Source organism: Mytilus galloprovincialis, chromosome 2 (assembly GCF_965363235.1).
Source record: "Mytilus galloprovincialis chromosome 2, xbMytGall1.hap1.1, whole genome shotgun sequence".
Taxonomy (NCBI): Eukaryota; Metazoa; Mollusca; class Bivalvia; order Mytilida; family Mytilidae; genus Mytilus; species Mytilus galloprovincialis.
In genome coordinates this window covers 18,664,746-18,786,641 of record NC_134839.1, presented here as the reverse complement: position 1 = coordinate 18,786,641, position 121,896 = coordinate 18,664,746, and the positions used below count along the sequence as shown (strand labels likewise).

Genomic DNA, 121,896 nt, shown 5'->3' with positions numbered 1-121,896 from the left:
ATTAATGTGGTCAAAGATCTAACAAATCTATTGCAAAATACTGTGCAATTGAAGATTTCTTCTTGAAACTTTTCAAAATTCGAAATTTGAAAAATTTTGAAAAAAAAGGAAGCCCTTCAAAACAACCCCCCCCCCCACACACACACACTTTTTGAAACCCCCTTGGAGCAATAACCCTTAAACTCAATCCCATGTTTTCCATTGCAGTATTGAACCGTGTAGTACAATTTCAGAGAGATCCATACACTTAAACACAAGTTATTGTCATGATTGTTTGGAAACTAGAAACATGCTTCTTTTTGGCCCTTTTTTGGCCCCTAATTCCTACATATTTTGGGCAATTAACCCAAAACTTAATCCCAGCCTCCCCTTTGTTATATGGTACATTGTGGTACAATTTCAGAGAGATCCATACAATTACACATAAGTTATTGTCTTGAAACTAGAAAAATGCTTGTTTTGACCCCTTTTTGGCCCTTAGTTCCTTAACTTCGGCCTCATAACCCTAAAATGAATCCAAACCTTCTACTTGTGGTTTTAAACATTGGGGTATGATTTCAGAGCAATTGAAATACTTCTACACAAGTAATATCCTGTAACTAGAAAAATGCTTGTTTTGGGTCCCTTTTGGGCCCCTAATTCCTAATCAGTTGGGACCATCATCCCCAAAATCAATCCCAACCTTCCTTTTGTGGTATTGAACCTTCTGAAAAAATTTCATGAAGATCTATTCACTTAAACTAAAGTTATTATCCAGAAACCAATGTGTCTTCGGACGACGACGACACGGACGACGACATCATCATACCATTATACGATCCCAAAATTTTTTGGGGTCGTATAATAAAGTTAAGTACTAGCATATAGTTATTTTTAAAATGTAGAAAGTCTCTTACATTGAGGTTCTGAAAAAAGAAATCACCAATTCACCAACATTCCAACTGACGCCATTTTCAGAAAACAACATCTGTAACAAACATAATCTTTTAACTACCTCTTTACAAGCAGAACCAAAAACAATGAAAGTCCTATGTACTGGCTTCCGAAGCAAAACAGAACAACTTATAAATATAGATTTATTTCATCTTCAAGCCATTGTTCCAGTCAGGGGCGGATGCAGGAATTTTCGAAAGGGGGGGTGCTAACCCAGGGCAAAAGGGGGGTTGCAAAACATATGTCCCGATACAAATGCATTGATCGGCAAAAATAAAGGGGGGGTGCGCACCCCCGGAACCCCCCCCTGGATCCGCCACTGGTTCCAGTACTAAATTGTCTATTCTTCTTATAGTACACTTGGTACAATCAAAAACCTGATAATAAATTGTACAAATAAGGCCTTTGAAAATAGTGGAATTAATTACTTTTAGAGTGTCAAAAACTTGTTGTAAGTACTTGATAAGTTGCATGCTTTAATTGGTGATTTTGAATCTGTTCAAAGTTTTGATTTTTCTACCCTATTTACCACTTTTCCTCATATTTTCATTAAGAAAAAGTTCACACACCTAATTAAATGGGTATTTAAAAAGTCAGAATGGGAATACATATTTTCAAACTCTTATTTACCGGTAGGTCATTTTTTAGTAGCAATAAACAAAAGAACTATGTCAATTAGACATGCTTTGATACTATATCTGCCCTTGAATTATTACAAGATAACATTTTTGTTCGCTTTGGAGATTCTGTATAACGTCAGGTTATTGGAATTCCAATGGGAACTAACTGTGCACCACTTATTGCAGACTTGTTTTTGTATTGCTATGAGTTACAATTTATGACGAAAATCAGCAAAGACCCATCAAAACAACATTTATACAAAAATTTAATAATACTTTTAGATATTTGGATGATATATTGGCTCTCAATAATGATGGCTTCAGTATGTATATTAAAGAAATTTATCCTGTTGAAATTACTTTAAATAAAGCTAATATTAAAAATGACCACTGCCCTTTCCTTGATCTTGATATCTAGATCATTAACGGAAAGTTTAATACAAAAATTTGTGATAAAAGAGATAATTTTTCATTTCCTATCGTTAATTATCCATTTTTAGATGGTGACGTTCCCTTGTCACCATCTTATGGTGTTTTTATATCTCAACTTATAAATATATCAACCTAAAAAATATGACATCAGGGTTTTAGATATCACAAACTAGTCAAAACATTTACTAAATTTTATCATGGGTACAAGGACATCATTCAAAAATATAACTCAACATGCAGACATCTTATACGTTCAGATATTTCACAATCAATCTTTTATGGTAATATTCTTAAAATGTCAGTATTCACCTCAGAAGCTAACAAACCCTTTAAACAGACTTATTAAGAATGTACTTAGGTGAGGTTTTGGAATTTGTGTCAAATGTTCGGACTCCTTGGTGTTTTTCTATACAATACATTGTAAAATATTTTGCCCCATAACACCCATTTCTTTTTTTATATAAGACTTAATAGCTCATAAAAGGTCATTTACCAAAATTTTAGAAGATTCGTGATTTTCTTTCTTTTGTTTTGAGATCCAAATAATACCAATGATAATATAAGGTAAAAGTCCGAGTCAGCCTTTTCCCGCCATATTTTAAATCTCAAATATCTGGAAAAGGAGGTCCATGACCTATCAATATTTCTAGCTTATCTTTATCCTTAGTTGATGCTCTACCAGCTTATAGTATCAATTCTAATTTCTTAATTTCTTAATTTTTACCTAACCTCACCTAAGTACATCATTAAGAACGGTTATAGTTACGATACTGTTGTCAGGTCATTAAAGATTGCATATTTTGGCTTTAATATTGATTCACTTATAGGGTCCTTGCATCGGAATTACACATTTATTTAAAAACCAGTTATTGGCATGACACGGGTTATGTTCTTCTCATATATTTTATGATGGTATAACACTCAACCCCTAACGGGAGGGATTGTGCCGGATATTCATATGATGAAGACATAATCTTTCAATCAGTTAAATTGAGGTCTGGAGTGGCATTTCAGTAACTGCTGGTAGTCAGTTGTTATTTATGTATTATTGTCATTTTGTTTATTTTCTTTTGTCACCTCTTCTGACATTGGCTCAGACTTCTCTTGAACTGTATTTGACTGTGTATATTGTTATGCGTTTACTTTTCTACAGTGTATAGGGGGAGGGTTGAGATCTCAAAAAACATGTTTAACCCTGCCACATTTTTGCACCTGTCCAAAGTCAGGAACCTCTGGCCTTTGTTAGTCTTGTACAAATATTAATTTCAGTTTCTTGTGTGTAATTCGGAGTTTAGTATGACGTCTATTATCACTGAACTAGTAAAGATATTTGTTTAGGGGCCATGCTGAGAGACGCCTTCGGGTACGGGAGTTTCTCGCTGATTTGAAGACCGATTGGTGACCTTCTCCTGTTGTCTGTTCTATGTGCAGGTTGCTGTCTCTTTGACACATTCCCCATTTCCATTCTCAATTTTAGTATAACAACACTTTAGGACTGCTGCAAAGATTTATTAATCAACATGTTTTGTGCCTAGGGCACCGTCATCAGGATAAAAACAATACATAAAATCATGCTGAAGTACAAAATCATGTTGAAAAATTTAAACATCCCAATGTTACTATGGTAAGTACGGTAATGTTATAAATAGCAACTGAAAGTGAGAGTGAAAGTTCATTGTAAGTATGTAAGTAAACTATAAAAAGAAATTAAAATAAAATGTTTTTGTTGTGAAAATGTTTGTAAAAATTATTCTGCCAAGATGTGTTTCTCCTCTTGCACAGTGGAACAAATTATACAATAAGTTGTCAGGCTGTGTATAGGTTGTGTGTTCATTTAACTTTCTTCCAAAAAATAGACGACATTTTACCAGCAATTCCGTACCATTTTGACTGGCTTCCAATGCCTTCCATTGGCCAGAGGTACTGCTTCCAATCACATCAGGAATGCTGTAAAATTACTTATCATTTTTATTTTCAATCATACAAATTTTTCAAAATATCTTTCAACTTTTTATTAACCATTGATCGGGTGTGTTTATTTTTAATAAAATGAACACAATCTGCTATATTTTGAATGAGAACTCTTTTCTCTTCCGAGTCAAAGTACATATGGTCCATGCTGCAGACAATATCTAGTAATAAAACATTGCAAGGATCTGAATCAGAATCATCCATCCACGATATTCCTCTGACAACATGAGAGAAAACCTCCGACAACAAAAACCCTTTTTCTTCTTCTTCCCCTTCATCCTCTATAACAATGTCTTCCTAAAAGAAAATAGAAAAAACACCTTGAAGTTGATTTTTTTAAAACAGCTTTTGTTATAAAAACTTTGTATTCCTGAACTAATAACTGAATTTAAAACATGAATTTACATACAGCCTTCTCTTTAACAAAAGTACAATAAATGTGGCACTCAATTCTTATCAAAACAAATTTCTTAAAAAGGCAATATGACTTCTATAAACAAGTGTGAGCTTCTGCACACTGATGATACCCAGGCCCAAAATTTGGTAAACAGGGAGTTGTTTAGTCATGAATCTGTAAACACATCACACAGTGTAGCTGATGTAAACACATCACACAGTGTAGCTGATGTAAACACATCACACAGTGAAGCTGATTTGTATAAACCCTGAAATCAATCTTCAGAAATACTTGTATTGTAGTTCCTGAGAAAGATGCGACGTATATTTTCAACTTGGCTATCTTGTGTAAAATGATACAAGTGTTCAGTTAACAGGAACATCTTGAGCGATGATTCTGAAAACCCATCATTCAGTAAAGCTGACTTATAATTAGGCCATTAGTTTTCTCGTTTGAATAGTTTTACATTGTCATTTCGGGGCCTTTTATAGCTGACTATGTGGTATCAGCTTTGTTGGGTGACCTATAAATGTTAATTTCTGTGTCATTTTTTGGTCTCTTGTGGAGAGATGACTCATTGTCAATCATACCACATCTTTTTTATATCATATTAACCCTGAAACCAATTTTTAGAAATCCTTGTAAGAAGTTCCTGAGAAAGAGTGGTGAAAAATATTCATGGGATGGACTGACAGATGGACTGACAGATGGACAGACAGAAGTAAAACAGTTTTTTTAAAGCGGGGGTATACTAAATATCTCACTTAAAAGTGTTTAAAACAGGCTATTTTTTTGGAATTATTTTTAATAATGGAATTTGCATAATTTCTTTTGCTTGAAATTTTTGAATAAATTCCATGTTTATTCTGTATCATTATGATTTTAGCGATGCATAAACAACCCATTAAATTCGGTCTACCTGAATATCGTCTCATCTTGAAATCTGTAAACTAAAAAACCTATCAGGGAAGCACAGTATTTTTCAGTAATCAAACCTGTCTATTCCAAACAAGAGGCTGTCACAACGACAGCAAACCGGATTTATTAACATTTATTTGTGTCCTGGCAAAATCACAAGAACCATTACTGATGAATGGTGAAAGTGAAAATCGTCAATATCAAATTTGACCTCCATTTTGTCATCAGTATCAACATATTAAAATTTGAAAAGCTTAGATTGAATGGTTCATGAGTAAATGCAACAACCTGAATGGAAACGCCATTTTACGATCTTTCAAGAACCATAACTCCTGAACGGTAAAAGTCAAAATCGTCATTATTGAACTTGACCTCTATTTTGTCATCAGTAACAACATATTAAAATTTCAAAAGCTTTGGTTGAATGGTTCATGAGAAAATGCATGGACACGACGGGAAAAACCATTTTTCAATCTTTCAAGAACCATAACTCCTGAACGGTAAAAGTCAAAATCGTCATTATTGAACTTGACCTCCATTTTGTCATCAGTAACAGCATATTAAAATTTCGGAAGCTTTGGTAGAACAGTTCATGCATAAATGCACGGACACGACTGGAAACTCCATTTTTCAATCTTTCAAGAACCATAACTCCTGAACGGTAAAAGTCAAATTCGTCATTATTGAACTTGACCTCCATTCTTTCATTAGTAACAACATATTAAAATTTGGGAAGCTTTGGTAGAACAGTTCATGCGTAAATGCACGGACAACTCCATTTTTCAATCTTTCAAGAACCATAACTCCTGAACGGTAAAAGTCAAAATCGCCATAATTGAACTTGACCTTCATTTAGTTGTCAGTAACAACATATTAAAATTTTAAAAGCTTTGGTTGAACGGTTCATGAGTTAATGCACGGACAACATTTGATTGCCGCCCGCCCGCCCGGCCGCCCGCCGTACATCCCCAAATCAATAACCGACATTTTTGTCACAAAAATCCGGTTAATAAAATCTTAATTAGTGTATGACAGGAAATCTGTAACACCTAGATATCTCCAGCACTTAACTTTAACCAATGATCCAAAAACATGAGGTCAAAGTCATGATTCCTAACATACACACATGTCTACCTTTATACAATCATTCCATACACCATATAAAGCTGATCTATTGCCTTAAGTACTTGAAAAACATTTACCAATAGTGACCAATGAACATGTAAATGAGGTCAAGGTCAGATGAAATCTGACAGACAGACATGTACCTATTACAATCATTCCATACACCACATGTAGTTGATTAACCGTTTATAGTATTTGAAAATGGATATAATCACTTAACTTTAACCTTGATCACAGATCCATGCAATGAAGTTGAGGTCAAGGGAATCCTGTCTGACAGACATACAGAAGTTGCATATGACATATATATACCAAATATAGTTATCATATTACTCATGAGAAATTCACTTGACAAAAAAATCTCAAATATTTTTTCAAGAAGTAGCTGAACTAAGAAAATGAAGTCAAGGACAATAGACCTATGACAGACTGAAACTTGGTAACATAAGGTATTTGCATACAAGATATGAAGTATCCAAATCTCCTACCTTCTGAAATATAAAGCTTTTTACAAAAAGTTTATATAGCCATGCAGCTGGGTGGTTATATCTATGGCTCACATACTGCTACTTTTGATGCAGGTGAGACAAAAAATAATGATACATTGCATCTATATGTAAAGTATAGAAGATAATTCTAGAAAACAATTATTTGTCGCAGTAAGGCAAGACAGAAAAAGACAGGCTGGCAAATGCTACTTCAGTGTTATTAATAAGTTCCATTTAAATTTGTTCTGCTCCCACGGCAAGCAGGATGATGCCCACATATCCCTTATTATTGCACAAAGTTTGCAACTCAATTTATTATTCATACAAACCTTAAGAAATTTCACATAGGACTTCAAATAATTATTCAGGACTAATTTATTCTGTGGTACATCTGTATACTGTAGCAATGTTGTTACTTCATAAAGCAACTGGGACTCTGCCATTTGACTGAATAGTACTGCAACAAATGGAAAGTCAAGTAAGCAGAAAAATTAATTTAATATACAGATCCATGACATCAAGTCAAAGATTTATAAAGGAATACAAATCTTTGGTCATATTTTCATCCAAGTAGATAACTTGCAAACCAAAGTCAAATTTATGACTGTTAAAGTTTATAGAAATATTGTTGATAGTAAGCAGATTAGAAATTCCTTAACTATTAAATACATTCAAGAACTCTATTGGGATTTAAAACTAGAGGCTCCTAAGAGCCTGTGTCGCTCACCTTGTTCTATGTGCATACATGTATCAAACACAGGACACAGATGGATTAATGACAAAATCGTGTTTTGATGATGGTGATGTGTATGAGATCTTACTTTACTTAACATTCTTGCTACTTACAATTTTCTCTATCTATAATAAACTTGGCCCTTTAGTTACAGAGGAAAATATTATGTAAAATTTACAAAAATTTACAAAATTAATGAAAATTGTTAAAAATTGACTATAAAGGGCAATAACTCATTAAGGGGTCAACTGACCATTTGTAGATCTTACTTTGCTGAACATTATTGCTGTTTACAGTTTATCTCTATCTATAATAGTATTCAAGTTAATTACCAACAAGAATGTGTCCATAGTACACAGATGCTCCACTCGCACTATTATTTTCTATGTTCAGTGGACCGTGAAATTGGGGTCAAAATTTTAATTGGGCATTAAAATTAGAAAGATCATATCATGGGGAACATGTGTAATAAGTTTCAAGTTGATTGGACTTCAACTTCATCAAAAACTACCTTGACCAAAAACTTTAACCTGGAGCGGTACGAACGGATGCACAGACGAACAAATGGATGAATGGAGGCACGGACCAGAAAACATAATGCCCATCTACTATCGTAGGTGGGGCATAAAAACGGCAAAATTTCGTTAAAAATTACCAATTTGGAGCAGCAACCCAACAACCCGTTGTCCAATTCATCTGAAAATTTCAAGGCAGATAAAAATTGACTTGATAAACAATTTAACCCCTTGTCAGATTTGCTCTAAATACTTTGGTTTCAGAGTAATAAGTCAAAATCTACATTTTACCCCTACGTTTCATTTTTAGCAATTGTGGCCATCTTGGTTGGTTGGCTGGGTCACCGGACACATTTTTTAAACAAGATACCCTAATAATGATTGTGACTAAGTTTGGTTAAATTTGGCCCAGTAGTTTCAGAGGAGATTTTTGTAAAAGATTACAAAAATTTCCAAAAAATTGGTAAAAAATGACTATAAAGGGCAATAACTCCTTAAGGGATCAACTGATCATTTTGGTCATGTTGACTTATTTGTAGATCATACTTTGCTCAACATAATTGCTGTTAACAGTTTATCTCTATCTATAATAATATTCATGATAACCAAAAACGGCAAAATTTCCTCAAAATTACCAATTCAGGGGCAGCAACCCAACAACCGGTTGTACGATTCATCTAAAATTCAGGGCAGATAGGTCTTGACCTGATAAACAATTTAACCCAATTTGTCATATTTGCTCTAAACGCTTTGGTTTCAGAGTTATAAGCCAAAATCTACATTTCACCCCTATGTTCTATTTTTAGCCATGGTGGCCATCTTGGTTGGTTGGCTGGGTCACCGGACACATTTTTAAAACTAGATACCCTAGTGATGATTGTGGCTAAGTTTGGTTAAATTTGGCCCATTAGTTTCAGAGGAGATTCAGAAGATTTTTGTAAAAGTTTACAGACGCCTGACGCCAAGTGATGGGAAAAGCTCACTTGTCCCTTTGGGCCAGGTGAGCTAAAAACACTAAATATAAATACTGCTTAATTCTGATTTTCCGTGTTGTTAAAAACACGCATATAAGTCAAGGGAAATATCAAACATGAAGATTATGAGAAGAACATTATAGGAAAGTTGTTTAAGTTCAATCCTTTTGTTTGTTTTTACCTTTAAAAGCAAGAAAATCATAACAATCTGAGATGTTCCTTAATGTTTAGAATAAAACGGTTGACGTGAGGGCATGGTCCTGATTCAATTGTATAAGTCTACAGATTGCTTGAAAGCAATCGTACCCCAAAAATCGCCAAGCGTTTTCAATACACCAGTTTCACATTTAACTGCCCACCATGTCTAACCTATTTGGCCAAACTATGAAATCACGCAATAATTACAGAGTGTTCATCAACTGAGGGCTAACAGCTGTTAAGCAGTGACCATGCAGACTTGCAAACAAGAATGTGTCCCAAGTACATGGATGAGCCATCCACACTATTATTTTCTATATTCTGTGGACCATGAAAATTGGGTAAAACTCTAATTTGGCATTAAAAGTGGAAAGATCATACATATCATTGGGAACATGTTTACAAAGTTTCAAGTTGATTGGACTTCAACTTCATAAAAAATTGCCTAGACCAAAAACTTTAACCTGAAGCAGGACAGACAGACGCACAGACCAGAAAACATAATGCCCCTCTACTATCTTAGGTTGGGCATAAAAAAATAATCATCTGATGAAGTGTTTGCGTTTACATGTCCAATCAACAGGAGCATCAGTTGAATCAAAATATAAAAATTTATATTGACCAGACAACTTTATTAACAATGACACATTAAAAGGTTTTAATACTTGTGCTGTTGGATGCAGTAAAATACAATCTGATATGCCGCCTGGCTTTAATTGTACCTTTTATTGTCACAAATTTACGCTGTGGTACTTCACTTAACAGGAAGAACTAGATATCATTGAGATGGGAGCCATCTCTGTGGGCCCCGCTGTGAATAATGTGCATTAAAAAATTGTATCTTTACCATAGGACATGGGTTTGTCAACTAAAATCAAAGTTTTTGACCTTGACCTTTGACCTAGGAAGTTGTAAATAAATTATGACACACCCTTTGGTGTTGGTTTATAAACATGTCAAGTATAAACTTTGAAATGATAACGGTTCTCAAGATATAGAGCGGACACGATATTTCCCATAGGACATGGGGTTGTCAACTGAAACCAAAGTTTTTGACCTTGACCTTTGACCTAAGAAGTTGTACATAAAATATGACACACCCTTTGGTGTTGGTTTATATACATGTCAAGTATAAACTTTGAAATGACAACGGTTCTCAAGATATAGAGCGGACACGATCTTTACCATAGGACATGGGGTTGTCAACTGAAACCAAAGTTTTTGACCTTGACCTTTGACCTAGGAAGTTGTACATAAATTATGACATACTCTCTGATATTGGTTTATATACATTTCAGGTATAAACTTCAAAATGATAACAGTTCTCAAGATATAGAGCGGACACAATCTTTACCATAGGACATGGGGTTGTCAACTGAAACCAAAGTTTTTGACCTTGAACTTTGCCCTAGGCAGTCGTTCATAAATTATGACACCCCCTCTGGTGTTGGTTCATATACATGTCAAGTATAAACTTTGAAATCATAACGGTTCTCAAGATATAGAGCGGACACGATCTTCACCACAGGACACAGGGTTGTCAACTGAAACCAAAGTTTTTTTTACCTTGACCTTTGACCTAGGAAGTTGCACATACATCATGACACGCCCTCTGGTGGTGGTTAATAACCATGTAAAGTATAAAGTATGAAATCATAATGGTTCTCTAGAAATGGAGCGGACACAAAAGTGTTACGGACGGACGGACGGACGGACAGACTGATCACTATAGGGACCCTAATTAATTAGATAAATAAGCGGGGCTCACTTCATATACATAGTATTAGGTCATAAATTAAGAAGTCAATTAGCACCTTAGTCGTGTGGAATCCTCATTAACCTTGTACAATCTCACCATTGATTAAAACGTACCCTTTCACATTGATAACGTTTATTATCATGGGATTTAAACTAAAACATGCATAAGATTTCAAGATCAGCATTGATAAGTTGTTTATGTGAAAATGGTCTATTAAGGAAATCCAGACAATCAGAAATGAGGTCATAATAATTGGTTATTTAAGATTACATATGTTTTGAAGAAAAACATGTAGCTTCTCAAAGTATGATTCTAGGTACTAATGTATTAAGTAACACAAACCTGATGGATATCCTGTATAAACCTCTTGACCTTGAACTTTATACCTGACCTCCAAATTCTCCAAATATATCATGCTGCCAACAAAAGACAAACAGTTTCTCCATAATCCATCAACCAAAGAAGGAAGTACCTAAAACATTAATCCATAAGCATGATTATTTACATTTTTGTCGAGCCTGCAAATTTTGTTGCAAAAGTGAGACATGGCCATCCTTTATTTTGTCCGCGGAGTCCTGGATTTCTACCAAACTTGGAAAAAAGCTTGTTTATGATTAAAAGCTAGTATCTAGTACTCTTGAAGAAAATGTTGTAAGAATTTATTTCCTGTTTTTCCCTATTATTTCTAACATATCTAATAAAAATGGACTTAGTTTTTCTTCCAGTTAACATAACATACAGTCTGCTGTTAAAGTTTTTAAAACATTTATTAGATTCATAAACCATCCTGGATTTCTATCAAACTTGGACAGAAGCTTCTTATAATCAAAAGATAGTAGTATCTAGAGGAAATGTTTTAATATTTTTTTCCCCATTTTCGTTGAGCCATGCGACTATTTAACAGCAAATGTAGGCAAAACACTAGGTTCTTTGGAACCCTTACAAATTTTTATTCATATTAAATGGTTTGTAATGTCAAAACAAAGATAAAGTTACAAGTTACACAGCAATGTGGATAGAAAGAACTAAGATATTAATGATTTATTTATTAGCAGTTGAACATTTTGCATTTAATTTTGGTGACTGATTGATATTCTTTAACTTTAATATATCTAAAACACTAAAACAATATATCTGACATTGACAATAGTAACATGACATACAGACAATAGTAACATGACATACAGACAATAGTAACATGACATAGACAATAGTAACATGACATAAAGACAATAGTAACATGACATACAGACAATAGTAACATGACATACAGACAATAGTAACATGACATACAGACAATAGTACAATGTTTGATAGAAATCACCTGACTGGTGGTGATACTCATATATATTACTATTTGTGATTTATTGAGAATTAAAAACTAGAGGCTCTAAAGAGCCTGTGTCGCTCACCTTGGTCTATGTGAATATTAAACAAAGGAAGCAGATGGATTCGTGACAAAATTGTGTTTTGGTGATGGTGATGTGTTTGTACATCTTACTTTACTAAACAGTCTTGCTGCTTACAATTATCTCTATCTATAATGAACTTGGCCCAGTAGTTTCAGTGGAAAATGTTAATAATCAAAGAGCTGAAAGCTCTGAAGAAAAATGACGCCACTGTCTTTAATATTGGGATAGTTTTTATGCAAGTCTTGATTTTCACATACCGTAATTAGTTTAACAATGCAACATGTCTCGTAAGCATATAATTGATATTAGTATATATGTGTGTGTGTGAAGTGAAGGTGACAACTGGCTGTTTTTTTAAGACAAATGAATAGGTCTAGACTACCTGAATTGTACAAATAAATACCGTAGAAAGGCTTGTATATTTCTCACTGGTACATAGTCTTAATCCGGGTCCGTTCGCGCCCACTCATGTTCGCCCCTTTCACTTTCACACCCTAAATGTTCGCACCCAATCTTAATTGGTTTTGTGTTTAATAACTCTGTAAGCAAGTGTTTTCTTATAAGTATAATTGTTGTCATTGTCTCAAAATAAAGTGAGACAGCATTTTTATTTGTGTTGAATAAATCTTAATCATGTTTTGGATAGCGTATTGTTAAAAATAATAATAATCCTTTCTAATTAAAGTGGTATTTTGTCAACGTTTTATTTTGTGTTGAATAACTCTTAATCATGTTTTGGTTAGTGTATTGCTATAACTTTGTTTCATTGACTTCTTTCAAAATGAATGGAGATTCTGACTATGTTTTCTTCTGTGTGTTGAATAGATTTTATCATGTTTTGGTTATAATAGTGGATTGCTATATTTTGGTTCCTATATTTTATTGTTTCGTTGTTTCAGATCAAAAGGACCAAGCTGTTAAAAACAATTATCTTTTGTGTTTTTCCTTTAAAATCTTCAATGTTTTACTCATACCAAGCTATAAATACATTCAGTATTTACACCAAAGCAATTTAAAACAACAATCATGATTTTCCAATATTCAACTTGAATTTGAATTAAAATTGAGCGTGAATGAGTAGAGTGCGAACGGACCTTGGGTGCGAATGTGCGAGGTGCAAACCTGCAAGGTGCGAAAGTGTATTAAGTGCGAACAGACCTGATACCACAAAATATTAAGTAAATAATCTTTTTGTTACTGTTATCAAAGGTCTAATGAAACTCAGGTAATTTCAAACATTTGTCAAAGAATTCTAGTCAAACCGGTGTCATATGGTATTTTGAACCCCCTAAAAAGTGAACCCGGGGTCAAAATACCATGCGGTAAAATGACCCCGGGGTCATTATACCGCATGGTATTTTGACCCCGGGGTCATTTTTCACATATGGTATTTTGAACCCCCCTGCGGTATATTGAACCCCCCTGTTTTTGATAAATAGTATTGCAGATAATCTAATTAACAATTTATTGGCTATCATTTTTTTTAATTTGTGGTTTTAAGTAGGGGGTTCAATATACCGCAGGGGGGTCAAAATACCATGGCTAAGCAAAATTTTCAAAATATCTTTTCCAGCATGTTTAACACATACAAACCACTAATTGGAGTATTATAACTATGTTAAGGAGTTAGAATAGCTTGAATTTTTTAAATAAAAGGTCTATAGTAGGGGGTTCAATATACCGCAGGGGGGTCAAAATACCATGGCTAAGTAAAATTTTCAAAATATCTTTTCCAGTATATTAAATACATATAAACTACTTATTGGAGAAATATAACTATGTTAAGGATTTAGAATAGCTTGAATTTTTGAAATTCAAGGTCTATAGTAGGGGGTTCAATATACCGCAGGGGGGTCAAAATACCATGGCTAAGTAAAATTTTCAAAATATCTTTTCCAGCATGTTTAACACATACAAACCACTTATTGGAGTATTATAACTATGTTAAGGAGTTAGAATAGCTTGAATCTTTGAAATAAAAGGTCTATAGTAGGGGGTTCAATATACCGCAGGGGGGTCAAAATATCATGGCTAAGTAATATTTTCAAAATATCTTTTCCAGTATATTAAATACATATAAACTACTTATTGGAGTAATATAACTATGTTAAGGATTTAGAATAGCTTGAATTTTTGAAATTCAAGGTCTATAGTAGGGGGTTCAATATTCCGCAGGGGGGTCAAAATACCATGGCTAAGTAAAATTTTCAAAATATCTTTTCCAGTATATTAAATACATACCAACTACTTATTGGAGTATTATAACTATGTTAAGGAGTTAGAATAGCTTGAATTTTTGAAATTCAAGGTCTATAGTAGGGGGTTCAATATACCGCAGGTGGTTAAAATACCATGGCTAAGTAAAATTTTCAAAATATCTTTTTCAGTATATTAAATACATACAAACTACTTACTGGAGTATTGTAACAATGTTAAGGAGTTAGAATAGCTTGAATCTTTGAAATAAAAGGTCTATAGTAGGGGGTTCAATATACCGCAGGGGGGTCAACATACCATGGCTAAGTAAAATTTTCAAAATATCTTTTCCAGTATATCAAATACATACAAACTACTTATTGGAGTATTATAACTATGTTTTAGGAGTTAGAATAGCTTGAATTTTTGAAATTCAAGGTCTATAGTAGGGTTTCAATATACCGCAGGGGGTTCAAAATACCATGGCTAAGTAAAATTTTCAAAATATCTTTTCCAGTATATCAAATACATACAAACTACTTACTGGAGTAATATAACTATGTTAAGGATTTAGAATAGCTTGAATTTTTGAAATTCAAGGTCTATAGTAGGGGGTTCAATATACCGCAGGGGGTTCAAAATACCATGGCTAAGTAAAATTTTCAAAATATCTTTTCCAGTATATCAAATACATACAAACTACTTACTGGAGTATTGTAACTATGTTAAGGAGTTAGAATAGCTTGAATTTTTGAAATTCAAGGTCTATAGTAGGGGGTTCAATATACCGCAGGGGGTCAAAATACCATGGCTAAGTAAAATTTTCAAAATATCTTTTTCAGTATATTAAATACATACAAACTACTTACTGGAGTATTGTAACTATGTTAAGGAGTTAGAATAGCTTGAATTTTTGAAATTCAAGGTCTATAGTAGGGGGTTCAATATACCGCAGGGGGGTCAAAATACCATGGCTAAGTAAAATTTTCAAAATATCTTTTTCAGTATATTAAATACATACAAACTACTTACTGGAGTATTGTAACTATGTTAAGGAGTTAGAATAGCTTTAATTTTTGAATTTCAAGGTCTATAGAGGGGGTTCAATATACCGCAGGGGGGTCAAAATACCATGGCTAAGTAAAATTTTCAAAACATCTTTTCCAGTATATCAAATATATACAAACTACTTATTGGAGTATTATAACAATGTTATGGAGTTAGAATAGCTTGAATTTTTGAAATTCAAGGTCTATAGTAGGGGGTTCAATATACCGCAGGGGGGTCAAAATACCATGGCTAAGTAAAATTTTCAAAATATCTTTTCCAGTATATTAAATACATACAAACTACTTACTGGAGTAATATAACTATGTTAAGGATTTAGAATAGCTTTAATTTTTGAAATTCAAGGTCTATAGTAGGGGGTTCAATATACCGCAGGGGGTTCAAAATACCATGGCTAAGTAAAATTTTCAAAATATCTTTTCCAGTATATCAAGTACATACAAACTACTTACTGGAGTATTATAACTATGTTAAGGAGTTAGAATAGCTTGAATTTTTGAAATTCAAGGTCTATAGTAGGGGTTTCAATATACCGCAGGGGGGTCAAAATACCATGGCTAAGTAAAATTTTCAAAATATCTTTTTCAGTATATTAAATACATACAAACTACTTACTGGAGTATTGTAACTATGTTAAGGATTTAGAATAGCTTTAATTTTTGAAATTCAAGGTCTATAGTAGGGGGTTCAATATACCGCAGGGGGGTCAAAATACCATTGCTAATTAAAATTTTCAAAATATCTTTTCCAGTATATTAAATACATACAAACTACTTACTGGAGTAATATAACTATGTTAAGGATTTAGAATAGCTTGAATTTTTGAAATTCAAGGTCTATAGTAGGGGCTTCAATATACCGCAGGGGGTTCAAAATACCATGGCTAAGTAAAATTTTCAAAATATCTTTTCCAGTATATCAAATACATACAAACTACTTACTGGAGTATTGTAACTATGTTAAGGAGTTAGAATAGCTTGAATTTTTGAAATTCAAGGTCTATAGTAGGGGGTTCAATATACCGCAGGGGGTCAAAATACCATGGCTAAGTAAAATTTTCAAAATATCTTTTTCAGTATATTAAATACATACAAACTACTTACTGGAGTATTGTAACTATGTTAAGGAGTTAGAATAGCTTGAATTTTTGAAATTCAAGGTCTATAGTAGGGGGTTCAATATACCGCAGGGGGGTCAAAATACCATGGCTAAGTAAAATTTTCAAAATATCTTTTTCAGTATATTAAATACATACAAACTACTTACTGGAGTATTGTAACTATGTTAAGGAGTTAGAATAGCTTTAATTTTTGAATTTCAAGGTCTATAGAGGGGGTTCAATATACCGCAGGGGGGTCAAAATACCATGGCTAAGTAAAATTTTCAAAACATCTTTTCCAGTATATCAAATATATACAAACTACTTACTGGAGTATTATAACTATGTTAAGGAGTTAGAATAGCTTGAATTTTTGAAATTCAAGGTCTATAGTAGGGGTTTCAATATACCGCAGGGGGGTCAAAATACCATGGCTAAGTAAAATTTTCAAAATATCTTTTTCAGTATATTAAATACATACAAACTACTTACTGGAGTATTGTAACTATGTTAAGGATTTAGAATAGCTTTAATTTTTGAAATTCAAGGTCTATAGTAGGGGGTTCAATATACCGCAGGGGGGTCAAAATACCATTGCTAATTAAAATTTTCAAAATATCTTTTCCAGTATATTAAATACATACAAACTACTTACTGGAGTAATATAACTATGTTAAGGATTTAGAATAGCTTGAATTTTTGAAATTCAAGGTCTATAGTAGGGGCTTCAATATACCGCAGGGGGTTCAAAATACCATGGCTAAGTAAAATTTTCAAAATATCTTTTCCAGTATATCAAATACATACAAACTACTTATTGGATTATTATAACTATGTTAAGGAGTTAGAAGAGCTTGAATTTTTGAAATTCAAGGTCTATAGTAGGGTTTCAATATACCGCAGGGGGTTCAAAATACCATGGCTAAGTAAAATTTTCAAAATATCTTTTCCAGTATATTGAATACATACAAACTACTTACTGGAGTAATATAACTATGTTAAGGATTTAGAATAGCTTGAATTTTTGAAATTCAAGGTCTATAGTAGGGGGTTCAATATACCGCAGGGGGGTCAAAATACCATCATGGCTAAGTAAAATTTTCAAAATATCTTTTTCAGTATATTAAATACATACAAACTACTTACTGGAGTATTGTAACTATGTTAAGGAGTTAGAATAGCTTTAATTTTTGAATTTCAAGGTCTATAGTAGGGGTTTCAAAATACCGCAGGGGGGTCAAAATACCATGGCTAAGTAAAATTTTCAAAATATCTTTTTCAGTATATTAAATACATACAAACTACTAACTGGAGTATTGTAACTATGTTAAGGAGTTAGAATAGCTTGAATTTTTGAAATAAAAGGTCTATAGTAGGGGGTTCAATATACCGCAGGGGGGTCAAAATACCATGGCTAAGTGAAATTTTCAAAATATCTTTTCCAGTATATTAAATACATACAAACTACTTATTGGAGTATTATAACTATGTTAAGGAGTTAGAATAGCTTGAATTTTTGAAATTCAAGGTCTATAGTAGGGGGTTCAACATACTGCAGGGGGGTCAAAATACCATGGCTAAGTAAAATTTTCAAAACATCTTTTCCAGTATATCAAATATATACAAACTACGTATTGGAGTATTATAACTATGTTAAGGATTTAGAATAGCTTGAATTTTTGAAATTCAAGGTCTATAGTAGGGGGTTCAATATACCGCAAGGGGGGGGGGGGGTCAAAATACCATGGCTAAGTAAAATTTTCAAAATATCTTTTCCTGTATATCAAATATATACAAACTACTTATTGGAGTATTATAACTATGTAAAGGAGTTAGAATAGCTTGAATTTTTGAAATTCAAGGTCTATAGTAGGGTTTCAATATACCGCAGGGGGTTCAAAATACCATGGCTAAGTAAAATTTTCAAAATATCTTTTCCAGTATATTGAATACATACAAACTACTTACTGGAGTAATATAACTATGTTAAGGATTTAGAATAGCTTGAATTTTTGAAATTCAAGGTCTATAGTAGGGGGTTCAATATACCGCAGGGGGGTCAAAATACCATCATGGCTAAGTAAAATTTTCAAAATATCTTTTTCAGTATATTAAATACATACAAACTACTTACTGGAGTATTGTAACTATGTTAAGGAGTTAGAATAGCTTTAATTTTTGAATTTCAAGGTCTATAGTAGGGGTTTCAAAATACCGCAGGGGGGTCAAAATACCATGGCTAAGTAAAATTTTCAAAATATCTTTTTCAGTATATTAAATACATACAAACTACTAACTGGAGTATTGTAACTATGTTAAGGAGTTAGAATAGCTTGAATTTTTGAAATAAAAGGTCTATAGTAGGGGGTTCAATATACCGCAGGGGGGTCAAAATACCATGGCTAAGTGAAATTTTCAAAACATCTTTTCCAGTATATTAAATACATACAAACTACTTATTGGAGTATTATAACTATGTTAAGGAGTTAGAATAGCTTGAATTTTTGAAATTCAAGGTCTATAGTAGGGGGTTCAACATACTGCAGGGGGGTCAAAATACCATGGCTAAGTAAAATTTTCAAAACATCTTTTCCAGTATATCAAATATATACAAACTACGTATTGGAGTATTATAACTATGTTAAGGATTTAGAATAGCTTGAATTTTTGAAATTCAAGGTCTATAGTAGGGGGTTCAATATACCGCAAGGGGGGGGGGGGGGTCAAAATACCATGGCTAAGTAAAATTTTCAAAATATCTTTTCCAGTATATCAAATACATACAAACTACTTATTGGAGTATTATAACTATGTTTTAGGAGTTAGAATAGCTTGAATTTTTGAAATTCAAGGTCTATAGTAGGGTTTCAATATACCGCAGGGGGTTCAAAATACCATGGCTAAGTAAAATTTTCAAAATATCTTTTCCAGTATATTGAATACATACAAACTACTTACTGGAGTAATATAACTATGTTAAGGATTTAGAATAGCTTGAATTTTTGAAATTCAAGGTCTATAGTAGGGGGTTCAATATACCGCAGGGGGTTCAAAATACCATGGCTAAGTAAAATTTTCAAAATATCTTTTCCAGTATATCAAATACATACAAACTACTTATTGGAGTATTATAACTATGTTAAGGAGTTAGAATAGCTTGAATTTTTGAAATTCAAGGTCTATAGTAGGGGGTTCAATATACCGCAGGGGGTCAAAATACCATGGCTAAGTAAAATTTTCAAAATATCTTTTTCAGTATATTAAATACATACAAACTACTTACTGGAGTATTGTTACTATGTTAAGGAGTTAGAATAGCTTGAATTTTTGAAATTCAAGGTCTATAGTAGGGGGTTCAATATACCGCAGGGGGGTCAAAATACCATGGCTAAGTAAAATTTTCAAAATATCTTTTCCAGTATATTAAATACATACAAACTACTTATTGGAGTATTATAACTAAGTTAAGGATTTAGAATAGCTTGAATTTTTGAAATTCAAGGTCTATAGTAGGGGGTTCAATATATACCACAGCGGGGTCAAAATACCATGGCTGAGTAAAATTTTCAAAATATCTTTTCCAGTATATTAAATACATACAAACTACTTATTGGAGTATTATAACTACAATGTATGTTAAGGAGTTAGAATAGCTTGAATTTTTGAAATTCAAGGTCTATAGTAGGGTGTTCAATATACTGCAGGGGGGTCAAAATACCATGGCTGAGTAAAATTTTCAAAATATCTTTTCCAGTATATTAAATACATACAAACTACTTATTGGAGTATTATTACAATGTTAAAAGTTAGAATTGCTAGAATTTAAAAAAATTTAAGGCCTATAGTAGGGGTTTCAATATACCATGGTAGGCGGGTCAAAATACCATGGCAAAGTAAAATGTTCAAAACATCTTTCCCATCATGTTTAATACATACAAACTACTTATTGGAGTATTATAACTATGTTAAGGAGTTAAAATAGCTTGAATTTTTGAAATTCAAGGTCTATAGTAGGGGGTTCAATATACCACAGGGGGGTCAAAAATTTTACTTAGCCATGGTATTTTGACCCCCTGCGGTATATTGAACCCGCTACTCTAGACCTTTAATTCAAAAAATTCTGGCAATTCAAACTTTTTATGTAGTTAGAATACACCAATAAGCAGTTTGTATGTATTAAACTTGCTGGAAAAGTTATTTTGAAAATTTTACTTTGCCATGGTATTTGGACCCCCCTGCGGTATATTGAACCCCCTACTCTAGGCCTTTAATTTCAGAAATTCTGGCAATTTGAACTTTTTTATGTAGTTAGAATACACCAATAAGTAGTTTGTATTTATTAAACTTGCTGGAAAAGATATTTTGAAAATTTTTCTTTGCCATGGTATTTTGACCCCCCTGCGGTATATTGAACCCCCTACTCTAGGCCTTTAATTTCAGAAATTCTGGCAATTTGAACTTTTTTATGTAGTTAGAATACACCAATAAGTAGTTTGTATGTATTAAACTTGCTGGAAAAGATATTTTGAAAACTTTACTTTGCCATGGTATTTTGACCCCCTGCGATATATTGAACCCCTTACTCTAGACAATTCAAAAAATTCTTGCAATTTTAACTCTTATATGTAGTTAATATACACCAACAAGTAGTTTGTATGTATTAAACTTGCTGGAAAAGTTATTTTGAAAATTTCACTTTGCCTTGGTATTTTGACCCCCCTGCAGTATATTGAACCCCCTACTCTAGGCCTTGAATTTCAGAAATTCTGGCAATTCTAACTCTTTTATGTAGTTAGAATACACAAATAAGTAGTTTGTATGTATTTAACTTGCTGGAAAAGATATTTTGAAAATTTTACTTTGCCATGGTATTTTGACCCCCCTGCGGTATACTGAACCCCCTACTCTAGGCCTTTAATTTCCAAAAATCTGGCAATTCTAACTCTTTTATGTAGTTAGAATTCACCAATAAGTAGTTTGTATGTATTTAACTTGCTGGAAAAGATATTTTTAAAATTTTACTTTGGCATGGTATTTTGACCCCCTCCCCCTTTTTTTACCATGGAAAATCAAAACTACCCTTATATATATATATATATATATATACATATGTTATAATTACAAATAATTAAAGCATTCAAGCTACATATGGTCTAGTTATAATGTGTCAATAAGTATTTTGAATGACATTTTGTTGGTAAAGACTTCAGAGCACCTATACCAAGCAAAGATATTTCTTTTAATTAAGCATGGAAAATGTACCTCCCCTTCTTGTATGAATGATTTTTTAATCTATGATAAGCTTTAGAATAATGTAAAATGTTCTAATATTCATCTAGGATGAAAAAAACAGGGGGGTTCAATTTACCATGGGGGTTCAATTTTCCATACAGGGGGGGTTCAATTTACCATAGCGGTATTTTGACCCCGGTGTCATATGGTATTTTGAACCCCCTAAAAAGTGAACCCGGGGTCAAAATACCATGCGGTAAAATGACCCCGGGGTCATTATACCGCATGGTATTTTGACCCCGGGGTCATTTTTCACATATGGTATTTTGAACCCCCCTGCGGTATATTGAACCCCCCTGTTTTTGATAAATAGTATTGCAGATAATCTAATTTACAATTTATTGGCTATCATTTTTTTTTAATTTGTGCTTTTAAGTAGGGGGTTCAATATACCGCAGGGGGGTCAAAATACCATGGCTAAGTAAAATTTTCAAAATATCTTTTCCAGTATATTAAATACATACAAACTACTCATTGGAGTATTATAACTATGTTAAGGAGTTAGAATAGCTTGAACTTTTGAAATTCAAGGTCTATAGTAGGGGGTTCAATATACCGCAGGGGGGTCAAAATACCATGGCTAAGTAAAATTTTCAAAATATATTTCCAGTATATTAAATACATACAAACTACTTATTGGAGTATTATAACTATGTTAAGGAGTTAGAATAGCTTGAATTTTTGAAATTTAAGGTCTATAGTAGGGGGTTCAATATACTGCAGGGGGGTCAAAATACCATGGCCAAGTAAAATTTTCAAAATATCTTTTCCAGTATATTAAATACATACAAACTACTCATTTGAGTATTATAACCATGTTGAGGAGTAAGAATAGCTTGAATTTTTGAAATTCAAGGTCTATAGTAGGGGGTTCAATATACCGCAGGGGGGTCAAAATACCATGGCTAAGTAAAATTTTCAAAATATCTTTTCCAGTATATTAAATACATACAAACTACTTATTGGAGTATTATAACTATGTTAAGGAGTTGAAATAGCTTGAACTTTTGAAATTTAAGGTCTATAGTAGGGGGTTCAATATACCGCAGGGGGGTCAAAATACCATGGCTAAGTAAAATTTTCAAAATATCTTTTCCAGTATATTAAATACATACAAACTACTCATTGGGGTATTATAACTATGTTGAGGAGTAAGAATAGCTTGAATTTTTGAAATTCAAGGTCTATAGTAGGGGTTTCAATATACCGCAGGGGGGTCAAAATACCATGGCTAAGTAAAATTTTCAAAATATCTTTTCCAGTATATTAAATACATACAAACTACTTATTGGAGTATTATAACTGTGTTAAGGAGTTAGAATAGCTTGAAATTTTGAAATTCAAGGTCTATAGTAGGGGGTTCAATATACCGCAGGGGGGTCAAAATACCATGGCTAAGTAAAATTTTCAAAATATCTTTTTCAGTATATTAAATACATACAAACTACTTATTGGAGTATTATAACTATGTTAAGGAGTTGAAATAGCTTCAATTTTTGAAATTCAAGGTCTATAGTAGGGGGTTCAATATACCGCAGGGGGGGTCAAAATACCATGGCTAAGTAAAATTTTCAAAATATCTTTCCCAGTATATTAAATACATACAAACTACTCATTGGAGTATTATAACTATGTTAAGGAGTTAGAATAACTTGAACTTTTGAAATTTAAGGTCTCTAGTAGGGGGTTCATGCAATATACTGCAGGGGGGTCAAAATACCATGGCTAAGTAAAATTTTCAAAATATCTTTTCCAGTATATACAATACATACAAACTACTCATTGGAGTATTATAACTATGTTGAGGAGTAAGAATAGCTTGAATTTTTGAAATTTAAGGTCTATAGTAGGGGGTTCATTATACCGCAGGGGGGTCAAAATACCATGGCTAAGTAAAATTTTCAAAATATCTTTTCCAGTATATTAAATACATACAAACTACTCATTGGAGTATTATAACTATGTTGAGGAGTTAGAATAGCTTGAATTTTTGAAATTCAAGGTCTATAGTCATGATAGTAGGGGGTTCAATATACCGCAGAGGGGTCAAAATACCATGGCTAAGTAAAATTTTCAAAATATCTTTTCCAGTATATTAAATACATACAAACTACTCATTGGAGTATTATAACTATGTTGAGGAGTTAGAATAGCTTGAATTTTTGAAATTCAAGGTCTATAGTCATGATAGTAGGGGGTTCAATATACCGCAGAGGGGTCAAAATACCATGGCTAAGTAAAATTTTCAAAATATCTTTTCCAGTATATTAAATACATACAAACTACTCATTGGAGTATTATAACTATGTTGAGGAGTTAGAATAGCTTGAATTTTTGAAATTCAAGGTCTATAGTAGTGGGTTCAATATACCGCAGGGGGGTCAAAATACCATGGCTAAGTAAAATTTTCAAAATATCTTTTCCAGTATATTAAATACATACAAACTACTCATTGGAGTATTATAACTATGTTAAGGAGTTAGAATAGCTTGAACTTTTGAAATTCAAGGTCTATAGTAGGGGGTTCAATATACCGCAGGGGGGTCAAAATACCATGGCTAAGTAAAATTTTCAAAATATCTTTTCCAGTATATTAAATACAAACAAACTACTCATTGGAGTATTATAACTATGTTGAGGAGTAAGAATAGCTTGAATTTTTGAAATTCAAGGTCTATAGTAGGGGGTTCAATATACCGCAGGGGGGTCAAAATACCATGGCTAAGTAAAATTTTCAAAATATCTTTTTCAGTATATTAAATACATACAAACTACTTATTGGAGTATTATAACTATGTTGAGGAGTTAGAATAGCTTGAATTTTTGAAATTCAAGGTCTATAGTCATGATAGTAGGGGGTTCAATATACCGCAGAGGGGTCAAAATACCATGGCTAAGTAAAATTTTCAAAATATCTTTTCCAGTATATTAAATACATACAAACTACTTATTGGAGTATTATAACTGTGTTAAGGAGTTAGAATAGCTTGAATTTTTGAAATTCAAGGTCTATAGTAGCGGGTTCAATATACCGCAGGGGGGGGGGGGTCAAAATACCATGGCTAAGTAAAATTTTCAAAATATCTTTTCCAGTATATTAAATACATACAAACTACTCATTGGAGTATTATAACTATGTTGAGGAGTTAGAATAGCTTGAATTTTTGAAATTCAAGGTCTATAGTCATGATAGTAGGGGGTTCAATATACCGCAGAGGGGTCAAAATACCATGGCTAAGTAAAATTTTCAAAATATCTTTTCCAGTATATTAAATACAAACAAACTACTCATTGGAGTATTATAACTATGTTGAGGAGTAAGAATAGCTTGAATTTTTGAAATTCAATGTCTGTAGTAGGGGGTTCAATATACCGCAGGGGGGTCAAAATACCATGGCTAAGTAAAATTTTCAAAATTTCTTTTCCAGTATATTAAATACATACAAACTACTTATTGGAGTATTATAACTATGTTAAGGAGTTAGAATAGCTTGAATTTTTGAAATTCAAGGTCTATAGTAGGGGGTTCAATATACCGCAGGGGGGTCAAAATACCATGGCTAAGTAAAATTTTCAAAATATCTTTTCCAGTATATTAAATACAAACAAACTACTCATTGGAGTATTATAACTATGTTGAGGAGTTAGAATAGCTTGAATTTTTGAAATTCAAGGTCTATAGTAGGGGGTTCAATATACCGCAGGGGGGTCAAAATACCATGGCTAAGTAAAATTTTCAAAATATCTTTTCCAGTGTATTAAATACATACAAACTACTTATTGGAGTCTTATAACTATGTTGAGGAGTTAGAATAGCTTGAATTTTTGAAATTCAAGGTCTATAGTAGGGGGTTCATTATACCGCAGGGGGGTCAAAATACCATGGCTAAGTAAAATTTTCAAAATTTCTTTTCCAGTATATTAAATACATACAAACTACTTATTGGAGTATTATAACTATGTTAAGGAGTTAGATTAGCTTCAATTTTTGAAATTCAAGGTCTATAGTAGGGGGTTCAATATACCGCAGGGGGGTCAAAATACCATGGCTAAGTAAAATTTTCAAAATATCTTTTCCAGTATATACAATACATACAAACTACTCATTGGAGTATTATAACTATGTTGAGGAGTTAGAATAGCTTGAACTTTTGAAATTCAAGGTCTATAGTAAGGCGTTCAATATACCCCTTCTATACCTTGAATTGCAAAAATTCAAGCCTTCTTACTCCTTAATATAGTAATAAACTCCAATAAGTAGTTTGTATGTACTAAACATGCTGGAAAAGATATTTTGAAAAATTTACTTTGCCATGGTATTTTGACTCTCCTGCGGTATATGGAACCCTTACTATAGACCTTTAATTCAAAAAATTCTGGCAATTCTAACTCTTTTATGTTGTATGAATACACCAATAAGAAGTTTGCATGTATCAAACTTGCTTGAAAAGTTGTTTTGAAAATTTTACTTTGCCATGGTATTTTGACCCCCCCTGTGGTATATTGAACCCCCTTCTCTAGGCCTTTAATTTCAGAAATTCTGGCAATTGAACTCTTTTATGTAGTTAGAATACAAATATAAGTAGTTTGTATTTATTAAACTTGCTGGAAAAAATATTTTGAAAATTTTACTTTGCCATGGTATTTTGACCCCCCTGTGGTATATTGAACCCCCTTCTCTAGGCCTTTAATTTCAGAAATTCTGGCAATTCTAACTCTTTTATGTAGTTAGAATACACCAATAAGTAGTTTGTATGTATTAAACTTGCTGGAAATTTTTTTTTGAAAAATTTACTTTGCCATGGTATTATGACTCTCCTGCGGTATATTGAGCCCCCCTACTCTAGGCCTTTAAAATTTCAAAATTCTGGCAATTCTAAACTCTTTTATGTAGTTAAAATACACCAATCAGTAGTTTGTATGTATTAAACTTGCTGGAAAAGATATTTTGAAAATTTTACTTTTCCATGATATTTTGACCCCCCTGCTGTATTACTCTAGACCTTTAATTTTAGAAATTCTGGCAATTTGAACTCTTTTATGTAGTTAGAATACACAAATAAGTAGTTTGTATGTATTTAACTTGCTGGAAAAGATATTTTGAAAATTTTACTTTGCCATGGTATTTTGACCCCCCTGCGGTATATTGAACCCCCTACTCTAGACCTTTGATTTTAAAAAATCTGGAAATTCTAACTCTTTTATGTAGTTAGAATACACCAATAAGTAGTTTGTATGTATCAATCTTGCTGGAAAAGTTATTTTGAAAATTTTTCTTTGCCATGGTATTTTGACCCCCCTGTGGTATATTGAACCCCTACTCTAGGCCTTTAATTTTAGAAATTCTGGCAATTCAAACTGTTTTATGTAGTTAGAATACACCAAGAAGTAGTTTGTATGTATTTAACTTGCTGTAAAAGATATTTTGAAAATTTTACTTTGCCATGGTATTTTGACCCCCCTGCGGTATATTGAACCCCCTTCTCTAGACCTTTAATTCAAAAAATTTGGCAATTTTAACTATTTGGTGTAGTTAGAATACACCAATAAGTAGTTTGTATGTATTAAACTTGCTGGAAATTTTTTTTTGAAAAATTTACTTTGCCATGGTATTATGACTCTCCTGCGGTATATTGAGCCCCCTACTCTAGGCCTTTAAAATTTCAAAATTCTGGCAATTCTAAACTCTTTTATGTAGTTAAAATACACCAATCAGTAGTTTGTATGTATTAAACTTGCTGGAAAAGATATTTTGAAAATTTTACTTTGCCATGGTATTTTGACCCCCCTGTGGTATATTGAACCCCCTTCTCTAGGCCTTTAATTTCAGAAATTCTGGCAATTTTAACTCTTTAATGAAGTTAGAATACAACAATAAGTAGTTTGTATTTATTAAACTTGCTGGAAAAGATATTTTGAAAATTTTACTTTGCCATGGTATTTTGACCCCCCTGCGGTATATTGAACCCCTACTCTAGGCCTTTAATTTTAGAAATTCTGGCAATTTGAACTCTTTTATGTAGTAAGAATACACCAATAAAAAGTTTGTATGTATTTAACTTGCTTGAAAAAATATTTTGAAAATTTTACTTTGCCATGGTATTTTGACCCCCCTGCGGTATATTGAACCCCCTACTCTAGACATTTGAATAAAAAAAATCTGGAAATTCTAACTCTTTTATGTAGTTAGAATACACCAATAAGTAGTTTGTATGTATCAAACTTGCTGGAAAAGTTATTTTGAAAATTTTTCTTTGCCAAGGTATTTTGACCCCCCTGCGGTATATTGAACCCCTACTCTAGGCCTTTAATTTTAGAAATTCTGGCAATTCGAACTGTTTTATGTAGTTAGAATACACCAATAAGTAGTTTGTATGTATTTAACTTGCTGGAAAAGATATTTTGAAAATTTTACTTTGCCATGGTATTTTGACCCCCCTGCGGTATATTGAACCCCCTTCTCTAGACCTTTAATTCAAAAAATTTGGCAATTTTAACTCTTTGGTGTAGTTAGAATACACTAATAAGTAGTTTGTATGTATTAAACTTGCTGGAAAAAATATTTTGAAAAATTTACTTTGCCATGGTTTTATGACTCTCCTGCGGTATATTGAGCCCCTTACTCTAGGCCTTTAAAATTTCAAAATTCTGGCAATTCTAAACTCTTTTATGTAGTTAAAATACACCAATCAGTAGTTTGTATGTATTAAACTTGTTGGAAAAGATATTTTGAAAATTTTACTTTGCCATGGTATTTTGACCCCCCTGCGGTATATTGAACCCCCTTCTCTAGGCCTTTAATTTCAGAAATTCTGGCAATTTTAACTCTTTTATGAAGTTAGAATACAACAATAAGTAGTTTGTATTTATTAAACTTGCTGGAAAAGAAATTTTGAAAATTTTACTTTTCCATGATATTTTGACCCCCCTGTGGTATATTGAACCCCTACTCTAGACCTTTAATTTCCAAAAATCTGGCAATTCTAACTCTTTTATGTAGTTACAATTCACCAATAAGTAGTTTGTATGTATTTAAATTGCTGGAAAAGACATTTTGAAAATTTTACTTTGCCATGGTATTTTGACCCCCTCCCCCTTTTTTACCATGGAAAATCAAAACTACCCTTATATTTATATATACATATGTTATAATTACAAATAATTAAAGCATTCAAGCTACATATGGTCTAGTTATAATGTGTCAATAAGTATTTTGAATGACATTTTGTTGGTAAAGACTTCAGAGCACTTATACCAAGGAAAGATATTTCTTTTAATTAAGCATGGAAAATGTACCTTCCCTTCTTGTATGAATGATTTTTTAATCTATGATAAGCTTTAGAATAATGTAAAATGTTCTAATAATCATCTAGGATGAAAAAAACAGGGGGGTTCAATTTACCATGGGGGTTCAATTTTCCATACAGGGGGGGTTCAATTTACCATGGGGGGGTTCAATTTACCATAGCGGTATTTTGACCCCGGGGTCAATTTACCATGGGGTTCAAAATACCATATGACACCGGGGTCAATTTACCATGGGGTTCAAAATACCATATGACACCGGCACCTGGTTAAATTGGCACCTGGACAAATCAGCACCTGGTTAAATCGACACCTGATATAGTCAATTCGTCACCCATGTTAAATATATATTTAACCAGTATTTTAAGCAAAAAGAGTAAAAATAAGTAAGGGGTTGCCAGAATTTTTTTCAGTATTTAAGCAAAAAGAGTTAAATACTAACTTTCACATTTTTGGGTGTTCATTGTACATTTTGTATATATTTATTTTTCTCAACTAAATGACATTTTTGGTGTATTTTTAATGATATATATATATGAGTAGTCAAAATAATTATTACGTCTGGCAAGGCTTTTTTAATTTTATTCTGGGACACCTTTCTATGACCGCAAGGTTATGTTAATTTTTTTCTGGGACGCCTTCCTAAGAAAGCCTTCCTACGAACTTCGTAGGAAGACATCACAGAAAAAAAATAAAATAGCCTTGCCAGACGTCATAATTATTTGGACTAATACATGAGATATTGGATATTTTTATGCATTATTTAAACCAGTTGAGCATTTTACAGGATTGTTTGTTACATGCTTTTTAAACTTTACTGAAAAAAAACACCTTAAATTTGCTTATTATTTGGCATGAAAGTTTGATTTATTGAAAGGGACTCGTAGTTTTCCATTTTTTTTTAATAACTGTCTAATTGTTAAAACAACAGCTTGGGTAAGGGCTTCGTTGTTTACCTTTATACACAACAACATAATTTTACTTTGGTTTCGTTGTTTACCTAAATACACAACAACATATTCACTATGTACTTGGTAACAGTTATTAATTAATTGAATAGAAAATATTATAACAAATATTATTGGATGCCGAATTGACGTCAAATAGGTGCCGATTTGACTAGATGCCAATTTAACCAGGTGCCGACTTGACTTGTACGTTTCAATTCCTCTGCGATCATTTGCGGTATTTTCTTGAGAAAAACCTATTTTCCATCATCAAAGAGAAGAAGAAACTGCTTGAAAATGATTCTGGAACGCTTCATGATTGTTAAAATAAGTTTAATTCACTCAAAAAACAATTTCAAAACTTGCGATGTTTAAACAGGAAGTTTCAAAAGCATGTGTAAACAAAGAAATTAACCGGCGAGAGTGTAAATCCGTACATAACAGATATCACTATAGTACGACTTTGAAAGCAAAACAGTTCCATCCTTTTGTAAAACAGTCTTTAATATACCTATCACATTAATGTTTGAAGGGTCTTAAGCTTATTCAAACCATAAAAGTCGGTATGAAACACCAAAACGGAATGAACAATAACCGATTACGTTTTGTAGTTTACAAATTCTAAACTGGTTCCCGTCAAACTACAACACTTTGTCCGAGTGTAGTGAAATACAAGCAGAAACCAGTTAGTTTGTAAACTGGTTCCTGGCTGATTACTACACAATGACCTCTCATGCATAATTAATGATAACACAAGCAGATTCCAGTTTGTATAGAAAATAGTAAATACGAAACCAAGCGCGGTAGGCAGAGAAATGTAATGAAGTTCAGGTCGCCAGTAATGGAACAATGACTGCGTCATTTTCCAAAAATTACAAATTTAATGAACATTGTTAAAAATTGACTATAAAGGACAATAACTCCTTAGGCCAGGATTTTTTAATTTGTTGGTTTACGGATCCGCCGACCCGATTTTGCTGATTTCCAGAATAAAAATAAAATTGACTTTTCATTGCTTTTTTATTCCCGCCGACCCTAACAAATGCATTATCCCTGAAAAATAATTAAAATGTCCTTTTTTTATGAAAGGAAATGCATAAATCACTTAATACAGAAGTGATGACACTTTCTGTTGTGAAAAAATGAAACTTTCAGTTTACGTTTCTAAAAATAGACAAATCAATTATTAATGACCTTGAAATATTGTTTGCGCAAATAATTTTGCGGAACGAAATCTGTGTTTAAAACTAGTTACACAATAAGTTCGTTTCCTTTATTTGTCACCAGTCCGTAAGATGCCTGTTCTCATAGAAATAGACTTGTCCAAATGTGGACAGGTGGAAGTTCAAGACACCGAGTAAAAGTTCTGAATTTTAACAAATCATTTGAAATTTTCTTGTTTTCATAGATAATAAAAAAATATGTTCCATTTGGATAAAAAAACAGGAATGCATGACAACTATTATTTAACCCGATATTTTCGTTTTTCCAGTGGATGAGTCTATTACGTTTTTGACACGCGTGTTGAAACTTATTTTCGTACGACGTTTTTACATTTTTATCTTTATCAGTTTTCGTGCTAATTACTATTCACCAAGTTTTAATTAAGAGCTACCGACATGAATCTCTTTTTCTTGTTTGTGAAATGAAGATTTAATTTCGTCTATGTCCATGCACCCCTTTTTTACGGGAAATTATTAGACAATGTCATGCGATGTTTATTACAGCTGAGAAATACTATTTCATCGAACTAAAATTTAAGAATGATGACAAAATAGACTAAGTATGACAAACATATATTTAGAAAGGTGAAATATATATATATTTATTTTGCATATCAGTTTTATGTCTTGAAAGATCTTTTTTTTTCTTTTTTTTTTCGACCGACCGACCCGACTTTTTCATAGAGAAAATCCGTAAACCAACAAATTAAAAAACCGTGGCCTTAGGGGGTCAATTGACCATTTCGGTCACGTTGACTTATTTGTAAATCTTACTTTGCTGAACATTATTACTGTTTACAGTTTATCTCTATCTGTAATAATATTCAAGATAATAACCCAAAACAGCAAAACTTCCTTAAAATTACCGATTCAGGGGCAGCAACCCAACAACAGGTTGTCCGATTCATCTGAAAATTTCAGGGCAGATAGATCTTCACCTGATAAACAATTTTTCCAACATGTCAGATTTGCTCTTAATTGTTTGGTTTTTGAGTTATAAGCCAAAAACTGCATTTTACCCCTATGTTCTATTTTTAGCCATGGTGGCCATCTTGGTTGGTTGGCCGGGTCACCGGACACATTTTTTAAACTAGATACCCCAATGATGATTGTGGCCAAGTTTGGTTAAATTTGGCATAGTTGTTTCAGAGGAGAAGATTTTTGTAAAAGTTAACGATGACGGATGCAAAGTGATGGGAAAAGCTCACTTGGCCCTTTGGGCAGGTGAGCTAAAAATGAAATTTCAAAACAACTGAAAGAGACTTTCTCTTTTTCATTGAGAATTTATACCTTTCTGCACTCATTGTAAAAAAAAAATAATCAACATGTTTGCTGGTGATCTCAGAAGTTGATTGGATGAGTTGTAGGGTCATAACTTAAATCAGATAACTGGGTTGCGTTCAATATCTTAGTGGCTACTTAGGGCTACATAGATTTATTACTTTTGAATGTGTAGCAAGCCTAGCTGCTACATAGATATTGATATTAAGTTCTCACCGGGGCTCGGATTTTAAAATAGATAATTTAACTATCTTGATTGGATAAATGTTTCGTGGATGCTCTTCTTTAAGCTTTTATCCCTTTCTGTTTCAAGCTGACCTCAAAACATGCCAGTTTTCATGCTTTTAATGTCATAACTACAATCCCCAAATAAGACTATTTACTGGGTTTGTAATTACATGAGCAACACCATGGGTGCCACATGTCGAGCAGGATCTGCTTACCCTGCTTTGCACCTGAGATCACCCTCAGTTTTTGGTGGGGTTCGTGTCGCTTAATCTTTAGTTTTCTATGTTGTGTTTTTTTAGCTATTGTTTGTCTGTTTGTCTTTTTCTTTTAGCCATGTCATTGTCGGTTTATTTTTGATTTATGGGTTTGAATATCCCTCTGGTATCTTTTGGCCCCTCTTCAGAGGTATCTTTTCATGTTATTATTTCAAGGTATTGCTGGTATTAATCTGATGTATAAATTTTACAAAAATCTGGCAAAAATTGTACCTGTGAGAGTGCTAAAAAGACTGGACAGACGTACAGACACTATTTCCATGTCCCATGAAACACAAAAAGAAATGATAGAGTTTTAATATTGCAAGTAAACAAAAATTACTTGCAATTGGGAAAATTTAAGTTTCACTTCTGATAAATTTACCTGTACTAAGGCCAAAACAGTGCTGTGAGGGTCCAACTGAAGGTCAACTTCATCAAACAAACGATGAATCACTGTTTGTGTTGTCTCATTGATGGAATTCATTCTTAATATGTCCACAATATTAGTATCTGTTAACATAACACATGTACACTTAACTCTCTGGGAAAAGGCTGGTAATCACATACTGTGGATTCATTTATTTTCATGGGTACCAATTTTTTTTCGAGGATTAAGAAAAACTTGCATGTTAGTAGATATTTAATTTCGTGGTTTTGATATAACCTGCATACAAGTCTACAGAAAATTTGTCATTTTTTTAACATTTAATTTTGTGGTTCACCTATACATATGGAATCCATGAAAATTGGTATCCAACGAATAATTATGAATCCACATTATTCATAAAACATTTTTGAGAAGTAATCACATTATCAGAAATAATGACAATAATAGTTATCAAATGTAAAGAAACATTAGTGAGCAAGTTGATATACCTAAAACTTTTTAATTACAGGGGGACCTTATAAATATCTTACAGGGACCTGCTGGCATAGCTATGTTGTGTTAACTACGGTCCGATTCTATTCTGTTATACTTAGACAGTACTATTGTTCCATAAAATCTATTTTCTTTTGCAACAATGAACCTGACCTTAGATCTAGTGACTTCAAAATCAATTTGGTCCTCCCTTCAACCACATATCAATCTTATAGAAAGGTATTTTAATTAAACATCCTGAAACCAATTCCTGCAGATTTTTTTTGGTAACAATGGCAATTAAATCAAAATGTGGTGACCTCAAAATCAAATGGAATCTTCATCAAATTATATGTGACTATATATATCAGAGTAAAGTTTCAATCCCAAAAATAGTATACTTGCTTTATCACTAAAAAACCATTTCCCTGCACAAATTTCTGCTTGAACTTGACTCTGTTGTTATTCAAAATCATTTCTAAGAACAGTCCCAGTTATTGGTATTATTTTATAGAAGGTAAACCTACCTGAAGACTGTGTCAGGTCATTGCAGATATTATCACATGTCTGAAAATATATCAATACTATCTATCATAATCAAACATATACCACATACTGTGGATTCATTATTATTCATTGAATTCAAATTTTCGTGGGTTTGGTGCGTACAGGTGAACCATGAATTTAAATGTTCAATGAATTATTACTTTTTCAAAAGGCTTCATACAAAGAAATTTGCAAACCAAGAAATCAAACACCATGGAAATGCAAGTTATCCTCAATCTATGAAAATTGATACCCACAAAAATAAATGAATCCACAGTATTAGAATGATGACTCTGAAGTACAAACAATTTGCGATTGTATTAGGTAACTAGAAACAAATTTAATGTAGATAATTTTCTCATGTCAATCACACCACATCTTCTTTAATAAAAAAATTAATGCAAGTTTAATTCAATCATTATTTGACACTTTTTGCATAAATAACAAGAATGTGTAGTACATGGATTCATGACTCGCACTTTCATTTTCTATGTTCAGTGGACCATGAAATTGGGGGTAAAAATTCCAATTTGTCATTGAATTAGAAAGATAATATCATAGGGAAAATGTGTACTAAGTTTTAAGTTCATTGGACTTCAACTTCTGCAAAAACTACCTTGACCAAAAACTTTAATCTGAAGCTGGACAGACGCACAGACGGAAAAACATCATGCCTCAAAAATATTTGAAATAGACAAGCCAGGATGATTAAAGATCCTTACTCTATAATAGTTGTCGTTTGTTGATGTGGTTCATAAGTGTTTCTTGTTTTCTATATAGATTAGACCGTTGGTTTTCTCATTCAAATGGTTTTACAATAGTAATTTTTTGGGGCCCTTTATAGATTGCTGTTCTGTGTGAACCAATGTTGAAGACCGTATCTTGACCGATAATGCTTTACTTTTATAAATTGTGACTTGAATGGGGAGTTGTCCCATTGGCACTCATACCAGATCTTCCTGTAGCTATAAAAATTTAAGTACATTATTTTTCGTTGGATACCAATTTTCGTGGATTTCCTGGGTACAGGTCAACCACGAAATTAAACATTCCCTGAATGACAAATTTTCTACAGACTTGTATGAAGACCTCGGGAAAACCACGAAATTAAATATCCATAAACATACAAGTTTTCCTTTATCCACGAAAATTGTTACTCACTAATATAAATGAATCCACAATATCCTTCAAAATACAGATGTTCCTTTCACATAAAAGTCAAAAGTTTTTACCTCAGCCAGTTTGAATATCAAATCAGCATCATGAACACTTTTAATTTTATTAATCCCAACACTCTTAGTAAACAAAATCCCCCTTTTTTTTTAATTGATACTATACCTTTTTCAATTTTTCTGGTGCTATGTATCCAAGTATCAGCAACTGAACAGTAAAATCTAAACTGGTCATTTCTTTTTCCAACCATTCCCCTGCAATTAGAAAACCAGATGCTCCGCAGGGCACAGCTTTATAAGACCGCAGAGGTTGAACCCTGAACGGTTGGGGCAAGTATGGACACAACATTCAAGCTGGATTCAACTCTAAATTTGGATTGTGATTAAATAGTTGACACAGCATAGGTTTCTGACACAGAATGAATGTGGTCTAATGAACTTAAAAAAAATGTTTGCCTTTGAGCAATTCACTATGCTGTTGAATATTAATCCTCTCAAAAAAATGTTTGAAGAAATTTTCTTTTTATTTATGAAATCTGAAATGAAAAAAATTGACCCTCCAATTTTTTTTTCACATCCCCCTTTCCCTTATTTCAAAACTGATCTCAATTCAAATTTCTAATGAAGTTTGCAACAATAACTACTCATTTAAATACATCATAAAATATTAAAATGTAAAAAAAGTGCTTGTTATCACTGAATGGTAAAGATTGTTTTAATCTATCAGTTGGTAGTAAAAGTGAATATACATTGTATATTGTATAAAACAATGACTGAAGTTGATTCAACTACTATTCTGGACAAAGAAAGATAACTCCAATTGAAATCCAATTGGAATTTCTTGCTATTGCACAATACTGTGCAATTGAAAATATTTGCTATTGCACAATACTGTGCAATTGAAGATTTCTTGCTATTGCACAATACTTAATATAATAATTTTGGATCCTGATTTGGACCAACTTGAAAACTGGGCCCATAATCAAAAATCTAAGTACATGTTTAGATTCAGCATATCAAAGAGGCCCAAGAATTCAATTTTTGTTAAAATCAAACTTAGTTTAATTTTGGACCCTTTGGACGTTAATGTAAACCAATTCTAAAACGGGACCAAAAATTAAGAATCTACATACACAGTTAGATTTGGCATATCAAAGAACCCCAATTATTCAATTTTTGATGAAATCAAACAAAGTTTAATTTTGGACCCCGATTTGGACCAACTTGAAAACTGGGCCAATAATATAAAATCTAAGTACATTTTTAGATTCAGCATATCAAAGAACCCCAAGGATTCAATTTTTGTTAAAATCAAACTAAGTTTAATTTTGGACCCTTTGGACCTTAATGTAGACCAATTTGAAAACGGGACCAAAAATTAAGAATCTACATACACAGTTAGATTCGGCATATCAAAGAACCCCAATTATTCAATTTTTGATAAAATCAAACAAAGTTTAAATCTGGACCCTTTGGGCCCTTTATATTCCTAAACTGTTGGGACCAAAACTCCCAAAATCAATACCAACCTTCCTTTTATGGTCATAAACCTTGTGTTTAAATTTCATAGATTTCTATTTACTTATACTAAAGTTATGGTGCGAAAACCAAGAAAAATGCTTATTTGGGTCCCTTTTTGGCCCCTAATTCCTAAACTGTTGGGACCTAAACTCCCAACATCAATACCAACCTTCCTTTTGTGGTCATAAACATTGTGTTTAAATTTCATTGATTTCTATTTACTTAAACTAAAGTTATTGTGCGAAAACCAAGAATAATGCTTATTTGGGCCCTTTTTTGGCCCCTAATTCCTAAACTGTTGGAACCAAAACTCCCAAAATCAATCCCGACCTTTCTTTTGTGGTCATAAACCTTATGTCAAAATTTCATAGATTTCTATTTTCTTAAACTAAAGTTATAGTGCGAAAACCAAGAAAATGCTTATTTGGGCCCTTTTTGGCCCCTAATTCCTAAAATGTTGGGACTAACACTCCCAAAATCAATCTTAACCTTCCTTTTGTGGTCATAAACCTTGTGTTAAAATTTCATAGATTTCTATTCACTTTTACTAAAGTTAGAGTGCGAAAACTTAAAGTATTCGGACGACGACGACGCCGACGACGACGCAGACGACGACGCCAACGTGATAGCAATATACGACGAAAATTTTTTCAAATTTTGCGGTCGTATAATGATAAATATTACCAAAATTCTGAATAACAATGCATTATTTTGCTTAATATTACTCTTAATACAATCTAAGATCAATATATATATATATATGATATCAAATTATGCATAAAACAAGAAAAGGTGTCTATAGAACACCATGCCAGCTAACACTATAAGCTTACATTCATATTCAATGAACTGTAAAGCCTGAGAAAATACCCGCATTTGGAATATATTTAATCAAAGTGATGGAAATCACTCATGGAAAGATTAGAAGAGTAGTTGGAATAATTTTATAATATAGAATGGTGGGGGAAATGAACATTAATAAAGCACTATTGCTGAAAATTGCATTAACAGCAGGTCTTTTGAAGGAAACATGCTTTTCTAGTATGAGGATAAAATGAGCTCAAATTAAAAAATATGGGTCTCCCTTAATTTGCACATTTTTATTTAAACTGCAGTTAATATCTTATCCAAATAATGTTGCCTGTTCTGAACATGTTTCAAAAAAACAAAAAATTGCATATCATAAACTGTTATCACAGAGATATGTCTCGCCTTTTTGTAATTTTGATAATGCAAATGTTGAAATTAAAATAGCAATACTTTAACATGTAAGTTATGCAAATATTCAAAGTCGATGAACAATGACTGAAGGTACATGGCTAAACAATCTCCATGGAATGAGATGTGCCAATGCTAATACAACTGCATACCAATTACCATTGGCTCATTATAAGTCGTTCCCTTTAAACAAACCTAAACACAAACATTAACTTGTAAACTATGTAAAAGTTTCAAAGTCAATGAACCATGATCAGGGGTGGGGCTATATAATCTCCATGGAAACGATACTTTCAAATGCCAATACATTTGCATACCAAATATCATTGACTTAACATAAGAAGTTCACCATAAACTAATCTAATCACAAACTAATACATGTAAACTAAGCAAAAGTTTCAAAGTCAATAGACCATGACTGAGGGGGCGGGGCCAAATATTCTCCATGGAAATGATATGTGCTAATGCTTATACAACTGAACACCAATTAACATTGGCCTACCACTAATGGTTCCCCTTGAACTGACCTAATCACAAACTAATACATGTTAACTTAGCAAAATTTTCAAAGTCTATAGACCATGACTGATTGGGCGGAGTCAAATATTCTCCATGGAAATGAGATGTGCTAATGATTATACAACTGAACACCAATTAACATTGGCCTACCACTAATGGTTCCCCTTGAACTGACCTAATCACAAACTAATACATGTTAACTTAGCAAAGTTTCAAAGTCAATAGACCTTGACTAAGGGGTAGGGACAAATAATCTCCATGGTAATGAGATGTGCCAATGCTAATACAACTGCATACCAAATATCATTGACCTACCACTAGTGGTTCACCATGAACTAGACCTAATCACAAACTAATACATTGTTGACGCCGTTGCCGCCACAGACGCCGGAAACAGCATACCTATGTCTCGTTTTTTGACTCCGTCAAGACGAGACAAATAATTTTTCTAGTAAATGTTACCAACTATCCTTGTAAGACATAAAATCTAAACAACAGCTAAGAACTTTAAAGTGTCAACAAAAATAATCAAAAAATGTTGTTTTGGGGCATTTTGTAAGTTGAAAAAGAGGTTATATGACATTGAAGATTAAAAGTTGTAGAGTGCCTTTTGATCAATTATTTAGAGATTTTCAACACAGGGCAAATTTAAAACTGTTTCAAGCCAACTCCTGATAAACAAAGAGAACTAATCGAAATTGTTGATTATGTACAGAGAGTTATTGGAAATTTATCAAGTAAATTATAGGCCTAACTTAAATACATTTTATATATTCATATTTATATTCATATTTCGTTTTTTTTTTTTAAGATCTTGTTAATCCATTAATCATTTATCTTTCAGATATAATTTACAGAATCTCTTTATGTAATGTAGATCAAAAGTAATAGGCAATAAATAAATCTATCATCCTTATATATATATCAAACATCTAATATGTACATTTGTGTATTCAATTGTGAGGTCAAATATTTGTATATTAAGATCTATTGTATATTGCAGGGTCTGTATAATTATGTAAGACTGAGAATGATAAGTAATGTGTTCAATTTGATTGACAGTTTAGGAGGTGGGGCATTGTAATAAAAGGTCTACCTTGTCTCTGATTGTTTAGAGATAATGACAGTTGTCAATCATACTAGTATTGTATAAATACCCAATTACCTATAAATCAAAATGTTTTTTAAAAAAAGTCTGCACATCAACACACATTGATGACATACATTCTTGAATGAACTACTCCAATAATATACCATTTTTTCAGTTTAGATGTGTATTATGTGCACATACATGAGAACAATAGGGAACTATATTTCAGTGTGAATACATTTACTAACAGAGCTAACCTGACGTGTTGTTAGGGAGGCTGGTGCCTTGAGTAAAGATTTAGAACAAGTTCTAATCTTTCCCCAAAAAAAAAAAACTCTGTGTTATTGTTAGATGAATTTCAATTTGTATTTATCTGATGAGTTATATAGATTCCACAACTGCAACAAGTGTATAATGATATTTCTCCACACGTAGTTAAACTCTAATATTTAAAGCGTGAGGCTTTCCGAGCTTTTTAAAATGATTAAAATTTAACTGTTGAGAGTGAAGAAATATCGTAATACACGAGTTACAGTGGTGGAATCTGTTTCTCTCGTGATTTTTATCCTCCCTTTTCAAAGATTTGAGGAAAGTTGTGTTCTATATATGTGGACGTCATCATGCACGGTCGCCTTTTTTCAAGAAGTCACAATAAGAAAATTCAGAAGAAAACAAGAAAATTTAACGTCACAATTAAATTTCAACTACTCATTTGCCGAGAACAGATTTTTCACTAGCGAGGAGAAATATTTTTCTCACACCAGTGAGGAAATGTGAAAATAGCACAAAAATTAGAGAAAAAACCTTTTTCAACTGATTTTTATAGTTCTTTCTTATGTTGTACTGTTACACCACTAACCCAGGTTAGGGGGGGTTGGGATCCAGCTAACATGTTTAACCCCGCCACATAAAAGGCCATTTTCCAAAATTTAAGCAGAATCTTGATTTTTATTCTGTCGATTTGAGACCAAAATAATACCAATGCAAATATAAGGTAGAAGTCCGAGTCAGCCTTTTCCCACCATTTTTTAAAACTCAAATATCTCCAAAAGGAGCTCCATGACTGAATTGTTTTCAGTTTCAAAATGACCAATTTTAACACCTGTATTTCCAGACGGGATTTTAATTACACAGAGGATGCAGAAAGGGATTAAGGCAGAGATAATTAATTACCTTGAATGCTTAAAAATTCTTCTGCAAAGTAGTTTCTGTTGTCCAGATGAAACCATAAAGTATGTAGATTTTCCTTTATTTTTAGTTTCTGACTAGCCATAAATTCATTCATATCACTCAAGTCTATACATTCATGTGCTAGCTGACAAAGACAAAGAAATACAGCTGGAAAATTAACTTTCTTGAAGATTTTCCTAATGTAACTCTTTTCTTGTTCTTCTTTCAATCCATTTATTTTGGGAATGGCTTCAACCACCTTAATGAACATCTCTAAGGCAAAACATGCTGTCACTGGTGATGAATTGGCGTACAAATTATCCACATTTATGTATGGCAAGACACTGGTTTCCAGGAACTGCACTGGATCAAGCAGGGAACCAGAATCATTAAGGTACTCCTCTGGCTGAAATTAATTATATCAAAGTTTGTATGATAATTTATCCAGTCACCTCAAAAATAATAATTTACATGCAACTAACACACTTTGTTTTTAAAAAAAAAATTTTTTCATTACAATATTTAACCTTTATCATATTTTGTCTTAGATTTTTACAAAATAAAAAGCAAAATGCTGAGTTTTTATATCTTAAATCTTTATGGTAGAATTAAGTGTTGTTTTTCTTTTTGGACTATTTAATGAGGTGCTTTTCTTTAAATCTTTTAGTCTTCCAATGATAAACTAAATAGAAAGAGGGTTAAATAGGTTAAATACTAACAAAATAATCTTTACCCCACAGCATTAAAAGGTTTGTCCCAAGTTTAGAACAACTTCCAACAGTGCTGGTGCTTGTTTCTTTCATATTAATATGTTTTGCTAATTTAAATAGTTAGTGCTGAAATCATCTTATTATAAATCTTTGCTGATCCTTCCTCTTTAAGTCATCAAGGATCTTGGTCATGATAAGGGAAGTTTTTTAACAACCCGGACTGGCTATACAGCCCTGGCACAGTCAGGTCTTGGTCTTAAAACTTGACTCAGAACTAGGAGTACAAAACTTTGTGTCGAAAACAACAAATACAGTACAGTAAAACCTGTATAAACCGGCCGGCTACGGGACTATGAAAAAGGGCCGGTTTGGACAGTGAGCCGGTTTATTCAGGTTTCCGTTTTGACCGGAAGTTAATGACTTGTGACGTCCGACATTTTGCATGTAAAAGTTCTCTCTGATTGTAAATTATATCTGATATATTAAAATAATTTGACTTCGTTTTTCATTGATTGCATTTGCATCATAATGCTCGCGTTGTTTGGATTGTAAGACGAGAGTTTCGATTTACTCCCTTGATCAATAATTTGAAATGGTGGAATGGCCGATTAAAAAGCCAGAATATTATCAAACGTAATTTCATCACTTTCGAAACGTTGTCGTACAGTGTACAATATCCATTGATTGTTGTCATCCGAGTGTTTTTATCAAGGTCATTTGTTTAGGGGTTCACAACAGAGAACCCAGGATTTCGAAATCACGATGTGAATTTCTTACTCCGTGATTTTAATTTGTTTATCCAAGTTAAAACGTAAGTTCAATCCGAGATATATTCGGTGTGTCTTTTCGTTTAATTGACACGTTTATAATGTTTTAATAAATAATACAGCTCACTACTGTACGATTGTAGGTTCACAGTTTGACACCTGAATAATTGATTATCACGAAAAGCCATATTGTATAAACAAATATGTTTTGATTGCATATCGATCATTGAAATTAATTAGACAAACCGGTTTTGACAGGTAATAATTAATGTAATTAAGAGTATTGGGACTTCATAATTAGACCGGAATTCGGAATACACAGGCTCCGGTTTGCAAAGGGTATTTTAACAAAGACTTTGAATAGAAAAATATGGGACTTTCTTTTTCGGCCAGAATGGACAGGAAACCGGTTTATTCAGGGTCCGGTTTAATCAGGTTTGACTGTATTTTGAATTGAGTTTAATTTTGAGTCTGAGTACAATATTTGTATTCAAATTTTTTAGGACCACAAGGTCAAGGAAATGATTTAGAGCTTTGAAAATGGTTAGTAAACATTTCCATAATTAAAATTTGAAATCTCCTTCTAGGTTGTCTTGAGGTATTTTTTTCTTTTTCTTTAGAGTATATTAAATTACTTTATAAGTATTACCTATAACTGTCCTCAACACATCTTACCATGCAAGTTTCCACTATAAATTTCAAAGCATTCTTCTGATCTTTTAGAGTCAGAGTCTTTGTCTGTAGATAACCACCAAGTGTGTTGACAAGTAAGTTCATGTGACTGTTGCTATGGTGACATGTTTTACAAATACTTGGCACTGATTTCAAAATCTGTAAGAGTAAACAAAATTGAGAATAGAAATGGGGAATGTTTCAAAGAGACAATAACTTGACCAAAGAGCAGAAAATGTATAAATGTTAATTTGGAACAAAGGAGTAAGACCTAGTTTTGGCCCAAGAAAATAAAATGTTTGATAACCATTTCAAATTGGCACATAATGTTTAGAAATGCATAGGGTAAAAAAATATAAATGAAAAACATAAAGATTTTTATCTGATGACGTCACAATTGTGTCATAATATGTACTGTTTTCACAAAAACAATAAAAAATACAAAATTTATGCAGTTTTCTGTCTTTATTTCCTTTGTGGAAACATCCTGTGCAGCCGAGAAACAACAAAATAATTTAACAGAAGCTTTATTACAACTATTGGCATAATCTCACCAAATATAAAGTTGTTTCTTAGGTGGGCACATACTTTTTCAATCTAAAATATTCCTAAAATTTGATGAAAAAACAAGGAAAATCACGAAATTTAACAAAATGCGCAAATTAGGTCATGATTTGTTGCCATGGTAACTTGTTCAATGTCAAAACTAGGAGTACAAAACTGTTTTCAGTAATTTAAGAATATGTATGATAAATTTTAAATTTGCAGTAATTTTGGGGCCAAATAAGGGCCTTATTGCCCCTACTCCTTTTTCCCTATGAACATGTAAAAATTTAAACTTGTTTCAATAATTAAATATTATATTCCTTATTTTCAATGTGTGAAAAGCAGTGGAATCATTTTAATTTGTTGTATGACAAATCTTTAGGTGAACATCAATCTTGAGTAAAAATGTTCTCCTCATGTATTTATAAAAAGCACCACAGGATTTCCTTCTTTATACTAAAACTCAGAATAAAACAGAGTCACATTCTTCATGAAAGAAGTGAGTTCTAACTTCACCCACTCTGCGCACATTTTATCATAGACAGTTGAAGACATGAGAGCGATTTCTAATATATTTAATATTTTTAAGGGGCATAACTCATTAAAAATGTTTGATTAGCAATAATTTCCAAAATAGTCCATGACATTGCTGTTATTCAACTTTTGAAATGAATATGATAAATATCTAGCAACAGGGTGGTACATAATCTATATGTATTTGCTAACCTCAGTATGGATAGAAACTTGATCTTTTGAGGTAATGGCTTGCTCTACAATGTACTGTAGGACAAGTTCTGGGTTCTGTAACATCTGTTTGTACACATCATTCACTTTCTGTAAGTAAATATATAAATGAATACAGATATATGTTAAAATGAAAATGTTTCTATTTGGTTGATAAAACTTAAAAGTTAACTTAAAAAAAAAACTAGATGTGTCATAGCGACATGAATGGCCCCGTCTCATCTGCAACTTTAATAACACATGTGGACACAAACATGATGGTTATCTCACATAACAAAAATCATCTCAAAATCTGGAGGCGTACAGAAAAAAAGTCTGTATAACTGTGACTTTCAACAATTTATCAAAGTCCAAAGTCTGTAATTTCAGCAAAAATTAGGGGAGAGGAACGAAACTTAACCTTAATCTGTAACTCATCATGGTTAGTTCACATACCAAAATCAGCCAAATATCTGAAAACATTTAGAAACAAGAATCGAGGATGTGTCCGAAGTACACGGATGCCCCACTCGCACTATCATTTTCCATGTTCAATGGACCGTGAAATTGTGTAAAAACTTTAATTTGGCGAAAGATCATACCATAGGGAACATGTGTATTAAGTTTCAAGTTGATTGGACTTCAACTTCATCAAAAACTACCTCGACCAAAAACTTTAACCTGAAACTCGCACTTTCATTTTCTATGTTCAGTGGACTTTGCAATTGGGGTTAAAAGTCTAATTTGGCTTTAAAATTAGAAAGATCATATCATAAGGAACATGTGTACTAAGTTTCAAGTTGATTGGACTTCAGCTTCATCAAAAACTACCTTGACCAAAAACTTTAACCTGAAGCGGGACAGACGGACGAACGAACGAACAGACAAACGAACAAACAAACAAACGAACAGACGTACAGACGAAGAATGAACAGACCAGAAAACATAATGCCCCTCTACTATAGTAGGTGGGGCATAAAAAGGTCTGTATTACTGATTTTCAAAAAATGTATCATAGACCAAAGCCCGAAATTACAGCAAAAATTAGCAGAGCAAAACGAAACTTAAACTCGATCTGTAACTCATCATGAATAACTCACATACCAAAATTCAGCCCAATATCTGAAAGAGTTAAGAAAAAAAGTCTGTATAACTGTGATTTTCAACATTTATCAAAGTCAATAGCCCGTAATTTCAGCAAAAATTAGCCAAGCAGAACAAAACTCACATGCCAAAAATCATCCCAATATCTGAAAGCGTTTAGAAAAAAATACTGTATAACTGTGATTTTCAACAATTTATTGAAGTCCAAAGCCTGTAATTTTGGCAAAAAATTAGCGTAGCGGAACAAAACTTAAACTTGATCTGTAACTCATCATGGTTTCAATCACATACCAAAAATCAGCCCAATATCTCAAGGCGTTTTGATACAAACTCTGTATAATGGTTTGTTGCTGAATGACAGAATGACGGAATTTTGGATGACGTTCAAATTCTGAATTTACATTATATGGAAAAGTTATGTCATCTTAGCATTCATAATGCTATACATTTAAATTGGACCTTTTTAAACACATAGTGAACTATTTAAGTAATTTATTTAATTGAAACTATTCATTATGCATTTAAGATCATTTTATATGTATAGTATTACAAATGATAAAATGACAAAACTTTCCCTTGTAGGTGTGTAAGTTCAAACAGATGTTTCTATTAGTAACAAAAGCCAAAGGTTAAATTATTATATCATATTTTAATCATTTCTTTACCTCTGATTGCAAAATATCTTTTGCAATCTTTCGAGTTGCAAGTTTACATTATTTTTTAGGGGCCAGCTGAAGCCTTCCTACCTCCAGATGTGAGATTTTCCCTTGGTGTGTTGTAAAGATCCATTAGTGGCCTTAGGCCTTGCTCTTTGGTTGGGTTGTTTATCTTTGACACATTATCTGTTTCCATTCTTAACTGTAAGCATACATTAACAGTTGACTGTTTTGTTCCCTTTCAATTTTATTAAATCGGGGAAAAACTGAGGTTTATATTGTTCTGTTACAACTGCATTAAAAGTTATATATATATCTTACTGAACTGGGTCCACAACTGGTTAGTTTGTTGAAAGCTGCAGTAATCTCCCCTGATGAAACTGAATCTTGTTTCGGCCAGTATCGGTACTTCTGATATACATCATGGATATGCCTGTCTCTGATCTCTGTTGGTAGTCTGACAAAAGCTGATGTAACCAGCTAATAAAACATATGGTATGAGATAAATTTAGACCAATTGACAATTATGTATAAAATCAATTGTGTGTTTTTTGAAATAGCCAACAGGAACATGCATAACATTTCTAATATCTGTGTTAAAACATTACAAAAGAAAAGTAATGCTTTGCTGTTCACTTAATATACAACATAAAATCTTGCTTGGTGTTTGAAAGCATATATGCTGGAATGTTTAACATGTATAACTGAAATCATTCAAAGTATGGAGTCCAAGCCTTTGATTCTATTTATTAATCATTTTAACAAGCCATTGTCTTATTTGATTATCTTGACCTACTGATTTTCCATTTTAATTGATCATTGGACTATCACTTCCTTTTTCAAGGCTGATAAAGGTAACTAGAGCCTCTAAAGAGCCTGTGTCGCTCACCTTGGTGATGGTGATGTGTTTGTAGATCTTACTTTTACTGAAAATTCTTGCTACTTACAATTTTCCTCTATCTATATAGACTTGGCCATTTAGATACAGAGGAAAATATTTTGTAAAATTTACAAAAATTTACCAAATTAATGAAAAATTGTTAAAAATTGACTATAAAGGGCAATAATTCCTTAAGGGGTCAACTGACCATTTTGGTCATGCTGACTTATTATTAGATCTTTTTTTTATATTTATTTTATTTTATCAAAACACAATACATGATCATGATAATATACAAAAGTATATAAATTATTCTTTACAATGCAGGTAATACAATTACAGATAATTATAATTAAGTTAATTTTAATAATTCTTACAATTACTAATTCTAAAGAACAGTTTGAGTTTTCTGCTGCAAACTAATTTGTCTATGTTTTGATTTATTTTCTATAGTAAAATTTTGAAGAAGAAAAAAAATGGATAGAGAAAAATAAAAGAAAAAAAATCAAAAGTTTGTCAAAAAAGTAACAAAAAAATATCTAACAAAAGAACAAATACAAGTTTGAAATTTTTAGAAAAAAAAAAGAAAAAAAAAAAAAAAAGGAGAATAGGTCATCTGTGGTTTGCTCTATATATTACTGCCCTTATATGGTTTCTGATTCAAGAAAGGTGGAAAGTAAAGAGCCAGATTTATAGGTTTTCATTAGCAAATTTAAAAATAAAAGTCTCATGTATTTGTGTGATTGTTCTCAGTATAAACACAGAAAGTGCCAGCTATTCCATTCTTTCTCAAACTGTTCTTGGTTTTGTTTGTAAATAGCTACATTTTTTTCAGTACAATACAGATCATTTAACTTATGCTTGAGTGCCTGAAGTGATAGAACTTTTTTCAAACATCGACTTGAATAAATATAATACTTAATACAGAGCAATATCTTATTTTGTACAATACAGTTTCTAACATCAAAAATACCAAATACAAAAGTCTTACAATTATAGTTAAGTGTTACGTGTGCTGTAGATGAAGTCCATGTATCAAAATTTTCTAACAAAATTTGTACTTCTTCACATTCCCACAATAAGTGTATAATGGTTTCTGGTTGTATATTACAAAAAGTACAAAGAGGGCTTTGTACAAGTTTTATTTTTTCCAGAAAATAATTAGTAGTCAAAACTAAGTGGTTTATCCTGTATTGAAACCACTGTGCTCTACTATTTGTAGTAGTTTTAAATGGAAGTGTATAAATGAGTTTCATTTCATCATTAGTGACACCAAACTTTTCCATAATTTTCATTTTATTTGTTGGTTCCGTAAGATTTTTTCTCAATATGAGGTACATATCTTTGGAACCTTTTTTATGTTTAAAAAAAATCTTGATATTATTAGGAATGCTTGGGTAACAATTCTTAATTGGCGATGTAGCATTTTTAACAAACTGTTGTGAATACTGTTTAACACAATTTATTAAGCCATAATATTTCAGAAAATCTGTACGTATTTGATACACCTTCTGGAATTCAGTCAGAGAAAAAAATTCTCCGGCTTCATCTAATAAATCATTTACAATGTGTACACCTTTGTCATACCAGTCTTTGTAGAAAACAACATCATTTTCTATTTCAATTTTCTCATTAAACCATAAAGGCATATTCAAAAAATATTCCCATGTATATTCAATATTTAATGAAACAATTTCTTTCCAGGCACTCAAAACATCTTTCCAAAATGGATTTGTGCATACATTCATACTTTTTTCTATGTTTTTGACACCTGTATTTTCTAATAAGTCAGAATCAATCCCATAGAAAGCAAGAGTGTCCTGTAATTTTTTATTATTGATCAATCTTCTAACCCATGTACATTTTTGTGATTTTATGAAAGGTTTCAAACAAATCATTTTTAGACCCCCTTCAAAATAATCTTTAACTAATGTTTCTCTCTTAACTTTACCAACTGGTTTTTGCCAAACAAAACTATAAAACAAGTTATCAAGTTTTTTAATAAATCTAGAGTCTGGATTTGGCAATGATGAAAACAGATGGATTAGCTTTGGTAATGCCAATGTTTTAACCACTGTAATACGCCCAATTGGAGTTAAGTTTCTCTTGCTCCATTGCTTTAAAAGAGATTCAATCTCCAATATTTTTTTATCATAATTTAATCGTATCATCTTTGATAAATCTACATCAAAGTCTATTCCAAGGTACGAAAAATTATGTTTACCCCATGATAAGTTTAAGCTAGTACAAAGTTCATTCTGACTGTATTTCATACTGCCAATCCATACAACCTGGGTTTTACTGTAGTTAATTTTTAAACCTGAGATTTCCCAAAAATAATTAAGGTCTTTCATGCTTTCCATTAGAGATTCTTCAGATCCATCCAAAATAATAGCAGTATCATCAGCAAATTGAGACAATTTATTTTCAATACTAACAGATTTTAACCCTTTTATTTTCTTATTATTGCGAAGCTTAATAGCTAGTATTTCAGCACACAATATAAACAAATAAGGAGAAAGCGGATCGCCTTGTCTACAACCCCGTTCAATGTTAAAAAAATCTGATAAATTACCCCCTTGGTTTACAGCTGAATTAATATTAGAGTAGAAAATTCTCACCCAATTACAAATAGATTGTCCAAAATTGAAAAATTTTAATACTTCTTGTAGAAAATCCCATGATAATGAGTCGAACGCTTTTTCGAAGTCGACAAATAGGAGAAGTCCTGGTAGGTTTTTTTCTTCTGCAATTTGCATCAAGTCATATAACAATCTTGTGTTTTCTCCTATAAATCGACCTAGTACAAAGCCAGTTTGATCAGGATCAATCAAACTTCCCAATACTTTTTTAAATCTATTAGCAATAACCCCTGATGCAATTTTGTAAGAAGTATTTAGGAGCGTAATTGGTCTCCAGTTTTTAAGAAACTGTCGTGGTTTGTCTCCTTTAGGTATACATGTAATTATACCTTGTCTCTGTGTAACAGAGAGTTGACCTTTTTCAAAACCATAATTTATGGATCTTACTACAAATGGACCAATTTTTCCCCAAAAAACTTTGAAAAATTCAGCTGTAAAACCGGATGATCCTGGACTTTTATCATTTTTCATTGCTTTTAAAACATTTGATGCCTCATGTAGACAGATTGGACCCTCTAGATCACCTGACTCCTCATTTGTTAATTTGTTAACATTGTATTTATCAAAAACAGTATCAAAATTCTTAATCTTATCTGTAACAATATTTTTTTTTTAGTACAACTCTTGATAAAAAAATTTAACCTCTTTGAGAATATCTTTTTGATTATTAATCATTTCTCCATCATCTTTTTGCACTTTAGGGATAATTTTATTCGTAAAATTTCTAGATTCCAAATTACAAAAATATTTACTAGGTTTTTCACCTTCTGAGATCCATATTGCCTTGGATCTTAGTACACTCCCTCTTAATTTTTTCCCTCTAATGTCTTTAAGCTCTTGTTTTTTTTCCTCAAGACTCTGAAAGTCAGTATTGCTGTTAATATTTTCTTCTGCCCTTTGAATCTCTTTTGTAAGATTTTCTTCTTTGTCCCTCTCTTTTCTTTTCTTGTAGCTACTAAATGCTATAGTTTTACCTCTTATTTCCATTAATAAGGTTTCCAAAAATAATTGATCATCAATATTTAATAAAAAATCTGAATTCATAATGTTCTGCTTTTCTGAAAGTGGTATTGCAGAATACTGATTTTTTATATCTTCAATTTTTACATTTATTGTGTCTAAATATTCTTGGTCAGATAGCAATGAGTTATTAAACTTCCAGAGTCCTTTTCCCCTTTTGAAATCATTAAATACTAAATGCAAAACTATGATGGAGTGATCTGATCGATAGCTTGATTCTATATATGAATCTTTTAAAGAAGGTAATAACACATCAGATATGAGAAAAAAGTCTAGCCTTGACTGTTTCAGTGGTGACTTTTTTCTCCAAGTATAACGTCTTTTATCTGGATATAGTTCTCTGTATGGGTCAACCATACTTTGATTATCTATAATTTCCAATAATTTTAACCTGGCTTTTGGATTGTTTACATGTAAGTAATTGTAATAATCTATTTCAGGATTAAGCACAAGATTAAAATCACCACAGATTACAAAATACTGATTCTCAAAATCTTCAATGATATCTGATATTTTTTCATAAAAACCTGGATCGTCCATATTTGGACCATAAATAGCAATTAAGGTTATCTTATGATTTTCAATTGTTACGTCTAATGCAAGATAATTTCCATATAAATCTCTTCTTTCTCTATGAACTTGAAACTCAAAATTATTTTTGAAAAAAATTGCTACTCCTCTGGAGTTTGATGAAAATGAGCTAAAATAGCATTTGTATCCCCATAGGTTTTCAATATCATTTTCTTGTGATGGAGTAAAATGAGTATCTTCTAAACAATATATATTACAATTTTTATCTCGCAAGTAATCAAAAATATCTCTTCTTTTACCAATATCGCCTAAACCCTGGCAATTTACTGACAAAATTTTAATACCTTCCATAATTCTTATACATTGTCAAATATATAATATAGAGCAAACATAGAGACCAAATATATATTAATATAAAAATTAAGACTAAAGGCTGAAAAGTAAGACAAGATACACAGTATCTTGTATAACCAGAATTAAAATCAAAAAAATTGTCCGACATGGTCACCACTGTATTGTTACACATTTGGTGTTTTGAACCTTTTTCACTAATTATATACAAAGATTTTAAGGCTGTGTAACAAGTCTTTGTTTTAAATTGTGTAGTACACAGTTTTGTTATAAAATAATTGGCATGATTTTTTTTTACCATATCTTAAACAGTCTTTCCCTTTGGTTACCTAAGGGAGATAACCACAATATTGTTATATACACATATTGCATATTTTATAGTCTATTTTAAATCAATCTAGCGTTTTAGATAAAATATTGGTTTCAAATTAAACACAAAATATCTTTGTAAGTATATAGACATGATGTAATAGAAGAAAAAAAAACCAAAAGACCCATATGATAATGATATGACATATTTAAGACAAAAGTGTAATATTGAAATGTTTATATCAATAGTTTCACGGTTAAAGTTGAAGATATCTAACTTTCACCATTTGCATTGTTCACATCTTTGGTTCTTTCATATTCAATTCTGTAGCTTATATCATCAAAAATGTCAAAAATAATTTGGAGACCATCTTTTGTCTTCCCAAATACAGATCCATTGTAATAGTATGCTACATCAATGTCTTTATGGTGTCGTAGTCCCTTCAGTAGATCTCTATTTTCTATGGTAATGTCATCATACAATTTCACATGGTTCTTCATTTGTTTCTTTTTTCTCATAATTGCTGTTTTCACCTCACTATTCACCACTTTAACAATCACTGGTGATACTCCAGATTTGTAAGACCTCAGCCTGTGTATTGCCACTATATCTCTCTTTTCCAGCTTTAAATCTAGGTCATCTTTCACTGTTTTTAAAAAAGACTCTCTAAGATTTTCATCATTTTCTGTCTGGAAGTTTACCATCTTGATGTTAAATTTTCGAGAATATTGCTCATTGTAATTAGCCATTGACAATGCTGAATATGATTTGTTCATAGTATCCTCCATTTCTATTGTTAAACTATTTAATCTAGTATTTTGTTCCTCTAACTGATTACTTAAAGTACTATTTTGGGATTTCAATAGCTGAATTTCTGTGTTTTGTTTGTTAGTTATTTCTGTTACTTTGTCATTGACTTCTTTTTTAATCTCATTCTTTAGAGTTCCTAAAAGTGTTTCTACAATATTTGTAACAATCTGTTCAATGTCTGATTGTTTAACAAGATTTTCCAAGGCTTTTGTTAAATCATCTTTCTTTATGTTATCCTTCAAAGCACTTTTTATTTCCCCAAGGTCTTTACTAATACCACTAAAATCTGAGCTGAGATTCATACTATTGTCACTTTCTTCACTCTTCTCAACATCAGACAATGTTCTTTTAGCTTGTTTTGAGGCCTTCTCACCAGATTTTACCTTTCCTTCTTTGTGGTCTTTATTCTCTTTATTCTCTTTGTTGGTTAAATCCTTCCTTGGGGCAATAAGTGTTTGTACTGTCTTATTCAAGTTTTTACCTAAATTGTCTCTAGGCATATTGACTCTATGAACAGTTTTTACAATCCTTTAGTTTCACACAGAAAAACACTAAAAATGCAAATATAAATCCAAATGCAGAATTCTAAAGAATAAAACAGCTAAATCCTGAATCCTTATATGTAGAGGATCCTAAATATGTAATTTTCCAATAGCAACAATGTATAGAATCACTTCAAAAACACCAAAATTGAGGAGCTGAAATTAATGTGTCACACTCTTGGCAGCCATGTTTTTTTTATTTTTTTTATTATTAGATCTTAATTTGCTGAACATTATTGCGGTGTACAGTTTGTCTCTATCTATAATAATATTCAAGATAATAACCAAAAACCGAAAATTTCTTTAAAAATTACCAATTGGGGGTAGCAAACCAACAACCAGTAGTCCAATTCATCTGAAAATTTCAGGGCAGATAGATATTGACTTGATAAACAAATGAACCCTGTCAGATTTGCTCTAAATGCTTTGGTTTCAGAGTTGTAAGCCAAAATCTACATTTTACCCCTATGTTCTATTTTTAGCCATGGTGGCCATCTTGATTGGTTGGCTGGGTCACCACACACATTTTTAAACTAGATAGCCTAATAATGATTAAGGATATATTTGGTTAAATTTGACCCAGTAGTTTCAGAGAAGATTTTTGTAAAATATACAAAAATTTACGAAAAATTGGAAGAAATGACTATAAAGGGCAATAACTCCTTAAGGGGTCAACTGACCATTTTGGTCATGTTGACTTATTTGTAGATCTTACTTTGCTGAACATTATTGCTGTTTACAGTTTATCTCTATCTATAATAATATTCAAGATAATAACCAAAAACAGAAAAATTACCAATTCTGGGGTAGCAACCCAACAACGGGTTGTCTGATTCATCTGAAAATTTCAGGGCAGATAGATGTTGACCTGATAAACAATTTTTTTTGTAAGATTGGCTCTAAATGCTTTGGTTTCAGAGTTATAAGCCAAAATCTACATGTTACCCCTATGTTCTATTTTTAGCCATGGTGGCCATCTTGGGTGGGCCAGGTGAGCTAAAAATACAATAGGTAATAGCGGGTTCGGCTGCCAGCAAACATGTTTAACCCTGTCAAATTCTATATGTGCCTGTCCCAAATCCAATAGCATGCATTTAAGCGTGTTTTTCTTTGTTGAAATTCTCAAAATTTATTATTTGTTTATAATTTTATGTCCTTCATTCTTGTGTAGGACTGTTGCACTACTGTCCTAAATCAAGGGGAGGGTGGGTGCCTGGTAACATGTTTAACCCTGCCACATTCTGTTTATGTCTGTCCCAATTCAGGAGCCTGTGATTCAGTGGTTATCATTTGTTGCTGTATACCATATTTGTTGATTGTTTTGTACATGTACTTCAATCATTTTGAGTTGATAAGTTTTCTCTTTTAGAATTGTTTTACATTTGCATTTGAGGGGGGGGCTTTCATAACTAGCTTTGATATATGGGTTTCATTCATTGCCAAAAGCCATACAGTGACCTATATTTGCTAACTTAACATCATTTTGATCTCTGAGGAAGAGTTGTCTCATTCCCAATTATACCTCATCTTCTTATTTTCATACTGATGAGGTAAGAACCAACCTTACTTACAGCTAGCACATCTTCCTGTGAGACTGCAGATTCAAGTTCAACTACAAGGTCATACATCTTGTACAAAGTCCCATCCACTGATAATAAATCAAGGTTTCTATGTAACGTTTTCATGAGCCTGTAATGAAAATGTTCATATGCAAATGATATGTGTGCATAGAAAACAAGTCTTGACTAAGTCATATTTGTAGCTTAATTTGCAGTCATGTCCAAATTTAGACATAAATGATCAAGATAATTAATTACATACAACTCAGACATACAAAATTACCAAGAAATGTCTTATAATAAACAAGTTACCAGCACTGTATATATAGAACCAGCTAATTTAGTCATTAAAGATGCTCAAATTCAAGCTTAAATATGAAAAATCTATAAAATATGCAATAATATATTGTGACGTTTTTGACAGATAGCAGTGCCTTGATTTTTATTGATATTGTCTACATAGTTTTCTCTATATTTCTGCCAACCGTACTTTGTATTATTTTATTAAAGCAGTAAATGTGTGTATTCTATTTCATTATTACCTATATATTGTTTAATCGTTTTAATATTGTATGTTCCAGAACGATAGAAAACGTCTGTTTTCTTACCGGCATCTTTTGATTAATTGTACGTTACTTTCACTTTCATTGTTACCGGAAGTCACGAGTATTATTATAAATATAGTGACCCTAGAAATCGTATAATATGTAGACTGTCCTGAACATGTTGTAGTTATAGTTTTGTATGTTTTTCAAATTAGGAACACATGTTAGAGTATTTTATGTAAAGTTTATTTAGAAGAGAGCTTTATTTCGATTATTGTAATAAGTTCTTATGAACTATTTTTGCACCGACGTTGCGCACCTTTTCGTAGTTATTGGGCTGTATCGACGTCATTTGATCAGACGTTTAGTGCAAAGATATGTACCTTATAAGGAAGTCTCCTTATTAGGTCATTGATTTCACCCCATATTTGGAATATTTCTCACGCGAAATAACAACACTAGCGTAAGATTTATAGTATTTTACGTCAGTTCCAGCTTGTCCCTGCCGCCGGCTAGCAGCTTTATTTACTTTCTCATAAATTTCAAGGTACAGTTGTCTTTCTAAAGCAGAAGTTTTAATATCTTTTAAGTTCCAGAATATTGCAATATTTATGCAATATAATTATTTATGCAGTTCATTTAATTGTTCCAGTTTCCAGTTTTTAACGGAGGCAGAAATTTAATAGTTTTAAAGAGAATAAAGTTTAATAATGAATTTTAACTTTAAATAGAAAAGGTGCGTTAACTCGGCAAAAGTGGCCGTTTGTTTCGAATAGTAGGGTGGCTGTTTATATATTTTTTTATAATATAAAAAGAGAGTTACGAAATAGAGACTTATTTATTAGAGTTGCTGATATAATCTGTGTTTCCTGAATGTTGATTTTTGGTGTAGCTATTTTAGAGTATTATCTAATTATGTCCGTCTAATCTATACGGACTATTGTTAATTGTTGATTGTTGTTTTAAGAGATTTATTGCTGTTATTTCACGTTCCAGTTGTTTTTAATATTATGTCTGGTGAATAAAAGTTATTATACACTTGAAACGATTTTGGGTTTGCATTCAGAGCATCAACGTAAAGACGAATCTGATACCTTGTTACATTACATATAAAAATACAATCCGCCTCACACAAACACACATAAAAAGGAGACTACGCTGACCTAGAAACTATATTTGACATGTGTGATATGCAGTAGCAGTAGCAGTATCAGTATCAGTAATTATTTCATGTATTCTGAGCCTTCATATTTCCTGTTAAATTCTTTTGGTTCGTTGTTGGTGTCTGTCTGGTTTGGTGGTTGGTTTGGTTGATTAGAAAGGTTCTCACCGGTTTGCGAACACGTTACATTTGGCGTCGTCGACAGGATTCTACAGTTTCAAAGTAGAATAAAAAGATCCGGTATAAACATACATTTGTTTATTTTTTATTTTTGGTGATTCAAATTGGTGAGAGGGCAGTGGTGTATCAGTAGAGAGATGACAGACAGAACACTTCAGCGGCTTTAAAAAATCATACCGGTGCTGGTGGTAGGGACGACTGGAACTCAACCCCTCTCATGAGACTAGAGGGGAGGCAGATAAGGGAGATGGCGGTGAGAAATTAAGGGAAATATGCAGAATTACTTGAGCAGTTTGTGAAATTGAGCGAGGAGTTTAGGGTAGAGCTAGATGGTTCGGACTCTGTGGATATTCTATATCCGCCTTCACAGCCTAGGCAGGTGCAGGGGCGGAGTAATCGCGCACTGGCGGCATCGGGCAACAAGGGGCTACACCAGATTAGTAGTACTGATCTTTGGACCCTACTTAGATCAGGGTTGCGCTAATGCTGCTGAGGGGTCCACAGAGGGGTTCCAGTAACCCGGGAGAGTACTTGAGCCTGTGCATCAAAGGGGTGAGACTTCGACCGTGCTTCTGCAGGGGCCGGCGGGGCTACGGGGCAGGTACCAGATTTTGTCAGCTGGTGGCAGTGACATTTACATCATTGCCGAATTGTGCACCTCCTCCTCATTTTAAAGAAATGTAATTTTTATAATATTTTATATTTTTATATGCTCGGGCGGCAAGTATTCCTTTTACTTGTGTGATCGATACAGGTTCTACTATTATTGTTTTAAACTCTTGGAAATTTGATCAGATTCCTGAGACAGATAGACCTGAATTTACAAATCGGTTAAAATGGCCAGTGGTAACTATTGTACGCCTCCTGGGAAAGGCTGAATTTATTTTTGATATTGGTTTTAAATTATAAAACATGAGATGACTGGCTGATATTGAGTCACTAGTAATATAAAGATTTGATTTTTATATAATTTTGTCCGGTCCAAGCATAAATGTAGTTTAAACTTGAAAGTGAAATTCTACGTGTTGGAACGGCAAGGCAATTAAATATAATAGCGAAAGCGCAGAGCAGTAGGTTTGCAGAATCGAGTTGCTGAAAATGTTTTTGTTCCAGCGGATTCTGAAATCGCAATTATAGAGGGTGATTTATTTATTGATTGTCTTGTTCTCATAGAACCTGTAAGTCCTAGTATGATAGAACAGGGTCTACTGGTAGCTCGTACTATAGCTAAATCGGAATATGGTTTTGTTCCTCTGAGACTTATTGATATATAAGTAAGCAAGTTTTACAGAAAACAATATGATTGCAGCTGTGTACGAGTATGTAGGTTCTATTTGCTCTCATGAAGTTGAAACAAATAAAATTGTGGGTTTGTTGATGTTCCGTCTGTATCCTGTTCAGGTACTGGCATGTCTCGTGTCGACTGTATCCTGTTATGCTCCTGTCATGTATGTATCCTGTTTAGTTCCTGTCATGTATGTATCCTGTCCCGTTATCGTCATGTCTCTCGTGTCAACTGTATCCTGTTTTGTTCCTGTCATGTATGTATCCTGTCCAGTTATCGTCATGTCTCTCATGTTGACTGTATCCTGTTTAGTTCCTGATATGTCTCCTGTCTAGTCAGTATCTTGCTCACCAGTAATTGCAAGATTGGTGTTGGTTGTAGGCCAAGCTTACAATTATCTAGTAACTTTTGGTAAGATAAGTAAACGATAGGTGGTACGTTTTTATAAATTGTATTTCAAAAATAGAAGTTTAGAATTTAAAATTAATATGTTTAAGTGTAGTTCATATTATAGAAATGTAATGGTTTTAGTAATAACTTTATCAAAATATGAAAGTATGTAATAAAAGTATGGGTACATATTATATTTGATTTGTATATTTATATATATGTGTACCATGTGTACGTTAGTCACAAGAACTTTAATTTCAAGATCTCGTCTACATAGATCTATAATCCTGATGACAACGAAGAAGATATTTAGTGGACTCTCTAGTAGTGATATGTTATCATGAAACCACTATGGACTGAATGTATAATTATTATATTTATTGTTCGAAATTGTAAAACAGAATTTAAAACGGGGGAGGGAATAATAAAGAAAATTGTAGTTTACATGTATATGGGTTGTTAAAATGATTACGGGTAAATGTGTGGGTACAATTTATATTGGACACCATTACAACTTTAAAGCTCAAATAGTGTTGTTTTATTATCTACAATGGATATTGTCATAATGTTAGCTCATAATAATGTATGTATAACTTGGAACTAAATGTGAAATCAGGTAGCGACAGTTACCGTATTTGGTTGTGTATAACCCGCGGTCGGGGCGACCTCTGTTTGTAAGGAGGGGGTAATGTGACGTTTTTGACAGATAGCAGTGCCTTGATTTTTATTGATATTGTCTACATAGTTTTCTCTATATTTCTGCCAACCGTACTTTGTATTATTTTATTAAAGCAGTAAATGTGTGTATTCTATTTCATTATTACCTATATATTGTTTAATCGTTTTAATATTGTATGTTCCAGAACGATAGAAAACGTCTGTTTTCTTACCGGCATCTTTTGATTAATTGTACGTTACTTTCACTTTCATTGTTACCGGAAGTCACGAGTATTATTATAAATATAGTGACCCTAGAAATCGTATAATATGTAGACTGTCCTGAACATGTTGTAGTTATAGTTTTGTATGTTTTTCAAATTAGGAACACATGTTAGAGTATTTTATGTAAAGTTTATTTAGAAGAGAGCTTTATTTCGATTATTGTAATAAGTTCTTATGAACTATTTTTGCACCGACGTTGCGCACCTTTTCGTAGTTATTGGGCTGTATCGACGTCATTTGATCAGACGTTTAGTGCAAAGATATGTACCTTATAAGGAAGTCTCCTTATTAGGTCATTGATTTCACCCCATATTTGGAATATTTCTCACGCGAAATAACAACACTAGCGTAAGATTTATAGTATTTTACGTCAGTTCCAGCTTGTCCCTGCCGCCGGCTAGCAGCTTTATTTACTTTCTCATAAATTTCAAGGTACAGTTGTCTTTCTAAAGCAGAAGTTTTAATATCTTTTAAGTTCCAGAATATTGCAATATTTATGCAATATAATTATTTATGCAGTTCATTTAATTGTTCCAGTTTCCAGTTTTTAACGGAGGCAGAAATTTAATAGTTTTAAAGAGAATAAAGTTTAATAATGAATTTTAACTTTAAATAGAAAAGGTGCGTTAACTCGGCAAAAGTGGCCGTTTGTTTCGAATAGTAGGGTGGCTGTTTATATATTTTTTTATAATATAAAAAGAGAGTTACGAAATAGAGACTTATTTATTAGAGTTGCTGATATAATCTGTGTTTCCTGAATGTTGATTTTTGGTGTAGCTATTTTAGAGTATTATCTAATTATGTCCGTCTAATCTATACGGACTATTGTTAATTGTTGATTGTTGTTTTAAGAGATTTATTGCTGTTATTTCACGTTCCAGTTGTTTTTAATATTATGTCTGGTGAATAAAAGTTATTATACACTTGAAACGATTTTGGGTTTGCATTCAGAGCATCAACGTAAAGACGAATCTGATACCTTGTTACATTACATATAAAAATACAATCCGCCTCACACAAACACACATAAAAAGGAGACTACGCTGACCTAGAAACTATATTTGACATGTGTGATATGCAGTAGCAGTAGCAGTATCAGTATCAGTAATTATTTCATGTATTCTGAGCCTTCATATTTCCTGTTAAATTCTTTTGGTTCGTTGTTGGTGTCTGTCTGGTTTGGTGGTTGGTTTGGTTGATTAGAAAGGTTCTCACCGGTTTGCGAACACGTTACAATATATATATATCACTTTTCAGATGGTTTAATTTGTCAAAAATGAAAGTGGCCGCATCCCTGTTTAGTTTCAACCTTAATATATGTTACGTATTATCATCAAATACAACCTACATTAAAATATTAAGAATGAACAAAAATGCGGTCACTTCCATTTAAGACGGAAACGACATGACTAAATGATTCTAGTACAAAATACATGTGCATTGTATGGTCAAAAACAGCCCATATTTATGTAACATAAGTATTCTACTTTCTGATCAAAAGCTAAAAATTACATTTTAACAATTTTGTAAAACTTCTATATTTTGAAGCCAAAAAGGTGTCTAACTGGACCTACATTTGTACTCCTTCATAAAGGGAGACACCACCTATGCTTTTATGACATATTAACCTTGAAATGATAAAGACTTCTACATTACAATCCACATAAAGAACATATTGCAATTGATGGCTTAAAAGATGATGTTTTGTCAAGTCAAACTTAGATGGATGCCATTCCTAATATGAAAAGCAGAGTGAATTTTTGACTTATTGCAACTTTGAATGTCAGATGATATAGTCGTGTTAATCAAGTTAATCATACTCGCTATCTGTCCAGTATTCTGTGTATTTATTTTTTAACAGCTCCTCTATGCAATCTGAAATATAATTAAGGTATCATGTACAAGTATAAGGTTATGACCCTTTTCAACAGATGTTTATTACAAAATTTTAACTGCAATATAAAAAAATGCAGCAAAATAAGTGAATAAAAAAATTTAAATAAACATGGCATTTTGTACATGTAAACAATAACATAACATGTATGTTCTATTTCAATCCGCAATTTTAATTGTCCGACCACAATTCCAAGACACTCCTATATCATACTTTTTCACGTTTAAAATTCAATATATATGACTGCACCTGCTATCTGTGACAATGTTAAAACAGTGCATAGAAAAATTGAACAAATAGATCATTTTCATGGTGATAGCGTAAAAATGTAATTGTAAGAATAAATGCTTTTTATAAAGGATTGTAAAATTGTTGTTCATGCACCCAATTTTAGTATTATAAGCGCTTCTGCTAAGTAGATGTTGTGAAATTTCCCTTGAATAGAAATTATCATTGACGTAAAAATGTAATTGTAAGAATAAATGCTTTTTATATAGGATTGTAAAATTGTTGTCCATGCACCCAATTTTAGTATTAAGCGCTTCTACTAAGTAGATGTTGTGTAATTTCCTTGAATAGAAATTATCATGGAAGTATCTAATAACTTATAAAGTTATTACCTTTAAATCCTGGTTGTCTTTTTTCCAATCTCCATATCATAGTCTCTATATCAAAGTCAATAATATCTGATTCACTTCTCCTCAAAATAGCTAAATCTTCAGGGGTGAGAAATTTGTGTTTAGAAAATACATGAAAATTAATGGCAACAAGGTTCAATAAAGAACATTCCAAGTTAATTTTCTTTGATTTAATTTTGGATTTATCAGAGGTGTTGTCAGGCATGCTTATTTGGAGCGGACATTTTGATAATTGAATTGTGGTTAATACAGAGTCTGACTGTGTAATATCCAATACACTTTTACATATTTCTAAACGAAGAAGTCTAGTGACAACTAAGGTCCACATCTCCAGGGGAAAAGTCTTCTGTAAAACTTGAATGGACTCCAAATCAAGTTCCAATACAACCATTTTCTTTGATGTTTTGCTGTATTTTCCAAGATTACTGTTTTTGTAAAACTTCAGAGATGGCTGTGTATATTTATTGTCCTTGAAATTGATTTCTTTCCCTCTGATATTCAAATAAAACCATCTTTTCAAGTTGTTTAAATTGAGATTCTCTGAGGGGATGGATATAACACCTAACAAAAACAACTGTAACAAAAAGTTCTGAAGAAGTGTTTTCTTACATAAAATGTGAAATATCACATTTTCATTCGATACATTGTCATAAAATTTTCCTAGATCATAATCTTGAAAATGTTTTAATGTAGTGACAATGGCAGACACATTTAAACTTCTTTCTGTTGACTCTTCAGAGAATGGAGATAAGAATGTCTCATCACATGACTTTGTAAACAACCTTGACAGAACAAAATCCAGTAGTTCTAACATCAAAGTTATATCACTGTCATTCATATCAGTCGATGAAACACGGAGAACGTCCTTAAAGATGTCTCTTGCTATTTCTATAGGTAAGCTTTCTAATCTCTGCAAAATATTAAGAAACTTATATTTAATTTAAAAAAACATTTCAAATGTGTATACCTACTTTAGAGACATCAGAATTTCCCTACAAAGCACTATAGGTAACTACAGCACAGCCTTCAACGATGAGTCAAACAAAATGACATTGACGTATATTGACAAGTTTAAAATAAATGTCAAACACTGCTTCTTTCTAGCCCAAATAATACTTTTCCATAAAAACAATAACTAGAGGCTCTAAAGAGCCTGTGTCGCTCACCTTGGTCTATGTGAATATTAAACAATGGACACAGATGGATTCATGACAAAATTGTGTTTTGGTGATGGTGATGTGTTTGTAGATCTTACTTTACTAAACATTCTTGCTGCTTACAATTATCTCTATCTATAATAGTACTTTCTGTGGAAAATGTTATTGAAAATCTTCAAATTTTAAGAAAATTGTTAAAAATTGACTATGAAGGGCAATAACTCCTTAGGGGGTCAATTGACTATTTTGGTCATACTGACTTATTTTTAGTTCTTACTTTGCTGTACATTATTGCTGTTTACAGTTTATCTCTATCTATAATAATATTCAAGATAATAACAAAAAAACAGCAAAATTTCCTCAAAATTACCAATTCAGGGGCAGCAACCTTACAACCGATTATCCGATTCATCTGAAAATTCCAGGGCAGATAGATCGTGACCTGTTCAACAATTTTACTTCCTGTCAGATTTGCTCTTAATGCTTTGGTTTTTGAGTTATAAGCCAAAAACTGCATTTTACACCCATGTTCTATTTTTAGCCATGGCGGCCATCTTGGTTGGTTGGCCGGGTCACCGGACACATTTTTAAACTAGATACCCCAATGATGATTATGGCTAAGTTTGGTTAAATTTGGCCCAGTAGTTTCAGAGGAGAAGATTTTTCTAAAAGATTACTAAGATTTACGAAAAATAATTAAAAATTGACTATAAAGGGCAATAACTCCTAAAGTGGTCAACTGACCATTTTGATCATATTGACCTATTTGTAGATCTTACTTTGCTGAACATTATTGCTGTTTACAGTTTATCTCTATCTATAATAATATTCAAGATAATAACCAAAAACAGCAAAATTTCCTTAAAATTACCATTTCAGGGGCAGCAACCCAACAACAGAATGTCCGATTCATTTGAAAATTTCAGGGCAGATAGATCTTGACCTGTTCAACAATTTTACCCATGTCAGATTTGCTCTAAATGCTTTGGTTTTTGAGTTATAAGCCAAAAACTGTATTTTACCCCTACGTTCTATTTTTAGCCATGGCAGCCATCTTGGTTGGTTGACCGGGTCACCGGACACATTTTTTAAACTAGATACCCCAATGATGATTATGGCCAAGTTTGGTTAAATTTGGCCCAGTAGTTTCAGAGGAGAAGATTTTTCTAAAAGATTACTAAGATTTACTAAAAATGGTTAAAAATTGACTATAAAGGGCAATAACTCCTTAAGTGGTCAACTGACCATTTTGGTCATGTTGACTTATTTGTAGATCTTACTTTGCTGAACATTATTGCTGTTTACAGTTTATCTCTATCTATAATAATATTCAAGATAATAACCAAAAACAGCAAAATTTCCTTAAAATTACCATTTCAGGGGCAGCAGCCCAACAACGAAATGTCCGATTCATCTGAAAATTTCAGGGCAGATAGATCTTGACCTGATGAACAATATTACCCCATGTCAGATTTGCTCTAAATGCTTTGGTTTTTGAGTTATAAGCCAAAAACTGCATTTTACCCCTATGTTCTATTTTTAGCCATAGCGGCCATCTTGGTTGGTTGGCCGGGTCACCTGACACATTTTTTAAACTAGATACCCCAATGATGATTGTGGCCAAGTTTGGTTAAATTTGGCCCAGTAGTTTCAGAGGAGAAGATTTTTGTAAAAGTTAATGCAGGACGACGACGACGGACGACGACGGACGCCAAGTGATGAGAAAAGCTCACTTGGCCTTTCGGCCAGGTGAGCTAAAAATATTTGCCTAATGACATAAACTTTAAATATGCCATTACTACATACTTATATCAGTTTTTATATTTAACAAAATATCGTTAACAAATTTTACATTAACTGAGATATTTTTTATAGTATTTACCCTATTACTGTAAAGCGGGTTATTTTCGCATTGGTGTACATTTTCGATTCTTTTCACGGATAAAACCAAATTGCCAAAATAAAATCCGCCAATTTTATAGTGCACATGGGAATGTATTGATAAAAAATTTGAATCGGCCAAAATATTTTGTATACCTTATTCAATGAAAATCTTGAAAATTTACACCCGTGAAATAACCGCTTTATGGTATATATTATCTTTCAAATTGATCAAAATTTAATAACAGACAACATTTTATACTACACTTACAGATAAAAACATAATAGTCCATCCACATCTCTTTATAATTTCAGTATAAAATGCTATTCCGAAAGATGGAAAAATCTGTGTTACCATATCAGTTTTGTCTAAAACTGAATTCTCATCAATGATTGGCTGATTTGTGTCATATGACTGACAAACTTTGTACAGCAGCATATCGTGTAACTTCTCCTGCCATTCTATCTGAAATTCATACTCAATTGATTGATTGATTGATTGATTGACTGAAGTCAGGCAGAAAATTATTGTGGATTTATTTATTTTCTCAGTTATCAATTTTTTGAGAATTGATGAAGAAAACCAGCATTTTCAAGGATATTTAATTCTGTGGCTTTGCCCTTCTCTGCATACAAAGCCTATGTTAAATTAGTTGAATATTTGAATTTGTGGTTCACATGTACCCACTCATCTTCGCTAGCCAAAGGTTAGCGAAGAGCGGGAGTGGATCGTCGAAACCCTTGGCTAGAGAAGATGGTACTCACTAAGTAACACCACGAAAATTGGAACAAATAATATTGAATCCACAGTAGTACTTACATATTTAGAACAGTTACAAAATGTACATATTGAATGAGTTAAGAATATAAATGTACCTTTGTCAGGAGAGGTCAGACAAGCTGGGTTAGATTTTATAAACAAAGTACCCAGGGATTTAATTTACCAACCATCATTTTGGTTTTGAATTTGGGCCCCAATCCCAAACATGAATATGCTCTTTTTTCCTAATTTCACTTCTAAAATTTCAAATTGTATAAAGACATTGTCACAAGATTTTGTTGGTTTCACAGCATGTTTTTTTTCAATTTTGTTTACAAATCTTTTAAATCGTGTTTGCAATTCCTGCAGTTTAATATTCCTTCTCAGAATGCAGGATTTTGCAAGTTTCTGTACAAACCAACTTATATATTTTATTTCTAAACTTGTGATACTAATACATATAATTAATCTATAACTGTAGCATACCTGCCAACTTTCACGATTTAGGTATGGTGATTTTCAAAAGTTGGCAAGTATATATATGCTGTAGAAAAAAAATAACCTGTTCTTCTGTTGTATTTTCTTCTTCTAAGCCATGGACTATTTCTTCTAATGCCTTACACACTATTTTAACAGGACTCTCACAATTTTCCTTAGAGATTGTTTGAAATTTCTCTTTCCCAATCTGAAAACAATAAAATAAACAGGATTTAAGTTAGTTGAAACTGTATGTGTATTACCTTAAAAAAATAAATGCAAAAGAGAAATAATATCTTTCATTACATCAGACAAATAGTGCAATTTTCTTTTTTCTTCTCCTTTCAAATACTGCCCAGATTCAACTAAATGAATATTCTGGCAAGTTTTAATGTTTTTCCTTAATTATATTTACATTGCATTTTGTTTTGCCTCCTTTAGCTTCTATTTCATTCCTCATACATGTATTAATAAGTCATTATAGGAACCCATCACAATATATGTACAGCGGCCAATTTAAATTTAGTGCCATCTCAAATGAATTTGTAGATAAACAACTTAAAAAATTAAACATAAAAAAGATAACAGGAATAGATGGCATATCAGTTAAAGTTCTAAAACTAGCACAACCAGTTATCACAAAACCAATAACTGAATTGATAAACAAGACTATAAAATCAGCCACTTTTCCAGACAAATTAAAAGAGGCACAAGTTGTACCACTGCATAAAAAGAACAATGTACTTGATGTGGGCAACTATAGACCAGTAAGTATACTTCCAGCAATTTCAAAATTTTTTGAACGAGCAACTTACAACCAGCTAGTTGAATACTTCAATACACACTTTTATCCATACTTATCTGCTTTTCGACCAAAATATGGATGTCAAACTACTCTACTCAGAATCATCGAAGACTGGAAAACGGCACTTGATCAAAATAAGTTTATTGGCTCAATTCTAATGGATCTATCTAAGGCTTTCGATTGTCTCCCTCACGATCTTCTACTGCTTAAGCTTGAGGCATATGGTCTTTCAACTTCCTCATTAAAACTCATTAAAAATTACTTATCTAACAGGAAACAATGTGTTCGAGTTGGCTCTAGTCTGAGCAATTGGCAAAACATATATTAAGGAGTACCACAAGGTTCTATTCTAGGTCCTATACTGTTTAACATCTTCATTAATGACATATTTCACTTCACCACAAACAGTTCACTTTACAATTATGCTGATGACAACACATTATCTTATGCAAATAGAGATATAGACACCGTTATCTCCACACTTGAAAAAGACAGTTTGGCTCTGATAGAATGGTTTTCTTCCAATCAAATGAAGGCAAACCCTGAAAAATTTCAAGCTTTGGCAATTGGCAAAAAAACAATGGGCAAAAACATTACATTTGATCTAGCAGGTAACAAAATAAAATGTGAAAAAGAGGTCAAACTATTAGGCATCACCATTGACTTTGAACTAAATTTCAACACGCATATATCAAACATCTGCAAAAAAGCATCCAGATCTAGACAACTAAATGTTTTAAAAAGACTTAGCAAATACTTGAACAAACTTGGAAAACTAACAATATATCACTCCTTTATTATGTCAAACTTTAATTTCTGCTCATTGTCCTGGCATTTCTGCAGCGAGGCCAACACTACAAAAATTGAAAAAGTACAAGAAAGAGCACTTCGCTTCATTTACCAGGATCACAATAGCACATATGAAGACTTACTTTTAAAATCAAAAATGCCATCACTTAAAGTAAGACGCCTAAGAACCATGGCAATAGAGGTCTTTAGAACAGTCAATCATGAAAATCCAGTGTACCTCCATGATCATATAAATATCAAAAAAACAAAATATTCTTTCAGATACCAAAATTTAGCTGAAATACCTGACGTAAGAACAACAAGGTATGGCTTGAAATCTTTCAGATATTCTGCTGCCAAACCACTTTAGAACTGAAACATCTTTTACCCAATTCAAGAGTCTAATAAACTCATGGAATGGCAACTCATGCCATTACAATGCATGTGCTTAGTTTTATTTATTTTATGTTACAGCTTGAAATATAATAGTGCTGCTTTTTGTGAATGTTTGCTTAGCTTTTTATAATTTGTGAATGCTGTGCTTTAGTTTTTATGTTTGCTTTTAGTGCTTATTCTTATGCATGTATAGAATATAGTATTTAAATAGTGCAGCCTAAATGTGCATGAAATGTATGTTCTATGTCTTTTATGTTTTAATATTTGTATTGTGTATGTTGGTTACCGTAATTGGGCATGTATAGTCCGCACTTTTTTCCCTTAAATATGTAGTTTGTACAAGGGGTGCGGACTATACACAACTATGGACGGTTTTCGAAATTTATAAAAAAAAAAAAAATTTTTTTTTTTTTAAATTTCGTTTTTTCTGCATTAATAATGTATATTGAAAAAGTTTATTATATTCACTACATTTAATTTTTATTCCTTTATAACTTTTCTCTTCAAAATTGAGTATTCAAAGTAAAGGTGTGACATCCTGCATAGGTAATCAAGAGGGGTAATTAAGGATTAAGTATGGGTGTGTAGCAATTAAATAATGATGTCAAATTTTGACAGGTGTTAAATATAATAACCCCAGTCAATAAAACAACATGATCAATGAAAACATTATATAAGATTAAATAGTTTTAAAATTTTGATTAATTTAGATGTTTGATCTCTTTTTTTCTTTTGTACCATAATATTCAAATTATTTCTGTAATATTATATATCAGCATGATCAGCTTGGACATACTTAGACAAATGTTGATTTTAAAAGGGATCTTATGATTAATAAATACTTTTATAAAATTATTAATAACCTGATAAAAAGATCTACCACTTCATTTTTTTTCATGAAATAAATAATAAAACATAATCATTTTTTTTTTTATAAAATACATGTATTTGTACAGTGAACTAGACTTTTACAGTAAAAAAAAATAAAAATTCATTTTTTTAACAAAACTTTTTTTCTCGATTTTGAGGGGATGAAAAGGGGGTGCGGACTATCCATAAATGCGTACTATACACTGCCGAATACGGTATGTAAATGTATGCATTTGTCGGTTATAAAAGCTCAGAGAGCTTATGTTTATTTGTTATGTAACATGCCGACTATAAATAAAGCTTTTGAATTGAATTGAAAAGGAGAGGGGGGCTCCACTTTTCTGGGAAAAAATTTGGTTGATTATCATGATTACATGTATATAGGGAATCACTGAAGCATGACTGAATTGGCCCCTCTTAGGCAGTCAGTGGGCCCCTAATTATGAAAATTTCAGGATCTGCCACCGACGTATATATACCTGTCGTATATTATTACCATTATAACAATCACAATTTTTTACAGGGGGTCTTATTAATTAGAGACAAGAAGCATCAAGAAGAAATAAATTAGCAACAAAAAGAAAATTTTAGGGAAAAAAGTATAATTAAGTGACAAAAAAACGAACTATTAATCATTCTGAATAAAAAATATTGAAACATGTGCATTAAATTGGTTTTTTTTTTTATTTAGGAGAAGCATGAGAATAAAAGCTATGGTTTATGATCAAGATAATTGGTAGAAAAAAAATGCAAAAAAAAAATGGAATTATACCCTTGAGATCCCTTAAAATTTGGATCTTAAATTGATTTTCTGCTTGTAATGAAATGACTTTTTTGTGCCAATACATTTTGATTTACTGATGAAATTTCACAAATAGATAATGTGTTAAACTAAAATTAACATATTTCAAAATAAAATTAATATATTCTATCAAGGTGAAATATCACCATTGATTTTCCCCTATTAGTCTGTTAAATTTGCACTTTTCCAAAAAATCTGCAGAATTTATCTTTGTTTCAAATAAAGAAATACTTGGCATGAGTAAAGTTTTATCCTGTCCAGTACTATAGAAAACCAGATGCTTTGCAGCTTTATACACCCGCAGAGTTGGACCCTGAACATTGGGGCAAGTATGGACACAACATTCAAGCTTGATACAGCTCTGAATTTGGATTGTGATTAGATAGTTGACACAACACAGGTTTCTGACACATAATCATGATAATGAATGTGGTCTAAGAACTTAAACTTAAAAACTTTAAATTTTAAATTGGACATTGCCTATAATGGTCCAATATCCAAAATCTAAATACTGGGTACATGTTTAGATTCAGCATATCAAAGAATCCCAAGAATTCAATTTTTGTTAAAATCAAACTTAGTTTAATTTTGGACCCTTTGAACCATAATGTAGATCTAGACCAATTTGAAAACGGGACCAAAAATTAAGAATCTACCAGAGATGCAACTAATAATCGGACCCGTCGGACCTAAGGGGCAGAATTTATGCAGGTCCGGCAAAACTCGTAGCTGTGCAGGACCTGATGGCCGGCAATATTTAAGTCCGCTTGGGTCCGCCAAAACTGAAATCCCCGTCGGCCCCGGCAGAGTATTTTGTTTATAAAATTGCGATCATCTTTAATAAAAGTAAATGTCCTGTTCCCCCGCATTTTCTAACTCCGGGAACCAGTATTTCCGCCCAGTAATAGTCTTTCGTACCTTGTCCATCTCGCCCCGAACAATTCTCCGTATTTCCGTCAAGTTTTTTGTTTTAGAAATTCGCTCTCTAGGAAGGAGGTCTATTAAGCATAGTTGATAAGTTCAGGAAATATGTCATGGCCGATAAAATTTGTAAGTGGGTCGAAACCCGGTAAAAGACCAAACCAGTCACCTATTCAAGTTGATCAAGCTGTAAAGCGGTCTTTGTACGACTATGAGTCAGATTTTGAATTTGAACAGAATGAAACTACCAATGACTATCTTGTTTCCAAGTACTCTTGTGAAGAATAACTTTTAATCAGATCAATATTATGTAATGTATTATTCAATAAAATACAATTGTTATGAATCACAGGTTATTTTAAAATAATAATAATATCAACAAAATCAAAATTAACGTTTGTTCAATACCATAATTTCATTTGATTTTTGAGTGAAAATATGGGTCTGGCAGAAATTTGATGGGTCTGGCAAAACTTGGTACCCTGTAGGCCCCATTGTCTGACAGGAAAAAAAAAATGTTTGCATCTCTGATCTACATACACAGTTAGATTCGGTATATCAAAAAACCCCAATTATTCAATTTTTGATGAAATCAAACAAAGTTTAATTTTGGACCCTTTGGGCCCCTTATTCCTAAACTGTTGAGACCAAAACTCCCAAAATCAATCCCAACCTTCCTTTTATGGTAATAAACCTTATTTGGACCCTTTTTGGCCCCTAATTCCTAAACTATTGGGACCAAAACTTCCAAAATCAATCCCAACCTTCCTTTTGTGGTCATAAACCTTGTGTTTAAATTTCATAGATTTCTATTGACAAACTAAAGTTATAGTGCGAAAATCATAAGTATTCGGACGACAAGACGCTGACGCCAACTTGATACCAATATACGACCAAAAAATTTTCAATTTTTGCGGTCGTATAAAAAATTGGTAAAAAATGAATATAAAGGGCAATTATTCCTTAAGGGGTCAACTGGTCATTTCGGTCATGTTGACTTATTTGTAAATCTTACTTTGCTGATCATTATTGATGTTTACAGTTTATCTCTATCTATAATAATATTCAAGATATTAATCAAAAACTGCAAAATTTCCTTAAAATTACCAATTCAGGGACAGCAACCCACCAACCTGTTGTCCAATTTGTCTGAAAATTTCAGGGCAGCTAGACCTTGACTTAATAAACAATTTAACCCTGTCAGATTTGCTCTGAATGCTTCGGTTTCAGAGTTATAAGCCAAAATCTACATTTTACCCCTATGTTCTATTTTTAGCCATGGCAGCCATCTTGGTTGGTTGGCCGGGTCACGCCACACATTTTTTAAACTAGATACCCTATGATGATTGTGGCCAAGTTTGGTTAAATTTGGCCCAGTAGTTTCAGAGGAGAAGATTTTTGTATAAGTTAAGACGACAGATGATGCCGGATGCCAAGTGATGAGAAAAGCTCACTTGGCCTTTTAGGTGCGCTTAAAATGGTGTTTTGAAATACCCAAGACATTTGTTAATGTCACAGAAATGTTTTTACTGCAATAAAATGTAGGATTAATTACCTACAACTGTCAAACTCAAGGGAATATTTTTTTAGACCTACTTTCGTATACAAGTGGATGTGACAAAGTACCATGATTTGGTGGTATTACACCTCAAATGATTTGTATATCTTTCAATTTATGAAAACATATTACATGTAGTATAAAATTAAGGATAAGTTCATTAGACTTGTGGGAAAGTGAATTTTGTTAACCAACTTTTCCATGAATTCAAAATAAAATTCCTAGAACCCTGATAATATCCATCTTCTCTATTCTTAATGAATCCTTAGTATAATCAGATGATTTATTTTCTATAAATTTATTGTTTTAAAAGTAAATAAATTTTCTAGATGCTAATTTTTCTTCTTGTCATTAAGATTATTCTTGTCACTAATTAATGAGACCATTTTCAGGAGCTGTAAAAATATATGAAAGACTGTCACCTCAAACCATTCGGTCAAAGGAGTAAAAATAAAACTTTGTTACCAAAATGCCAATTGAGGGTTGTAATGAGGGTAACTTCATTGCCAATAACAGTAAATCAAAGCGGTGTAAGCACTGTAGGCAGTCAGGGGTGTGGAAATATTTGTTGTGAGCACTTGTCCCTGGGCAAGTAAAACTAAAAATTTTACTTGTCTGGAAAAAAAATGCCCTAGCTGATGAACCCAATAAATATTGAAGTATTTCTTGTTAGATAAATTATAAGATAATATACGATTCTTACTTAGCACAGTTGTGCATCACTAACAATTGAAATCGGGAACACCAATCCTGAATGGGACAGAAACCTAACAGCAAACCAACCAATGAAATGACATGTAAAGGACAATTTTGCAGCAGTTTTTGAATAAAAATTGTAGCCAGTAGGTACAAATGTACATATACTAAATTTGAGGACAGTGATTGAAGAAATGTAAACTAAATAATAGATAAACTATAGATTTTGTGGTGTTTCTCTCCACTGACAAACTTGTTCTTTTCTTGATTATTTATTATTGTCTTGATGGACTTTAAAGCGTCCCTTCTATTCACCACGTTGACAACAAATAATGTTGACCTTTCGTCTATAAATAAGACAAAAACTTAATTTATTTTCCGAATTTCCATAGATAGACAGGGGCAATCTGATATCCACCATGTCTGAAATTCTCGCTCCCGTTTTTTTTTTTTAAATACTTGGTGTCCTCCATTTGCATTTAAGGTTTTCTAAACGACTCATGACTGTTTTTGTCTTGCCTGCCCAGCTTTTTATTTAGTATTTATCAATCTGAATCTCGATACAAAATTTAAAGAAATGACACTTCCGGTAAATGATGGATAAAACCTAATCGACGATCCCGGGTCAATGGAAAAAGCCAATGCAATGTTAGGCGACTCGGGTTCGCATACTGATTTTTATTTATTTTGGTAATCGATCTATTTTCAGTATCGTTAAGTAATATTGGTCCTGTAATATTTATCGTCATGAACATTGATGTTTTTACTTGCTGAACATTGGTTTCTTTTACATAAATTAAACATCTTTATACGTTTTGAAATTAATTTTATGTTTTTGTTGGATTTGAACTTTGTCTTGTATATTTTTTTACTTGTCCACGGGCAACCAAGACAAAAATAATTACTTGTCCGGTTGTTCAAATATACGAGTCGGGCGAGTCGGGCATAGCATTTCCACACCCCTGGCAGTTAACCAAAAACCAAGGCAAACATGATTATGAAAACTGTGGCAATGTTGCTTCATTTTTTTTAAGATTTAAAAGAACAAACATTAAACATTCATATATAATTGGACATTTATGTTCATTTAATGAATTGATCATTAAGGCAAATAATTCATATTTTATCAAGGTTTTCAAAAGCAACGCATATATCAAGTATATATTTTTTTTGTGGTCATGAGTCTGCAGTGGTACAAATTCACAATGATTGCAGTTTTTCTAGTTAATAGTTAATGTTCGTATTAGTTGAATGTTAGTTGTTCAAGTTGACTTAAGTACGAGCTTGTAAAAGTATGAATGGACTTGCTTCTTTGGAAAGAAAACTGAGTTTGTGTTCTACAGTACAAAAGTTATGAGACACAAATCAGACAAAACAAATGTTTACTACTACAGGGATCAATGGTGATGTCTGACTGACCTGTCCATAGTAAATGACTCCCACCTTCACCCCAGTCCATGATGTGTAAGTTTGGAATAAAATGACAGGTGTTAGGTCTAGCAAAGTGATATATGCATATGTGACGCCTATGCGATTGACCTTGTATGTCATTCAATCTTTTTGAAATGACAAACAGGAATGAATATGGTTTAGGAGTTGGTATCTCAATCTTTTACAAGTTATCAAAACACACACAAGAGGGTGTGGGGTGACCCTACGGACTACCCCTATTTATCATTTGATTTTTTATATTGTCCCATACATGAATATATATGGTTTAGGGGTGGGGATCTCGACCTTTATCAAGTTTTAAAACAGGAGGGGGTGGGGGACCCTAGTGACTTCCCCTATATTTCATTTGATTTGTTATATTGTCCAATACATGAATACATGTATATATGGTTGAGGGGTGGGGATCTAATCTGTTTCCAAGTTATAAACAGGCATGATTGGGTAGGGTGACCCTTAGGACTCTCCCTATATTTCATTTGATTTGTTCTTTTGTCCCATACATGAAAATATATTATACAATGTATGGTTTAATTTAAAAGTGGGGATCTCGACTGTTTCCAAGTTCTCAAACAGGAGGGGTGGAGTGACCACAGGGACTCCCCCTATATTTCATTTGATTTGTTATTTAGTCCCATACATGAGTATATCTGGTTAAGGGGTGAGGATCTTGACTGTTTCCAAGTTCTCAAACAAATGGCCTTTTATATTTTTTTTACCGTACACCTTTCACATTATAATAAAAATCATAAACATTTATGAATTACAATTAATATATATCTTTATTTTTATTCCTTATAAATATATTTTTATTGGGGTCGGATCGACTTTACATACATGACATATGGGCCGGATCAATGTGGGGCCAGATCGACGTGGGGCCTGATCGACCCAAAGCGATTCCAATCTTCTCACTATACAAATCCTTGTATTAACAGTTAAATTTCCAGACAAATTGACAGCAGTATGAAAAAAATTCCAGTACATTTAAGCTATATAACGTGTTTAAAATCTGGAAATCCAGAAAATTTTGGTATAAATGGTGAAAAATATTTCCATGGATTTTTTTTTAGGGGTCTGGAATAGCCCATTGCATATTGGTGACTTTTAAACATTGATTATTAAATAATATTATATTGTAAGTGTATTTTACAACTTAATATGCTTAGCTGAGCACAGTCTGATACAACCAACCACAGAGGTAAAACAGTTGGTGAAAGTTATAGTTTGGACACAATATTCAATTTTGATACTGACTGAATAAGTGAATTTGAATTGTGATCAAATTTTGACATAATATTGGTTTTTGAAATAGATGTGGAAAAGATCTAAAAATTTGAAATGGGTCAAATAATTTGTGTTAAATTTCAATTGAAGATTTCTTGCTATTGTGCAATACTGTCCACAGGCTGTTTCAAGTGCCTGTGAACTGTCACTGAGATTTTATGACATTCCTATCCTCATAATTCCCCTTATCAATAACGAAAAGTACCTGTTTTTCTACTAGCGCAAACGCAGAATGCAAGACAGCAACTTCAGAACAGTACAAACTCATCCTTCTGTTTTTTGCAGGTCATACAACATCAACGCATGTTCTTTCGCACGGTTTGCGAAACTCGAGTTTTGCGGGAAAAATGAAATTAACATTCAACCCTTCGTACTGAAGAGCAGATATGTCGGATAACGTTCCAGTTCTTTGAGACAGCACAGACAGCTACGTACCGTTAATTAACAAGATTTAATGTTGTTTATAAACAATAAAAAAAATAGATTTTAGAACAAGGAAGAAAAGTCAAAGATGTCTAAAAGTACTGTGAATATTTGTATAGCACCCTTTTTAGCAGTCACCTGGCCTTATAAACTGGACCCTGTTGTGTTCACTTATCGCTACACTGACAACAGATACTGTATGGCCTAAATCAGTGGCGGATCCAGGGGGGGGGGGGGTTCCGGGGGTGCGCACCCCCCCTTTATTTTTGCCGATCAATGCATTTGTATCGGGACATATGTTTTGCACCCCCCTTTGCCCTTGGTGCCCTGGGTTAGCACCCCCCCTTTCGAAAATTCCTGCATCCGCCCCTGTAAATCCCGTGTTCAGAATTCTGACCACGGGATTTAATAATTCGACGAGACTAGTATGTTTAATTATATATTATACTGATAGCAAATCAAAGAAAAATTATCACATTTATTACCCTACAGTACAGTACTGAGTTCTTAAGGGAACAAAAAATACCGGTTCAGTTTGTCAAGAACATGTTCACAACAAATGGTATCAGGTCCGTTTGCGCCCAAAACACTTTCGCATCCTACACGTTCGCACCTCGCACGTTCGCACCCAAGGTCCGTTCGCACTCTACACATTCGCGCCCAATTTTAAGGGGGCGAACATGAGTGGGTGCGAACGTGAATGGGCGCGAACGGACTTCACAACAAATGGAAGTTTTTAACGACCTTGACTGGCTATACAGCCCTTGCACGGTCGGGAGAACATGTTAACGCGCTCGTTGGTCATTTATCTGCGCTACTACCATGGGGTTAATGAACAGATACTTGTTTATTTTGCGGCATCGCATTTGAGGTCAATTTCCTATCACTTTAGTTGGACAATTTTATTAGCGAATCGTTGAATTAGTAAGACTCGTCCAGTTAATGCCAATGTGACAATAGCTCCAACCCGTTCCTTCGGTGCGAAGCTATAGATAGAACGGCGGACCATTTAACTGGCCTAAAAGGGACTAGCAGGGGCGGATCCAGGATTTTGCGAAATTTTTTTTGGACCTTTTTTAAGGCTAAAAAACATAAAATAAGTGTAAATGCACTTTTTAAACGGTTCCTGACTTTGGGCATGTATATTTTATAGTTGCTGTTAAGTGTAGGGTTAAACATTTTTGATGCCATATTCTCCCCATCATGTAATTGTCTATTGTAAAACGTTTGGATAGATCCAAAGCTATGAACTAACTGAATATATTTGATGAGGACTTGTCAGTAAAAATTGACATGGAAAATTCTCATTTGTTGTATGTTTTAAAAGTTAGTATAACCTCACAGATGTCTTGTTGTAAACAATATATACGCCGAGCTATTCAATGAAATTTACAATACGACCGTCACGAGTTAAGACACAAACTAGCAATTTCTATCCAAATGTTTGGTTGAAATGTTTCAGCCAACAAGGAAAGTGAGGGGTTCCAAATCAGCCAAAGGCTACGAATAAGTCTGAAATGACAACGAATTTACGAATGACAGTCGACAAATGAGACATAAAGGCCACACCCAGCAGGCAGGTTGCAGTCGGGCCTTGAAAAAAGTATTCAATATATCAGTTCGGCGAAAGAGACATTCCGGTCGGATATGGGATTTACATACAAACTTCCTGCCTCCTTCCCCCCCCCCCCAAAAAAAAAAAACTACGTCCGTTTATTATTAATCATGTTCATTTAATGTTAAATGATTCTGTTGGAAATTTTTGTTTCTGATAGCAAATACGTGGATAAGATTATTTTTTTCAATCCAGATAAATCAGGCTAAGAATTTGTTTTCTCTAACATCTCAGACTAACCCCTCAAATCAAATGGTCCGTACCTTAGACATGTTAGATTGTAATTTTATGTAGAGATTTAATACTGACTGGGGATCATTATTCAGCTATGTTATTAATAGGCTGGGTCGTGTGGGGTTAATATGTTTTCGTGGGTAAATAATATTGCTGTGAAACTTTTTTTTTTTTTTCATGAGAGTGTAATAGAGTATAACTTTCTGTTTGGTGGAATTGTGAAATAGAAGTTAGTACGTTCCTGCATGCCCAATTCTTTGTCGCTTTGTAGGTGTCATACGTGTCACCGATGATGAGCAGCATAAGCAATGTTTTACTGTAATTTGAATTTGGAAATGACTGAGTGACGTTTTTTCGACGCACTGGTTAACTCCAGCGTAGCGAATCACATGACTTTGACATAACCAATAATACAGTAAATACAAGTAAAATATATCTGTAAAAGTAACGAATTGTCGCATAAAAACAAAATACACGGGAAATGGCAAATTTCACTTAGTCTAGTCTAGTTAATTATTTTCCAAAAAAAAAAAAGTCCAAGTCTACGCCCCCTCTGAATCCGCCACTGCAAAGTGATCTTAACTCATCACTTGGACGGTCCGTCATGACCGCCATCTGTCGTTGTCTGTTAAATTTTACAAAAATCTTCTCCTCTGAAACTAGGCTGAGCCAAATACAAACAAACTTGGCCTAAATTATCCAGGCTAAGAAGTAAGGGTTTCAAGATTAAAAAATGTACTCGATGACCCAGACCTTCAAGACTGCTACCATGGCGAAAAAGGGAACATGATTGTATAATGCAGTTTTTGACTTGTTTCTCTGAAACTAAAGAATTTACAGGGAATTTGACTGAAATAAAAATATTCGACAGGTCAAGATCTAATTGCCAAAGTGAAATCAGTTTCAGACGCATTAGAAAATCTGTTGATGGGTTGCTGCCCAAGAACTGATCAATTTAAGGAAATTTTACAGTTTCTGGTTATTATCTTGATTAGTTAAATAGAACGTATAAGAGACAAACTGTAAACAGCAAAATTGTTGAAAAAAGTAAGATCTACAAATAAGACAACGTGACCAAAATGGTCAATTGACCCTTTAGAAGTTATTGCATCCCCTCATAGACAATTTTGAAGAAATGTACAACCATATGTAGCAGTTACAATTTGTTTACAAAAAATGATTTAACTTTTCTTTCGAGATTTGTCTTTGACTGTTTTCCGTCAACTATGTTTTTTTACGCACCATAACTGTTTTCCTTTTCAGTTGTTTTCCTCGTGTTAGCTCATGGTACAGCATTCGGAAGGAAAACGGACATTCATTGCCAGTTAAGATTAGAGTCGAGCGCAACTGACACGGAGGGGTTCGAACTCACAGACTCAGTAAACTTTAATAGTGTCATAAAAAAACCAACCAAATCCATATATTGATCTGGATAGGATCAACAGAAATACGAATAATGGAACAACAGAATAAATATGAGAGAGAGTAAAAACTCTCACATGTTTTGACTGCAGGCAAAATACCGCCCTCCATAGTGATCCATTGGGGAAGACATACCTTTTAAAAGGTATCATTGGAGTTATTGTTAATTCGCTCCAATCTGCATCTGCAACTGGGTCTTTTTTTTTATATGAACATGTATTGATCTGAATATTCAGTTATGTTCAGATTTATTTGTTCAATTTTCAGACTTATCCACTGCAGTAAATTCAGTACTGTACAGACGGTTTGCTTGCAGTCAATTCAGTACTGTTTAGTAATATTTAAGACAATTCAGGAGGATGTTGCTGTGTACATGTTAATGTCAGCTAAATAACAGGTCTTAACTGAATGAAAGCGAAATGTGTGAACAGTGCTGAGAAAAGTATAACAAAAATACCGAACTCCGAGTAAAATTCAAAACGGTAAGCTAGTCCCTAATCAATGATGGCAAAATCAAAAGCTCAAACACATCAAACGTATAGGTAACAAGTGTCAACTGTCATATTCCTGACTTTGGTCTTATCGAAGATTTTACATGTATTAAACAATGTTTGTACAATCATAATATTTACATATTGATCAAGACATTAGAGTGATTGAATAATTTAAATGTCACATATTAATTAGAGTGATTGAATCAATTGGATGTCACTTTAAAATAAATGATGACATTTCTGAAGGTATTAATTAAGTTAACTGTTATAATAATAATAAAAAAAACGCTACACATTCGTTGAACATGTGTAATACAGGGAAAACGGTACTATTACATTTTCCCAGCATTAGGTTGGCCTTTTGTGTACTTCAAGGCAGGTGATAGTCTCGATCATCCAGTCGCTTTATTTTTCAAAGTAGAGTATATGCGTCTGGGTAATCGAGACTAGGCAGGTGAAGGAGGTCAAATTAGTAGCGCTGTGATAATATATGTAAAATACGCAAAATTCGTCATGAATTTAAAGTTCTTGACATGCTCTTAAATTCGGCATTTAATATTCCAACATGCTTGGTTGATGTTACTTCTGGAATGTCCGCTCTGTTAAGTTTCAATGGTTGACTGATGGTAGCACATTTTGAAGAACAAAATTTCAGTACTTCGCTTTTGCTGATGAGAATCTGAAGCCCCAATTTTCACTATATGTTTGACAAATGTCTATTAAAGTTTTCATACCTTTTGATGTTGTAGATATAAGAGCAATGTCGTCCGCTTGTACGGTACTGCTTACACAAAGATTGAATAGCATACTTCCATAAGTACTTTCATCTAATTGCCTAAGAAGATCATTAATGAACACTAAATAAAAAAACAGCAGACAGTACTCCGCCTTGTCTTACGCCTTTTTTTTTTAGTTTGAACCATTTTGAACACTTTCCTTTAAATTAAAATTGCACACAGCTTCGCATGTTCTGGTACATTTCATAGATCAACAGCCACGTTAAACCCCTAACTCCATATATATACAACTTAACTAACAGTCCTTTGTGCCACAAAGTATCAAATGCTGTCCAGAAATGTGACGATAATATTGCTATGACGCTTTTTAAAAGTTATGGTGTACGACTTCTTGCATGTGTGCTAGATAATGTCTTCTGGTAGGCAACTTGTGATTGGTGTGGAAAGTTGTGATGAAGGGATGGTAAACGAGTATATAATGCCTTTTGGAACAGTTTTGATATGCTACACAGAAGAGAAATTCCCCGATATGAATTCGGATCAGACTTTGATTGGTTTCCACCTTTGAACAGAGGTATGATACAACTGTCTTTTCAGCTTTTCGGTGTGTAGCATGTTTCCAATACAAGATTAAACAAACTACAAAGATGACGCTGAAGTAGCTTTCCGCCGTATTTGAAATGCTCGTAACAGATTCCATATAACCCTAGAGATTTGTTACACGGCAAATTGTCGCAAAGTTTATATAGTTTGTCAAAAGTAAATTCCTCGATATTTTCGTTTTTCTGTTTGTACGGACAGTTTCTAACAAGTCGTTGATAGTATTATCGACAGCTTTTTCATTCACAGGGTTGATCAAGTTGCTATCGAAATTGAATACAGATTGGAAATGAGTCATCCAACCGTCACGTATTTCGTTGAAGAAATGAGTTGAATACCGCTAATATTTAATTGTTGACAATGCGATACACTTTTTCGTCCACTTTTTATGACAGACCATACAAATCGTTGATCACAGTCGACAGATTCTTCGATTTTACGATTTATTTTACTAATGTAGTTTTCATATGCTAGATCAAGCTGTTTTCTAAAATTCAATTTAGCGCTTTTGTAATCACTGTAATGTTTGTCATTATGGTCGTTAAATTTGCCATTCTCAATCCATGTTCGACGTTGTAAAATCATAATTGTATGATATTCTTTCACAGTGTTTGTCCAATACGGTTTCAAATGTTTAATATACTGTTTACCGGGAAGAGTTTCGATATCGGCTCTCGAAATAGCATTCACTATTTCGCTGTAGTATTGTTCAATATCAACCGGAGTAGCAGTTGGTTTTTATGAATAATCGGCAATAGAACCGTTCTGTACAGCTTTAGCCCATGGTATACGCCTTTGGTCAGTAAGATCGACGCCTTAAGATACAACGTTTGTATTTTCCGATAGGGCAAACGAACATCTTATGGGCTTATATATGGTCTGAAGTGTTAAACATATGTTCATCAGGGACTTGGATTTTTGAACATATGGTGATATTTTCAATGCTAACAATTATATGATCGATGGCGGTTTTTGGTTCTCCTTGATAGGACTGAAAGGTACAAACCGGTCCATTTCCATTTGTTTCCAGATGTAGAGAACGCAGGTTACATTCCTGCATAAATGATCGTAAACTGTCACTTCGTTTATCATAATCTAACGTATATCTTGGACCTTCAATTTTACAATTGAAATCTCCCATAAGGACAACAGTTCCCATAGTTGAATAAATGTTATAGACATCTATCAAAATTTCAACTTCTTTAGAGAATAATTCATAACTTCGTGTTACTGCTGGTAGATAAACAGATATGAGATAAATGTTTGATGTGTCTGGAATATTTAAATACTATTTATACTAAATTATAATCCTGGTACCTTTGATTAATATTTACACCACTAGGTCGATGCCACTGCTGGTGGACGTTTCGTCCCCGAGGGTATCACCAGCCCAGTAGTCAACACTTCGGTGTTGACATGAATATCAATAATGTGGTCATTTTTATAAATTTACCGTTTACAAAAGTTCGAATTTTTCGAAAAACTAAGGATTTTCTTATCCCAGGCTTAGATTACCTTAGCCGTATTTGACACAACTTTTTGGAATAATGGATCCTCAATGCTCTTCAACTTTGTACTTGTTTGGCTTTATGAATATTTTGATATGAGCGTAACTGATAAGTCTTATGTAGACGAAACGCGCGTCTGGCGTACTAAATTATAATCCTGGTACCTTTGATTACTATTTACACCACTGGGTCGATGCCACTACTGGTGGACGTTTCGTCCCCGAGGGTATCACCAGCCCAGTAGTCAACACTTCGGTGTTGACTTGAATATCAATAATGTGGTTATTTTTATAAATTTACCGTTTACAAAAGTTCGAATTTTTCGAAAAACTAAGGATTTTCTTATCCCAGGCTGAGATTACCTTAGCCGTATTTGGCACAACTTTTTGGAATTTTGGATCCTCAATGCTCTTCAACTTTGTACTTGTTTGGCTTTATGAATATTTTGATATGAGCGTCACTGATAAGTCTTATGTAGTAAAACGCGCGTCTGGCGTACTAAATTATAATCCTGGTACCTTTGATTACTAATTCAATCTCCGTTATTCTATAACTCGGAATTTCCAGTACTTCAACAAAAGGCTGTAGCCTTTTCGATACCAGAAAGGCGACACCGCCTCTAATATTAAAGTTAAATAATTGGTGACAATTGTCGTCAGCGCCTTTCCTGTAACTTATATAATTAGTCGGATCAATTGTATCTAAAACATCAACTATCAAGACCGAAGCCAGTGTTCTGCAATAGCAATTACATCAATTCTATTTGTATTTAAGAAGTCAATAAGATATGGAGCGCCAGACATTATTCCACGATAGTTCCAACAAGCAAGGTTTAATTCCGTTATTAATCGTGTCCTTTGTCTTGAAGAATTGAAGCCGAAGGCTTCCAATCTCTAGTAAAGATTCCCTTCGGCCAGAAACTGAAGTCGTGTATAATATGTTCATCTCGTGCTTCGATATTGAGTTGAGCAGAAGCTGTTTAAAGTGATTTTTTGTCAAAATATCTCAGAAATGTCACTCTTATTCCGCTTTGTTGTAAAAAATAGCTCATTTCTTGTTCTGACGAAACAGTTTTGTCAATACTATTGACATTAAAACGAGCGACTCTTTTACGTGCAATATGAATGAGTCCAGAAAAGTTATGAACTGGGTTGCATACTGACTGATCTAGGGAAGTGAACTACAATGTTTTGATTTCCGTTATCTTGGGAATTCTTGATATGGCCTTTTGCTGATTCAGCATCGTCAAACGTTTTATGTATTTCAGCTGTAGTGGCAGAGTTCATCTAACTTAGTCGAGTTTGGTTTCGAATGCAGTTTATACGATATATCGGTACTACTGTTCATGTCTTGACTACTAACATAACGGGCCGTTGGCTTACAAAGGTGTTTATTGACCTTTTTCGCTTCATAGACTTTGTTAACTTCGTTGCCATTATTTACATCATTTGCTTTACTTGTTTCGTTGATTTGGTTGGTTTCTTTGATCTCAAGCCATGTTGATGGGGTAACCTTTTAAACAATTTCTGAATAAGTTTTCTGGTTTTTGTTTATCGTTTTTAATTCCTTTTCTGCATTAACAAGACGTTTACGGATATCGGATACTGATACACTTAGTGAGCTATAGGTTTGACATGCTGATTCTACTTGGGTATCTAAGTCTTTAAACTTTGAATTAATAAGATCGGTTTTAGATTTCAGACTGCTTACTCTTATAGTGCGGGTATCGGACATTCGGTTAAGTCGCTCGGACTCTGCTTTCACAGTTTTGTCTACTGTTTTCATGTTAACATTATGTTTCGTTATATTTTCATGAATTTTATCAATGTCAGATTTCATCTCTGTTACTGTTTTGACACTCTCCAAAAATTGAGAAACCAAATATTTTAGTTCGCTGTTTTGTTTTACTATTCTGTTCACAGTTTTGTTGTAATTGAACTTTAATTGTGTTCACGTCTATTTGAAAAATGTTTCTGTACATGTTGTTATTGATTCTGTTTTGGTTTTTATCACATTGATTTGATTTTGTAGGTTCTTGAAACGATCACTGTATTTGAAATCACGGTCTTTGAGTTGTTTATTTTCCTTCTTTAGATCCTCAATTGATCTGTTTAACATCTCAGAGTCACGTGCATATTCAGATTTTAATAAAATCATATCATTTACTAGACGAACTATCCTTAACTGCAAGGTTAAATATTGCGTCATTTTGTGAGCCATATATCTCATCGGTACACGATAAAGTTTTATTTGAGCTGGATGAAGATTTAACACTAAGCGCATTTTTCAAATGTCTCCAAATTCCCCGACTGAGGTTAAATACAATGCATAACAATCATTTCCAAGTTTACTTTCACCCGAATCTCCCGTTAATTTTCTAGGACATAATCTTTTCTTTAATATTACATTTGGATATGGAAAATTCTGTTGACGTTTCACGACGTCACTAAAAAGTTCATGTCTAACTGTTTGATCATTTATAGTTTTGTATTAATTCTTAAATGAAAGTGTTTATGTTATTTTACCATGTATTGTTGTCCAATCTTAAAAAGAATAACTGTTTAACTAATGTGGTCTTTGTTTTTTTTTATAAACGAAAGTAATCATGTTCCAGCTGCTAATTAGGGCATAAAAAATATTGAAACAATACAGATTTGATTTTGAAGCTCAATATTGTAATAAGAATGTTACAACAGTTATACACAAGTCAATACCAAAATTGCACCTCAGTAAAAACAAAACGATATAATTATTGAAACAATCTGCTTGTATTTTGTTGTAAGTAGATGTTTTGCTATGCAAAATGCATTCCAACATTAATTTTGCGTCATATTGCATTGAGTTAATTTTAATTTTAATCATTCCTGGTGTTCATTACTCCAATAGATACAAATATGGCCGCTTTTATGAACGTTACGCCAGCAGCTATCCCAATATACCACCCCCAATGTAAATAATCAGTGCCTATTTCCAATCTTGTTTTCCCAGTAGGTAACAGTAGGTCTGTCATCTTTACAGCAAAAACAGAAACTCCTATTATAATCATGATAGCTAAAAATAGAAACAAAAGTGAAAGGATATATCATGAAATATAGATACAATAGTTGGTTCGTAAAATAGAAACTATGAAGCCCTAGAGTAAAAAGCAGTATTATAGTTTCTTGATAATTTGATTAAAAAGAATAATCGCTGAATCAACTTTTTAAAGCATAGTCAATGTGAATGACATCGTGTTTTTGTTCCACAATTCTTTGTCCTTATTTGGAAATATATATATATTTTTATATTTTACTTTTTACCGTAAATCAATCAAGAAGTATCAATTGGTCCACACATAATATTTGAATATAAAAAAGGCCAACGAATTATGTTTGGCAACATTGAATCAACAACCAAAATCGTATAAGTCGTATATTTCTATGAGAAGAAGACTGTGGAAAGTAAGAAATAAATCCAACATAGATATTATGCTTCAAATTTTGTACAAATGACTCATTGATGAGACACGAATTTTAAACTCTATGTTTTGAATTTTTTCGAAAAACTAATGATGTTCTAACCCCAGGGATATATAACCTTAGCCGTATTTGGCACAACTTTTTGGAATATTGAATCCTCAGTGCTCTTCAACTTTGTACTTGTTTGGCTTTATGACTATTTTGATATGAGCGTCACTGATGAGTCATATGTAAACGAAACGCGCGTCTGCCGTACTAAATTATAATCCTGGTACCTTTGATAAATATTTGACGATCTACTTATAGTTAAAACATTTGATACATTGGGAAAAGGTATATAATGGCTTTTTGTGCAAATATTTCGCAACAACAAAAATCTATTCCTTTTATACCAACTTTTCAGATCAAAATGAGCCAGTAATTTATTCCTTACCTGCAGCAAAGGCTGAAACCATAGCAAGCAGGCCCAATGCCTTGTTCTGAAAACTTGAGCAGTTCTTTAAGTATAATGATACCATAGCAACTACTGCAAAAATAAGTCCTAGGATAGCACAAGCCTGTGTGGCCCTAAACCAATCTTAAATGAAAAAAAAAACAAAACATCTCTTTGGAAGTATATGTTAATTCTACATGCATTCAAATAAGAACTATTCTCTTTATTCACTTAAAGTCTTTCTAAAACATGAAGTAATCAAAATTTAGTCATAAGCATGCACACTGCCAACATTTTTTTCTATAAAAATGACGTAATGTAAATTTTCTAAATGTATAGCTTTTATCAAATTTTTACCTACAAAACTAGTTCATATATATTTACAAATATAGGGTGCGGGAGTTTCTCGCTACATTGAAAACCCATTGGTGGCCTTCAGCTATTGTCTGCTCTATGGTCGGCTTGTTGTCGCTTTGGCACATTTCCCATTTCCACTCTCAATTTTATTTTATATATATCATATCCGTACATTCACTTTAATGGTATGAGAAACGAAAATAGCACTGATTTAAATTGTTGTTGTTTTTCACGGTTTTCTAAAAGCACTCTAAAACTATCTTATACTCGCACACTACCGGAAGGGTAGCATGTAACCTTACTGTTGCCCAGATTAATCAATAGGAACATAGGAACAATTTTAAAGAAGTTGCTAGATCCATCCCTGAAGCAGTCTTATATAAAATGTACCTGGATTTGCCACCCCTACTCCAAAAAAAAACGGAATAAAAAATATCAACTTTCAAGCGTGAAATGCAGACATGTGCCAATTCATGCAAATTTCTTTCAATAATTCAATACGTTCATTACCTGGGTTGTCGCTCATATCCGACGAACATTCCGGTTTTGCATTGTTTAGTGCAAAACAAGCTCTCCACAGACCTGAATGTATATCAACAGATTGAATTAGAGACGAAACTTTAATCTTAATCCAATATGGTGATCCTACAGAAATCAGCTGAAACAAACACCCAATAGGAAGTGTTATCATAGGAATTCTGAATCCAAAATGAATTTGTCTGTATCTATCCATGATTTTCAATGTTTTGACTCAAAGCAGTTTCCTAAAAAAAATAATTTGATTTCTACTGCAGCTAAATGAACATAAATGAATGATCTTTGATGTGTTATACATTACAAAGGTATAAAGATAAGCGGGAAACCACATTTATGATAATTTCTGTAAATTAAGCTAAAGGTCACGCAAAATCATTTTCTGGTTCGTTTAACTAACATCAATTTCTAAATCTAAACAACGAATAGATTAACTTCTTTTTACCAAATCCTTTCTCCTTTTTTTTGGTTCTAAATTCATGACTTTAACAAAAACTTAAAAATTAAGCTGAATTTTTAGAAAGATATATAAAATAAAAGTATTGCTGGCAATCTCAAATTTATCACAGAAAATTAATCGAAAACGAACAATCTAAAACTTGTGGCCTTACAACAAATCTTTTGACATTATATTATATCTTCACGTGACATAGAGAAGATTAAAAATGATAATTATTTTTTCTAGGTGACCGAAATTTGATAAGACAACATTTTAGAGGTGCAAACTCTGTTATCTATTTGCTAGAGCCACAATCACACACCAAACCTTAATTTTTATATTGATGGAAGAATTTAGGATCATTTACTAAAGTTTATAAGTAATTTGTGGTAACGAAATCCCTGACTTATTGACTTGAATCATTACCGTTTAGTCTGTTTTTGGTAATATTCATTTGATGTGCCTCTGTACTTATACATCCCGTCATTGTGTTATTGTTCTATGATAATTCTGTATTTTGGTCTTTCATTTTTGCTAATGTGCTTTGTCTTTATGCCTTTTTGTATTTACATATGAAGTGTCTCTGTACTTATACATTTTGTCATGGTGTTATTGTCATTGATAATTTTGTATATTGTCTTTCAGTTTTGCTAATGTGCCTTTTCTATTTACCTTTTTATGTTTTTTTTATACATATGTCGTAGCTCTGTACTTTTTCATCCAGTCATTGTGTTATTGTGGTATTGTAATATTTTGTATTCTTGTCTGCAATTTTTGCTAATGTACTTTTGATCCACTATTTTCTATGTAATAAAATGATGTGTTTTAGCATTTGATTTTGCCATTTGGTTAAATACTCTCTGTTTTGAATTTCCTTCGGAGTTTAGTATTTTTGTGGTTTTACTTTGTTCATAACGAAATAATTTAAATTTGGATGTAACGTGTCTTCTGATTGGCTGACGTTATTTTGTTATAAGTCCATAGACATTATTTAGTCATGTGACCGTGACGTCATCAACGTGTTTCATGGTTTTCTACGGTTTAAAATGAAATTTAGGATTAAATTATAAGAAATGACTGTAATATTTTTTTATGTCTATTCGAAATAACATAAAAAATGTGGTGCACACTGTTAAATAACCCGCTACGCGCGTTATTCAGTGTGCACCACATTTTTTATGTTATTTCTTCATAGACAGAAAAAATATTACAGTCATTCCTTAAATAGAAATAAGGTGATGTTATATGCTTGGCAATGCGACAACCATCCACCAAAGTTCAACTGAAGCGAATGTAAGCAAAACTAGGTAACCGTAAAAAAAGTCGTACTGTTTAATCGGCTATAAAATGTACCCACATTAAAAATTTTAAACGATTCAATGTAGAAAACAAACGGCCAAGTTTATAACGAAACAATTCACTAAAAACAAATTAAAAAGACATAAACTAATGACAACCACTGAACTAGAAAGTCCCGACTAAGGACAAGGCTTTATATCGCAATATTGATAAATAAATTATTTTTTAAATAAGGTTTTCAAACCCTCTTGGTTTAAGTTTAGAAACACCTATATAGAAATAATGCAACGTAATATTTTGATTGATTTGACTATGATTTATTGTTTATGGACATAAAACTAATAATACACGATTCTTGGAAGTTTTTATCTCTATCTGATGATCATGATGTTTTAATAACAAATATTAAACTGGCAGCAGACCGGGTTTGTAGTACATTTATATGTGTCTTTGTTAGAGTAATTAAGGACATAAACTTCCGGCGGCAAAAGTAAATGTTTTTAATTTTACTCACTTGCTCTATTTTGTCATCAGTAAAAACATATGTTTCATATCAAGCATCGAAAAACCATTGATTGATATACAATGCACTTTGAACTAAATTATCAATTTATATTCAATACATAACCATCACTCTTCAATGTCAAAAATGAAATACATATCGCACTTTTGTCATTGTTAAGGTGGCTCGTGGGTACAAAATTTCAGCAAAATTGAAATTTTATTTTTTCATTACAAATTTTATTTATTACACTATTAGTTATTACTTTATGATATGGTAAAAAAATCAACCCAAAAAATCGATTCAGTTCGTCCCCAGATGACTTTTAAAATGTTTATATCATTGAAAAAGCTCCAAATTATCTCCCTTTGGTGCAAAAATGCCATTTTTTGGCCTTACATTTGAAATATCTTTTTTAACTCATCGGTGACCTATATTTTTTATTTAAGTTTTCCTATAAACTGTACATAAACTAAATAATTGCGATTTCTGTAATTATGTTATTTTTTTTTATTTTATACCCAGGAGCCCCCTTAACCTCAAATTAAAATCTTAAATTCATTGGTTGAACAGTTCATAATAAAGAATAATGATCAGCAACTGGACTAAGCTAAATGCTTATTTCAGGAACATATGTTTAATATTTTTATACAAATATGGCATTTTTGTAAAAATGAGAATTTGAAATTGATTGCTTACGATCCGAAAAAAAGATTAGATAGATTAAAAAAAATTACAAATATAATTTGATTTTATTATGTCTTCCATAAACACCCGTTATATAAAAAAGAAGAAAAAAGCTAAGGAGACAATTCTCTACAAGAAACAAAATGACACAGAAATAAACAATTATAGATCACCGTACCGCCCTCAACAATGAGCAAAGCCCATACCGCATAGTCAGCTAGATAAGAAGTTATCAATATCCTGTACTTTCCGCTATATAGATGGTGTTCTTTCACTTAATAATTCAAAATTTGGTGACTATGTCGAACGCATCTATCCCATTGCACTAGAGATAAAGGATACAACAGATGCAGTTAAGTTGGCCTCATATCTTGACTTACATCTCGAAATTGACAATGAGGGTTGTTTGAAAACAAAACTTTACGACAAAAGAGATGATTTCAGCTTTCCAATTGTGAACTTTCCATTTCTAGGTAGCAACATTCTAGCAGCACCTGCATACGGTGTATATATCTCCCAATTGATACGATATTCCCGTGCTTGCATTTCCTATTACGATGTTCTTGATAGAGGGTTGTTGCTCACAAGGAAGCTATTAAATCAAGAGTTCTAAATGGTGAAGTTGAAATCATCTTTCGTAAATTTTACGAACGCCATCACGAGTTGGTTGATCGTTATAGAATAACCGTTTCACAAATGATATCGGATATGTTTCTTACGTCGTAACTACACTCCACTTCTCTTTCATAAATGTGACCTACCGAATTAGACTATTTACCGGCTTTGTTATCTCATAAGCAACACGACGGGTGCCATATGTGAAGCAGGATCTGCTTACCCTTCACATGAGATTACCCATAGTTTTTGGTGGGGTTCGTGTTGTTTATTTTTTATTTTTCTGTTGTGTCATATGTACTATTGTTTGTTTGTCTTTTTCATTTTTAGCCGTAGCTTTGTCAGTTTATTTTCTATTTATGAGTTTGATTGTCCTTCTGGTATCTTTCATCCCTCTTCTATAAAAGGCATTGAAAAGACAAATGTAAATCATTTCATACAAGAAAACTAACGGCCTAATTTATGTTCCAAAGACAAACAAAAACAAATATGTAACACATTAACAAACGACAACCACTGAAATACAGGCTGCTGATTTGGGACGGACACATACACAAATACATGTGTCGGTGTTTAACATGTTAACTGGATCCAAACCCTCCACTAACCTGGGACAGTAGTGTAACAGTACAACAAAAGAACGAACTATAAAAATTACGATTTTTTTTATATTTTTTAGCTGATATATTTTGCCTCAAAGCGTACAGTGCTCATCAGAACTTGCAACACACGAGGACTCTGTAACATGAAAAAATCCACAAAAAGGTAATTATCCGTAAGGAATAGTCATTTTCGGATTTTTGCTTGCAATTTATGACCGCTTAAATGTTGTTGATACTTACGGGGTTATTTTAGGAAAAATCAATCCGTGGACAATACTGATTCTTTAGATTGTCTGTGAGTTGTTGCTAGTTGAAACGAGTTATTTGCGATATCAGCGAGTCATTTACTGATGTTAGCGATTAAAACTAGTTGCCACAACCTATTTTTAAATTTCGGGTCCTCAATGCACTTCAACTATTTTATTTGTAATGTTATTTCACTTTTTTGATCTGAGCATTCCTGATGAGTTTTTAATAGACGAAACGCGCGTCTGACGTATCAAATTATAAGCCCGGTACATTTGATAACAAATTAGCCATCCATAAAGACAAGAACGACAAGTAAAAACAAGGGGACATTGCCTTTGCTTAGACTTATTTTCTTCTTGAATTCTTTGTTTTATCTTTTATTGGTATTAAGTATAAAGTGCAATCTAAATAGTGTCGCATTGAAAGAACAGTCGATAATTTGAAGTAATGTGTTATGCCACTAAATTGTAAAGTAATATATCAGAACTCGTATTTTTAAATTGGTTGCTTATCTGTTTGGAAATCCGACGTTCTTTTAAAACAGTCTTAAGTGTCAAATACCTGCACGTTTAAAACCTTCTTTTAGCATTAAATTATATAAAAAAAGTCCCTTTTTAAGTAATTGAAGTCACATAAACATGTCTTAATGTTTCAGAAGTGACAATGGAAACGGGGAATGTCTCAAATAAATAAACACTCGACCAAACATTAAAAACGAACACAAGGCCAACAATTTTTTGGAAGTTTGGATCCCCAATACTCTTCAACTTAGCACTTGTTTGGCTTTATAACTATTTTGATATGAACGTCACTGATGAGTCTGATGTAGACGGAACGTGCGTCTGGCGTACTTAATTATAATCCTGGTACTTTTTTTGGACAGGCGTATAAAGGCGACGGGTAGTTTATTGTTGTACATCGGTTTTTCGTTGTTTATCTTTGTATATGATGTGTTTCCTTCGGATTTAGTTTTTAACTCGGATTTGTTTTCTCTCAATCGATTTATGACTTTTGAACAACGGTAAAATACTGATGTCTTTATTAAACATGTTTTGTGAGATTTCAGCCTTCTCCTTCACCTCTTGTCAATATGGAATAAACAAACTTCAGTATGAACACTAAAACGATTTATTCTGCTGAAGTGACTTCAAATAAAGCTCATACTTACAATGGACACTGGTCTGTTCGGTATCTTGATTTCCATATCTTTAACGGGAAGCTTAATACCAAATATATGATAAAAAGATGTTTTGTTATTTCCTTTTGTTAAATATATCCTTGTCTCTATCTTAAAGTGTTTATATATCTCAATTTTTTTTTCGATTATCTCGTGTATGTAACAGGGTATTTGATTTCAATGAAGAAATTTATGTATAACTGAAAAGTTTTACACCAGGATTTCGATATCACAAACTGGTCAAAATATAACTAAATCTTCTCATGGGTATAATGACATCATTCGTAAATACAAATCAACATGCAGGTATCTAACATCTAATTTATGGTCTAAAGAAAGCACCAAGATGTAGATCTCAAAAGCTAACCAAACCATAAACAGACTTATTCAGATGGGATATAGTTAAGATAGTGTTATGAGGTCACTAAACACAGCATATTTTCGAACTCATGTTAATTTACTACATCGGCTTCTCCAGTCCAATAGTCAGCACTTCGGTGTTGACATGAACATCAATTATACGGTCAATTTTGTTTTAATTTACTGTTTGCAAAAGTATGAATTATTCGAAATACTAAGGATTTTCTTATACCTGGCATATATTACCTTGTCCGTATTTGGCAAAATTTTTTGAAATTTTAGGTTCTAAATGCTCTTCAATTTATACTTGTTTGTCTTCCTAACTTTTTTTATCTGAGCGTCACTGATGAGTCTTATGCAGACGAAACGCGTGTCTGGCGTATCAAATTATAAGCCTGGTACCTGCGATATTTATTTAAACCCTATGTATTCTTAAACCAGTTTTTAGCATGGTATGGGTTATATTCTAATCGTGTAATTTATATTAGCAGGATTCTCAACCTCTAAATTGTGCTTGATTGTCTTATGATGAAGACACAATGGTTCGATCAGTTCAATTAAGGTATGGAGTTGGCATGTCAATTACGACTAGTAATCATTTGTTAATTCATGTTGACCATTGTCATTTTTCTTAGTTTCTTCTGTGTTTTTTTTTCAACGGAATTTATGCGCCTGTTGAGGAACCTCTAGTCTTCATCAGTTTTGTGCGTTTTATAAATTTTAGTTCAATTATATGTTTCGGAGTTTATTATTGCGCCTGCTTTGTTGAACGAATATACATTATTGTTTAAGGGCCAGCCGAAGTCCGCCTCCGGATGCAGATTTTTTTACGCTGCATTGAAGACCAATTGGTGGCCTTGGGCACTTTTCTGCACTTTGGCCGGATTGTTGTCTCTTAAATACATTCCCTATTTACATTTTCAATTGTAGAACATCAAAAATTGTTTATTTGATTTCAATTAAAATTAATTTTAATATAGGATATAATATGAAAGTTCCAAAATCGTAAGCACTCGACGATAATCGTAACAAGCTCGTAACTATCGCTTACAACACGTAAACATATCGTAATAAAACACATTTACGTAATCTGTGACTAATCGTTACACATTATGTAATTTTGCGAGAAATATGGCGTACAAACTCGTTCGTAATTATCGTAAATAGTTCGTAGTCACTCTTGAATCAGTCGTAATAGGGCAAAATTGTAAGCACATATATGAATTTGTGCAATCTGTAATTATAAGGACTGTTTTAAAAAAGCAGTGATTTGTGTTAGACTCTACGGGTGCTTATGGAAGACATAAATAAAAATCAAATTTGATTTGAAAATTTGTTGAAATAATTGTCAAAGGTACCAGGATTATAATTAAGTACCCCAGACGCGCGTTTCGTCTACATAAGACTCATCAGTGACGCTCATATCAAATATTTATTAAGCCAAACAAGTAAAAAGTTGAAGAACATTGAGGATCCAAAATTCCAAAAAATTGTGCTAAATACGTCTAAGGCAATCTATGCCTGGGATTCGCCATCTAACCAAATTTTTAACAAAACCAAATTTTTAACAAAGGTTTGGTTTCGGCATATTCCCAAGGCTAAGTAACAGTTTGAAGAGATGTAAAAGAGCATAACCTCAAGTTCACCGATTCGACTTAATTTCTCATACTTGATTTATAACATACTAAAACGAATGTTTTCGCTTTGGCAAAATTCTGAATTTTGGTCTGATTCGCCATCTAACCAAATTTTTAACAAAACCAAATTTTTAACAAAAGTTTGGTTTCGGCATATTCCCAAGGCTATAAGTAACAGTTTGAAGAAATGCCAAAGAGCATTATCTCACGTTCACCGATTTGACTTTAATTCTTATAATTGATTTATAACTTACCTAAACGTATGTTCAAATTGTAATAAGTCTGAAATAAATGATTGACTTTGCACGGACTCAATAATATATAACATCCTAACTTGAGTATTTCCGTCTAGACGCCATTTAATTAACCATTGATATGACCTCCGAATACAGCTGATTGTAATATAACCAGATACAAACATAAATATAGACACACAAAGAAGGCGTACACGAGCAATTGGATTATTCTTGGTCTGTTTAATTTCATATAATAAGTGTACCAGTCAGGAAAATAGCTATTGTTATATTATAGTTCGTTTCTATGTGTGTTACATTTAAATGCTGTGTTTCTGTTGTGTCGTAGTTTTCTGACAGTGTCTATTTATCCGGCAAGCCGGACAAATAGCATTTTTACGATTTTTCGCTATTTGTCCGGCCAAAAATATAATGATGAAGATATAACATCGTGTTTTGAAGGTTTTAAATAATGCACGAGTTGTTTTAAAATATATTGTCTAACATCGTATTAGGAAAAAGAACTTATTCTAATAAAAAAAAACTATACATTTGATTCAGATCTTGTTAATTCTAATATTCTAAAGGAAATTAGGTATTTGGGGGGGGGGGGGGGGGGTTGCTAAAAATGATTTTGTTGTTCTGCTTATGAATTTCATGTAAGGTAAATAGTCGGGTCAATCATTATTGGTTTCATCTATGATTCAAAAAGATCATGAATTTATAGTTTTTGAGAATTTTGGTTAAAGTAAGGTCCTCGTATGATAATGCACGATTCTTATTTTTAAATTGTCCGGCGATTTTTAATTCATAGGACATTAGAGAAAAGGGCAGGCACGTGAAACCTGTCCCCAAAAGTAGGATTGTGTTTTCGATAAGATTTTTACTAAAAAAATTGTATATTAGATACAACAGAAAAGGGGGGTACCCCAACCCTGGTGTATTATCCCCAGTCCAGCATATCAGTATGTTCATAGATCTCCGTTGTAGTATTATAACTTGAAAATAATGCATCCAAAACACTTTGATTTCAGGCTTATTCCTCACAGTTAACATGTATAAACTATTGTTCTGGAATCACCCCTATATACATTTGTTTAAAGCAATCACATTCTCTCTTGTTTTCTTTTTGACATCTTCAAATATAAATTACGATCTCCGATTCTCAAAATGTCCATTGTATACGCGCGTGTGTTATCCGACACCGCGTGTGTTATCCGACACCTCATCCGGGATACTTTCCGCGTCACATGACACTTTTATTGATATTGAAGATTTGCGCATCCGCAGACGGATGGCCGGACGAATAGAGATTTTTAACTATTCGTCCGGCTAGCCGGACGAATAGACACTCCGTAGTTTTCTTATATTTGATGCGTTTTCCTCAGTTTTAATTTGTAACTCGGATTTTTTTTTCTCTTTCGATTTATGGATTTCGAATAGCGGTATACTACTGCCGCCTTTTATAGGTTAACATATATGTAAATCTTCTTTTTTCTTGTATAAGAATCAGTTTTTGTGAACCGAATATGTCATCAACTAAATAGTTAACCCTTGTTTCACTTTCAACGTTCACCTTTTTTCCCTTTAAGAAGTTGATCACGCCAAATTGATACGTTACCAATCTTCAGCTAGTTGGTTAAATTTAAGGTCACACTATTACGGATTCAATGAGGTCAAATCATTCACATGCAAGTGAATAATTCATCAGTGATGTTTCTAAGCCTTTTTTTGACAAATATGAAACCAAACTGGTTGTTAGAGCGAATGATTAGTTCACTATTTCACTTTCATTAATGATTGAACAAAAAATACTATTTTCATATCTCGTAGCTAATGCACCTTTTACAAAAAAGGGACGAAAGATACCACAGGGAGAGTCAAGTATTACCCTTTTTAATGAATTGCTTTGTAGTTTTACTTACTAGACAATCGAAGAAAGTGATTTTCTAATCAGATTGTCATTCTACAATTAAAAATTAATGCTTACTTTTTAAAAGTTTGTCTGATTTTGTACCTCAAAAGTGTGCCTTTTTAAATTTCGGTCATCTTGTTTCGGAAAAACCAATCTTTTTCATGTCACGTGCATATAATATAACGTCAAAAGATTGAATGTAAGGCCACCAAATTTTTATTTTTCTTTCATTTTCGACTTATATTTTGTAAGAAATGGGAGGAAGCCTGCAATAGTTATATATCAAATTAATATTATATAAAGAAAAGATCAAAATATGCTGAAAGAAATGTATGTTTAAATCTAGCTTAGTTTCTGAAACGGTATAGTAATGAGCGATTTCTTTTTTCTAAATCTAAAATTTAAAACTAACCAGATATTAATTTTGCGCAGCCTTTTGTTTATTAGCTTATAGTTATTATCATCATTATTGTACCCACTTATGTCATATATAACTCATCAAAGTTCATTCACTTATTATCGTTTAGCGGCTGTCAACATTTAAAAGTTTTTAAGAAAGTGTTTTGAGTCAAAACATTTAAAAAAGATGGAAAGATACAGAAAAATTCATTTTAAATTCAGAATTCATATGATAACACTTCCTTTTGGCTGTTTTTTTAGGAAACGAATTCAGTAACATTTTATGTGATAATGATTAAGGGAGCGATCTAGCAAAACCTTTAAGAGTGGTTCTGATGATTTATCTGGGGCAACATTAAGTAATCAAGTAACTCTTACGTCAGACGAACAATGTTTTAAAAGAGAAGCAAAAGATACAAGACGGACGTTTCAACTCATAAATCGGAAATAAACCGACAACGTCATGGCTAAATAAAAAACGACAGACAGACAAAAATAGTACACAAAACACAACAAAGAAAACAAAAGACTGAGCAACAAGAATAGCGTGTGCAGATGTTGTTATGGTTTCAGAGTGCTTTTTGAAAACCATCCAAACTGCGAAAAAGTTCCTAAAGGAAAGGTCATAAATTGGCCATAAAAATCATACTTTGCTATGGCAAATATAAGACATATGTTAACGATCCTAAATATGCAAATTTAGATAAACCAAACACTTTTATTGTTTGCTATTCATTTTCAAGATATTTTAAAACAACTTCAAAAGGACGATATTCAAAAAGTTTTTAGCCAAATTGCTTGGTTTTTTTTTTGCATTTGTGTGGTCTTCCTTTTCTTTTCAAAAACATTGGCCACACCCTTCGACCTAAATAAATTGTTATAAGCAGATTTGTATGATATTGTTGATGTGTTTCATTCAGTTTCGGTTTTGTCTGTCAAACACAAATTCAACAAGCTCTGGTGCATTTAGAACTATTATGATGTCATTTTGACAGCGTAATAGTGCAATCTAATGAAGAAGAAGATGATTTTTACTACCTTTGGCCTAAGTGTTACTTTAAACAAAATTAGCCATAAGTTTTTCCAATTGTGAAGACCACCATTTTATTTTAAGGAAGTGCATATGAATTAAAAAAAAAAGGGCAACAGTAGTATACCGCAGTTCAAAAGTCATAAAAATAAAATCGATTGAGAAAAACAAATCCGGGTTACAACCTTAAACCAAGAGAAACACATAATATTAAGAAGAAATCGACGAAACAACATTACACTGAAGTGCAACAAAAACAAACGACAATGCAACATACATAATAAGGAACTATAAAACAACAACTGCCATATCCCTTACTTGGTACAGGACATTTTAAGAACAAATGGTGGGTATAAAACAGTAAAATATATATAAAAAAGAAAATGTGATATGATTGACAGCCAATGAGACAACTCTTCACAAGATACCAAATGATACAGAAATAACAGAGTATGGGTATATTGGTCTTCTACAATGAGGAAAGTCCATATCGCATTGTCAGTTATGAAAGACCCCTGAAAGGACAAAGGTAAAAAAACTCAAACGAGAGAAAACCAACGACATAATTTATGTACAAAATAATGAACGAAATCAATTATTAAACACAGTAACAAACGACAACCACTGAATTACAGGTTGGTGACTTGGGATCGCACGTAAAGAATGTTGCGAATATTGATTTGTGTTCGTAGCAATCAACAATGTGCTCTTCGGAAGATATTTTTCGGTATTTTTTTTATATTTTAGGTTATTTATCTCACTTGGAATATATTTTCTTTTTTCAATAACGATTTCCAGTATACACCATTTATAGTAAAAAGACTTTAACCGAATACAAAGAATAGGTTTTAATTGAAAGTACGTTGTATGAAAAAGTTTAATTACCCTAATACACACTTTCAGTGATTTTTTTCTTCTTTTTTAATTACTTTTAGTACTGGTTTAAAGCCACACAAGCTTGTGCTGTCCTAGGACTTATTTTTACAGTAGTTGCTTTGGTATCATTATAATAAAAGAACTGTTCAAGTTTTCAGAATAAGGCATTGGGCCAGGTTTCTATGACTGCAGGTTAGGAATACATAACAAGTTAATTTTTTATCTAAACAAAAATAGGTATTAAAGGAATAGTGTCTTGTAGTTACGACTTATTAACTTTTTCCAATACATTTGATTTTAAGTATAGCGTCAAAACATGAAGTATATAATAGTCATTAAAGGTACTAGGATTATAATTTAGTACACCAGACGCGCGTTTCGTCTACATAGACTCATCAGTGACGCTCATATCAATATATTTATAAAGCCAAACAAGTACAAAGTTGAAGAGCATTGAGGATCCAAAATTCCAAATTATTGTGCCAAATACGGCTAAGGTAATCTATGTCTGGGATAAGAAAATCCTTAGTTTTCGAAAAATTCAAAGTTTTGTAAACAGGAAATTTATAAAAATGACCACATTAATGATATTCATGTCAACACCAAAGTGTTGACTACTGGGATGGTGATACCCTCGGAGAAATGATGGATATAATGCATTTGTAATATATTGCATTGAGTTAGCTATTTGCTCGTGTCCATCACTATAGTTTCTTCCACCTGTAATGTTTATCCAATGAGGTATGTTCGTTTGTCAATATCGGCTGTTCATTATAGAAGCCATTTGTATATATAGTTATGTGTAAGACATTCAAGGTGATTGCGTAAAGTTATTCAGGTAACGTGGTGGGATTTCAGCTTCCGTTTGGCAATTTTGAAAATTCATATAGATCAATTTGTTCATGATCTGATATCAAATATGCTTTATTGCATTCATGAAAATTTTCTCATAGAAACATTTATTAATGTTCGAAAAAAACCTTTACATAATTTATTTGATGACTTTTTTTTGTTGATAAATTATATCATAAAAATTTAAAGAGTACGTTCCATAAAGGCGGGAATTTGTTTTCGATGTCATTGAAATTTATGCTTGTTTAAGAATATTGTTCATACAACATTGTCCATCCGTTGATGCATGATAAGTTAATAAAAACGATCATTAAAGAAAATGCACAAATATATTTGTCAAATCCGTCTATAAATACGTAAAACTCAGGCACAAAGTCCATTGTTTTGTGTATTTTTTTTAAATATAATGGACAAAATGAAAAATTTCACGAAAGCAAATTTACAGATCTAACATTGTTGGGTTTATGTTTAGACGAGTTGTATATACATAATGTACACAGCCATGTATCACCATCACTGCTGATGATCCGATGGATAAATCTGTTGTAGGGTTGTCACTGGCTCAGACGTATATATATATATATATATATGTATATAAGTACGTTTAATGTATATAGTCCCTTGCGTATTGTGCCACAGTTGCATATTTTAGGGATTGTAACTTTTAGTTTTTTTTGTCCCGAATAAAGATTTAATATCAATTATCCCAGATGCTTGTTAAACCCCAACAACGAATTGGCAGTATTTGGCCTCATCCTTTAATATTATTTAGATTTATACATATTGTATATAAGTAATCTCAATATAAATGTATGTATGTGCCGCAGATCGCTGGCAATTTAACTGTCACTTGTATATCTGAAAATATAAGGTTACCGGCATATCGCTGATTATGGCAACCGTACTATCAAAAATATATATAAATTTCTACCACAGATTGTGGTTACTGCATATAATATTAGAACAATATGGATCACCGTGAGAACAGAGGTGAGGGATGAAAACCCTTACATTGTTCATCTGTAGTGAATGCTACTATTTATAAAAGGAAATGTTTTTTGATGCAGCGAATTCTGCAATACGAGTATATTTCTAAGTCATTCTTTGACAACAGTTGTTTTCACTTCAAGCGTTTTTGTCCATTTTGCAAATACATGTAGGCGTCCAAAATTGTCAACTCATACATCACCTGAAAATTGATATAACCAAAGCAGTAATTTATTCTAAATATATTTACAAGAATGCATGTAAAATATCAGCAACAAGTTTGTTAACCGAAATTCTTAAGTATTGACGCTTTTTTCTGGCATTCATGGTCAAAGATGGATAACATTTATGTATCTTGTTCCTTTAAGTTTCATGTTGGTATAAAGAGTACTAATATAAGTCAACCAAATGACACAATTATCACGTGTACAGACTTTTAAGTTAATTAATCAACTGGGTGGGATGGTGAGTTTTTTGGTTTTATATTTGAGTTCAATTGTCTCCTGCCTTCCTCCTTGGATCCAAATTGAAAAAGGTTTGTTTCAAGAGATTTAAGGTTCTGCAACCACCAATGAGATTATGATATAGTAAGCTCACCAATAACCAAACAAAACATATAGGGTACAGCGCACCGTGATAACTGAATTTAAGTACAAGACTTAAATTCTATTAAAGAAATCCAATAAACAAGTAAAAATGACAATTATTAATTTAATAGACAACTTTCGAGTTCGATGCATTTCCGTCAAAAACTCTGGTTTTAGTGAACGTCATTTTTGTGTTTAGGGCGTCGTCACTTCCATTCCAATGATGCGCGAGTGGTTGGAAAACTATAATTCTATATTGTACGAATTATTCGGCAAATTGAATTCTCAAAATTGACAATCAGCATTGCTATCATTAGGGAATTGTCATTGTACCTACAGAACAACCATTATTTCTAGTTTATCCTGCACAATGACGATCACTAAGACGCTTGATGAACGTAAATAGTGCAGGGATACAGGCAATCTCCTCTATCTGGTAAATGACGTCATAAAGGCGCGCATAATTGAGTTTTTTCCGGTGACGGATGAACTCGAAAGTGGTCTATTCGTTTGTTATATATACATATATACAATAGTATATTAAATACAGCTGAATATTACTGCTCATGTTTATAATTTCATTTAATTAATTTCCAGTGTCCATAGTTATGTTCACACCATGACAGAAGTGTTACAAATGACACTTTACCACTGCGACCGATCGAATAGTGACCGATGGATAATTTAAGACAAATCTGCGTGCTGTGTGCAGAGTGTCTTACCTTCTCTACATTTAGAAGATGATTAATTATGACACAATTCATTTTACATTTCTGTGTTTGTCATATAGCTCATACTTTTTCTACGTATTTATACACCATTGGCTTTCAAATGTTTAGGTAAGAACAAACCTTGTGAAGTTCTGTTCCATATCATGTTTCGGTCGCTAAAAATAAAAAATAAATTCTTTTTTTTTTAAACTTCCTTTTGTATCTCAGTAACAGCCTTCTCACTAAATGCTCGTCATAAAAATACTAATACAAATTGCAAAGAATTGTATGAAATTAGTGAAAATTCTTTTCCTATTGTCTGAACAAATATATTTCTGTTTAATTAAGGCAATAAAATGATACAATAATTTTCAAATACATTTACTTAAACATTCTAAATTTTAAATTTCTTTCTGAACCTAATCAACATTTAGAAAATTATTGGAATACACAAACTCTAAATGGTTCATGGCAGCTAGATTAGGTATGTACAATAGTGATGTGAATGTATGCAAAAGTATCTTTTTTGGTGTTTTTTCTTGATTTTTTTTCTAATAATTAATAGTTAGTCTAATATATGTTGAATAACAAAATATTAAAGCTTGATATCCATGATGAGTTTATTTACAACCACTAGGTCAATTCCAATACTGGTCGAGGTGTCCTTCCCGATAAAATCACCAGCCCAGGAGCCAGCACTTCTGTGTTGAAATAAAGAGGCAAAAGATAACAGGTGGAAAACCAAACTCAAAAGTAGAAAATAAACTGACAACGCCATATCTTAAAAAGAAAAAAAAACAAATGCTCCTAATAGCATAATCCCGTTTATAAGTCTAACTCGGTAGGTCATATTCAGGAAAAGGGGGTGGGATTGTAGCTACGAAATTAGGAATATAAGATTCCTTATGTATTACTGACAAATCGACGAAACCTTGCGGCAACCAATGTGTTGCAAAAAAGATGTATACTTTATACATACCAATAAGCATATTACTAATAAAGGTAAACGGGTGCATATATGATGTGTACCTTTATATACACATTATAGCCAATAGTATTGTTAAAATTGGTAAAAGCGATCAAGATGCATTAATTAAAGAGTAATTTCAGTACAGGATACAGAAAATGCCTGTGATCTGATTTTTTTCTAAATTGTAGCCACTACCTGTATGCTTGTAATTGCTTGGTAATTATTGCGACTGCCAGACAAGTTAGAAGTTTGTCTAGCCAGGTCCAATCCACCATTTGAAAATGCCTGAACCAATTCAAGAATATAACAGTTGTTATCCATTCGTTGGACGTGTTTGAGCTATTGTTTTTGTCATTTGATAAGGGAATTTCCGTTTTGAATTTTCCTTGGAGATTAGTTTTTTTTGTGATTTCACTTTTTATCTATTGTGTCTATACTACATGCTATATCCTTTCAGTTATGTTTCTATTTTTATCTTTCGTGATTGCAATAGGAGTTACCGTTTTTGCTGCAAAGCTGACAGACATGTAGTTACCTACTGGGAAAACAACATTTGAAATAGATACTGATTATTTACATTGGGGTGGTATATCGGTATAGCTGCCACAGTGACTTGTATAAAAGCAGGTTTATTTTTATCTATTGAGATATTGGCGACCAGGAATATGTAGAATTAAAAGCTGATTGAACTCATTGCAATATGACACAAAATTACTGTAAAATATTACATACATAGCAATGCATTCAAAAAATCAAGCAGGTTGTTAAAATAATTCTAATGTTTTGTGAATACTTCAGATGCAATTGGCATATTTCTAATTAAAAGAAGATTATCGCCCCTGTCATGGCGGCGCCCATGAAAATTTCAAGCTGAAGAAAAAAGAGTAACTTATCCATTTACTATGTGTTTATGTTGTTGAAAATATGAAATTAATAGTCATATAACAGTCATATAACAGTCATATAACAATCATATAACTTTCAGAATATGGTGGTAACAAATAAACACTACAAAAACAATATATCGAAAAAAAAATATCCGTACATTGATTAATTGAAATTTGAATGAAATAGACATGGCGACAAAAGAAGACGTTGCTGACCTTAAAAACATAATGATGAGTATAGACAGTAAGGTCACAAACTTTTCATCTAGGCTTGACTCCGTTTAGAAAAACTTGACGGAACTTATTAGTGATGTGAAATCTGAAGTAGGGCAAGTAAAATCTTACCTTAGTATCACAAACACTGAAGTACAACAACTTAGGCAAGACCACAATGAGCTTGAGAGAGGTGTGGGACATTTGGAACCTCAGTTCAATTGTTTATAAACCGAGAAATTAGAATTGCTCAAATTAGACATAGACAAAAAACTTGCTTCACTCAAAGAATGTCAAGTACTACTTGAGAAACATGATAGGAAATACAATGTCCTCATCTATGGAGTCGAACAAAAACCAAATGAGATAATTTGGGAAGTGATTGATAACTTATTTGTTAAAGATCTTGGTATAGAAAAATTTAAAGCCGACAGTTTCCCTATTGCAAATGCACATAGGATTCCCGCTAAAGCATTTGTTTTGTCTGTTTGTACATGTTGAAAGCAAAAACTAAATATACACATATTTATTGTCTTCATTAACCCACTATTTCTTTCGGTCTGACTCATTTGAATTGAAATGAAATAAAAAGTTACTTAAATCAACCAAAACAGTGTATATTTAATGCATTTAGATTTTAATATGAAAACACTTTATATAATGGAGATAATTTTTATTATAATTTAAATCAAATAGATTTATCTCCCTTTGTACACAGTATTTCTGTATTAAAAAATATTTGAACACAAGTGGATAGGTTACTCTTCACTGCAATAGTAATTTGTTTTTAATTATTATTAGATGTTTGATATTTACACTATGATCTCAAATTTTCTTTCTTTCTTTTTTTTTTTTGACACAGTGTTACTTATTGTATGGAAACTATGATGTATTTAGTATACAGCAGGAAATTAATGCAGACAAGGTAGAGGAAGTCAGACATTTCAGAGTTACATTATCACTTACTTATATAAAACACTATGGGAGAATAGGGTCGCAATACTCTTATCAAATCTCAAGTATTTATTATTTAGCTATAAAAATAAAATTGAATAAATGAGTGATAGTGGTATAAAAATTGTTTCATACAACTGTCAAGGTTTAAATTCAAAGGAGAAGAGGAGAGATGTTTTTGATTATCTTAAAGCAAAAAATTGCCACATATATTGTTTACAAGATACACATTTTTCAGAAAAAGAAGAAATATCAATAAAAAATCTATGAGGAGGAGACTGTATTTTCAATTCTTTTGCAACAAACAAAAGAGGGGTAGCAATATTTTTTACCAAAAACTTTGAATAGAAGATATATAGGATAAAAAAAGATGATCAAGGAAATCTGTTAGGAATTGATATTAAAATTGAAGGAAAAAGAATAACTTTGATAAGCTTATATGGTCCAAATAAAGATTCACCTGAATTTTATTCTAGAGTAAGTGATACAATAGAAGACTTGAACAACCAATCAGTTTTAATAACTGGAGATTACAATTTAGTCCAAAACCAAAATCTTGATACTTATAATTACCAAAATGTAAATAACCCAAAAGCCAAAGAGAAAGTTTTAAATATAATAGAAAATTATGATTTAACAGATCCCTATAGGGAATTGTACCCTGAACTAAAAAAATAATCCCATTAAACAAGCAAGATTGGATTTCTTTTTAATATCGCAAGGCCTTAATCAACATGTACATGATATACACATTCTCAACAGTTATAGATCCAATCACTCCCCAATAATGTTACATTTAAAGATGAATAACTTTATAATTGGTAAAGGTCTATGGAAATTTAACAATTCACTTTTAAATGACATTGAATATTCAGCTGCTGTTATAAATAAAGTTAAAGAACAATACGCATCACTAGTATACAAGAGAGAAACATTAAAAAAGATAAATGACTTAGAAATTCAATTTACTATAAACGATCAACTCTTTCTAGAAACTTTATTAACAGAAATTAGAGGAAAATCAATTTCATATGCTTCTTTTAGGAAGAAACAAAAAGATAAAAAAGAAAGAATACTATCAGAAAATATTTAAAAACAAGAAGAACAAATATTGACAGAAGAAATATTTATTGAAACTGAAAAAAAGAAAACTGATCTAAAAGTATTAAGACAAGAAAAGATGAGGGGGTCCTACATCAGATCCAAAATCCAATGGATAGAAGAAGGAGAAAAACTTTAAAACTTTTTTCTAAATTTAGAAACTAAACATTTTATAAATAAAACTATTCTAAAATTAGTCAATGAAAAAGGGGACACTATCAGTGAGCAAGATAAAATATTAAAAAAAGCAAACAATTATTACAAAAGGCTATATACTAAAACAGAAAGTTTGAATAATGTTAACCTAAACAATGAAATCCCTGATATTGATATTAAAAGAATAAATAATACCATTAGAGAATCTTTGGAGGGTGAAATTACTTATGGTGAATTGACAACTGCTTTGCGAAAAATGAAAAATGAAAAAAGCCCTGGGTCAGATGGTTTCACAAATGAATTTTTCAAGTTTTTTTGGATAGATATAGTAAAATTTGTATTTCGGTCTATAATTAATGGTTACGAAAAGGGGGAATTATCAATTACTCAAAGACAAGGTATTATAACCTGTATACCAAAGGGAGATAAACCGAGACAATTCATGAACAATTGGCGACCAATAAGGCAGCAACCATTTGATTTTCTGGGGGGGGGGGGGGGGCTATGGTTTTTTTTTGGAAAAAAAAGTTTGTTTCCAGTTTTTGGAGAAAAAAATAATTTGTTTTTGATTCTGAGAAAAAAAAATTGTTTGTTTCACCCTCAGCTGCCACTATATGTAATGCTAAAATTAAAAGAAAAAAAATTGTTTTCGACTTGTCGCGAAAAAAATAGATTACAAAAAAAACCATAGACCCCCCCCCCCCCCCCCCCCCCCCCCCCCAGAAAATCAAATGGTTGCTGCCTAAGTTTACTAAATACCACATATAAATTAGCATCAAGCTGCATAGCTGAGCGTATAAAATTAGTTCTACCTCAAATTATTAACAGTGATCAGACTGGCTTTATTCCAGGTAGATTTATAGGGGAGAATACTCGTCTTATTTACGATATATTATTTCATACAGAACTAAATGATTTACCAGGACTGCTCCTTCTCATAGATTTTGAAAAAGCTTTTGATTCGGTATCATGGAATTTCATTGAAGACGTTTTAGACTTTTTCAATTTCGGCCCTTCTATAAAACAATGGGTAAGAACCTTTTACAAAAATATAAGTTCTGCAGTTTCTCAAAATTGTTTTTTATCTGAATTCTTTGAAATTCAAAGAGGTTGTCGACAAGGGGATCCTTTATCACCTTATATATTTCTTTTATGTGCAGAAATACTTGGAATATTAATTAGAAAAAATAAAGATATAAAAGGAATTAAAATAGATGATACTGAATATTTGATCTCTCAATATGCTGATGACACGTCAATTATTCTTGACGGTTCACCAGAGTGCCTTGACGTATCTCTCCGCTTATTACATAAATATGCTGAAATGTCTGGTCTCCATATGAACTTAGACAAGACAAAGGTGGTGTGGATAGGAAAGAAAAAATATAGTCAAGACACAATGTGTGTAAAGTGGGGATTGGAATGGGGTTCCAGTAGGTTTACACTGTTAGGAATAAACTTTTCTGTCAATTTGCAAGAAATGGAATCTTTGAATTATTATCCTAAAATAAAAGAAATTGAAAATATAATCAATATTTGGTCTAGACAAACACTTACTCCAGTGGGCAAGATAACAATTATCAAGACACTAATTATTTCAAAATTAAATCATCTGTTTTTAACATTACCAACACCATGCAATACTACTCTTAAACAACTTATTCGTACAATATATTCATTTATTTGGGAAAACAAGCCTGACAAGATAAAAAGAGAAATATTATGTCTGGAACATAAATTTGGGGGGCTGAAAATGTTAGATATTGAAGAATATATAAAAGGGTTAAAATTAACGTGGGTCCGACGGTTGCTAAAAAACAATACAAAACTTAAAAAGCTTATAGAAAGCACAGAAAATATTGATATTGAAAAACTAGTATTTCTAGGCCCACCAAACAAATGTAAAAACCCCTTTTGGAAAGAGGTTTTTAAAGCATGGACAGAAATGCTAAATAAACTTAAACCAAAAAATGAAGAAGAATTTTTAACAGATTCACTTTGGAATAATGGAAATATTAAAATAGGTAGCAGATCTGTGTTTTATAAAGACTGGACTGATAACGGTATTTTATTGATTAATGATCTGGTAGATAATGAGGGTAAATTAATGTCGTTTGAGCAATGCAAAAATATTTATGAAATTAAATCTAACTTTCTAGTTTATAATGGAGTTATACCAGCAATAAAATCATATCAAAATTCTCTTAAACATAATATCTCTTTAGAACATCTTAATAAAATTCATGGACCAATTCTAACAAATAATATTAGAACATTTTTTTTGTCAAATAAAGGGTCAAAAGATATGTATAATGTTTTCTTAGAAAAGAAGTAGTACAAGGCCTAGTTGTGAAGATAATGGTCTCTAAGATTAAATAAAAATTTTGATTGGAAAAAAGTGCATAATATGTCTTTCGACACCACAAAAAGCTCTAAACTTCATTGGTTCCAGTACAGAATAGTGCACAGAACCATAGGCACAAATGAATTTTTATTTAAAATTAAGATAAAACAATCAGATAAATGTACTTTCTGTAGTGAAGCTATTGAAGATATTGAGCACATATTTTGGACATGCAATAAAATTTCAGATTTATGGATTGAACTTGGTGATTGGATTTATAACCAAACACAAATATTGATTTCATTTAATATAGATATTAATTTATTTGGAAATTTAGGTAACAACGGAAATAATATGATAAAAAACTTAATAATACTCCTGACAAAATTCTATATTTACAGAACAAAACTATGTGAAAAAAAGGTAAATTTTACAGGACTTAAAAACTACCTCAAAGAATCTCTGGCACTAGAAAAAAAATTATTTTTTAAAAGAAAACCTTTTCATATGGCCAATATCTGCTGGGACCCCTGGCTTCCAATTTTAGAAGACTAGGTTGATTATAAAAAAATTGGTACATCATGTACCGGAATTATTTTTATGTACATTTCTTTCCTTATCCACATCACCACCTATGTTATGATTTGATACTGTTATATAAAATTGAGAATGGAAATGGGGAATGTGTCAAAGAGACAACAACCCGACCAAATAAAAAACAACAGCAGAGGGTCACCAACAGGTCTTCAATGTAGCGAGAAATTCTATGTTGGTTTATATATATGCTTGATGTTTTAGTCTATGTTTATAACTACATGTATGTTCCTCTAAGTTATTGCCTGTATGCAAATATGTTGAATAAATAAATCCTGCAAGCTACATTATGAATGCTGTAAGTAAATATATTTTTTTTTTTTTTTTTTATTTATTTTTGCTTTTTCTAAAATTCCAAATTTCTGTGATTTTTATTTATTTATTCTTTATATTTTTTTTTATCTACTAGTATTCAGATTTATTGATCATTCTGTATTGATAACGTTTTAGTTGGATATATTATAATTTACAATGATTTATAAATGTATATATTACAGTTAAAAAAACTAACAAATAATAACCAAATTGACTATATGCTTCTAACGGTTAACGAGACCGGGATAAGGTACCGGTATTTGATGTATCCACTAACAAATGTCAAACTATCAATAAAGTATGATCAAATTTAAAAAAAAAAAAAAAAAAAAAAAAAAAAATATTTCTTATTGTTGTACACGTTTGTTAAAATATTAAATTAAAAAAACAAAATATATATTGTTTCGTAATTTGTATTCTATATTCCCCTAACGAATATTAATCACCTGCGTTTATACCAAAACAATCATTAGTTAATAATTAAACCTTTTCAAGATTGGACGATACATAAGGTAAAAATAAGGAAACACTTTGGAGAATTCTTAATGAATATAAAACATAATATTGTTACGGTTTAGTGGTAATGATATAGAGATGTTTGTATGTAAGATTATTTTTTATTTTTTTATAGTACATGCTCAGTGTGACGTTCTTGTTGTTTATATTGTATACTACAAATTGATATTAAAATGTCATGCGTAAATTACAGGCTTTTGTGATTTCAAGTTTGCATTGAATTGTCATTATGATACTTTTGGAATGTTAAGGCTAGCACAGAGTTCGTTCTCATTGTTTTACATAACACACGTGTGTCGGTAAATCAGTTCCCAAGTTACCGCGCGCTTCAAAGATTTAGTTCGTCATTTCTAACCCCTTTTCACCTATTTTACTCATCCATGTAACGATAATATATTGTAATTGGTCATTCCCCTCCCCCCCATCTAAATAAGTTGTAGTTAAGCCAATATTCTCGTTGGCCTTCGACTTTCTCTTTCCAACGCAATTTGACAATATTAATTTAATATGCATAAGAGATGAACTACTGAACCGAGATTTGACAAATGGCGATGCGCAGCTTTCCACAGATATAGACCAATGGTTTTTATAAGAGTCCCACTGATATTGGTGAGGCTCTTCAACTTTGTACTTGTTTGGCTTTATAACTATTTTGATCTGAGTGACACTGATGAGTTTTATATAGACGAATTGCGCGTCTGGCCTATTAAATTATAATCCTGGTATCTTTGATAATTATTTTAAGTATAAAAAGGGCGTTTTACGGATTGAACGTTTAGACTGTAGACCCAATGCCAAGACATATACAGTACCTTACCTGATTATTTATTTACCAAGCTATTTTGACTGTGCCTGCTACCAAGGTTATAATACATTGACTTTGTAATAGAGAAATTGAACCCCTTGACCCCAAGTGTAACAGTATCGCAAGAAAGGGTCAAGATGGGGTTTTCAGAATAGAAAATAATAGCCAAAACAAATAATGAGGAGAATGATGGGGGATATTTTTTGATTTATGATAATAGCTATAGGAATATCAAGAACCCTCTAAATGAACAGCAACACTCAACTGCAACAAAAACAAGCGCCCAAATACATAGACACAGACAATTTGATAACAACTTCAAAATTCTTGACCGCATAAGACATTAAGATTGCCCAACAAGTAGTAGGCCACGCCTCATTTTATAGGCTGAAAATTGTGATATCCGATTGTTAAATCTACGTTATCGAACATAATACTACTGTTTAACTACTTATGCTTCTATTCCAGGAATTTTCGTCAAATCATTTTGGGGAAAAATATTGGTAAAGACTAAACTTTAAGACCTTATTCATAACGTTAACAGTGCATATCATCTTCTATAAACAAATCAAATATTAGACCCTTATAAACAGAATGTACCTTCTTGATCTTTTTAACAGATTTACATATCATGTGACATCTGTTTTGATAGTGCTATGATGATCATTTTAGAAACTTAATTCTTATATTGTTCATTAATCAAAATATCCGAAGAAAAGGTTTATGAATCATTGTAAAGATCATGAAATATGCATACATTTTTGTTATGAAAGTAGATCATACAAAAAGTAAATAAATGAAAAAAAATTCTATTCAATTAATGAAAAAATATCAAAAGAAACAGGTCGAAAGATTAACAAATGTATAAAAAATAGATATAAACAAGTTCGTATAATGTCATACATTGTATGACCTCTATCGAAAGTACTAAATCTACATATATTTTTTTGATTTAACACATGCCGTGATCAATGTAGCAAGTGCAGACTTTTGCATTAGGACAATGAATGCAATGCATGTTTCAAATTCTAGAATGTATAATTATTTCGAGAAAAGTTTTTTTTAATGTGCAAATAACGCTGAATCACTCACAAATTTACACAAATAAGGAGGACTTCGTAAATTATGTGAGTGGAAAGATAAACTTATACAATTAAAAAATTCCACCAAAACAACATGTTTTACTTATCTTTTGAGAAAGTACCAAGATTATGTACAGATTAAATATTTCATTAGCACCTTATCACAAAACTTTTCCGCATGTTCACACACGTGAGACATCAGCCGGTTAAAAGCAAACGAACCAAATATTAGCCGCTAAAATGTCAAAGATAAAAAGACAGTTCATGTTATATATACATTTTTATGTAAATACAATTCGACGTCAAGGTCTTGTATGAAGTGCGTAGATATATGAGCATGTTCTACAATGGACACTATGGAACATTTTAGACAAGACTACTTCATGAAAAATGCTTCTCTGTTGTTGATCTTGTATTGCTGAACTTTGTTTTGTCTCTTTACAGTTCTACTGTATTGTGTATACTTTTTATGCAAAATATATAAAATGTTGAAAAAGTAATTTAATGGCACATGTGGCATTAACTCGTAAAAAATGTTGACTAACAAGTTTCTTCAAAATTTTACACATTTATTTATCTTATCTTGCGATCATTTTTGTTATCTGAAGTGTCTATCCATCTTTTCTAAACACATTAGCAGTACATTTTTGAATGTAATGTGCAAAATGAATAAAACTCCAAAAACTGATAAAACAGATCATCATTAAAGAGCAGTATCAATGTATCTTATGTAAAAAGCATCTTAATTAGTTTCACCATGCTTAATTCTTTTTGAATATTACACTAAATATGTATACAAAATACGATGTATATTTATATATGACGATTTAGGTAGTAATAAATAAAAACAAGAGGCTATCAAAATGATAGCAAGCTGTGTTTTATCACATTTATAATTGTTATTATTAATCAATTTAAAAAAAAGACATTGACTTGTGAACGGAAAAAAGTAAAATTTGTCAATAACTTATATAATCTGTTATGAAATCAGTAACACTATAGAGAGTTGTCTCATTGGCAATCATAACACATCTTCTTTTTATATATGGCAAAGGTTTGTTTTATTATATATGCTTATAAAATAAGAACCAAAAATAGATAGATAGGTTGAACTGATCTAATTTTGTTTTCTTTTTGTACGTTTCAAATATCATTTTTTATTTACAGTTATTAAACGACTGTTTGATAGTTAAGAAAACAAACATAGAAATAGCACAATGAAAACATTCAGAATAGCAATAAAGGAAATTCAGGTAATACACAAATAACTGCAAGTAATTGAACGACAAAAAAATCCAAAGCTGTCTTAACCAATCACAAGTGTCATTACAATTTGTCAATTTCATCATCATTTCTTAAAAAACTATAAACATCCAATATTGTGTTCATTCATCAAAATATCAGAAGAAAAAGAACATAAAGTATTGTTCCACTACTAAATTGTCTATTCTTCTTACCAGCACACTTGGTACAATTAAAAACCTGATAATAAATTGTTCAAAGAAGGCCTTCGAAAATAGTGGAATTGATTACTTTTGGAGTGTCAAGAACTCGTTGGAAGTACTTGATAAATTGCATGCTTATATTGGTGATTTTGAATCTGTTCAAAGTTTTGATTTTTCTACCCTGTATACCACATTGCCTCACATTCTCATCAAGAAAAAATTCACACACCTAATTAAATGGGCATTTAAAAAGTCAGAATGTGAATATATATGTTTAAACTCTTTTAGGTCATTTTTTAGAAGCAATAAACAAAAAAACTATGTCAATTGGACATGCTTTGGTACTATATATGCCCTTGAATTTTTACTATATAACATTTTTGTTCGCTTTGGGGATTCCGTATATTGTCAGATTATCGGAATTCCAATGGGGACTAACTGTGCACCACTTATTGCGGACCTGTTTTTGTATTGCTATGAGTTACAATTTATGACAAAAATAAGCAAAGGCCCATCGAAACAACATCTGATAAACAAAGTTAATAATACTTTTAGATATTTGGATGATATTTTGGCTCTCAATAATGACGACTTCAGAATGTATATAAAAGAAATTTATCCTGTTGAACTTACTTTAAATAAAGCTAATACTAACAATGACCACTGCCCTTTCCTCGATCTTGATATCTATATCACTAACGGAAAGCTGAATACTAAAATTTATGATAAAATAGATGATTTTTCATTTCCTGTCGTTAATAATCCATTTTTAGATGGTGACGTTCCCTTGTCGCCATCTTACGGTGTTTATATATCTCAACTTGTACGATTCGCTCGTGTATTTAACAATGTTTTCGATTTTAACGAGAGAAATTTATGTATTACTGAAAAATTATTACACCAGGGTTTTCGATATCACAAACTCGTCAAAACATTTACTAAATTTTATCATCGGCATAATGACACCATTCGTAAATATAGCTCAACATGCAGACTTCTTATACGTTCAGGTATTTCAAATCCAATTTTTTATGGAAATATTCTTTATAAAGCACAAAGGTGTCAGTATTCACCTCAAAAACTAATCAAACCTTTGAATAGACTTATTAAGAAGGGATATAGTTACGATACTGTTGTTAGGTCATTAAAGATTGCATATTTTGGCGTTAATATTGATTCACTTATAGGGTCTTTGCATCGGAACTAAACACATTTATTCAAAAACCATTGTTGGCATGACACGGGTTATGTTCTTCTCATATATGTTATGATGGTATGATACTAAACCCCTAACGGGAAGGATTGTGCCTGATGTTCATATGATTAAATCATAATCTTTCAGTCAGTTTAATTGAAGTCTGGAGCTGGCATGTCAGTTAACTGCTAGTAGTCTGTTGTTATTTATGTATTATTGTCATTTTGTTTATTTTCTTTGGTTACATCTTCTGACATCAGACTTGAACTTCTCTTGAACTGAATTTTAATGTGCGTATTGTTATGCGTTACCAACAGAAAACCAACAGAAAACCCTGGCCGTTTTTAGCACAACTTTTTTTACCTTTTGGTCCTCGATGCTGTTCGACTTCGTGCTTGTTTCGGCTTTTAAACTTTTGTATCTGGGCGTCACTAGTAGATCTTGTGTGGACAAAATGCATTTCTGGCGTATTAAAATTTTGAACTTGTTGCCTTTTGTTGGCTGTTGTTCGTGTGTTTCTTTGTCAATTGTGTTCTTCAATTTATTAGGTGTTTCCACTTTTCGTGGAAAGACCTTTTGTTTTTCTTCTGATTATTTTTTTTTCTTCTGCCGTCTGAGATGCTTTTTTGCCTCACAACATATTGAATGGATTTTTGGCCAATGATGTTGTACAGTAATGGAGGTTTCAAAACTCACCCTGTGTGACCGAACACTTAGTCTTATAGGAGTTATCTCCCCGCGTCCCCTTTTTCTTGTTATTGCTATATCTATAAAACCGTAAAAGATTTTAGCAATCTGTTTTCACCAAATTGTTCGTCTTCTCTTAAGAATGATTTGGTTAATTTTGACTTTAGTGATCGGAAGACATCTTATGGGAGTTATTTCCCTTTGAAAATTTAAGATAGGCAATTTGTTGCATAAATTCATACGTTATACGTCGTAGAGGCCTACAGTTTTTTGATATGAAGTCCTTGTTCCATTTGAAGGAAATCGAGGTCAAGGTCAAAGGTAAAGGTCATATAATAAATTTTGAATTTTGCTTGTTATCGTTATTCCAAAGAAACTGTGACAGTAAATGATATGATGTGTTTGCCAAATAACTGTTTACAAAAAGGCGCAACTTCAACCTATTTAAGTCGAGGAGTTTTGGTTAACCCTTATAATAGTTTTCTCCCCTTTTGTATTTGAAATCAGTATTTCTCCACAACCATACAAGTGATTGACCTGGGGTCTTTTGATTTGAGATCACTGACCTATGACCTCAAAATTGAGGTCAAGGTCAAAGGTCAATTCGACGTTCTAGATTTTGACCTTTGCTAAAAATTCTTTCTGGTTCATTCTAAAACAATTAAGTCTTCTGCATGAACCTACTAATCTTATTTTTTTATATCAGTTTGATTTACCACATTACCTTAACACGGAGTGACATTTTCTAACATCGTTTTTTTAATTTCATTCTTATTATCGAGGTGGAAAGACCTTAAATTGTTCTCTGTAGAATTGGTTTTTAATTTATATTGTAGTCCTGTGGTGTTGAGTTGTCATTTTAATGTTATATTTCACATGGCTATAAAAAAGGGAGGTTTGGCATTCCACAAAACCAGGTTCAACTCACCATTTTTTCCTTTAAAAATGTCCTGTACCAAGTCAGGAATATGGCCATTGTTATATTATAGTTCGTTTCTGTGTGTGTTACAATTTTACGTTGCGTCGTTTGTTTTCTCTTATTTGTGAGTGTAAATTGATATTGCGATAAGGCGTGTCACGGTACTTGTCTATCCCAAATCCATGCATTTGGTTTTGATGTTATATTTGTTATTCTCGTGGGATTTTGTCTGATGCTTGGTCCGTTTCTGTGTGTGTTACATTTTAGTGTTGTGTCGTTGTTCTCCTCTTATATTTAATGCATTTCCCTCAGTTTTAGTTTGTTACGCCGATTTTGTTTTTTGTCCATGGATTTATGAGTTTGAATAGCGGTATACTACTGTTGCCTTTATTTACTTTTCTACATTGGCTAGAGGTATAGGGGGAGCGTTGAGATCTCACAAACATGTTTGACCCCGCCGCATTTTTGCGCCTGTCTCAAGTCAGGAGCCTTTTGCCTTTGTTAGTCTTGTGTTATTTTAATTTCAGTTTCTTGTGTACAATTTGGAAATTAGTATGGCGTTCATTATCACTGAACTAGTATATATTTGTTTAGGGGCCAGCCGAAGGACGCCTCCGGGCGCTGGAATTTCTCGCTACATTGAAGACCTGTTGGTGACCTTCTGCTGTTGTGTTTTTTTTTATGTTTTTTTTTCTATTGTCGGGTTGTTGTCTATTTGGCACATTCCCCATTTCCATTCTCAATTTTATGTCATGATGTTTTTTATGCTTAAGAATATTGTAATTTTGCTCGGATTTCAGTATTTTTGCGAATTGACTTCTTTTTTTGCAAAACAGAAATAGAACAATAAAAATTAATTCCGTTAAATGTATCTAAAATATAAGAAGTAACTGATCGCTACATTTGAATTGTTTTGAACAAATATAGTTTAATATCGTAGAATGACTTCTGTTTAAAAATACTCAAGTTAACGTCGAGGTGAAAATATGTAATTTAACGCATGTCATCATCAATGTAGCAAGTCTATCCTTGTACTTGAGGATAATTGTAATTCCCCGCATTTCGTTAAAGTATGGCGGAAAATATAGTATTGACCGGTACTGGTAGTATGAATATATAATAGAGTCAGTTAAAGTAACCTAGCGTGTTTTTTGGTAATGAAGCAACATGTGACTCTCAACTTAAGATAGACGCCGAGTTTCGATTCGAAATACAAAATGAAGTTCAAGCTGCATTTCCGAACTCACAGGCAAAATGATTGAATAGCATGACCACCCATTTTAGATAACCGCTGGGAATGTTTCAACTAGAATTTCAAATCAACTCGTAAGGCGTTATACCGGCGTCACACATCAGGGTAATTTAAAGTGTAGAAGTAGTAGGTCCTGTAGTTTCAGAGGAAAATATTTTTTTTCAAATTTTAGCAAAATTGATGAACAAATTGTAAAAAAATGTCGTTAAAGAGCAATAACTCGTCAAGAGATCAATGGACAATTTTGGTAACTTAACTTAGCTTTATTGTAGATCTTACCTTGTTGAATATTATTGCTGTCTTCAGTTTATCTCTATCTATAATATTAATAAAGATAATAACCAAACACATTTCCTTAAAACTACCAATCTATTGGCAGTAAGCCATCAATGGATTGTTCGGTTCGTCTGAAAATTTCAGGGCTGATGCATCTTGACCTATTGAAAAGATTCACTCTTTGTTAGATTCGTTGTTTTAATGCTTTACATTTGAGATATAAGCCAAAAACTGCATTTGACCTGTATGCTCTATTTTGAGCCATAGCGGCCATGTTTGCTGATGGATCATAACTTTGGATACAATTTATAAAAATTATACCCTTAGGAACATTCGATTAAAGTTTAAACGTGTTTGGTCCGTTTCTGTGTGTGTTACATTTTAGTATTGTGTCGTTGTTCTCCTCTTATATTTAATGCGTTTCCCTCGGTTTTAGTTTGTTACCCCGATTTTGTTTTTTGTCTATGGATTTATGAGTTTTGAACAGCGGTATACTACTGTTGCTTTTATTTGGTCCAGTTATTTTAAGGACAGACGATGATCTTGGCGCAGCTACAGCCGCAAATAATCTTGCTATTAGACCTTTTCAACAACTCTCGACACCGACTAATGACTACTACAGTTTACAGGTAAAATGGAGGGGTGGTCTCAAAGACAAAAACGTCTGATTATCATTACGATATATAAATTCGGTTTATCGGTTATATATAGCTACAGAAGATATAAAACATATAAAAAGTAAATAAAATTTTTCTCTATCATGCAATATTCTTATCACATGTATTTACACGACATTTCACGTTGAATTGATTAAAACATTACTGCAATCATTCCGCATCCTGGTCAGCTTTCTCTTCAACTTTATGATTATGCTGCATGCCAATAAGAATAAATGTGTACCTGTAAAAGTATTTATGAAAGTTTCTGAGAATTTCTGAAACATTATTACTGGACTGTCTGTCCGTCTGTTATCACACTTGTAAACACGGTCGATACTTTTTAAAACGATCTAAACCTTACCCGATGTACATATTCAATTTTGGGAGGGGTAAAAACATATTGATTTCAAAGGTCGAAGGAAAAGATCAAGGTATCTTGTTAAAGTTGGTGTATTTTCTTCTTGAATAAGTGGAGATACTATCAACATTTTGGCAGTACATACCTGCGTATGGAATTTATAACTCAACATACTAGTTACTATAGAGCTTTTTCATTGTGAATTCTTTTTGGATAGTGCTAAGAAGGGGTTGGGAGTCCACTTATTTTTCCCCCTCAATTATATGGTCGTCCTCACGAACTGATTGTCCAATATAATTGCCCGTGTTCCGAAAAACAACAGACGTTTTTATCGTAGAGCCCTTCCCCAGTTCTCGAAAATGACCTCTGAGTTACTTGCGAGAAGCGGGAATTGCTTAGCAATAGAGTTTAATGGGGTCCGTGTTGATCAAGTATCGTTGGTTTTATATGTTACACTGTCATTGCTATATTTTATTTTGTTGTCAACGGGTCAGAAACTGTTTCGCTGTTTCTTTTTTCCTGTTTTTTTTTTTGTTTTTTTTTGTCTACTTTTTTCTTCTGTTTTTTTTTTCACCGTACAGTAATGCGTTGATCTTTGTTTTGTCCTTCTAAATTTAAAAATCCATGCCATTTTACTCTGTTGGAAAGTTATATCATTGTCAATCAAATAAATTGAAAAAATAAATCTCTTAGTGATGTATAATATTATTTTCTATTTTTATTTTTGAGAAGACCCCTCACATCTTACCTGTCGTAGTCGTGCTCAATTGTAGGTGTAGACAATTGTTGAAAAGGTCTACTAAACAATAGTAGATGTTTGAGAAGACACGGGAGATAGAGAGCAAAGAAGAAAAGTTAAGATAGTTATATTGTGGACTCTTTTGAAAGAGGCTAAAAGTGTCACAAACACTTTGACTGCTACGTCTCCTTTTCCTTGATTCCCCGTTCATTGTGATTCTCAACTTCTTACAAACGGACGACACTCTACGAACGTATAGTTGATGGGCAGTAATTTTGTTCAGTAACAAATTTCAACTGATACTGCAGTGTGTTTAAAGACAATAGTAAGAAATTTTACATTCTTTTGGTAACATAGCATTTTATAGTTGTTGTTAAACATTATTGTTCCATATTTTTGTGTTGTTGAATGTTTTGAAACTTACATGGAGTTACGTTTGTTAACATATCATATATGCGCTCGATTTTATCTCCCTTATCCCTTAAAAAAGAACATTGTCTTTTAATGTCGTTGTTAAAAGAATCCACACATCTGATGTGCATTTGATCGATTGTTTGTTGGAAGTTAAACGCTCAGTTTCAATTACTGCATATCAGAACGAGAAAAGCACTATTTAATGGATTGTAAAGTGACTGATATGGCAAAAGTTAGTATGTTTCATTTATTATACTCATACGGCTTTTTAATACCCCAGCGAAACTTTCTACAACTTAAGAAAATAACCATCTTGATTCTTAATGTTTTCAGTACTTTCATTACATGTTCTAGGTACCCACGCCTTCTCTTGTGCAGTCTATTAAATTTTCTAATGTGCATTTTCCCCCTTGCATCCGCCCAATAAAAATCTTGTCGACCTTATTTGGAACGATTAGAGAAGGAATTTTTGCAAAGGACGTTTTATATTTGATTTTAGCGTAGATAAGTTCCAAAAAGATTCATAGCCTCTCGCATTCCAAAGTTCTACATTTACCCTTTTCCACATGTATGTACTAAAACATTCGACATAATGTAGCCAAGTTTATCAAAATCTCTTGTACGAATACTTTGTCTTTATATGTCATAGTCTAGTAAAAGACATTCCAGCAGATAGTCCCGTACTAAATATCTTATCTCGTTACGGAAGATATATCGATGCTAAGAAACCTCTAATAACACCTAATCAAAGAACCGTTTCGCTTGATTATGAAACCGTTACAACTGCCGGTGTGGTAAAAACAAATAGAAAATCAGCCGTGAAATGTCAAAGTTTTATTTGATGTTCATACCAGATATATAAGCCGTTTGG

At 32.5% G+C, this 121,896-nt stretch overlaps 1 protein-coding gene and 1 long non-coding RNA gene across 3 annotated transcripts; both read right to left on the bottom strand.

Moving 5' to 3' along the window:
* Positions 1-3,473: 3,473 nt before the first annotated feature.
* Positions 3,474-76,544, bottom strand: LOC143063043 (uncharacterized). Of its 2 annotated transcripts, none has more exons than XM_076234959.1 (16): positions 76,379-76,544; positions 66,686-66,808; positions 65,635-65,829; positions 62,308-63,235; positions 61,614-61,668; positions 55,293-55,419; positions 46,966-47,124; positions 44,888-44,995; positions 43,619-43,774; positions 41,470-41,872; positions 36,115-36,203; positions 34,758-34,797; positions 33,754-33,881; positions 11,406-11,535; positions 7,214-7,341; positions 3,474-4,253 (listed from the first exon to the last, which is right to left on the bottom strand). In XM_076234959.1, the coding sequence occupies exons 1-16, from the start codon at positions 76,439-76,441 to the stop codon at positions 3,960-3,962; spliced, it is 3,126 nt and encodes a 1,041-aa protein (XP_076091074.1). In that variant the 5' UTR covers positions 76,442-76,544; the 3' UTR covers positions 3,474-3,959. The 2 variants fall into 2 exon arrangements, with proteins under 2 accessions (XP_076091074.1, XP_076091075.1); XM_076234960.1 differs by having other exon boundaries at positions 55,302-55,419.
* Positions 76,545-85,859: 9,315 nt separating this feature from the next.
* LOC143063042 (uncharacterized) lies at positions 85,860-88,298 on the bottom strand. Its single transcript, XR_012974930.1, has 3 exons — positions 87,965-88,298; positions 87,098-87,241; positions 85,860-86,257 (listed from the first exon to the last, which is right to left on the bottom strand). It is a non-coding gene; the product is annotated as an uncharacterized LOC143063042 (long non-coding RNA).
* Positions 88,299-121,896: the final 33,598 nt, after the last annotated feature.

Bases quoted from the DNA above. Each gene is read 5' to 3' on its own strand.
- LOC143063043 (XM_076234959.1), bottom strand. From the start codon at position 76,441: ATGAGTTTGTACTGTTCTGAAGTTGCTGTCTTGCATTCTGCGTTTGCG. The intron at 63,236-65,634 runs GTAAGTGTAGTA...AATATTTTGCAG, and splicing joins GGACTATTATGTTTTTATCT to AGATTAGAAAGCTTACCTAT. The intron at 47,125-55,292 runs GTTGGTTCTTAC...ATGTTTTATTAG, and splicing joins ATGTGCTAGCTGTAAGTAAG to CTGGTTACATCAGCTTTTGT.